Source organism: Carassius auratus, chromosome 14, assembly GCF_003368295.1.
Source record: "Carassius auratus strain Wakin chromosome 14, ASM336829v1, whole genome shotgun sequence".
Taxonomy (NCBI): Eukaryota; Metazoa; Chordata; class Actinopteri; order Cypriniformes; family Cyprinidae; genus Carassius; species Carassius auratus.
The window spans coordinates 24860051-25004229 of NC_039256.1; the positions used below are offsets into that span (position 1 = coordinate 24860051).

Here is a 144179-nt window from a genome sequence, read left to right on the forward strand (position 1 = left end):
TTGTTGGATGGCCAACTGGCCACTTTCCCTGCAGTCCATGGCCAGGGCTCCTCCTGCTTCCATATGCTCTCTCTTTTTTTGCCTTTGGATGGCTGCTGACCAGCCGCCATGTCTGTGCCCTGTCAGAGGCAGCCATGGAGACTAGGATTAAAGAGATTTTCCAAACGAGAACGACTGAACATAATCACTTATAATCTCAAATTCTGGGCCTCTTGATAATGAAATTGGGACGCTTGTTGGCTGCCACGGCCGTCCCTTCGGTGTCTAATTTAGAAAGTCGGAGTGATTCTACAACTGGCAAAAGAAACCCCAGAGCTCGAAGAGCCAGAATGAAAGGCCGACCTCTAGCCACGTGGCCGTTTACTTGGAAAAGTGCCTAATAGCAACCTTCAATTTAGCCGATAAAGGTATAATTATTGATCCACACAGCTGTTAGGGGTGTGGATAAAATGGAAACCAGAGGAAACCGGAGAACTGCCGCTCAACGTAATGGAGTGAGGGACAAAGTGGGCATATTAAATCAGATCAGGCCAAAAAAATAAAAAATTCAGTGGCGCCCCATTGGAGGCTGCGTCTCAAGCTGTCCATATTTTACAAGCTAGAAACGGTACTCTGTTTAATGCTGTTAGTCCTCAAGCATGCATGCTAAGTCTTCATTTACAAAAACTCCCAGGGCTAAAGCGGTTACCACATATGCCAATCAATGTGAGTCACTGACCACATGCAAGTGCTCGGAGGTAGATGTGACCTTAGCGCTTTCCAGTGACCTCTGTTAGGCTAGCCATCGCGAAAGTAACAGAGACTAAAGGGTGAGAGTGGGAGGACTACAACGGGTAAAGACTTTCCAGATTGTCAAAGGTATCGATATCTGTATGACAGCCCTGGGTTGGCCCCGGGTTGCTGCTGTACTCGGAAAGAGAAAAAAAGAGGCAAAAATATCATGAAGAAAGGCTATGTAAGAAGTAGAGGTGTGAAAATTAAATGTCATTTCTTGACAGCGGTGTCAGAGAATGGTGGTGCTGGTGAAGTGTGACACGGGATTGTTGGCTGACAAGGCAAGAGGGGGGAATTGTCAACATTACCTCCTTCCCAGCATGCACAGCAGAGTATGTGGGGGAATGAGGGTGGGGAACGCACCCACCACATAGTCACATGCTCCAAGAGAGATGAAAAGAGTCTCTCTTGCACTCTCGCTATCTCTTATTCTCTCTCTATATCTCTCGGAGTCTGTGCGCGTGCCAACAACGCAGGTCAGACTGCAAGATAAACAGAATCAGATGAAGAATATTTCCTATAATGCTTATATTTAGTTGAACACACAGGGGAAAAAATGCAAGTTTTCCGTCTACATTTTATTTGCAAGCCTACTAGTAAGACGCCATAAAAAGCATAGTGAGATAAGAGGCGTCTCAGTCTCAGCCTGGATTGCATCGGTTGGCATCAGGTTGAATAATGCAGTGGTGTCTCTCAGAGGTGTTGCTACATGCTAGATACTAAAATTCAGAGATTCCCTGTCTGTCTTGACCTGCTGTGTCTCCATACAGAATTGATGTGACTTTCACCACGTCTCCTCGCTGCACTGCAGCCGCGCGATAGCCTGACTTTCCTGTACACTGTGGTTTTAATTAAGGCGTACTCCACTGCGCTCTTGAACCTTCTCCACTTTAGACAGGATGACAGGCATGATCTAAAGCGAGTCTTTTAATTAAAGACACGCTCCCTGAGTTCAGTGTTGGAAGTAGTATGTGTGCAAAGGACTAAAACTAGGCTCTGTTGTCAATTGCGTTCCTTCTCTTTTCTTATTATCAGCATTGTTATCAAAAGGGAAAGTCTGTGGGAGTTTTCCGCCTGCTAGGGGACGGAATGGGAAAGCCGGCAAGCCTTAGCGACGCTCCTGAAACGGGACAGCTCTCTTCTTTCTTTCAAAGATATGCTAATAGCGCCCAGGCAGCACCTTGATGTCGTGCCTCGCCATCACTTCCTCTGATGCATCGCATGCCAATCAGAGGCGAGCTTGGCTTTGATCAGCGGGCCACATTAACTGCCCCGGCTCGCCAGAATGGCTCCACTCAATTACAACTAGAGAAGCAGCTACTCCATTACATCCCCTATTCATGAATCATTAATCTGCAGTTATGGTCAATATGGGTTATCATAAAGCGCCAGGGGGGAAATGCATTCAATTGCTTCAGAAAGGAATCTTTGGGTCTCCAATCTGGACAGTGAATGACTGTAAAATTAAAGAGTAAAATAAAGAAAACTGTCTTTTTTTTTTTTTTTTTTTTACCTGAATAACCCCCCATATTTAACAATATTTCGGTCACACCACCCTGCCTCAACTCATATTAAACTATAATAATAATAATAATAATAATAATTAATAGTAATACTACTATTATTAAAATTGCTGTATTATTATTATTATTATTATTATTATTGTTGTTGCTATTATTATTACAACATACATTTTAGTTAGTTATTTAGTTCTAAATCCAAGACAACCATGTACAGTGAACTGATAGTAGTAATAAAGAACTAGAAGTATTAATAAAGTATCTAAAACCACACCAGAACAGTTTAGTTTTGACTATTAGTTCACCATTGTCCATTTACTTATAGAAACCCAAGAAAACATAAAAGGCAACTAAAAGACCAAATGGGATAAATATGATATACTGAAGAAGGCCTCCACTGAAACATTGTTTATTACTTCCCTGTTGCTGGATACAGACATTATGAGAGGTCCCATCTCTTGTTTGGTCTATAGCGCTGATCCTGCCGGGTTTGAGTGGGGAGTGAGTTTTATTTGAGTTGTCTGAATGACACACAAAAATGTCGAATTCATAGAACCTAGCTGTGAGGACAGGAAAGAGACTATGGAGAGTTTCTTCAGACGGTCACTAGTTCACCCCAATAATGGTTATTCTGCTCATGACCTTGGGTTCCTAGAATCAAATAAAAATATTTAAGAATGCTTATTTCAAACAATTACTTTAAATACAGTACACAGAGATAAGTGCTACAATCATTTCCCAGAACAATGCTTACATTATGCGTGTGCTTTAATTTACAAAAGTCAGTCCCGCTGAGCCTGTATACGCTGTTTTTTTCTGGGTGAATGACAAAGGGCAGGCAAGCAGCTTCCTGGAAATAAGAGAGTAGTGACAGGAGGCATGTCAATGTCGTGAAGAGTGTACTTGACAAGGAAGACGAGACGAGACGAGCAGGAGGCAGATAGACAGCGAGGCAGTGGAGCAGAGATTCTCCAGTCTGAGCCCCCTTAAAAATATGCTAAAGCCCCGTTCCTCGCTGGCTGCACATGTGTCTGCTTTAGCACTTTCTTCACACATAATACACCAGAAAGACAGAGAATACACACAATGAAGAAGAGACAGAAAAGCCAAGGAAATAAAAAGAAAGACGAGAACTCGTCTACGGGTAATATTAGGGAAAATTAAATTGATGAGTTCATCTCTGGCTCATTATTGCAGTGATGAATCAGATTGCAGGCTTCCCTCAAAGGCAGCTTAATGACTTGGTGACACACATCAGAATGAATTGTCTTCCATCACTGCTTCTTGCTCGGCTCTATGATGTGCTTAAACAAAATTGATAATTACTAAGTGCTTTTATCAAAGTAATGCATGACATCAATGAGAGGCCATTTATACTGCATTTTGTATGTTCAGTCTCATGATATGTTACGAAAACCTGCTGTCAAAGTCAGTGTGAATTGCTGACTGTAATCCATTTTACTGCTGCATGTTTGAAAAAATACAATTGGTGATTGAATTTACAAATAAATGTGATTTGGGAATTGACTGCAAGGAAAAAAGTAGATGTTTCATCCCAGAATGATGCATAAACTAATGAGTTTGCTAAAACAAGTTTTCTCTGAGTGGAGGAAAAAAAAAATATTACTAAATTATTCATGATTTATGTCATTTATATAAAACAGAAATGTCAGAAATAATGCAATTATTTTAGTCAGCATGTAATTAACAGAAAGAAAATGAGAGGAACCCCCATAGCCCATCCCCCGCATTATATAATAAAAAAACATAAACTTCTTACATTGCCATGATCATATTCAAATCAGCTTTAGTTTAGTGTTATTCATACAATATTATATATATATATATATTTTTAAATAATATTAAATTAAAATATATTTTCAGATTGATTTCATATGAATTTTAGTTTGTTTTTGTTTATACATAAATAAAAAAATAAAAATAAAGAAAGAAAGAAATAAATTAGAATTTTAATATTTATTTTTAGCTTTAATTAGTTTTAGTCATTTCAGTATTTCAACTTCTATAGATTTTATTTCAGTTAGATTTATTTATTTATTTTAGTTTTTTTTTTGATTATTTAATTTTATTAGTCTTTTTGTTTTATTTTATTTCAGTTAATCACCAAGGCAACATTTCTTATTTTCAAGTATTTCAGCTAATATTTATATTTGATGTTATTTCAGCTTTTATCTACTTATTGGTTTTCATTTTAATGTCATTATCAGTCTATTTATTTTATTTCTCATTTCATTTTTCAACTAATATTTCTTCTTTATTTCATTTCTTAGCCCACCCCCTTCTTTGCCGACCCCAGGCAGTTAAGAAAAACGATTTTTAATGATTTTGGTTCTTGTGTAGGTACAGCTTTTGTCTAACTTTAAGCAATTAAAGAAAACAACATGTATTTTACAAAAATGGCATCTTCTCCCGAGACGCACAATCATACAGTTCAGAACGTTTATCCCTCAGACTGCTGGATCCAACACACCATCATCATGCACACGTTCAATCTGAAGCAAGATGGCAGCATCACTGTAATTACAATTGATGTTCTTGGACCATGTCCCACAAAACACAACCCTCCCCTCTACCCCACCTCCTCAATCCCCTCATGTTCTCCTCCCCTCATTTGTGTCGCTGACGTTGTTAATGCCTCGCCGCTAATGGGGATGGCGTCTATTCCGGCCGGCCTTAAAACTTCTGTCTGCCTCCTGTATCCTCTTACTTATCCAATAATGAGACCACATAAGGCGGTGTCTCTATTCATAATGGAGTCAGCGGAACTGTCTTGTGCTGTGTACACATCATAGGAGACAGTGGTAATATTAAGAGATAGATCTAATTGAGAGATGATTAGGGCCTTGTAGCTGACGGACTTCAGAAGCCATGGAGCTCCGTCTCTCTCAATAACACGGCAGTTAAGGAGTCTACAAGGACATCTGAGGCTCCAGACAAGTTATGTATACACCCAGATACAGTTATTTAAAGCAGCAGTTTTAGGGCGGTTAATAGTTTTGTTTTTGTTTTTTGAGTGCTTTGTCTCAGATAGTAGTTGGCTCCATCCTGCCATTATCTTTCTTTCAGAGTCAATCACGTAGAGTCATTTGGCTGTAGACATTTGAGTGGCTTATTTGAGAATGCCTCTAATTTCAGGAACAGATACATCAGCTTGAGCTGCAGGGTAATTACTGCACTCTGAGCTTCTGAGGGTGCTGGGATAATTGAGCTCATGTGATAATTGCTACTGTACATTCTTCATAGTATGATCACTGATACCAAACATGCAAAAGGGTCAATGACACAGAAGTGTGTTCTTGATAACAACAAAAACAACACATTTTTAAGTGGAAGGAAAATTTAAAACGCAGTGAGCCAGTGATTAGAAATGTACAGTACTTACTGGAAAATATTGTTTTGAAAATATATATATTCTATATAATTTCATGTAATTTTCAAGAGTAGTGTAACCAGTGATCTATAATATCACATGAAAGTGAAGCCGCGCCGCCATATTGGTATTCCCTAGTGTACGTCAATGTTCTATTAAATTAAATAGGAAATTGTATGATTTTAATGAGAAAACATCACCTAAGCGTTTTTAAATCTGAAGTATCACTGTACATTCTTACAATGCAAACACCCTAGGCATGTAAACGGTTATTTTTTTAATGTCTGGAATTTCCCCTACTTATTAAAAAGCTACGTTCATTACAGTAGCGAACATCATGAACACGATAACCATCAGACGGACACGACCTCAACACATAACAAAGTTATATCATTTTATATCATGATATAACAAAGTATATCATTTTGAAATCTGAAGAAAGAGTTATGCTTTGTATACACAGATACCATTTTTCGCCTTATATAATTTAGTTATAGTGTTTTAATTCGTACAGTAGCTAACTGCAAATATTGCAACGGTGATTTAATTAACAGCATTCATTCTGAAGCAAGTAATGATTTAAACGGATGTTAAATTAATTATTAATTTAGTATATAACATTTACATGGAAACAGTAACAAACATATTTGTGCGATCTCGGAGAGTCTGAAATAGATGTTGCTCAGTCGGGACAGTAAAAATACACACATAATTTATTCAGAGAAATAACTGGCTATATACAGTATTGATTTAAAGACATGAAGCTTTATTATTATTCATTGTAATATATTCAAATCCTTTTCTGATACTAATACGTTCATGTTTAATAATTCCTAAATAATTATGGTTGTAAAGAAATTAGGTATATTTTTGTGTTGGATCAGTTACCTGTGTCGGCAGTTCGCAGCAGACACACTCACCTAAATGGTTTAAATATATTGCTTATCCTGTCCAAAAAGACCATAAACACTGTAAAAATGAATTTACATACACATAACATAAAACTACAGTACTTTTCGGATTATAAGTCGCACCTGAGTGTAAGTCACATCAGTCCAAATATACGTCATGACGAGGAAAAAACACATATATAAGTCACACTGGACTATAAGTCGAATTTATTTAGAACCAAGAACCAAGAGAAGACATTACTCTTTAAAGGGGGGGTGAAATGCTATTTCATGCATACTGAGTTTTTGATTCCCATGCTAAACATGGACAAAGTTTCAAAAATTAAGTTGTACGTTTGAAGGAGTATTTTTGTTCCAAAAATACTCCTTCCGGTTTGTCACAAGTTTCGGAAAGTTTGTTTCGAGTATGGCTCTGTGTGACGTTAGATGGAGCGGAATTTCCTTATATGGGTCCTGACGCACTTCTGCCGGAAGAGCGCGCGCTCCCGTAGAGCAGAGCAGAGAGAGAGCACAGGCATTCACTGATCAGAGCGAGAGCGTCGCAAAATGTCACAAAAGGAGTGTGTTTTTGGTTGCCAGGGCAAGACAACCCTGCACAGATTACCAAAAGAGAAACAGCATTAAGGGACCAGTGGATGGAGTTTATTTTTACAGAGCATCAACGGAGTTGTGCAAGTGTTTTTGTTTGTTCCCTGCATTTCGAAGATGCTTGTTTTACAAACAAGATCCAGTTTGACACCGGATTTGCACATCGTTTATTTCTTAAGGATAATGCAGTCCCAACGAAAAAGGGTCACGATCGTGTGTTGGAACCGCATGCGGTGAGTAAAACTGCTTAAAATATCTCTGCCTCCTTGTTAGTGCGTCCGCCTCCCCTGCCGGAGACCTGGGTTCGAGCCCCGCTCGGAGCGAGTTGTTGCTGCTGCTGCTCTCTTTCAGTTTCAGCCTTCACAGCTGTCACAGCTTCCAAATGCTCTCAACTCAAAAGCCTACTGGCGCTCGTGATTCTTTAGCTCCGCCCACACGTCACGCCTCCAGCCGGTCGTGTTTTTCCGGGAAAAATCGGTACAGACTATCTTTCTCTTATGAATATAATAGAACTAAAGACTTTTTGGAGTTATGAAGGATGCAGTACTACTCTATAGGAACTCAAGATTAACAGGATATTGAGTGAAAACGAGCATTTCACCCCCCCCTTTAATTATATCTCTCGGTTCATATCAAATTAATTTTTATAAATAAGTCGCACCTGACTTTAAATCGCAGGACCAGCCAAACTATGAAAAAAAGTGTGACTTATAGTCCGGAAAATACTGTAATCCTGTTTGACTGTTTTGCTTCAAATCGGGTGATTTTAGGTAAGAGGTTTGCATGTGTCTCAATGGTCCTCTCTGTCGATAGGGAATAGTAAGATGGCAGATCGAACACTTCCGGTGGCTTCACTGTCTGTTGGCAGTTTAAAACGTGATGAGCGATCCAGTCATTTATAGATGAGTGAGTGTAATCAATAAAAAATAAATAAAAAAATATGTTGATCATACTTGAATAATAAAATGAATAATTATAAAAAAAATTAAACTTCTGTCATCATTTAATCACCCGCATGTCATTCCAAAAAAAGCAAAAAAAAAAAAAAAAGTTTTGAAAAATGCTAGATAACTACACAGTTTTGTGTGGACCATCTCCATATATATATATATATATATATATATATATATATATATATATATATATATATATATATATATATATATATATATATATATATAAAGCAAAACATGCTTAATACATGCATAAAAAAGACGTATTCAATTACTTGCATGTAATACCTGCATTTTAATGTATTTTTGAATAAATTCATAGGTAGAGAAAACGGAGTGTCATTTCACTGACCCAAAAACATCAACAGCAAAAAAAAACTTGTGGAACGCGCACCCTCACATACAGATTTTGATTTACCATTTAGGCTCCACTGACTGAGTTAAATCACTGAATACATTTCCTGTCACCTAGAGGCCCAGATTTGCATTATACTTGACAAACACTAGGCCCCAAATATCTGCTGTATCTCTGCTATTAATCAAAAGGCACAAGAGGTTCCATGAAAGGTTTATTTGCATTCAACTAAAGCTCCCTCAGCATAGCCCGTGCACCAGGTCCTTCAGTGAATTAGTCTGTGATATCATGTGAAGAAGGGAGGCAGGAGTTGTTAAGTGGACTGACTCATCTTTTTATAAAGGAGATGTTAAGGGTCTTCTTAAGGAGGTGGAGGAAGGCCAGCGCCCGGCCGTGGGGACACAAACCATCTCTCGGCATTTGGGGCATTTGAAATTGACCTCCAGCACACCTCTGCGAGAGCAGAGCAAGTATTTAGCAAACAGACGATCAATTACACCTTTTTAATTGGACGGCCTTTTAATGAGGCTGGTGAATGCAGGCAGCTACACCTCTGTCAACGAGTCTCACATAATAGTGGCCCTCATCAAAACTGTGGTGACTTACTGGACTTACAGAACCACCATTATGCAAAAAGACACAGTGGCGCTTAAAGGAGCCATTGTCCTTATGGACTATATTCTCATCCTCTTAAGGATCTTAAATTGCTTCAGTACGTTTATGGCAAAAGCACTATGATGGAGACTACTGGAAAAAATCCAATAGGCCATAATATTTTACATTTATTGCTGCTCTGAACTTTGCTAAGTTCAAAGATTGAGCTCAAGGTCTTTCAAAGAACTTCCTCGGTGGTCATGTCAGGATTCTAACCCTTCTTCTGTGATGCTTTGATCACTGACTAATGTTAATCTGAAGAAAATGCATTTTGTATGTATAGCATTGGTCTTATCTTTTTTCTACTTAAAGTTATGGTTCATCCAGAAATTATGTCACAATTTACTCACTCTTGTGTCATTCCAAATTTGTATGCATTTCTTTCTTCTGCAGAAAACAAAAGAAAATGTTTTAGAAAGAAATTACAAATGATTGAATTTTCAAAAAAAAGAAGAACAGCAGCAACAGCATTAAATATTATTATTTATTTTTTTAATGCTATTGCTGTTGTTGTTCTACCTCTTCTTCTTCTTCTTCTTCTTCTTCTTCTTCAAGAGCATTAAATATTATTATTATTATTAATAATAGATAAGTATTTATTTGTGTAATATGCCTATTTTATTGACAAACGCAGCTGCTATTATTTACTACTACTATACTACCATTGTTATTATTGTTATAAAATAAAATAAAATAAAATAAGCATGTATTTCATTTAACAGGCCTATTAAAAAAATAGTTGTGGTATGTGGAGACTTAACCAAGGTCATCATAAAACTACATCAGGCATTAAAGATAAGAACAAGATAGCAACCTAACATAACAAGCTGCTTTTCAATTGAACAATATAACTATTACTTAACCAAACTGTTAAACAAAACAAAATGATGAAACAATATGACAGTTTCTTATTTTTAGTCTCTACAAGTTTCTATCCATCCATCTTTGAGGCTCAGTTGTTTTAACAGAACTTGGTTGGGCATAAAAATTGCTGTATGATTCCTGGATTGCACTGCAGATATTTCTTTCCAGGTCAATACACAAAAAGATCTAAAAAGTTACAAAAACTCTGCATTCACTTTTTCCATTGAAGTTCAGCCTTGCATTGGTTTTATAGCTCCTTTAAAACAGTTTTCCTGAAAAACTGCTCATTTCGTGAGGTTAATTACATCTGAGGCCATAAAAGTAGGCAATGTAATTCAAAGTCACAGGCCAGTGCCTGTCTCCTCACTCATTTTAAGAGAAAGTACACCGGTCTCCATCACACCAGACGGTAATGGATACAGACGGCCATATTTGCATAGTTTGACAGAGACTCAAACAAAGCAGATGAACAAAGAGAAAAAATGTAAATGTGCCGCATTTAAACCAACTCTTCAGACCGCCAAAGTTAAAGCCCTGGCCTCATCTACACTTGACCAAAAGAGCTTGAGCATTTATTTATTTAAAATCAGCCTGAATAAATGGCGCTCTGGCTTCATGTCTATTGAGCCAAAAAGTTAAAACCATGGAATTTGCTTGAAGCCATCTACACACCGGATGTTTTATGGAAGGTTTAACAGTAAAATGCAAAAGGCTCATTAGGTGCTTCTTGGTGCCATGCGGCTCTTATGGGGCATATGCAATTCATATCTGAAGTGCCATGCGCCGTTCAAATAAGACAGAGGGAATTATGCTAGGAGTTATTAGGCTGGTTCCAGAAAACTTTCTTTAAGTAGCAGAAGAGTCGAATACTAAAGAAGTCTCGCTAGCTGGAGACGAAGGAGGCTCAGCGCACTCTCATGCCTTCAGCCCCAGGGCATACTGGGATGCTGAGGGTGACTGCAGGTAAACTGATAGGGCACATCATTACCATCCTCACACACACACACCCCTGTAGAAACCCAACCAGAGCAGGAGAAAAGGAGAGCTTCAGCTCCACATCTGCAATTCAGATGACCCTGCCGCTGCCGAGGGTTTGTGTTCGTGGCGGCACGTCTGTATCCCTCGCCCACGTGCCGCGAAGGTGAGTGACAGCAGGTGGGGATGTGGACCAATTAAACGCAGGCTGTTTGGTTTGATGAATGTCCCAGTCTGGTGGGCTTGGCGAGAAGCACAGGTGAGCAGAGGCAATGTGCTGCCCACAGCTGTCGCACTGAATAAGAGCAAACATACTGAGGAGAGATCAGCCGTGCCGCAAGACTCTGGAGAGGCGGTCTGCCTCTGTCCCATCTAAAAAACTCTCCGGCTCCCTCACCTGTCTCCCCCTCTCTCCGTTCCTTCAGCAGCTTTATAAACATTGACAGTTATGCTCCAGTGGTAATGAATACGGTCGAACCGACTGGCTGGGAGCTCCACATTCTTCCCCCGACTTCGCATGGCAACTGGAGGAAATGAAACCACTGCCAAGTGTAAGAAAATAAACTCCTGGTTTGATGCTTTTTCATCAAGTGTGAATTACATGCTAGTCACCGCTCTTTAGCCCATGACTCGTCGAGAAAAGGAGCTGAACACACTACATATGCAGTCGTTAAGCTCAGATCATGAATGCAGGTTCAAGTTTTTCCCCTTTTCGCCAGGCTCGGCTTCTACGGATCCCTGCGCTGCCTAAAATAAAATTCCAGCAAAAAGATTTCCATGCAAATGGAGGACATTAAAGCAAGCAAACAAAGCAGTGAGGGAGATCTACTGCCAAAAACAATAATAATAAAAAAAATCTCGTCAATGTAACAAAACACTTTGTGAGTTTAGAAGACTCTCCGTCAGAACTTCAGATATTAGACTGAAAGGATCCGATATTTATTGTGCTATGAAAAGTATAAGTTTTGACAACACAGATTGAAATATATCACACCTTGAAAACAAAGAGAGATAATAGGAACTGAAGGTACATTTAATCAGTGCCTTAAATAAGGACAGATTTCCTGATACCATCAATCATTTACAGTATAGTAGTCTAGTTTTGTGCCATTGCTTCATCCACAATTCACACTTGAGGAACTGCATGTATTTTCCTCTCCTTATTTAGTATAATATATATATATATTTTTTAGCACTTGGTCATGTATCTGCTGCGTTGATTTTAAAATAATCTGGTTGCATTGACAGATGATATTGATTTATCCCATGCAGAATGAGGGCCAAATTATATATGTACCATACAGCATACTGAGGTGAAATAAAAAAAAAGATAAATGTGAAAAACCCCTTTTTATGAGAAATTATTATTTTTAATGCTCTAATGTATAATGCAGCCATTCTATGGAGCGCTATGTAGACCACTAATCGTTATGAGGTGAGAGGGTGAGAGTAACGTGCTAATTTTGCACTTCCCACCAACAACAAATGTTGAAAATAACACCATGTGGTGGATTTGTGGTCATGTATCCCACACATTTATCACACACACACACACACACACACACTGATGAGCTCTTTACCAACAAACCATTATTTTTAAGTTCTGCAATTTCAGAGCAAAAAAAAAAAATCCTTTTCCTTTTAGAATGGAATACTAACATGCTACTACATTCTGTGCAGTTATATTCCGCGATATAACAATGGAACTTGAGCAAAACAGTTGTGCAGACCCTTCAGCAATTGGGGCATTTGAGAGTACATTACTGTTAAAATTAAATTAAATTAAATAAACCATGTAGTCTTACATCTAGGCATGCTCCAAATATTTTGGGCCGAAACGGAAACCGAAAATTCTGGATGCACTTGGCCGAAAACTGAAAATGGTTTGTAATAATTTTTTTTTTTTTTTATTAAATAATATAAAGTAATTTTGTAAGAATTTTTACATTTAGCTAAATTTTATTGATACTGAAAAAAGAAGAAGAAGAAAAAAAAAAAAACACAAGCAAATAAAATGACCACACTTTAACTGAAAGTAACACAATAAAACTGAACAAAATTTATAATGAACTAAGAATGAACAATAATTCTTCAGCATTTATTACTCTTAGTTCATGTTAATTTCAAAATTTACTAATTCATTATTAAAATCAACAGGTGTGAATGCACTCTGAATTAACATGAACTAACAATGAACAACTGTATTCTCATTAACTAGAATTAATAAACATTAATAAATACTGTAATAGATATATTGTTCATTGTTTGTTCATGTTAGTTACATTAACTGATGGAACCTTACTGTAAAGTGTTACCTTACAGTAATATTAAATATCAATATATTGTTTTTTATTCACTTCTATGAACAGAATCAGATGTAAGGTTTTTTTTTTTTTTGTTGTTTTTTTGGACTAATTATCCAAATAAATATAGCCTATATTTTCTGCTCGCATTTTCTAAAGAATTCGGTGCATCATTACTTACATACCCTCCTTGTGTTCATATCGGAAGTCCATAAATCCGATTTATATAAGTAGATGGGGTTTCCCCAGGGGGGCATGGTTTCATATTTTTTTGAAGCACCCCTGGGTGCCGCCATTGGCTAGCAGACCCCCACCTGCTGTTAGCATTCCATTGACTCCCATTCATTTTGACTTAAGCAAATCAGTTTGAGCGAGTCAAACAACGTGAATCCAACATCCAGCCAGGCAAGAAAACATGCATTTTTTTTAACCTGAGGGAAGACATATTTATTTAATGTAGGTAATGTTGTTAAACAATGTATATGCTATAGTATAATATTTAAATAACTTCCTGCGTATGCTTAACCACAACGTTAACATAATTCTTAAACAGAAAATGACCAATGAGGTGTCAAACACCCAAAGCAGTCCGTATTAATTCTATGTTATCTTTACTTGAAAAATATACATTTTTAGTAGGCCTAGGCTACTGTATATTACACACACGCATATTAGAAGTCAGAAAGAGCTTTATTGCCAAGTCTGTTTGCACATATACTGTAAATAATTTGTTTTAGTGTCACAAGCATCCAATACACGGTGACAACATCAACGACACAGATTATAAACACACACACACACACACACACACACACACACGCACACACACACACACACATGTACAGGTGTCCTATATATAAAATACTGTAGAATATGAATAGAAAAAATTTATTATCGATTTATTATCAGTGCTGGTAATATTTTTGGGACCTGTGATATTTTTTCAGGATTCTTTGATAAATAAAAAGACCAGTATTTATTTAAAATAACGTATATATATATATATATATATATATATATATATATATATATATATATATATATTTTTTTTTTTTATGAAAAACCTTGATTGTCCCTTAATTTCCTCTTCTGCAGTTGGCAACCCTAACATACACTGCATAAATGGGGAGTTCATTGTATGCTAATCCAAATACAGGCAGGTGTTGATCCCCGAATTGGATTTCAGCGATGCTTAGTGCCCCTCTCCCTTTACCTGCTACTTGACCCTGAGGTGAAGGTCGTTGGCCAGCCATCGTCTGACAAGCCAAATCCCCTTCTCTGAGCGTTTGTGTCTACACACTGATCAGCATCCATTAGCGAATGCAGGGAGCAAAGACCGGCTGGCCTAATTTATGTGAACAGCAACAACAAAGCTTAACACAATCCCAAGGTGTCATCAAAGTGATCCATCTCTCTGGCTAAACACCTGCTGTCTGAATGAAGTCTCTCAGGTCCCATGGCGCGGATTTTGAAAGCAGGAAGCCGTGTCAGCGGGAGTGAAGGCGCACAATTCGCATCACCTACACTGCATCTGTCAGGAGTCTCTGTACCAGTCACGAACATCCCTCACCAGGCTCTCAGAGCTCTAAACAGGATTTAATAGAGGAAATATTGACGTTAGAAAAAATAAAACTGGTTTCATATTTTGAAGAATCAAAGTGTGTGTGTATGCAGTCAGGTGTGGCCAGGAAAGAGCACACAAAATTTTAATATGAGGTCTAGTTTATCTGTCTGTGCTTGTTTTCCTCCCATCTGCTCTGACCCGAGTCTGCAGAATGTGGTTGTGTTGGTAGGAATCCGAGGCACTGATTGCTAATTACAGTAGTTGCTTAGTTTGTATAGTAACATGTAGAGGGGACTTTGCTGGCGTTGATTACCCTGGGGAACCTGTGTTACATGTGTACTGCCCCCTGGTGGTTCAATTCAAAATCCACGGGCACTGCATTCGTATTTAACACTGCTGATTGCTGCAACAAGGGGGGGGGCATAAACTGATGACTTCAGAAACATAATTTTTAATTGATTTCTGAATATGATGTCTAAAAAGAGAAATGATCTTAAAAGAGAAAAGACTGATTTCATCATGCCTTTTGTGAGATTACTGCTTGAACACCATGTGCTTTGAGAGGAGATGATAAAAGCTTCTTTATGATATAGACGACTAACAAAAGATGTTGGGGTTTAAAATATATTCAACACTCAGAAAGCCCTTAATTGTTTTAGATTTGTTTCAGTGCACACAGCATGGTAGATGCTCTGTCCTGCTGCTCAAATGTCGTTGACAGCAAGCAAGCTTTAATCCAAGAGAGTAAATCCCCTTCTATTCCCCATTCACGCTTCTTTACACATGGGTGACTGGCAGCTGCTTTTGTAAATAATTATAAAGTTCCTGGCAAAAAGCGATCATGTGTTGGAGGCATATCTGTTTGGCCGTGTATTAGACCCTCCCCTTTACCCAGCAGACCCCTTCATCAACAGGTCTCTAAGAGCACTGCAGCTTTCAATGTGTAATAAATGTTTGTGAGACAGCTTTTGAATAATGACAAAAAAGCTCACTGTACAACTGCCCGGGAAAAAGGGAAAAAAACATGAATATGCATGATGATCACTGTGAGGTTCGTGTCTACGTTTCTAGCTGAAAACTAAATTATTTACAACAGTCATCTCTTGACATAGCTCTAAACGACGAGCAAGGAAAAAAATGTCGACATGCAGACTGACAAAATGTCCTAAAAGCAATAGCTGATATGTCATAATACTGTGCATCAGTGGGATAAATGGATTTAATAAATTATTAAATAAAGAATTAAGTAGATGCATGACCTGCCCTGCATAACATAATATTAGCAAGTACAGATGCCATTAATGTAACTTTTTTTTATTTTATTTATTTTTTAAACATTTTGAGAGTAGAATCAGACATTATACACTGTAAAATAAAAATACAATTCTTGCATGGAGATTAATGTTGTCACACCTGTTACGGTTGTGGTACGCCAGTCACAACAACTGTCACTCTCCCGTGAGACATCCATGGGTGTCAAGATCTCATGACAAGTTTACTTGTCAACAAAATCCAAAATCTCTCTTCCCATCTCCCTCCCACTCTATCTAGCGAAATAATATATATATAACGGCATAGCTCACCAAAAATGGAATACTGTGCACCATTTACTCAGCCTCATGTTCCGAACCTGAGTGAATTCCACAAAAAGAGGTGTTTAACAGCTGTTCTTTTCAATACAATGGAAGTTAATGGTTGACCCAGACCCGGCTAGTTCAAAACATAACAAAATGCAGAATAAAAGCAGTCAATATCACAAACATCAACCCATGCAAAGCACTTTGTGAGAAAATGCCCCCAAATAAGTTATATTCACTCTGACAGCTTTAACACAGCAATCAAATCTCATTTACGTAAATTCAAATATGACATTCATTTTTCTAATGCCACGTTTGACGTCAATGATGCAAACCATCATCGGTCCTCGTGTGTCTTGTAATGTGCCAAATTTAAATATGCACATATTCAGATCACACAAATGAGATTTGAGAGCTATGGGGGAGAGTGAATAATGACTTTGCGTCGGTCTGTTTGTCACGGAAAGCTTAGTATTTTTTTTTTTTTGGAGCTTAACAGCCCCTGGTCACCATTAACTTTCATTGTATGGCTATTCCCATTTCCTTTTGTGTCCAGCAGAAGAAAGTATGTAAAAGTTATGTAATGACTCATTTTTAATTTCTGGGTGAAGAATCTCTTGAAGTCGCACTCTGTTTAAAAATGTTCACCTCACTTCTCAGCACAGAACAAACTCTGGCAGCTTCCAGCAGCTATACAGGAACCACATTCACATTCCGATGACACCAAGCACATGCTTCCTCTCATCGGAACCGCAGCACACACCTGTGCATCTTGTTGTGCACATCCACAAGAGAGAGAGAGAGCAGCTATCTTCAGGCAGTCTCAGTTCACCTGGCGCCTCGCTGGGATTAAATTACCACTTGGCCAAGGAGCCGGAGCTGAACGGTAATGAACTGTACTCGTGCCATATGTACCAGTTATGAAGTCAAGATTAGCCGGACGAAAACAGGGGCCGCAGTGATTCGCGGCAGAATTAATAAGCAGAGCCTTAATAGCCCAGCAGTAGCAACATCTGAGCCGTGACTGACTCTGACAGGCCTCCCTGTGTCGCTTCATAGATGTGTAGCCTGGTTTCGCCATAGAGCAAGTCTCATTTAGAGCGCATTTCAATAAGCCAGCTTTAAAAAGACGTGACACCCCGGCTTTTTTAATTCACATCTGTGGCCAATGCTATTCGGTATTTGGGTTTATTTCATTCTCACCCTTGAAAAATAAAAGGCGCTATCTCTGCAAATGCAAGCAGAAGCATTTTCACATGGGAAACTGGGAGAACATTACTGCAGAAATGTGTCAAATCCAAATATGGTTAAATTGGAGCATTTACATGGTCTCATCCAGGACACAAGCAGATGGTCGTTAATTTGTGTGGGTAAAAATATACTGACCTTTAGGAACACATCGTACGCCTTTCTGACCAATGCTGAATCTAATGATGTCTCAGTTAAAATGCTGTCTTGAGTTTTAGTGCTGTTCTTGAGGTATTTGAATATTTTTGGACTATTTGATTATGGATTTATTTATGCACATAAGCACTGGAGAATACATTATAATAACTGGGATGCTGTAGCTTTTCTGCGCAACATATACATCATATCTGTCTGAGTCATGATGTGTTATTAAACTTTGCAGAAGAGTAACTTTCAGCACAAACACAGAACTTGACAACTTGAACGTTTGACACCGTAGCATCCTACGGTCTACTCCATTGTGCCAAATCAACAGCATGCTGAGGGATTTCTGCTACACTCAGTGTGCTGTTCCTGCGTTACTTTAGTAAATCTTTAATAAATCTGCAGGGTCCATAGCTTTATTTAGCAGAAGCTAAAAAAACAAACAAACAAAAAAAACATGACGTTGACTTAAACTCCGTTTACAAACTTCTTAAAAGTGCGTCCCTACCACAGACTTAAGTGCATGTTACATATCTAGGTTGTTTCTACAGAAGTCTCCTTCAAAAAGTCTTTAAGGCTTCATATGCAATATTTTTATCATTTTTCTCCTTACTTCAATAAGATGTGTATCAGCTTAATGTGAACATGATTTCAAAGATTTATATACACATATATTACAATTGAAAAGATTGGGGTTAGTAAGATTGTTTTTTTGTTTTATTCAAACGATTTCTATTTCAAATAAACATTGTTCTTTTTAACTTTCCATTCTATTCTATTCTATTCTATTCTATTCTATTCTACTAATCAAATAATAAAAAAAAAAATTTCTTCCAAATACATTTAAAAAATCTTACCGACCGCAAACAGGAACACTTCAACTTACATAAATGCAGTAAGAAAACAGTAAAAAGGTTGGTTGTTTTAATCTTCTTCTAAGAAATCAAATACTTGCACATTATCAGCTTTTCATGCACATTAAGGATCTAAGAAACAATATCTAATTTAAAGGCTGAAAATAAGAATTTGTCTTCATATATTTACACAATTATCCTCTGATGAATTAGAGAGACTTAAGAAAACATGACAGCATTTAATATGTTATAATTAATCAATATGACAATATAATTAAATAATATAACGATGTTGCAGAACATTTACTGTTTATTTTTTTCATATATATATATATATATATATATATATATATATATATATATATATATATATATATATATATATATTTATTTATTTATTTATTTTTTACAATTTTATCATCAATATTGTCAAGGACTGAGCAACCCTGATGAAGACTATTACTGTTGTTTATCTTGTGAATTCCATTTACTGTAAAATAGATGTGAGTTGCAGTCAAAGCCAAGGGGTTAGCATATACTAAGCTTCAGGGATTTCACATATCACAAACTCCTATGTGACATTAATCTTTGTTCTGTATGTTAATTGACACAAACCTGGTTTTTCTAATTAAGTCTCTATTCTTGTGAATTATTTATGGCTTGTCTTTATCACTACCCAAGGTGTAACACCATAAGTCAACCTTGATTATGCCTTGGTGCTCTGCAACCTCTGGCCATGTGCACATCACATTTATTCATAGTATTAAACCCATGCATTATGTGCTATTTTAACTATTTTTTATGTTTTTATCCTTTTATTAAGCTTAAAGGCATCACAAAGTACCATCAAATGCAGTTTCTGCTTTTTAAATAATAAAAGTACATGACTGTATCTAAAGACATTACAGTAAGTACAGTAAAATATTAAATGAAATGATTCATTAAATGAAATTTTATGAAAACAAACAACTACAGCATGAAACCACTGATTTTGCTATTCTAGACCAAACTATTATTAACAGTTGGCTACATTCCACCTGAAAATTGTTAATAAACTGTTGATCCAGATTCATACAGCAGCTGCTCTCTCTGAACTGTAACATATGGGTGGCCATTATTAGACCTCAGGAAACTAACAGTGGAAACAGACAGACTAGTATCCAAAATTAGCATTAAAACCGACTCCATCTCTGATTAGCTAAATAACTGGATTAAGGACTCAATCGAGGTGTGACAAGCATAATAATTTGTATTTGGCCTTAGAGGCCACTGTGATCTTCTCATCTTTGGTAGACAAAAAATGGGTTGCCTTCTCTTTCCAATCTATTCTTTCTCCTTGACTATTAGGTAGACATTCTGACTGCGAATGGACCCAGTGAATTAGGAAGACCAGAATGAACCGCATTTATCTACGTCAATATGTTCTTCTGATAGTGCAGCAGAGATGGGAATGAGTTTTACTGTCTGTCGCATGTCATGCCATGGGTCTATTAAAGAAACTATTTAGTTAGCTCAGGGATCAAGACATTAGGCATTAGACAAAAACATTAGACAAAACATTAGACAAAAATGCTTTGAAAACTGTAAACCAAATTCCTTTATGCCAGACAAAAATATGTTGCAATGACATTTAAACAATGTGCATTATATTTTCATCCTTTCCAGTAAGAAGCTATCCCAGCTGTCACAGTACCTACACTTGTGTTTACCTTTTGTTGTACTGTTTTTATTACGCCACATGTATTATTTGACAAGTGTAAATTAGCTTGTTATGAGGACAATAGATTTAGCAAAAAATGCTCAGCCAAATGTTATTCGAATTCAGTCTTTAAACTCTTCTTTTTAAAAATAAATAAATAAAATCACAATCAATTGTCATGTTTGTATTCACCAATTTATCATCTAAAACTTACTATTGTATTGTCTGAAAACAAGTAAACATTTGGCTGAACGCATGTTCCGGAAGATACTAAATGTTTACAATAGCATTTGTGTCTGTTTCCCCAGCATTAATGTTGAGTGTCTTTGTTTGCAACGTTGCATGACAAGTGCAAGTAATTTCTGTCAAATACATAAAACTATATGTTAAAAACATCGCATAACATCCATGCTCAAAAGACCAGCATTGCTGTTTTGGATGCCAGTGCTCTGGATCTGGACAAGACATCTTCATTAGAAGGACTGCAAGCAATATTGGTATGCATTTAAATATATGAGCCTCTCATGCTCATTGAGGCTGCGTTAACGGATAGTAAAGAAAGTGATACTGTGAAATATCAATTTAAAATATATAATTTATTCCTGTGAATTTTTTAGTAGTCATTACTCAAGTCTTTAGTGTCACATGATCCTTAATACGCTGATTTGGCGCTCAAGAAACATCTCTTAATACTATAGATCTTGAAAATGGTTGTTCAGCTTAATATTTTTGAAGAAACCATTCTAAATATTTTTAGTTCAACAGACCAGCATTAATCAGCCTGGAAATCCATGCTGATCTTTTCGGGAGGTACACTTTACAAATATCCGTCCAATTATAACACTTGGGTTACGCAGAACATATATATGCGTAGGTGTAACGGATGGTGAAATTCGCTAATTATAAAATGGGAAAAGCTTATGTGCTTTCCAAAAAGAAAAATGTCTTTGAAAAGGTCTGTGCCCTCCTTTTGAATGGTAATCAGATGTGCAAGTGTGACAGAAATGTTCAAGCCCCATGTAAAATCAGGGCAGGCTTAAATTATTCCACTATAACATATTTAAGAATAAAAGCTTGTATTAGCTTAGATGTGAGCTGGAAATACGTGTTTGGAAACCAGCACACCACCTGATACCTACAATGGGGCTCCAAGCCAACATAGCTCATCCCCTCCGCATGAGGAATATAAAGACATCATTACAAAGCCAGAGAAACAGAGAGACAGATGCAGCCTTCATCCATTCCCTTTCGAATCAAAGCCAATTTCTATTCCTCCTTCACAGTGGCTTGTTGCAGAGTGGGCCATTACTCCAGGAAAAGATGTGCAACACCTCCATATCGCACTGTCACTCTCTCCCGGCACACAAACTGTCCTAGGCCTGACAACTGCCTCTCTACTAAGTTACAGCGGCATGTTTATACACTGTTTCGGGTTGCAGCTGTCACTTGAAATGCAATATCCAATTTGATTCAATCTATCCAAGCTACCTGACAACTGTCTGCCTTCCCTTTAACTTAAAACTCTATTTAGCTATTGATTTATCGTCTTTTTAATGGGCCCCAGTTGGGCCCTTAGCATTGATCAATGCTGCAAACACCACAGGTGAAAATTTAAACTTTGTGCAGTGTAAAATAGGATATCTGATGTACGCTTTGGGACACATTAACTCTGTCCAACGAACAAAAATGTTATCTGCTGAAATAGTTTTAAGGTTACGATTTACTGCAAGATTTACTCCAAAGCGCCCCCACAGACGAAGGGACGCAGCGCGCGTTTGACTGATGACTACGCGTGATTCAGTGGAGTGGGAAAACGTGACCGTGAGGCTTCACAGTAACTGGGTAAGAAGTAACAGACCTTACCTGAAGATAATACATTGTCAGAGACATCACATCACTGACTGGCAGAGGAAAGTCTCTCTCTCTCTTTCTAGTGGAAGATTCTGGAAGGGTAGGATGCAGTGATACAGAATTACTAAGTGAGCTCTCTGAGGCAGGCAGTGATTGGATCTTTAAGTGACTCTGTGGTTGAGAGTGTGCTCGCAGTCAAACATTACCCGCTGTCCTATTTGAAATGCCGTGGAGGATATTGTGAGAGGGTGCAGGCCTGCCAAGATTTGAGAGAGGAAGGTGATGACGCTTAATTATCATTTTGTTCCCATGCAACGACATTGACTAAAATACACACTCTTGCACATGCATTCACAGGCTTTTCAGCTAAACTGTGACAATAAATGCACTGCTGCACTTCACGCTGGCAAATATTCTTAAGTATTTCATGACTAATCATCACGGTAAATGAAATCGTACTCCTCTTTGATCATCTCTGAGCAAAATACAACTTCCTACGTGCATTACTTTCAAGCCGTGAGAATGAATCACAAGAAGGCTATATTTTGAATGAACCTCACCTTCTTTTTCTTTTTTGTAGGAGTCAGACGGCTTCGAGCTGATATTCTCAGTTTTGGATTTCGATGCGTGTGAGTGTGCTTTCGAACACAGTCAGGGAGAGGAAAGGAATACTCCATTACAAATGGGTTGATTAAGTGCCCTCTGCAGAGCGGCGTAAGTGGCCTTGTGCTAATACAGATCCTAAAGCTCCATCTCTCTCCCTCCGCCACCCATTCTGTGAATGCTCCCAAAGACATTTGTCTCTACTCTCATTTTCTGAGGAGAAATTATTTCTTTCTCTCACTCTCTCTGTCCTTTATTCGTATCTTGGGCTAAGTAGTGAAGCTGGTGGAATTTAGAAGTCATTTTGTATTCCCTCCGACTGGCTTATGTTTAGCTGAATGCAGATCTCTGCCTTCACTTCTCAAAGTCGGATACATTCATATTCTTAATAGAAATGATTACGGATTCAGCAGGAATCGGGGCTGTTTGAATAGGCTGAGCTGTAGGCCGATTTTGCCGTCAAAGAGAACAGAGGAGATCAGGCTTTATTGTCAAGACTGACAAGATTAAGCCGTCTCAAAAAGCTGATGAAGCCCAGGCTGGCTCAGCGGGCTGCAGGCCGCATGGAGAATCAAAAGCGTAAACAAGAAGCTGACATTGATGAGGATAGACTGTTTAGGGGGGAAAGGTGGGTTACATAAAATGCATCAAAATAATCATTATTGCAGTTATATGGGAAGGCTATTCCAGTTTGGAATTTACATTTCCTTACAACCATTTCAGTAGTCAATATTGCTTACATGGCTGAAAAACTACATAAATAAGGGACACACATTATTGGAATACTTTTTAACATTAAAAGCATAAAACAGCTGAAATGATGGAAAATAAGAATTATTTTTAAGACAATGAAAAAAGGGCACTGGCAAATGTACAAATGTTCACTGACAAATTGTTAACTGTATTCTTTCTTTATCAGATTTCTTTGAAATTGCATATTAACAACAGCAAAACAAACTATACATAACACCATTCAAAGTTTTAGGATTTATAATAAAAAATAAAAACAGTTTTTGCTCATCACTGCATTTATTTGATCACAGATACAGTAAAATTGTGACAAAATACAATTTAAAATGTATTCATTTTGAGGTTCTGAAGCAACATTAACTACATTTACTATTCTTAGCAATCAACAAACAGATATGATATTTGTCAACAAAATGCTATTTTAGTCAGAAAGGGTAAAAAACCTGATCAAACACAGAAACACGGTGCCCGTCAAATGAAGCGGGAGTAGTGGTGACAGCTCTGTTGATTATAATAGGAGCGATCTAGTTCTGTAGCACCACACCAGGCTCTCGGTTGTCATCGCAATCAGTGGGCCTCTTGTTTCCGGCATGCTGTATACATTATGCTTGTTTCTAATTATACAAACTTATGAAAAAGGATGAAAATGATGAAACCAATCAGGGACTGGATCTAGACTGCATTAAGCTCAATGGTGTCCTTTGATGTAGCATTAACTCAGTCAAATTTGGGACACTTTTAATACAGAGATGACTAAATGGCCCAATTTACCTGAATTCATGTTATTGTGATTGACGTGCTTATTAAACTCCCCTCACCCTTTTCCCCCCAAAAAAATGTCATTAGGTTTCAATCATGAAATGTGTGAAAACATTTTTTGATTGTGAAAATTGGTCATAAAAAAACACTCCAAATGTAAACTGCCAGAAAAAGGTCCATTATTTTTTTTTTTACCACTTCGAAATACAGATCAATCTATTCATCTCCAAAATGAGATGTCAATCGAGCTGAAGTCCACAATATTATAACTGAAATTATGATTGTGTGCCCAAGCATTTAGTCCATATACTCTGCCTACAGTTCACTAGTAAATACAAATAATGTTGTGAGTATATCATATCAAGAGCGCAGGTATTTACTAGCTGCAGTTGTTTTAGATCCAGTGAGCACCCTCACTTAATTTCAGCACAGCACTGTGAGATTTCCACCAAAAAGAAAAACTCTCATTTCGGTGCTAGAGCTTAGTTGCTCTGTTAATAGCTGTCACTTTTAAATTAATGTGGATATTAGTGCAACAGCTGTGAGGCTGCAGCAGAATGGAAGTCGGAATTACAACAGAGCTAGACGATGACCTAATAAAAACACAGCTTCACCAAAAAGTCCCCAATAAAATCCCCTCCGATCTCAAAGTGTTTATATCTCCATGCCTCAACGGTCTCCCTCCCCCTTGAGTTTGTGTGTTCTTTTGACGAAAGCTAAGACATAGACTACGAGATTAGTTGAGACTCTCTTGTGCAGTCACATATATTATGTTTTAACGGTGCAGCCATGAATCTTGTTCAACATTTTCATCTCCAATGCAAATACAGCCCAGTGATCGTTCATCAGGCGAGCGTCTCCAAATGCTTACTGCTCCCGTCCGCAAGCATTAATATTTCATCTCGTGAACAAGTCTCGCTTATGGGGCAACACATTTTCATTCTGCTGGTTATCTCACACTGTGCTGGAATCAGGACAAATGCTCCCTCCATCAAATACACAGCTCTTTAAACTAGACCTGAATTGTGTTCTTTATTCATTTGACGATTTTTGCAATAATCCACACTACACTTTTTAACGGTTGCACTACATTAAGGAGGATTTGGCAGAAATACATGGTTAGATGTCTTCAGTCTGCAGGTATTTATATTTCTGCAGGCATTTGTATTATGGTTCAAAACTTTTTTTTAAACTGATTGATAGACAGTGTAAAACTCAAACCAACTGTTTACTGTGGGTAAAATATGAAAATATGATACCGCTAAGAAAATCTGAGATTCAAAGATTTTAAATTTCCCCTCCAGTGTGATACATGAAAATACAGTGGAAATAAACACATGACAATTTTGATTTTGAAGTTTTTGCTTAGAGTAAACTAGTTCACTACAATGTTCAACGATATAACAGTAACAGATAAAACAGTCCTCTGAGGTCAGTGTACTGCAGTCAACACCTGAGATGTTAGATGCAGAAGTTACGTTTTGTTTAAAACAATCAAGCAAGAACACACAAAAGTATATACAGCTTTACTATGGATGATGACAAATATTAGGAAACATCTGACTGCTGAATGCTGCATTTGACCAATCAGAATCAAGTATCCCAGAGATCACATATTACTAATAATTAGGGCCGGGACTTTAACGCGTTAATTGAGATTAATTAATTACACAAAAAATAATGCGTTAACTAAGATTAATTAATTACAGAAAAAAAAAATTCCCGCATTTTTAATAACTTATTTTTGCACCGCGGAACGTTTCTCACTGGATGAGTTTCGGCGGACCGATTATACTGAAGCACCAACTGTTCGCATATCACGGCAGCACATCGAGCCTCAAGTATCACCTCAATGCAAAACATATAGCAGCTAGCGTGGACTTTATGTTGAACTATGTATTATTTTGTTGGTGCAACAGTTTATGTTGAACTCTTTATTGTTTTGGCCAAGGTTATTGAGAGTTGGACTTAGTATGTTATGGCCTCTGAAGCAACAGAGAGATGTTTTCTAATAGTCAGTGTTTCCAATGTTCTGAATGTAATTGACAGTATTGTGTTTTAATAAAAAAAAAAAAAAAAAAAAAAAAAAAAAACACTTTACAGAAGGTTCCAGCATCTATAAGCTTCCTGAATTTCTGAAATGTACTATTTCTAAATTGTTTCTAAATATGCTATTGCTACACTTCATGGCAAAAATTGCACTGGTCTGCTAGACTTGGTTGAACAAAAATAAACAATATTTTGTTGCTTAAGCTTATGTATTCAGTCATTATTCAATGGTATACTATAAATCCATGTGAAATAAAATTACTTCTCACTGTTCTCAGGTCAAATATTTATCTGCGATTAAAATGCGATTAATTTCGATTAATTAATTACAAAGCCTCTAATTAATTAGATTATTTTTTTTTAATCGAGTCCCGGCCCTACTAATAATATCTTAATCTTGCTTAATGTTACTATTTAAAATCCACTAATCAAATCATTTGTGACACAGATCATGTGAACTCATCTTGATTATTTTTTTTTTATGGAGGTCATGTCATGTTGAATACTTTAAATAGCAAATCTTAAGAAAATCATATTTATTTTCAATTGAGTGATCTCTGACATTTTATATCAACACATTTTCAGGTTTGGAATACTTCATAATCATCAGCATGACTTAAAGTGTAGAATAAACACCAAAAGACATACTATTGCACATTTGCATTGTGCTGTCTCAGACAAACACCTCAGTATAATGAATGAAATGTAATTAAATTCCTGCTCTTAATCTTGAAGTGCCAAACACTCTCTGGAGGGTTTACCATTGCTTGTAAAGAACCGTAGAGTAATTGAATGCACCTGCTTTTATTGACAGGCTACACCATTACCATCTGATCATCCTTAAGCGACGGAGCTTCAGCTACAATAACGCTTGCAACCTCTCACAGAATTTACATGAGTCCTGACCCGAGAGACATCTTCTGTCTCTGAAGCAGGTGTTTGGTTGTTGAGTTATTTAGAGTGTTAGACCCAGACACGGTTCCAGCGGGCTGTCATCACACTGATCGGCATGGCATTACTGGCCCCGCGGCAACACAGGGTAGAAACTGCCAATGGCGCATTTTGTCGAGCCCCCCTTAGGGCCCCATAACTCACTTAGCAAGTTGTCTGACAATTTGCTAAGAAGCCAAGCACAGTGGAGATGGGATAGCCTATGAATGAAACGTCATTAAAACATCAAAAGGACACCTGATCAATGAAAATGACATAAGGCATAAGGTTTAATATTACTACTTCTACTTCTACTGTTGGCTTTCAGCTGGAGGGGAAAAAAATAGAAGAAGATGCCTTACAATACATTCCTGTATATAGAGTAAAGAGAATCTGAAAATGAATGGTACTGCCTAACTCTCTTTCTAGGGAACCCAGAGTCAATGAGCTCCCTTCAGAATGCAGACACCTGGCCCAGTAATGAACCGCAGCCCAGAAGGGATAAGCTTAACTGGAGCAGAGACTTACAGTGGAGCCTAGCGAGGAACGGTGTCATCCATTGTGTTACTATAGTGAGGAAGCACTGTTATATCTGTTTCTATGTCTGTATTTCAAGTGCTGCTCAATGGGAAGCCTTTTTTCCCCTCTCTTGATTATTTTACATCTATTTCTTGAGTGAGTAGTCTCTAATCAGCCGGTAAAAATGGTCAGATCAGTTTTGCATTTTAGCAATGCATGAAGTTTGAGGGTCAACTAAACATTCAAAAGACATGTCTTTTAATTCACCACATCTAATCTGATAATGGAACTCCAATTGTGATTTCACAGCACCACTGCATTATATCTCTTTGCCAGAGTCTATTAATGAAGCAGAATAAGCCACGGTATTTCACACATATCATGCATACCAATCCACACAGATTTAAACTCATTACAATTCATCGGCACTTATGAATTATCTCACATACACATTCGGGATCATCCAACGGTGGGTTGTTTAATGTACCGGAACCTTACGTTACACTCCAGCTAATTATGTAACAGTCCAAGGTGACACAGGGGATTTGGTAGGAAAGGATGGAGGTGTCAATTACTCATTTGAGGTGCAATTAATTAGGATGTCGCATGCTACAAGTGTCCTCACTCTCATTCCTCTTAATTGATGATTGATAAGGAATTCTGAGAGGAAGCAGATCCTCTTTAATGAAGACTGGCAGCTGTTATTTCAGGGATATAACTGAACCCTGTGGCCTTCCCGAAGGTCACACGGCTCTAATATGTGGTAATTAGGTTAGGTGACTTTTACCCCTATCACAATGCACATTGAATCTTGAAAAAATAGTCCAAAAATTGCTGAGCTCTGTATGAACAAATGCCAGAACCAATGCTGCAAAAGGTGTGTCGTAGTGATGGCACACGATATCGTGAGACTCTTTTAACAGGTGTTTTGAAGGCAGATCAACACATAAAAGCAAAGATCAGGAAGCTCCTTACTATCTGCGCTGAAGCTGAGATCGTTCGCCAGCTTAAGTGAAACAGAACGTGTCTCAACGTAATGTCATGTGTCTTTACGGGATCTTCACGGGATGTGTGTGAACGTACACACAGATTCCGGAAAATCACTGGCAGTGTGAATGAACCACAATCAAACGATCCCGGGACAAATCCCAGGACACATTATCCATGTATTTTCTGGAATTTCTGTGTGCGAGAGACTATAAGGTCAGTGCCTCAAGCCAGGATCTATAACTTCTAAAGAACGCCCCTTAGGGGTAAAACGACTATCACCTCCATGTAATTTCTCAAGTCTTTGGCTTTATAGCCACCGCTATAATGACAGCTATGTCAAGCAACAGGCTTTGAACTGTGGGTTAAGCCAATCAGTGCTGCAGTGGCTTGTTTGAGTGCATCTGATCTCCAGTCATGGTATCAAAAAGCTAAGGTGAAGACAAAGATTAAGTGTGCTATGCCGTGCAAATGAGAGTTTGGAACAATCGCTATCGAGCACACACTTGCGCAAATCCACATAAATACAAAACACACACATGTTCACTCCACTGCAAATATTCCAGCAGCCAGATGTAAAACCCTGCTAAACTCCCGATGACAGTCTCCAAGCAGATTAAAGCTCACACACCCAAACTCAGTGCGGGGCTGTCAGCAGACAGAGGGTGTTAATCAAGACCAGGCCGAGGCTTGCTCTCATCGGCTTTTATTCCAGAGAGGGTGGTCAAGTCGGTATTGGCCTAAACCTAGAGCGGGATCAATAGAGGAGACAAAGAATAATAATTTGCTTGCGTTGGATTGACTAGCCTGCAAGGGTTAAACATGAGTGGATTAGACAGCCAGCACACATCCGTTTCCATACTGTAATCCTCTTAGTGCCCACTCCTAATGTGTTTTTATATCATTCCTATCTCTCACCGAGGTGAAATATCAGATTAGTTACCCAGCTTTGAGTATATCACATTACATTCTTATCTAACAGCGAACGAACGTGAGGGAGACAAGCGAAGAAGACAAAGAAAGAGGAGACCGTGCCGCCTTTAAGAAATACCTGCAAATGAGCCCCTCCTACTCATCTCCCTCTTTTTTTTTTCAGATGGTTATGGGAATTAATCTCTAAAATAGGTGATTTACTTATGATCCTCAGATTTACTGGCGGATTAGGCTTCCCTCCTTTGTTTACCAGCGCTGGCAAAGATCACCCCTGAATTCAGAGAAGTGGCAGTGTGCAACATTGTTTGTTTGTGTATCTATCTGTATCTGTGCATGTGCAGACATTTCTCTGATGTCCTCCATAGGAAAAGCTGTGCGAGGCAATTCGGCCCTCTTCTCTTGTCCTGGGAGCCCACCCCGAGGGCAGAGAAAATCAGCCAGCCCGGAATATGCGCATGCAGCACGAAGAGATTAGTTAAAGCATTTACTGCAGCTCAAAGCCAGATTTAAAATGCTACGGTATCTCTTTTTCAGTCACATCTATCACAAGCGCCACCGTTTCACTAAACAATGGCGAACGATGTTGGCCTTTCGCACCCACAATTTATCTTTTCTGATGGGGAACAACTACTGCTCTGGCCTTTTTGATCAAAAACTGAAATCTCTTTGGTCTCAGTGAGGGAGTGTGACTGAATAGAAACAGCCACAGTTGATGCTAAAACAAAGACTCTGGCACATGCTACTCAAAAACGCTAACGCTTAAAATGATGTGTCCCTGAGCACTCGTGTGACATTTTAGATATGAAAGGAACATGTACTGTATACATCGTGTGTGAAAGCATATGGCATTAGGTTGCCTTGAAATTCAAGGTTTCTAGAAACCAAATTCATTTTCTCTGCATATTGTGCACACGCCCACACATACTTTTATTTAAGAGTACAGGTCACCTGTTCAGCTGCCGCTCCCCTTCCTACTCAAACTAAGCTTTGAGAGGTGACCCTGTTGACTCATAAACTTCCTAATAGGTAAATGCACACAAATGCAGAGAAAACTACTATTCACATAAATTATTATTTCCAAGAGGACATAAACATCAACCATAGCTAACAACACACCTTCTCGTCATTTCAAGTTTATTTTCACAATACTGTTTCAAAGTAGCCTTACAGAAAAAGCTTGTGTCAGTGTTTAACCAAAGCTGGCATAATCTAGAGTCTTCGCAAATACTGGTGTCATCTGAAATTATCGCTAATGCTAGATCCAAACTGGAGATGGTAGAAACAGGAAAGCAAAAGGCGAATCTCGCCTGTTGTTCGAAAGAACAGCCATTTTAACTTGTATTGATAATCAATATTGATGTTAGAGAAGAGGGAGGCACAGCTTAGCTTGTTTTTATCATCGCATTATTTAAGAATAAAATCATATGAGTATTCTGTGGTACTGTTTTATAAGGAAAAGGCTTACAGCGAGTTATCCGTGTGTCTGTGAGTTCTTAGAAAGTATTATGTAGCAAAATATCATAGCGACACAGACATCAACCTTACAAAATGTCACTACAATAATTATATCAAATCAAGGATTCCCGGGGTGTTCTGTCTCTAGAAGGATATAAAAACAGCAGGGGAATGTCTTTGTAACCTCCAGTGATGCCAAGTTTGACAAAATATCTCGTATATTTGGAGTATATTCTGGGATGAAACAGTTGACAAAAAAGACAAAGAAACACATCAAAAATTTAGAGCCGTCTTTCTTACTGCATCCGTTCACAATGGGCTGTAAATAACGTTTTTCGTTGGGTAATATGTTCTGAACTATTCTGTTGCTGTCAAAAAAGCATGCTGTTTGGAAAGACAGCTGAAATGCCTTTCCTTTTTATATTGTGTTTGTGTACGTGTGCGTGTGTTCCATTAGACGCTAGCTCTGGGAAAATTACATATGAACAAAACAAATGTTGACACTAAGGGGAATTCTATTCGTCTGCACAGCCCACACGTTGGGACCCAAGGGTCTCGAAACCCTGTGATCCTCCCTTGTCCCTGAGGGATGTGTAAACATTGGCTGCCACTGATGGTGAAGGAATTCCCGTAACCAGAGGCCATCCCATCCTCCCGTGCACACTAATGCCTTTTACCTGCAAAGCCAGATAATGAAGCCAGCAGCCATCTCCGCTACTATTACCATGCGAGAACCAATGTTTACGAATGCACTTTGCCCCGAGGATATGCCTGGGTGGGGTGGACCACCTCAGATAAAAAGCAGGGGATAAGAATAGACAGATCAATCTAGTAAAAGCCAACCCACGATCACACTTTGACCCATTCTTAGTGTGCATATGCACCATGGGACTTCCTACCCTCATAAGGAGCAAATATATTCATGCATGCTGTATCTACTTGCATTATCAAGTCAAGCCATAAGCTAGTCTTGCTTGTATACCGCTTCTACTGATCAAAGCCTAACAAAAATCTCATACGGAGAGTTTGCAGAGAGCAAAAGAACGGAAAAGAGAGGGGTAGAGAGAAAATGGAAAATACGTACAAAAACCACAATCTGCTCAGAACAGACTTTTCAATACTGGATGTGCAATTAGCGCACACTAAACAGCATGCCATGCCTCTCAGAAGCTATTTCCTTAATCCGTACAGCAGGGAGGAGAATGATCCTCCCAAGAAATGAAATCTCTATATCCCTCCGTTTGCAGTACAGCAGCTATCTGCACTGAAAACTGCTACCTTCTCATTGGCCCTTAAAGCACCTTAATAGCTTGAGGCATTATAAGGGCTAATTTCCATATTAATTTCTTTCTTCTCCGCCTTCCCCTTTAATTCTCGCACTGGCGTGAGCTTTGTCCAATGGCAGAAGGGCAAATTGCTTTGTGGGGTACATGTGTGGAATCTAAAAAGTCTGCTGAGACACCTCTGAGCACATCGCTCACGTAAACAACACAGAAGCCATTTATAACTCTGCTTTGGGTAGAGGGAATTGGATTGACAGTAGTCCCGGCGGACTGCTACCTTTATTGATATCACAATCCAGAAAGAAAAAAAAAAAAAAACTGCAATTCCGTTGTCACATCATCTGGACGGGGGAGTCTGGTGGGGCCTGGTTGGCAAAACCTCCCCAGTTACTGCACACTACACAGTGCTCCTTTCTGGCAATGTTTGTCTGGGCTCTCTCATGGGTTTGTTGTAAGCTGTTGTAGACAGCAAACATTATGAGATGTGGAGGAAAAATATGAAAAAAAGGGAAAATTGATATATGTGGTGGAGTGTGTAATAAACCTATATCATCTGTCCAATATCCTGCAACATCAATATTTGCTGCTATGACAGGAGCCGTCCCTGATTGTTGCATTTAATACATTTTTAATGGCTTCTTTCCTGAAATGTAGTTTTTTTTTGTTTTTTTTAACACTGTAAGTATGTATTTAGGGGAAAGTGGGGGCAAATCACTAACATTTTAAAGTTTGCTAGGTTAGTAGCAATACATCTTTGAAATATGACAAGCAATAAGCTTCAAGCAATAAGTAACAAATAAACTAGATACTACTATGTTTATTTCTGTGAACAAAGTTTATTGGCTGACAGACCAACACTGCTGTATAGCTGTCAGAATTATATTATATTATATTATATTATATTATATTATATTATATTATATTATATTATATTATATTATATTATATTATATTATATTATATTTAAAAGTTTAGTTTTATAATCAAAGCTCTGGTAAGGGGGACAAAATATATAACACAACAAATACAATGATTGAGAGGTGTGCTAACAACCAGCAAAGGCTTGCTGTATCATATATGATATTTATGATTTTTCCTAAATTTATATTTTTTTATAAAAACCTAGACTGCAAAGTAGTCACATGTAGCCTACAACCTGAAGGTAGATATTTCAGTAGTATACTAAAAGACCTTTTACTTAAAAAAAATAACTATTAGGATGTAGTATATTTTGTGCAACAGGTTTCAAGCATGTTTTGATTGTTTTAATAATTTAAATGCCTTAGAAATTCATGTATCAAAAATGACGATGTGAAAATGTGATGCAACACTTTATTGCCTAGTAACAAAACATAGTAATTCAGAACAGTTTCTCTCTATCTGCGTGCTCATTGCTACCTTGTCACTTTATGACATCCACGATGCTTCACCAGAAAGCACTCTTTTGGTTGGTAGGTCTTTGTTAAATGTGAGCCAAAATCATCATAATTAAAAGAACCAAAGTCTTAAACTACTTCAGTCTGTGTGCATTGAATTTATCTAATGCATACATTTCATAATTTTAGTTGAATTACTGAAATAAATCAACTTTATTTCCACAAAATTATGATTTGTTGAGATTCACCTTTAATATCTGATTAAACTTGCACAATCAGCCTCGCCCATCCATGTTCGATAATTAATATACACAAGGAGTGGCAGGTCCAATGAACTTTCGATATGGACATGGCTATGCAGAATTAGTTATGTTCGATTTTATAAAACACAACTGATATGCAGCATTGCATGGTAAGGGCAAGTAGTGGCTTGTCACGTTATTACTGCATATCTTGTTAGAAAATGACATAAACTGCATGCAGAAACAATACAGAATGTGCTTTCAGAATTTTTCATATGATCTTGTTTAAGTGGGTGGTTTTTGGCAAGAATAAATTGCAAAGTAGACGAGGCTTTATGATGATAGTAAGACTAGGTTTATATAACAGGTGCTGTTTGACCCTTATGTAAAAAACATATCAGCATGCATTCAAGAAGAACTTTGTGTGATTAAATAGGCTGATTATATAAAGCACTCTAAACTAACACCATCCCTGAGCATAGTGTTTTAATTTATCTAACGATTTCTCCTGACCTGTAAGAGCACATAAACATGCTTTCATTCAGAGCGATGACTTGCACTCCGCTCAATGCATCTTTTTTTTTCTTCTTCTGTGGATTAAGCTAACAATTGAATGGAGAGACTGAAGGAGATTTGCAGTAATATGAGGGATAAAGCTGGCCCAGCCACTCAAAAATATATATTTAGATATTAGATTAGACAGCCAGCTTTAGAGAAGGAAAATAAACAACAGCAATATGTCATTCGCTGGTAAGCCCTTGTGAATAAATACACTTGATGTCACATATGTTCTCTGCACATACTGTCAAGCTGTGCCCAAGACCAATTCAAGTCTGCGCCCTGTTTTCGATTATACTTTCACCACCCACCAGCTTTCATTTACCTGAAGTGATCGAAACAGAACACAAAGACACACAGGCTCACAAACCTCGCACACAAAAAAAAACATCTGAAGTGGCCTAATGGCTTATACTCCGCTAATTTGTCTTGACTAGAGAACAGCTGTAAACACACACCCAGGGGGATGAGGGCTGATAAGCTCTCCATCCTGCTGATGCTATCAGACAAAGGGCTGCCCCACCCAGGGCTGCACATTTCCAGGTGTTTTAGGCTACATGTTCTGACATCAATCAGACCCCGAGCTAAGAAAAAGTATGAAAAATAATCATTGAATCATAATAAATGACCATAGAACAGGTGATTCCAAAGGCAATGAGAATGAACTGCCATGCTACTGTATGTTTGAGTGGTAATGATTGTGCACGGTTGTCTTTGCACTTGTGCTGACTGCTAAACAAAGGCCACTGATTTCTGTGTAAAGGCCTAATCAGAGTTGGAATTTCAGCCTCTCATGGTGTATTGAACACATGATTATGCTCATTGTCTGGGTGGTGTAAGGTGAGAAAAGAATGCTAAACATTAGCCCACAAATGAGAGATTAGGAGCTGTAGAAACTGGGCCTTTCAGAGTCCTTTTAATGCTGAAAGGCAGAGAACTTATAAAAACTGTGTGTCTGTTCCGGGAAGGAACTAACGCTTGGCTTCATTTGACTTAACGTGGCTTCTATGCTGCATTCCATTAAGTCAGTAGCATGCTGGATATTCCAAACTGTTATCGCTAACCATTCCATCGAATACTTAGAAGATGTGTATAAGTAAACAAAATGGCACAGCAATGCAGGTTTTCCAGGTGTTCGACTGTTTCAGTCTCAATTCTCAAAGCAACCTAATTGTGTATGATACAGTGTTAGGCAGGGCTTTCATTTGCTTTACAGGTGTAAAATTAGGACTCATTTACTGTACACCAAGATCTTTGCAAATAGATTTATAAGCATATTATGCAGGAACTTTGACTCATGTATGCAATTTATTATATTAAAAAGTTCATCAGTTTTACTCTAAATTCTAACTTAGCAATGTTGTAGCCTTGACCATTTTATTGGCTCTTATGCATACAGGTTTGATGATCCTATCATCCAAGGAACTATTCCTTTAAGAGCATTTTGGCAGGATTAATTGTAATTAAATTATTTAATCTTTTAAAACTCATACCATCAAGAGGTACGTATTAAAAACCATTACGGCATTAGAGAGACATGAGTCTTACAGGGATTAAATTTGCCATAAAGATGGCAGAACTACATGTATTAATTGCTATCTAAATGCTGAAATATTCAAATTAATCGTGCACAGTGCTCTTAAACACGTCATACTAAAAGCAAATGGGATGTTGGGTTACTAATTATTAGTCTCAATTGCAGCCGTCATAAGTTCCACAATGAAGTGTGAATACAGCTCAATCTTGTTTGGGCCTAGAGTGGAGTGAAATCTAATTGGTTGCAGCTGTGCCGAGTGCCAGTTACAGTGATGAATCCTATGACGTGACTGGCACCGCTGTGTGCATTTCATCCCTTGAGTATTCCCTCTCCAGCTCGTGCTGATAAGTCTTTGACATTACGGGGCCAAGCTGGCCATATTATTGAAATCATTTAAAATGACTAATTGCTAATTTAGCGTTAATCTAATAACAGAGTACAAGTTGCCAATCTAAATACATGCAAATGCATTGATGACTTATTTTATCAAAGGCCATTCAGTTTTGCACATGTAATTCACAATAGAAATGAGATGTCTTCAAAGTACAACATCTGTAAAAACATGACACAATAAACGCTGTCGGAAAATGATGACTGAAGCAAATGGTTTTTTGGTATTGTGCCAGTCTTTACTCAGGCTGTGTAAACAGTTGCCAACAACAGTTAACAGCAGTTTCATTTCACACCATAAACAAGTTTTTCTTCCTAATGAAATCTTAAATACAGTCGTCGCTAAAACCTCTTAACGCCTTATAATTGCTTTTACAGGCTCCAGTGGATACAGTCGTTGCATTTAATGCAACATGTTAATATCATGTATCAATAGAAAGGCTAAATAGTTCTCCATCCACTTGCACAACCTGCCTGTGGCAAAATGAAAAAGAAGGCTAAGCTGGAGAATTATTACTTTTACTGTCAATAAAACATTTAAGGATGCGCCTCATCAGCAATGCAGGGAAGTTCGGCTCAGCAGACCAAATCTTTTATCATGACCTCTGCTTAGCAGTTTGTACCAGACACAGCGAGGTGCTAATAGTGAGTCTATGGAAACAAAACTCAATCTCCTAATAAATATATGCATACAGAACAAAAGTCAAAGATTTAGATGCAGACCCAAACAATGTGCTCAAAATGAATCGCCTGTAATTCAAATCTCTTCTCAGAGTAAATAAAACAACTGCCCTTTGTCACTCAGTTCTACCAAGAGACGAACAACGAGCATTTCAATATCGAGAGCTCCATCACTGATGCAACAGTGCCCTCCCAGCTTAGCAGGGGGGCTCAGATGGAGAGAGAATGCTTTAACACAATGTATCAAGGCACAGATAGCAGGGCAAGGCAACACTGGAGATGGGCCTGTCAGTCATATTGCTGCATGCTTCCAGCCATGATCATTATGACTGACCTCTTTGTAGCCATATCCCACCAAAGAAAGAGCCTCCATCTTGTCTGAATTCAAACAAATCACACACACTCTCTTTTCCAATGGACACCTGTAGGCTTGAGTTTCAATGTGCACCCATGCTATTCACTGCTGCACAGGGTAATAAGAGAGCAACATATCGGCCGAGCTCAGATATTCCTTTCAAAGTGAGCAGAAGGGACTGGCTATAGAAGTGTGCCATGCTTTAGCAGCAAAATATAGCATCAAATCAGTTATTCTCTATGTACTGTGGAAAGTGTTGGCTCAAGGCTTGGAGCAAAAAAAAAGTTCAAAACCACTGCATGATTGAGTGGCTCCCGCTGCACAAAGTAGCTTGGGCTGCAGCCTGTGTGCACCTTTGAGCTGCTTTACTTAGCAATTTACACAAAGGGTCCTAACAGTTAGAGGGGTATTTGGCTGAAAACAATACAGCAACAGCACTAAGAATGTACTGCTCATACGAAAATATATTTTATTTTCCTTTAAAAAAGAAAGACAGATTCCCTTCCTCTTCCTCTTGTTTTTTTCCCCCTGCACCTTATGTTTTACTTCATTTCCAAGAACTTCAAAGCATTGATGTGCTGAGCAATATTATTATTTATTTGAGAGTCACCGCTGCTTTTTTGATGCAGGGTCCATTTTACACTGGGCTGAATTCACTTTGATGGTCATTTCCGTTCCATTACAACATATGAAACACAGCAAGATTAAAACCACCATCCATATGCAGGGAGAATCAAAACAGCCATATGCCATCGTCATATCACAAAGGATTATAAGAATGAAGGAAATCAAAAAAAGAAAAACTTCTAAGTGCTAGAAGAACGTTGCACAAAAAAAAAAAAAAAAAAAAAAAAAAATCACCACATTCTTCATTTGAGCATATTTGTAACAGCAGTGCATGCGAGAAAACTCAATTTGTAGCATAATGCATTCTGGCGTGTGTTGACATTGCCAAAAACAGCTAAATCTATTAACCTTGATGTCAGAATGAAGGTGTGTGTCAAAACCTGTGAGCTCACTTGATAACAACAACTTGTCAAGCAGGAGTCCAACATACCAGGGCAAAAATGTAAAAGGCTAGAGGAAAAACAACAATCATCCTTTTTCTATACCATTAAGAATTTATTAGGAGGAAAAAAAATAGCTGTGAAAATACACCTGTTATCTTGCTTTTGCATTGGAAGCTTTGCAAGTTTCAACAGTCAACAGAGCAATAGGTTGACAGCTGTCCCTAAAGCATTGCAAACTGGAAACAAACATGAACTGGAATATTTAAAGATGATGACACCTGTGCTTGCTCATGAATATGACTGCTTGAGAACTTGCACGGCTTTATGCCAAACAAAGAAGCAATGTCTTTGTGGTTAGTCAACCTCATATGACGTATTCAGGCATTTCAAGTGAAATGACACAAGAAAGAAGTAAAATCTTATGGATTCCACTCTTCAGGAATATACAGCACTGCTTACTTGTATTAGTGTTTTTTCACAACTAACTAACTAACCAACTAACTAACTAACTAACTAACATGCAGGACCATGCAAATATGTTATCTTGTTCAAACATTTGGTATTTAAAAATACTTATATAAAATATTTAGAAACCATATGTTTGCACTTTCGTATTTTTAATTTTCCAATATTTGTCTGAGCAAAAACAAATAAATAAATAAAAACAAACAAACAAACAAAAAAGCTAGTGTCTATACAAATGAGGTGAAAGTGGTGTCGGCCGCTAGGTGTCAGCCTTGTGACTTTAAACACGATTTACCCTCAACATGCTGTCGTGTGCACATGACTCCTGTCTCTTTGTGCATGTTCATAAACCAGATACTAAGGAATTGACAAATATAAACACGCGCACTATAACCTATGCTATAGACTGACGAGGAATATTCAGCCACACTAAAAAACAAAAACAACAACACACGTTGTAAGATGTAAAAACACAAGGTAACTAATAATAATACCATAACTATTAATAATAATGTCATTATTATTATAATTATCTAAATCTCATAGCATTTCATATCATGTTACGCCCAAGAGCGCCTTTATGTCTCTGTGTATTTGTGTGTCACAGAAAGAGCGAGCGAGCGAGAGAGAGAGAGAGAGAGAGAGAGAGAGAGAGAGAGAGAGGGAGAGAGAGAGAGAGAGAGAGAGAGAGAGATTGATATGTTGTGGTCGTCATGTGTGATGGAAATGAAAGGCAGGTCCATGAAAGATTCGCAATTAAAGCATGATCCAAACGCAAACAGTAGTGTTTATGTTGTGCTCCCATTCTTAGGCATCTATGTCATTAATATTTCTCAACACGGCTACTGCCATATTTAATCTGTAGAACTAGTGCAACACGTGAACAACATTTAATAGCTTATTAAATCTCGAACAGACAAGTCAATAAATACGTAGGCTTCTTGCCGAAATTAAACGTGTTAGGCGTATTATGACGTGAATAATATGCTACTGAGATATGATGGATCTAAAATTAGGCAGCAACATTAATATTTTTACTATCAAAGAATACAGCTGAAGGGAAACTTAGCTATGTATGCTAGCTGCACCCAGCGGTAAAGAAAATATCTACTTAATTCATTTTGAATATATTGATTATAAATCATTAAACCCATTATTATCATATTTGCTAAATTAGGGTCAACTTAAATCTAGACCAAATTAAGTCGAAAAAAAAAAGTTTATGGAGGAAACCATGGCAACAGTCGACCACTAGAGCTTATTGTCAGAGGAAACATTTAACAAAACAAATGAAACAATTAATTCACTACTTTTTTAATAGCTTATATCAATTATTTGTTTGTTTATTTATTATTATTTTTTATATCGGGAAAAATATATTACAATAACTTGGTGTTTTGTTTAAGAAGACAATTATATGTGCTGTGTGAACTGGGCGCACATATGGGTTTTTTTTTTTCGGAAATTCCTTATAAAAAGGTTACTCTCCCAAAATCCAATAATTGGATTGACAAACTGTATGTCCACACATAACTAAAACGGATAACATGCACTGCGTTGCGAGAACTAGAGCTCGCTGGCCGAGTTCATAGCTGTAGTTTTGCCCCACCCACCAGCAAATCCAGCTCTCCAGTGTAACCTCTGATTGGCTGTGGGGACTGCGGGTCCTGAGACTGAGCGCGAGACACTGAGCTGTGCATTCGACAGTATGCGTTGAAGATGCGCGCCGTGCGTTTACCTCAGTGAGCCACATTTAAGAACTATATCAAGAACTATTTCGTTTCATCCAGAGGCTGGATATTTCAAACCGGACGCTTTTATTAGGGCGAGAAGAGCACAGCTTGCAGCAAATGCTTGATTTTTCTTCACTGATCTTCTCTCAGTGCTTTATACGGATTTAGTTTCTTTCTTTCTGGACTAAGGCCAGCTGAAATACCTTCATATAAGAAACGTATGCTTGTTGAGAGAAATCTTCAGTGGACAAGGCACCCACTTCTTGCTCGACTGGGGATATCAGTGAATTGTGGACTAGACTGATATTTAAATATTGGTTTGCCATATTGTTCCAGTTTCAAAGACTGGACTGACTCTTTTTTTCCTGAAATCGGAATCTGTCGTTTCAGTTGGATATGTGCATGGACATAAATGCGGATCAAGGAGGAGACATCCTAACTTCACATCATTATATGGATTGATTGAGTATGAACAATGTTTTAAACTCAATTTCAGGCAAGTAGCTATTCGTCACGAATCATGATACCGAGAGCAAATATTTTTGAATTGGATCCTTCCTTCCATTCATTCACAAGTTGAGGACCTTCCAGCGGACATTTAGCCTGCATTTTTACTGATTTTTTTTTTCTATTTCTTTTTTCTCACTGGCTCAAAATGGTCGGTTTACATCTCGGTTACCCTGAATTACGCAAATGTTAATGTTGAAGCCATGTTTTTCTCGCACAATGTTTTCACATTCTCTATATGAAGAATCATTCACCAGGTTTCTTCGGGAAAAAAAAAAATTCCCAAAAGAATAATGCAATGGGTGGCCTGATAAGATTTCGATAAAGTAAATGGAAGTTATCAACTGCGTAATCAGCAGGGTAATTCAGATGAATTTCATCGCAGACATAAACATTTTCGTTCACTTTAAAGGATGCCTACCAGACTGTGATTTTATTCCTTTGACTTATTGGGAGTTTTTTGTACATCCGACCGAACGTGCATAAGTTTAAATGTTAATAAAAAATCATGCAAATGAGCGTGTGAAGGCAGACATCAACAGGTATAATGCATTCCAAGGACATGGATTTCGTACAAATGTTTCTCTGCTTTCTCTTGTGCTGGACTGGAGTAGATGCCGTTTACAATTTGAAATACACCGTGGAAGAAGAGCTGCGTGCAGGCACAAAGATAGCCAATGTGACAGCGGACGCTAAAAATGCGGGTTTTGCACTGGGAAACCGACAGCCTTATTTGCGGGTCATCTCCAATTCCGAGCCGCGATGGGTCAATCTGAGCCCCGCCGGACTGCTCATCACAAAGCAAAAAATTGATCGGGACGCTGTTTGCCGACAGACACCGAAGTGTTTTATTTCGTTGGAGGTGATGTCAAACTCGATGGAGATCTGCGTGATTAAAATTGAGATTATCGACGTGAACGACAACGCGCCCCGCTTCCCCACCAGCCACATTGACATAGAAATCTCGGAAAACGCCGCTCCCGGTACCAGATTTCCCCTAGAGGGGGCAAGCGATCCGGACTCCGGGAGCAACGGCATTCAGACGTACACAATAACCCCTAATGATATTTTCGGTCTTGAGATTAAGACGAGGGGGGACGGGTCCAAAATCGCAGAACTTGTGGTGGAAAAGACTTTAGACAGAGAGACGCAGTCTCGGTACACGTTTGAACTCACCGCAGAGGATGGCGGAGACCCCCCAAAGTCTGGAACCGTGCAACTTAACATCAAAGTCATTGACTCGAACGATAACAACCCCATTTTCGATGAGCCAGTGTACACTGTTAACGTGCTGGAGAATTCTCCCATTAACACCTTAGTCATAGATTTAAACGCCACAGACCCAGACGAAGGAACCAATGGCGAGGTGGTCTACTCGTTCATAAACTTCGTGTCCAACCTGACCAAACAGATATTTAAAATCGACCCCAGAACAGGCGTGATAACAGTGAATGGCGTTTTGGACCACGAGGAATTGCCCGTCCACGAAATTGACGTACAAGCCAAAGATCTGGGTCCAAATTCAATCCCTGCCCATTGCAAAGTGATTGTTAATGTAATCGACATCAACGACAACGCGCCAGAAATCAAACTGTTGTCAGAAAACAGCGAGATGGTAGAGGTGAGCGAGAACGCTCCTCTCGGATATGTAATAGCTCTGGTGAGAGTCTCAGACAATGATTCCGGAGCGAATGGAAAAGTGCAGTGCAGACTGCAGGGCAATGTGCCTTTTAGACTCAACGAGTTTGAGAGCTTCTCCACCTTACTTGTTGATGGCCGTCTGGATAGGGAGCAGAGAGACACGTACAATTTAACCATTCTAGCCGAGGACAGCGGGTACCCCCCGCTTAGAAGTTCGAAATCTTTCGCAGTTAAAGTAACGGATGAAAACGACAACCCCCCGTATTTCACCAAGCCACACTATCAAGCCATGGTCCTCGAAAATAACGTCCCAGGTGCGTTTCTGCTGGCGGTGTCCGCCAGGGACCCAGACCTGGGCATGAACGGCACCGTGTCCTACGAGATCATCAAATCGGAGGTGCGGGGCATGTCTGTGGAATCTTACGTGACCGTGAACTCAAACGGCGAAATATACGGCGTTAGGGCTTTTAATCACGAAGATACGCGGACCTTTGAGTTCAAAGTCTCCGCGAAGGATGGGGGAGATCCACCTTTGACCAGCAACGCCACCGTGCGCATTGTTGTACTGGATGTAAATGACAACACACCTGTGATGACCACCCCGCCCCTGGTGAACGGCACCGCGGAGGTGTCCATTCCTAAAAACGCTGGAGTTGGTTATTTGGTTACACAAATAAAAGCCGATGATTACGATGAGGGGGAAAACGGAAGGTTAACGTATTCAATTTCAGAAGGCGACATGGCATACTTTGAAATAGACCAGATAAACGGCGAGGTGCGAACCACAAAGACGTTTGGAGAGAATGCGAAACCATCCTATCAAATAACCGTGGTGGCGCACGACCACGGCCAAACCTCTCTGTCTGCCTCTGCCTATATTGTCATTTATCTCTCTCCTGATCTCAATGCACAGGAGCAAATCGGACCCGTCAACCTGTCTCTCATTTTCATCATTGCCCTGGGCTCTATTGCAGTCATCCTGTTTGTCACAATGATCTTTGTGGCAGTCAAGTGCAAAAGGGATAACAAGGAAATCCGAACATACAACTGCAGGTACCCAAACAATTGTTGACACATCTGTTTAAAGTTAAACACAGCTAGTTCAGTGTGCGAATTATTCACAGACCTTTCAGAGGGGTAACCACAAAACGAGCTAGAATCAAGAAAAATGGGCAACCATAAAAATCGTATTGCGCTAAACACTTGCTCACGAGCATAAATTGCTTTGGCCTGAGGTGGTAACCATAGCAACAGTAGGTTACTCGAGGTCTCAATGGTATGGTCAGTATGTAATATAGGCAAGACATAAGTAGGCCTACTGTTTGTTGTATCACATTTAACATGAATAACTTATTAGTATTTACATATCATGAAAACAGTAACAACAAAAAGGTTTTCTCAGTCATTTGAAGTAACTGACAGTTAGCTACAGTAGTTAGCTGCGCCAAAGAACAATTTTTGTTACGAGACAGACTAACCTCCAGTAACTGTGCCTCAACAATTACTGACAGAAATCCCCCAACATTGTTTTAGAGAAAATATTAAATTGTGGCTTAATGTAATAATATATAGGGCTAAAAATATTGTAGTTTTTACTTGTGGATATTTTAGGCCTTACATACCTCACCAACCCTCCCATAATTCGCACCCTGGTCTAGTTATCAAGCATATCATTTTAATGAATTAATTTTTTTTTTACCATACAATGTATTTAGCATACAATGATTAAGCAATAAGGACAGAGCATGTTTGATGTGTATCTTGGCTGTGTACGCGCTGTGTCTTCAACTGTGCATGTGCTTCGGGCCTTGCCCTGCTTGTTGCAATTGCTGATAACAGAAGCAAGCATAACAGGAGATCATTACACTTGTTTATTGTGATTATTATGCATACACTATTTTAAATATTACTAAAAAGATTACATATATTCACAAATTATGATGATATATATGGAGGCCCTTACATGAGCTTTAAATAAATATCATGATACTAACAAAAAATCTGATGTACTGTAATAGCATAACAAAACAAATATTTTACACCACAGGAAATGTCACAATAATTTGACATTTTTATTTGATTTGGAGTTTTCAGAGTTTCAGTTCAGCTGTCTTTATCATAATCCAGATCAAAGTGGCAGAAGGAAAACAGATCAATCTTAAATTTAATAGTTTTTTTTTATTTTTACTTTGATATTGCCATGAAAAAGTACACAAGCTTATGATAGAGTCATCTAAAAATGGAAATTAACAATTGCTTGATGTCTGATTCCTCAAACACACTCTGCATTAAGACAAGTGTTTGCATAAATTATTGGTGTAATTTTATGACCTTTAGGTCCTCTCTCAAATTTAAGCTAATCAAAATAGAAAATATTGACTTGTTGCTCAAATCTGTAGATTTCATACATGATTTGGCAACATATTATGGTTGTGATCGTAGAGGTCACTAAATCAAAAACAATAGCCAGGCCAAGGCAACCAAATATTACTGTCAACGATCACACTATCATGAAAATAATTACACTCATAAAAGGTAAATCATGCAAATGTATAGCACGGTAATAGTCTTTGACACATGGTGTGTAGTGGAGAATATTATTTTGTTAATCTACTGTAGTATGAATACTTATCAATCTGTAACATTGGCCACTGTGTTGATTTCCCTCTGCTACATTACCACTCAACATTTCCATATAAATTGCTTTTGCAAATTTAACCTGAAACCATTACCATAATTTTACCTCAAATTGTTTTTGACGTTTCTGTCTGTCTAATGCAACAGCACACGGTAAATGATCCATCTTAACAGAGACGTATGTAAGTGAACATTTTCAAGAAGGCCGCATTGTGTTCACGATGGTTAGGCATATCTACCTCGCCGTGATCGGAAGATGGTAAGAGATGGCCTGTGTTTAGATTGCTGTCGTTAACATTTATTTTCCTCTCCAGATAGAAACCTGATGGAGGCTTTCAGCTCTCCCAACAGGGGGTTAGTGAGAGTGCTTGATACGGTTTTCCTCAGCTGTGCTCACTGACTCTCCTTTCTGGCTCATCTGAGATTCTTTGGATTGTCTTGACTGTGGCGAGAGCCAAATACATATGACCAAACAGACCATAGAGACATGTTTATTAACACAGTAAAAAAAAAAAAGACTCTGTTGCTGTTGCAATTTACAGAACAAAAACAAATGGTTTTAACAACACAGACAACGTCAACGACATCCAATAATATCAAATTATGATAATTAACATCGTACTGTACATATATAGGGCCTTTCTTAAGTAACCAATCTAAGTCTCTTCTCACATATTTGCAATCTGCTTTGTCACTAACTCTTTAATGAAAGAAACAACCTCACAATTCCTTCAATGTCATAATAGTACATTTTTTCTACCATCTATTATGCACGTCTTGTAATGCCTAACTAATTTTCTGTGCTTTAACTCACGTAAAAAAAAAAATATAAATAAATAAAAAAGCTTTTAGTTGCCTCCCTAAAAAGATAAGGTCCCGCACCGTTATCATTTTCCGAGCCAGAAAAAAGTAAGGAGCAGGGAGACACAGCCTGCATCCAAATGAAAAGCACAGAAAGAGGAGCTTTGTGTTGGGCAGGCAGAGCGAGCGTCCTATTAAGCCCATGCCGTACGTTAGGGCGAATGTGTGCCCTTCAGAGGACATAAAAAGAAATAAGTGTAAGATTGTTTCAGGCTATAAGATCTAATGATCCTCATGGGAAAAAGCGAGAGGGGTCAGTGGGGAATAGCTAAGACAAAGATTGTTTACTACACTGACTTTCCTTATAAACACTCAAGTTTTAGTTTAGATTGCAACCCAAGCATCATTTGGGGCAAGACCTCAGAGTTTCTCATTTACTGTGATTAGAATCAAAACCCTCAAATCAAGTTAGCAGTAGCCACAGAGCGTAGCTCAGAGAATTGAGATTCACAACCCACCTGCCAGCGGGCTTGTGTGTAACACAAGCGAAAAAAAGCAGACAAAAGCGGGCCTTACTTTGAATATTATTACTTATGCTCGCAATGACGCTTGATATCATGTGTCGCTGTGTGTGCTTCTGTGGTTTGGCATGTTTGCATTGTGTATATGTGTTTGTGACAAGTCGAGCCGCCGAGCATGGAAATGCAAACAAATGAGGGACGTCGGCTCCATTGGCGGCTGGAGGTCGCTCGAATGTGGCCGCTCTCTCTTGTGCCGCCATTGAATATGGGTCTGGCACCTCAGCCCGAGCCAGGCCAGGACCTGGCGCCGGCTGTGCATGCAGTGAGGAATGCTGAGCACTGCTTTATTGAGTCTGTTCAGTTTCTTGTACCTGCGCAGGGTGGCGGAGTACTCCTACGGCAACCAGAAGAAGTCCAGCAAGAAGAAGAAGCTGAGCAAGAACGACATCCGGCTGGTGCCACGGGACGTGGAGGAGACGGACAAGATGAATGTGGTGAGTTGCTCGTCTCTCACCTCTTCGCTCAACTACTTCGACTACCACCAGCAGACTCTGCCGCTGGGCTGCAGGCGCTCCGAGAGCACCTTCCTCAACGTGGAGAACCAGAACTCCAGGAATGCCGCACCAAACCATGGCTACCACCATACCTTCACAGGGCAGGGCCCTCAGCAGCCTGACCTCATCATCAACGGCATGCCGCTGCCTGAGGTGAGATTTGCTCCAGTCTGCTCCATCCTTCAGCCTGCCACGGCTACCAGCGGCAAGGGAGGGTGGGGTCTAGGGAAAACCATCATAGATAGCGGTTACTTTTACTGGAATTTGGGTGATTTGTGGTTGCTGTTCTTTTTTCTACAAGATAGGAAAGTGGAAATACTCTATAGTTTTTTTTAACTAAGCCTTTAATGGTTCTTACATATCCATACTTACATGCATAATTTGTCATTTTTAAAACCTAGTTAAAGGAATAGGTGTATTAAAAAAGTGAGCAAGCCATCACTGGACAGTTGCCAAAGTGGATTATTTGGCCACCTCTGTTTCTGCACTCTCTTTTGCATGCTGAGCAAAAGAGCTGTAGCCTGAACATCTGCCAAATGCACTGACCTGGCTAATCGTTAGCGCTGCATGTAATTTTAGGTGCAACCATTGAAAACAATCATTGCCGAAACAACAATTTGCACCTAAATTCTCAGTCTCCATAGGTGGCATGCAGTGGCTTGTGATGGATTTCTGAAATGTAAAGGCAAAGTTGCTTTATCATGATGAAAGGGTAATCATCAGTGACATAATCAACCAGTGGCAATGACAAAGTAGGCTCTATATAAACATTTTATAATGCATCTTATTTTTTATGATAAACATGTTTCAGATTTTGCAAGATAATGATTTATCGTTTGGAAAATTAGATGGGTCATGAAAATTTAGTATTTTGTTTATTTATTTAGTACTGTCCTGATTAAGCTCTCAAAATACAATTATTCTTTACAAATTTCAGAAGAGATTCTATGAATAATAAAACAGATTATTACACAAATTATTCTTAGTTCTTATGACAGTGCAGCTTCCTCAATGAAGAGGTACTCATTGTTGTGAAGGATGATTGGTTTCACTTATTATTTATCCCTTTGGAAAATAAAATAAATGTGTACTTTGAATACAGTATACGAATACGAATTGGGTCACCATACTTGGCTGAATGTCACGTCACTCACTTTGAATAAAAGCACCAGCCAAGGGTATAAATGTAAATGTGTAAACATCTTACACAAATTATGAAGGGCAATATTAAATAATAAAGACATAACATATATTGCAAGGAGTAGGCAAACTTGTGCACTCAACTGTAGCGAGTGGTACAGCTGTTTGAATTGTCGGGTGGAGCACAGCACACATAAGGAGTTTCACATCTGGCTAGATGAGATGTAAAATTCTCACTGATCCATTGATTGGCTGATCCAGCACTCTCCGTCGTTTGCAAAGCCTGTGGAAATCAATGAAACACAGTTAATAAAGCGCTAATATATTTAAGATGTCACCAGATGCTCAAAACCGTACTGGAGATATTTAGAATTTAGAATCCAACTAGTGGAGGAATATTCAGACAGAAACCATCAACTAGGTCAGACTACACAGAGGTTAACACAAGACTTAAAGCTGCATGCTGGCTGGACAAAGGAATTACGGTGTGTAACACAAAAATGTAGTAGCTAGGCATGGTAGCGTAATCCTTTAATAAAACTACCTAAGCAGCAGGATTAAAGAACATCTATTTTTCTCAACTGATGAAAAGACAAAGAATTAACGGAGGGGGGGTGGCGTGGGCTGAATAAGCTTGTAGATTGAGTGTGGTAGTACAGTGAACTATAATGCAAAGCTTTGTTGTTTCAATGCAGCATTAGAAGAGACAGAGAGAGAGAGAGAGAGAGAGAGAGAGAGAGAGCTAGACAGTGTATATATGCATCTTAATGTCAGATGTCTGGGCCCAGCACATTTTCCAATTTCATGTAGGCCAGTGATTGGCTTGATAAAGGTGTGGGTTTATTTGTATGCTGGTTTCATCATGCGCAGCGCTCCACCTGACATTGACAAATATCTCATTGACCACATTTCTGCATATTTTTTCACCAGAGGCCAAAGATGGTGCTGAATACAGTTGGCCATATCCTTTCCCCTGTGGTGTGACATTTACAAAATACAGTGGCTTCCCATTCAACATGCTGTATATGAAAGATGTTGTTCGTATAATTACACATCCATTTATGTGGGGCACAATCAAATATTGCAGCTGTTAAATGACCGATAATAGCTCTGTCATGCATTACGAGTCTGGGCTTGGAAGCGTTTGACTCTACAAGTCAGGGTTTCCCAGAGGTCTGCCGAGGACACACTGGTTGGTACACAGTTGTGATTAACCGCGCATCGCCTTGCCCTGAAATCTCAAAGCCTGAAGGCTGTTTTCCGGCATTTCATGAATCAGACATGATTTTGAGATGTGGTTTGTTTGTTTACTTTACAGTCCCAGTTGGAGTTTATACTCAGAAAATGTATGTTTGGAAGAGTGCTGTGCCAATTTTTCCAGCAGGAGAAGAAATATTGCATAGTTTTAATTAAAATTACACGCTGCCGGCTTATTGATAATGAAACTAATCTGATAATCTAGATAGTGGATGCACACATCATTTCATCCTACTGATAGCATGCTTTTGAAAGGCACAGTGTGCTTTTTTTGTGAACAGCACAACAGCAGTGAAAGATACACCTTTTATCTACATCCACCAGCGAACCAGACACATAATAAGGCTGAAAACTATTGTCCAAGATTAATATTTATTTATTTAGCAGACTGTTATTGATTTACAAATAATACAGATTCCTATAATATGAGAAATTATGCAGTACAAAGAATTGCTACAAAAAAAAAAAAAAAAAAAAAAAAAAAAAAAAAAAAAAAAAAACGTGTTAAAGATAAAAGATGAGTAGTTTTGGGGTTAAAATATACTTTTTTAAAAATCTATTTATTATTGCAGATAATAATGTATGTCAGAAATAACAGGTTCAGCAGCATAGAATATGCAACATTTACAATTCATTGACTCAGCCTCCGATACTAATGGATGTAAAATGTTTTAGAGACACCAGTTTATGTAGCTTATTAATGCTAATGTAAAGTCATTTATTAGTGCTAATGTGCTGCAAAACATGCGGGATAGAGGATGAAAGATGCTTAAGACAAGAACTAATAAAAATATTTATGAAAAAATGTATTCATTTACTTATAGAATATAAAATATATAAAGTGATAACAGTAATTTGTGTTTCAAGGCTCTTGGTAAGCTCTGTGTTTATGACACTGACTCTCTGGAGATGGTTCTGTGGTGCCAGTCTCTGAGGAGCCAGACACATTTTCTTTTTCAGAAAGCCATGTGGTTAACCTGTCTTTGGTTGTCTCCAAAATAAAGTTCAGGCCATAATAGAGATGCGGCTCTCTAGCTGATTATACAAGATCAGTAGCGATTCTTACAGCATAAGCGTACATGACAGCCTGCTTGAACTAAAATGAGGCTTCGTTCCACCTGTGTCACTGGTAATAAGCTAAAATTCTACCAAGTATCGATCTGCTTGGAGAAAGCGTCCTGCTACTTTATGAGAATGTTAGAATTCTAATTTAGGAGAATGTAGTAAAAAAAAAAAGAAGTTGTTATTTTGCTATTTGTATTTTCTGTCAGAGAAAACCCCTCTCCAGTTTTGGAACAATAATTTAAGCACTGCTCGTCCAGATGCCAGCATTCTGTTACCGAAGAAATTAGCTTATAAATCCCAATGCTAGCATATGGTACTTAGAAACAGTTTAATATTTGAGATCAGCCTGTCAATAAGGATCTGTATATTTGATTAGTTTAATCTCTTATGTACCACAGTGATACAGACATATAAACATGAGAGTAGACCTTTTTATTATAATGAAGTAAAGCTATGCGTTGATGTTATGTAGCCCTGTTCTCCAGGGTGTCAAACTAATCTGTAGCATATCTATCATGCACTTATAGCTTGACAATAAGGCTTCTCTGCATGAGACACATTTCCATGTCACTTTGTGTACAGAAAGCAAAGTCACTTTGTGTATAGAAAGCATACACATTCGCTTCATATGCTGCCAATCATTTCAGCCACTTAGGGCTATGTCTAATGTTTAGACTCCATTTCTGAAGAGTGGCTGTTGAATACATTAGCCCTTATTAATGTAATTAAACCTTTGTTGGTGAACTTTTTGTTTACCAAACCCTCAGATTTGCCAGAGCTACATTATCTGTTGTTTGCATACCACTTGTTGCAGTTATCATTTTTTCCCCATGTTTGCCCCGCAGTCCTAAAACGGCACGCAAGAATTTTAATTCCTTCTCCATCATTCGTTGTTTTGTAGCACAAAATAGCTTTTTAAAAACCATTTGTTTCACCTATCAGGTCAGGGTTTTAAAAAATGGTTTGACTTAGCTGAACTGCTGGGTTTTTGAGTTTCTCTGACTTTCGTCAGACTGAGCCAATTAATCATTCTAAATCCCATACACGATAAGGTAAAGGCCACAGCATGCTGCCTCCCTGAAGGGCTTTCAGAAAGCTTCACTGAACTGGGCTTGCTCTGATGAAGAACTTGGATTTAGCCACTTTCAGTTAGGTGGGGAATTAATAAACAGAAAGAAAGAAAATAAAAAAGAAGTTCAGAAAAACAACACAGACTGCCAACTACACCTAAACTTGTAATATTTTTATTAACTTGAGCTTTCCCGTTCTTTCTTTTATATTATGTGCCAAAGAGCAAAATAGACAGTTCGTGAGATAGAGCAGGAAGAAAAAAGGATAAGGAAGTGAGAGATACGCCTTATCTCAAGTACCTTGCGATGCGTTCTGATTGGATTCTGGCAGATGAAGATGGGAGTTTTCAAAGAAGGTTATATTTGTAAGCCACAGACTCTGCTGGCATTCTGCCTTCAAGAGTCGCCTACTAACAGGAACATTTCCCGATCTAATAAAAGGGCCACAGTTCCATTATAGTACGAATGTTCAATCGTTTGCTGAACTCTGACGTTCAAGTGAGGCATTATTAGAGCAATATAGTCGAGCAAACTCATTCTCTTTAAACTGTTTTACTGTAGGCTGCAGATGAGGCATTCCGAGCCTCATCTATAATGAGAAAAAACCCTAATGTTATCTTTGTGGCTCCAGTCATGAGCAGACATAAGTGCGTCAGAATGCCCAACTTTCATATAACGTCCACTTTCAAATTATTTAAGACAAAATAAGACAACGTATTATCACCAGTTAGGAAGAGAGGCCATAATAAGAAAACATTTATTTTATATTTAAATTAAATAATGCTACACATTTTTGTATATACTGGTGCAGTAAAACCTTAGAATCCACATTTTAGGATAAGGTATCTCTATTAAATATTTTACAGTACCTGAAAATATAAAGTAATTCCATCACATTTAGATTAGTTATCCTTTAAAAAACATCAGAAGAAATGACTAAAAATTATTAAATAAATCAATTAATGAATGAAAGAAAGTGAGAGAGTGAGTGAGCAAGAGGGAGTGCATTTTTTAAAAAAGAAGTATGTGTATTGATTATCTGGAGTGGTTATAAAAGCATATTTTATAGTTTTTTTTTTCAGTGTTTCTCAAACAATTCTATTCATTCTTTGTACATGACTGAATTGTTATTATATATATTAAGATCCTGTATACATTCATGTTTGGACTTTTGAAATTAGCTTTGCAGGTTTACTTAAAAAAAAATAATAAAAAAAAAAACAGTTGGAAGAGAACAGAATCTTTTTCACACTCTTGCAAAGTAACACATAATGTGTGATATCACTTAGATCAGGGCGACAAGATGGAACCTGTGAAAAGGACTTCTGATGGAAAAGTAGCTGGCCAGATACAGATACAGTTGAGACCCACAAGAGAGGAAAATAACTTTATAAATGATTTTCTCTCTCTCTTAGCCTCATCTCTCATTAACACAGATTTAGCTGCCAGCACTGAAAATGCCTGTGGTTAAATTAATAGGATAGGAAAGGTCGGCCTACATTCTCTAACACAAGGCATTGCCACAGGGAATGACGAACAGGCAACTTTCTACATGAGTTTTCAGAATACTAGTGTAGTGAATGCTAGACCAATGTGCAATATTCCCAGTTACATCTGTAGCACAATGAACTGTGACAAACCATGTAGAAAGTTGTATGTGTATGTGGACTGTCCTGAGCGAATAAAGAAAAGAAAATACGAAAAAAAATCCTAGTGGGTGAAATTCAAACTGGTGGGTTGTATGTGTTTGTACAAACTATCAGATTTGTGTGAGCAGATGTCCTTCCAAATATTTTTATACCTACTTGCCAATTAAACTATCAGGGGATCTGCACATGGATAGACCTTTTAGGGAAATTGAATATCTATTTAACTCTCTGTTTTTCACGTTCAGTAATTTGCATCACAGTTTAAACTGTGTTGTCTGAATATAGTGGGAGGCTATAAATATGCATAAGTACAGAGGTGGAACGTGCTTTTATAGAACATAGGGCTGGGGATCGATTTAGATGTCTCCATTTGATTCGATATCAATTAACAAGCTCTCCATTTGAATCTCGACTTTATTTTTATTTTTTTTATTACATTCAGTAAATATAGGTTTAATACAAATGCTTTTGATGTTACAAATGGTGAATTTATAAAAAGAAATTAAGAGCCACAGGCCTGTATTTTAAACTTTTTTTTTTGGTACAGGTTTTTTTTAAACAATAATAGGGCCATATAAAACGTTCCTATTAATTTTTCTGGTAATCAGATGAAGGCATAAAACAATTGAATTTATCCTAATCAAATGAAAAGCCCTTTTATTTTTTGGCAAACAAAGTACTGCACAACAGAGGTTTACTGTTAAAATTAAAATGATAACAAATGTGATTATTCCTTTAAGAATAAATATTTATTAATAATAATTATTATTATTAATAGTAGTAGTAGCATTGTTTTATATCTTAAGACTGCTAAATAGTAATATATTTTGACAGTTCCTTCATTTTAAAATTAAACTTTTATTTTAACGGGTTGCCATGAGGAACTTGCAGCTGCTGTGTATGTGATATGACGGTAGTTTTGTCAGATTAAACGGTAAAATGCTAATGAAGTGACTGGAGCTGATATTCATGTATTAATAACAGCATAGTGAGACGACAGAGGCTGAAAACACCACAAGCGTGGTCTGCACTTTACTAAACAAAACAGTGCATTGCACCATCCGCCATTCATTCATTGCAGAAATTATGCCGCCTTTATGCGTGATATCAAATACTTCTGCAGATTTGTAGTATTATTATAGAATTTTACCTTAGCATTGCAAATCACGCATATTGCCTTGTTCTTGGTTCTTGTCAACAGTATTTCCGTCACGATTAGTACTGAATGAGTGACAGGCTTTCTGTTGCAACATTGCGCAAGGTAAATAAGAGGGTGACATTTAGTGGAGAAGACTAATGAAAAGATTCACATTAATCAGATCTTCTTTTAAATGTTTCCTGAAATAACTACTGGAAAAGATCGATTCATGGCTTTTGAGAATCGATATCAAATCGACGGCATTTAAAAAAATGATGAATCGACTTTTTTTTTTTTTTGCCCTAAACATGTTCCTTAGATAGTAAAAACACAAAATGTAGTGTATTCATTTGTATTTAACCATCAACTGATGGCTAGTTACTCTGGGTGTTTACAGGATGTTCCCTAACCCTAGTAGTAAAAAAAAAATCAGAAGGTATTGGACATTCTTGTGGCATTATGACAAGAAAAGAAAGAACAGCCATTATATATATTGTTTTCCAAAGCTATAATCTCAGACAAACACAGAGTGACCTTTTGAAGGGGCCGAACTGGATTTATTTTTCTACGTTTCTTTTCACTTTAAATTGATCTTTCAGTACCAGGGACTGCATGCATTATCATAAATTGGATAAATGAAAAATTAAAGTTAAAAATGAAAGTTTACCATAACACCTCCTAGCTCTTTTATCTCCAAAGTTTTATACAAAAGCCTGGCGCAGTTTGTTAGAATGCGTGATATTGCTTTTTCAGTTGGTTTTTGCTCCTTTATTTTCACAGATTATTATCAGAACATGTAATTGTTTACGTATTGATCTGCGCTTGCCTCACTTTTCAGCGTCTAATACAAACTTCTGATGTATTGAGTCAATTACATATCAAGAACTCCTCCTTATTACTTGCCTCTGCTTTTCTTCCATTTATGAAAGGAAAAAAAAGTCTCTCTTGAGAGAAATTGCATCATATATCTGCTGAGATTAATTTCCGCATTCACTGGGTTTACAAGAACAAGAATAACCAGCCCCTTTGTGGGTCTATTGGCAACTTGGTTATTTGTCTTGGTAGGCAGGGAGGGTGTGCTGAGTGTGTGGTGAGGTGGCTTAATGAACAGCAAGATTGTTGGCAGGCAGGCACGTATAGCTGTAGCACTGAGAAAACAGCAGGCCAACATAATTGTGCATTGTTCAGCCATAGAACAGGAGGCAGAGCATGTAATGAGCTGTAGCACCCGCTCACGTCTTTCCTAATGGGCTATGACCAGGTTCATCCTTCCAGGGGCCTTAGCCACTCCAATCATTGCTTTCGCCCATTCCCCCTCGACTTTCTTTTTCAAAGACCCCAGTATCCCCATCTTCCTTGCACTCACTTTTGGCTGTTCTTTGTTTGGTTTTCTTGAAAGAAATAAACTCATATAGGTTTGGAATGACATGAGAGCGAGTAAATAAAAGCGTTGATATGGGCCAATGAGAATCTTGGAAACAAAGTTGAAGTTTAGTAAGAAATATGTTGATGTTATTTGTAAGATGCTGTGAGATTTTTCCTCTGGCTTGTTTGCATTTTGATTGCTCAAACCTCCTGCATAAATGGGATTCCAGTAGGCCTACTTCACAGATTTTTCTTTTTTTTTTTTTCTTTTACCTGAAACCCTCAGATACGCAGAGCCAAAAGCGCTTGAAAACCTAACAGACCAAAATAAACATCAGCTAGTGAAAAGCCCCTGAAATTGAATGTCTATAATTCAATACAAAATGCAAAAAGATTTTAAGCCACCCTTTTTTCAGAGCCCACTCCGCAAGGCACAAAAGGAAGTTTGCTTTGACTCCCTCGTCACGTCCAGCGTTTGATGTCCTGCAGCCAGAGAGCCAAAGTTAATGAATGAGATCGGTGTGTTCTGATTTGCTGCTCTGTTTCTGGGCACTGTGCTCTCAGCAGGGGCTGCAGCCTCTCTAACCACATTCTGACAAGACAGCTGCTCTGAAAAAGAAAACGATGAAGAATGTGAGCGAACATCAGATTGGAGTCGCACGTGGTTAAGGAGTCTTGCTCCATGACTGTAATGATACAGATTTAATTTGTCCTTGGGGGTGCAGGTCACTCCAAAGACGTGCGTTCAGCGGGCTAAACTTTTGAGATGTCGTTAGCCTAAAGCGAACTGACAGAGCCCGTTATAGTGACAAAAAGCCACAAAAAACACCCCCCGAATGCACGAGTTGATCTGTCACAAATATCACTGGAGGGGGTGGTGTGCGGAGGGGTGTTATTCTCTGTTGGTCTCTTGTTTATTATGTCTTGGGTGTTTCATATAACAAATGGAGAGAGACAGTTTTCTCTCAGGGGTTCTTAGCTTCTCCCCACAGAGCGTGATTAATTGTTATTGTGGTCTATTTTTATGTCGAGTCCTGAAATACGAAGGTGCAAGAGAGGTAGCTTGACAATGTAGCTCGGGGCTCCCGCTGACAGTGTTTGCTTTATGGTATTTTCATATTTTATGGCCCCTGCTGATTTAGTTACTTCAAAACATTGCTCGCCATTAGACAGAACACAGGTTCTTGCGAGCCCTTCCTTCCATCGATAGCCCTGCGGTCCTGCGCATGTTTTATAGACGTGCTATTGCACCGTCGACAAGCACGGCTGACAGATTAGGGGACATCGGAGAGACTCTCAGGACTCTGTTTCATCTGTTCATGTCTTAATAATGATTACTCGACAGGCTTAAGACCAGATTTGACCTTCTTGTGCCCGAGACAACTCACCCTGGTTTACAAGGTTTGGCTTCTAGAATGACCAGGCTGCCAGGTTGGAGAATTTGAGACCATGGGCAGGCAACCTCTTACATATAGTAGAGAGATGTTACCTGGGTGCTGCTTACAGGGCTGGATAGGGAAAGAGAGAGAGACAGGGAGTGTTTCTAATTATAACACTCCAGTCACAGTGCTGTGGTGGGCTGTAGCTTGCATGAGCAACCGCAGAAAGCTGACTTTTGGTTTAATTTGGAAGACTAGCAATAATCCAGGCTAAATCTCTTAAAGCTGCAGCTTCCCCTCTGTCGGATTAAGGGGCAGTCTTAAAAGGATAAGAGCTGCTTATCAGTGCTTCCCTCAACACTTCCTAGTGACTTTCAAAAAGGTGTATATATGAAACTGGTTCCAGTCAGATAATGTGGCCATTTATTAGCGATTATGTGTCACCCAGAATACGTAGACATGAAAGCTGAAACTACTGAGATCATGTAATATCGGTGTGAATAAGTAAAACAAGTGGTAGCGAGCTAATAAATCATAAGGCGGGAAAACACAGTATGCTAGGAAGCTTAAAGCAGTTTTCTGTTAAACAACAGATTTGTTTGAAACTCTAAATTTCCTCTAAATATAAATCCTTTTCCATTGGTCACGTATAATCTCCGCCTTAGACGTCATGCCCACGGACCATTGGCTGAACGTCTGATGCATACGGCACACAAAAGTGGAAATATTGGATTGGTTGAATTATACAGGATTTCCTGGAGACACGTGTGTCGCATTCTTTAACGTTCTTTAAAAGATGCTGTGGCGCCAAACTCCTCTCATGAAAGAAGAAAGCCGTCGTGTTTAAAACTCACTAAAGTATATGTGAAATATTTAAAGTTCGCAGCACAGAAGTTTATTTTAACAGATTTATTGTGGCGACATTTCCGCGCCGAAAACAAACTGTGATTGGTTGTTTGGCATGACGGCCTTGGACAAAGAAAGTTGCCATGGATTCCAGACCTTCAGCCGTCAGTATTTTATTCTTTGTATAATCTAGCCTCAGTAGGACATGTTTTATCTCTTTGTTACTATTTAGACAACATATATTTTACTATATCAAATTCTTAAAAGGATAACCATTTTTAGTTTACCTTCATGTTGTTCCAAAGCTTTATGACTTTCTTTCTTCTCTGAAAAACAAAAATCTGTCACCCTTTTAGCACATTTAAAACACAAACCGTTGACCAAAATGATGTACAATTAAACAAATAATACTTCACTAGTATAGTTTCAGAAGCTACATCTACACCATCTACAGTGAAGTGATTTGAATTTTTTAGAATGTTTTATTCCTCTAAAACTAAATCAATGGACCTAATTTATCTAATTTATGGACCAAAAGCAATTTGAGTCCAAATGAGTCCCTTTAACTACCCTAAAAAATAAAGTCTGTTAATTTTATTATAGATATACATTTATCTCAGTTTTTCATTAAACCCACATTTCATTTCTAAATACTAAGGCAACACAATAAAGCCCTGAAAGGTGTGTTTTGGAATACAGAGGTTTTGTAAAATAATCCTTTTCATAAACCCAGACACAACTGTTTTGCTATGCCTTTATTTATTTCTTATTTATTTATTTTATTCAAGGGAATGGACTGACAAGTGAATTGACAGGACTGCATATGTACACCCTTTCAGTTTTCACTTTGAATACAATTCTTATTCGGAATGATGGCAAGATGGCTGGAAGTTTTATTTACCCGCTTGATGTAACACCGCAAAGCAAACATTTGTAAAGTGGATAACTCTTAGATCTGGAAGGAAGTTGGTGAACAAAGGCTGCGGTTGTCATTACTTGAATTATTTATCTTCTTTTTTTTCTTTTTCTCTTTTTTTTATTTCACAGCAGTGAGGCACAGAGCAAAATGCGAATGCATCCAAAATGAGCCTGTTTGTCTAAAGCGTTGTTAATGAAGTGTTACTTTTTTCTTTTTTGTTTTTGCCTGTCTCATTGTGAGGGCTGCTAGGGCAACAAGCACTAATGCAGCACGTCAGGATACGTGTTGTTTGAAATTGCATGAAAGCGAGAAGCTGCCATGTGTCTCACGGGGGTAAAGAGCGAGAGAAATAGGACTCCGCAGGGGCAGAGGCAGAGAGAGCACAACCTTTTTTGGTCTAGAAAGCGAGTATCCAGTGGGGAGAGAATCTCTCAGGGAGCAATGCAAAAATAGAGGTGCGTGTGTGTAGATTCTTGTTTACAAGGTGACACCTTTTTAACCTCCTATTAACTGCATGCTCCAGAGAGCATCTGTTCTCCACTGGGAGAGGGACGTCACTTGATTCTTTCCCTCTGAATTCACCTTAAAGTTACTTTTTTCTGGGTGTTATTAACAAAGAATCCAGCCGTACTAACCGATGTGTACAGGTTTTCATAAGAACACCTATCAATGTACAAGAAATCCATATGGTCAGAAATCACTACGTATTGGTTTTGTACGAACAAAAGGAGAGATAAATGTTCTCTCTCTCTGTCTTTAGACTCGATAGTCTCACTGTTTTGTTTAAGCTGACCTCGGCTCGAGTCTAACTAATGATCTCTATTAAAGTGGGCCTGTTAACCAGGACAGTAATTATGTCGCATTTATCTGAGGGGCTGTTTGCCAGTCTTGGCAGGTTTGTCAAGCCACACTCCCAGTATGGGAACTATGATGCTAGACAGTTGATTGTGATAATTATAATGAGAACAATAGAGAGAATAACAAGGATTCTACTCATTAAAAAGTAAAAATCAGCTTCATTTAGCATATTAGTTCAGTGTGTTGGCATAACCGGACAAAACTTGAATGGTTTTGTGGAGTGTTTTTAAATAAGAGATGGACTTTGAAGACAAATACAGTCAAAGAATGAAACAGCATATTTTGTGTCAATAATTACCTGAGCGTAAACTACTAAAATCTCCATCAAATTCCCCCGTAGATGTTACAACTCCATTTTAAAACTCTCATTTTCAAAAAATGTCTTAAATTGCTTATTAACCTACAGCCTGGGACCCCAGGTGTCAGATCTCCTCTGTTTCTGCTAATCAGGGGAAGTGCTATTTTTCAAAGCTTGAACTGAACAAAATTGGAGCTGTTGGAGAACTCTTAGGTTGGCATTATTCTCGTGTAATGAGTGTAAGAGAGCCCAATTATTCCACTTGCCATCAAAACAGAGGAAGATTAACTCTTCTCCACTTTGACACTCTCCAGCAGTACTATCTTTTTATAGATGTTCGCACTCTTGATCTGTCTATGCTGCACTGATGTTATTTCTTTTTTTTTTTTTTGACGCAACCTCTGCGTGTGCACATGTGTGTGGCTTTCCTGTGCTTTTTTTAGTGCTCAATAGCTTTATCAATGAGCTTTATCTGCCACCTGAACAAAAACAAAAAGACAATCCTGCAGCTCCTCATGCAGAATGGCTATGACTTGTCATCCTTCTCTGGAGAGTGGCATTAAAATGCTAAATTAGAGATACAGCCACGCTGCGCATATGGAGGGGGAACATTTTTGCCCAAGCTTAGCTTGAATCCCAGTTAAGTGTTGGGTTTTGAAGCTTAAATTGTCCAACTGCAGAGGGATTTCACCACTTTGCTTTTGAAAAAATGTCTTGTAGATTAAATGGAAAGGCCACAGCCGGAGCCCTCTGAATAAATAAAAAGAGTCCAGCTCTATAGGATATCACATTTTCTATCAGCCTGCACAAACCAGAATTGGCTGCTAATCAGGAGGAGCCGAATAACAAGAGATTAATAAAATGACTCACCACAAACACAAACGTGCACAATCTGAATCTGAACAGTCACACAGTCAAGCTTTAGATATGTTGGGTTCTCAAAATACATAGACGCACACCCACATAAACCTAGACGGCTTTGATAAGAGACAATTACCACGCATCCTTTACGGTGCAAGCCAAATGATTTCAGCTCTTTATTTCGAGGAAGTCATGGTGAAGATAGTTTAACTACAGTAGCTTAATGCCCAAATACAAGTGATCTTTATCTCTTTATCAGCAGGAATGCAGATGTTTGAACACATAATGGGTGATGCTCTGAGCCGTATGCTGTTGTTTTCTGTTTTTTTTTTTTTGTCCACGGCCCCTTTGCCATCCTCCCCCCAAACCTGTTTGGGTCTAAAGACAGTCTAATACAAATTAAATTAAAGAAAGTCTGCACAGATAATCCTGGTGTGTTTCAGCTGCTGTGGCCGCGTGGGGTCAAGCCCCGCAGCATCTGGCCCTCCTCGCCACAAGCTGCTCTGCTCTCTCTGGGAGCTGGAGCAGAGCAACACCCCTACTGGCCCACTTAGGAGTGTGTGTGTGTGCACGTGGTTGGGCCCAGGATGTGGGAATGTAAAACAAGGGTGTGAGCCTGTCAGCTCACATGTAAAGTGTCTCGCTGCAAATGTAGGTTTATTTGTTTGTACAGTGTTAAAGGAGTGTAGGGAAAGGGTGTTAAATAAGTGTCGCGATACAGTGGGGAGGAGGTTTTGAAGCAAATTGCTAATTGAAAATCCGAAGAAATGCATGCTCGAATTAGCCCCATATCTGCTGCCAGTCCCTCGTGTAACGAGAGGGGACGTTGTTGTGCGATGGTGATAGCAGACTGTCAGCACCCTGATTAACATCTGCTCATCGTTCTACAGATGAGCCACTGATGTGTGGCGAGGTAAAGCATCCCTCTCGATCTGATGCTGACAGCTGCTGAAAAAGGCCATTTCAAATATTAGAAGCAGATGTGTCTGGCGTGGCTAAATCTGAGCGCTAACTACTCTTACAGTATTGCATCATGAATTGTGCTGATTGGGTCAAGCTTGTTATGATTACAGTGGAGTTTTTATCCGCCCATCTGTCTGTTAGGGCATCACGGGACCGTCCAGCCACTACTACGTCTGTCGTCCAGCAGCGCGCAGTAAGTAGAAATGTGCAAAAGGGCATAAACTGCAACAGGCAGAGAGGTTGTTGCATTTGTGTTATTTATTTATTTATTTATTGCTAGAAAAAACAGAAAAAAAACCAACAACAACATTGTAATGATGTCGTCCTTAATAATGCTAGTAATAATAAAAATAAAAATGCATTTATAAATATCTATATTTTTTATTTTAATTATACAAATACATATTTAAAAGGTTAAAACATTTACTCACCCTTATATGCATTATGTTTTATCTGTGGAACACAAAAGAAGATTGACAAGAACTAAGACTCTAAAAAGCATTTAAATAAAAACAAAGCTGCACAACCTGCATTGGTTCATTTAACGATAGATGAAAAATCCTTATAATTATTAGATACTGGAAAGATAGAGAAGCTTGAGTCTTTCTAAGTGTCTAGACTGTGTGCTAACAGCTACATCATACCTGTGGAGCCTGGGATCCGAAGCCAAGAATTCGGTAAACATTGTTTGTTTGAATAAGTGGGGAAGGTTGGAAGGATTAGCAAAAGATGATGAAGTTCCGTCTGCACCCTACCGCACCGCTTCCTGTTTGCACATTGCATCACATTGCATCTCCACGCACGCCTTCTCATCTGTAAAGGATGTCAATAAGGAGATGTCAATAAGGAGGCTGGCTCAATCCATCTTAGAGAAGGGGGAAGAGAGAGATAAAAAGACACAGTGAGAAAGAGAAAGTGCACTTGAGGCAGAGACAGACAGTCAGTATATCCGGGGAGACTAAGAGTCTGTAATGAGTTGCTGCAAATTTCCATCCACAGGAGAAAAAAAATAAGCCTGGAAAGATGCTTTTGTGCCTTGTCATTGTAAAGAGAGGTGCCGTGCTATCAGCGGGGGAGGCGAATGGACTGAAAATGTAGGGGGGTGGGGGTGTTGGACCGTCTGTTAGACATCTCAGTACGCTGACAGATATTTGGGAGAACATACCCTGAGATACTATGTCATTATTTTGGATCAAAGTGTCAGGCGGATATATGATTTACACTCATAACAAAAGCAGCATCCACAATGGATGAGTCGGCACTCCCTGCTGGAGCCCAGTGCTGGATATTACACTGATGTAAAGGTGTTCACATCGCTCATCTCCACTCACGCCCGCCGAATGAGTCTCTGTGTGTATTAGTGAGTGTGTCTGTGTGGGAGAGAGAAACAGAAAGATGCATGACTATGGTGTAAAATGGCTCAATGGTGCTCATCCTGAGCTGTGAATATAACAGGCGAAGCACTCACTCTCTTCATGTTCAACAGTGCAGCTAGAGTTCTTTGGCATCCATCTATCTTTCTTTCATTCTATCTATAATGAGCAAACCTGTAATTTTAAGAATGAGCTAATTTAGCATCATAAAAAATGCTAGATGTAACAAACAATGCCATTTAAGGATTTAAATAAAAAATAGTGCGGTCAAACGATTAAAAACGTTTACATACTATATGTAGGCTATGTGTGCTGTGTATATTTATTGTGCAGGTTATGTTTATATATGAAATATATTTATTTATACACATATATTGTGCAAACAAAAACGTTTATGTTGTATGCGATTAATCGCGATTAATCATTTGATAACACTAATTAAAAGCTAGGTTAATCATTTGAAAATGACTTTATATTACGAATTTATGATATATTAAATTTTTTTTACACAATCCATTCAAAAGTTTGGGGTCAGAAATCAACGCTATCTATTCTCATTCAGCAGGGATACAATAAATTGATCAAAACAGTGACAGCAAAGGCTTTCTATTCATCAAAGAATTCTAAAAGAAATATATAGATATATATTAAGCAGCTGTTTTGCTGTAAGAAAACAAAGACTCTAACTGAATAACCTGTGCGTGTCACATCCATTTATGTAAAAGCCAGCGAAACAGCACCGGTTTGTATATACTGCTGTTATCTTGCATCAAGAAGACTCTCCTATTCCATCCCAGGTGAGGCCAGGTGGATATGAGGAGCCGCTTGAATGAAAGGAGTGAATGTCGTTAAGCCCAGGCATTTGAATTAGAATAACATCCCACTGGACTGACTTCTGCTAGTTGCAGCCATTTGAGTTTCATTAGTTTCTATGGCTAAATTGTCCTTTGAAAATGAAATGCGATAGTCAAGGCCCCCCACCCACGCACTACCACAATCACACACTCACACATACACCTTCTATTATGACCAGTCTGCTTCCTGTAAAACATCCAAGCAGATTGTGAATCTATGAAACGCACACACAGACACACACTGCGGGTTGAGAAGGATATCATAACGTCGAAAGAACTATTTATAGTGGACAGAGTATCTGATCAATTCCCAAACACCACAGGCCAACAACAACCCAAGTCTTCTTGTAAAAGAGAAATTACATACACATAGTACAGTAGATCAGAGAGTAGTGTCACATCAGGAATCCGGCCTTACATTAGCAAACAACACAAGAGTACGACACTCCTTGCTGAAATGCAGATATGCATGGTAGGAAAGGTTATTTAAATCTTATCATCATGCTAAAAGACAGAGTTCTGACATATGATGACTGTATGAATTATTAACATAGTTGCTATTAATGTATGCATAATTAATCACACACAAAATGAATGAAGCTAATAGATATGTAGATTGAGTCTTCTACAGGATCAAACAGAAGGGCATTTTCTTTCTCCCTTCTCGATTAACGGTGCAGCTGTTGATCTGGGAAAGACCCGTTCCTGCTTTCGTTGTTTATGAGAGCTTTGTGATTGTTTTCTTAAAGGAAATATATCTGCTACAGTTCGCAGGAAAAGCAACTCTGAATGAATGAGGTAGGGAAGCGTATTGTTTTCTCATTTGTAACACACTGTTTTGTCCCCACGGAGCACTGCTTTAGTTAGTTGAATAATGCGAAGAAGGGTATACAGATGTAACTGCAGGATGTCGACTTAAAAATTATTCCTTTACCTATTTTTTTTACAATTGTTTTTGGAAAAAACAAATCACTTTGGACCAACTAAGTAGAAAAAAAAAAAAAAAAAAACAGCCAGTTTTTAAAGCTCCAAAAGCGTTTACCCTTGGAAATGGTTCCCTTTCATAATAAGATGGATTTGAAACGGGCCAAATTGAGTTGAGTGTGAATTGACAGGTGATGAAGTGGAATGATCTCGAGGATATGGCAGCTTATTTGTCACATGGGCTCCCGTAGCGATTGATTCGTTATAATTTGTGTTTGTAGGTAGCCGGCCGCTATTAAACGTCAACAAGTCCTCATATTCATCACGGCTCCTGCCGAAGAGGCAGAAATAGAAAACGTAATCTCATCCCGATGCCAGGGCGAGCCTGAGGCACTCCTTCACCTCCATTTATACCGTCGAGCCTCCCTGAGGGCTCACACGGTCTGTACGAGAAGGGGGGGGGGATCTATAAACTAGCAGATGGCAGAGGATCTATGGGAAATTCTATAATCAGGGGTTGGCAACCTAACACCGGGCTATGGAGCGCCATGTTTCTCTGAGCTGGGGAAGGAAGGATAAATCCACTCCTACCAGGTGTGGAGATGACTCCGCGGTGGTCCGTCCCTGTCGTCATGGGTGCCATGCAGTTTAGAGATGCCATAGATCCACCAAAGAGATGGTGTAGTGAAAAGGGAAGGCTTTGAGAAGGTAGGAGACAAAAAACAATGGAAATAAAAGTAAAGGAAGTCATGCATGTCATAGAAAGAAGAAAGGGAAAGTATGTGATGTCTGTGAAGAGCGACTCCATGTTGAGATTGGCTTTCAGTGTGCTGGTGGGTGTGAGACTCCCCTGCTCCATTCACGCAGTCAAACGGTAAACACATAATTTCTATGCAGCCTCACTGCAGCACTACATTTGTAGACATATAGACATCTCCTAAGCCTCCGTGGAAAATGCCACCCTTGCTACAGGCTCATTTCTGCTGCTATCACTAAGCCCTGCTCAACAAAGCCTGTCTCCAGGTTTTTTTTTTTTTTTTTTTTGGTTAATGAGAAAATAGCTATGCGCTACCTGCCTTTGCCTCATGATAACCTCTCTTCAGTAAGCTCCTTGTGGACGGAGGTAAATAAACAACAGGACTCATTATGAGTACCAATTTCCTCCCAGCACTCTGGGGACTGTGTAAATAAGCCTTAAGATGACTGAAGATTCAGCTTCCAAATAACACCGAGTACAGATCTCCTGTTAAATTGAGTAAATGGAATGGTTTTATTTTAATTGAGGTCCTTCATATTGCTTTTCTTTTAGTTCATGTAATACATATTGCTTTTTTTTTTTTTTAATAATATGTGTTTAGCCACAGCATTTGTATTCAGAGGAAGCGCAGTGAGAATATGCTTTTCCGCCTCTGACTGTGACATATTAGGATCATTTGGACTTTAGTGGAGATAGAAGAAAAAGGAGACTCGCTTGATCTTCAAGACACATATTTTTTTTTGTTCCCAACCACTCCCTAAAATGAAAAAAGAAACTGCTTCAAGCCTTAATTCAACTATGCTTGTTTCCTGAAATCAGATTTAACAGGCATTTTATCTGCGGTTGTAAAAACAAGGGTACAGTCTGATAATTATTAATTGCTGTTATAGTGTGCAGTTTGAATTACTGCATAATTTGAATGTGAAAATTCAGGTACAGGCTGTTGTATAATCTCAGAAGAGACAATGTATAATTTGCAGCGGAGGTGTGACAAGTGTTTTTTTTTTTTTTTTCCATTCCTTTGACACCTGAAGACCTCCTGCTCCGCTCGCTCGGTGCATCTGGCCCCCGTACGATGAATGCTCTCACATCCGGACTAGGGAACCAATTGTCACGCTGAGAAGAAGGCAAATCAAATCTCACAGCGGCAACTAAGCGAGGAGATTGCTTTTCCTCTCCGCTGGCTGAAGTCGGAGGAGTTCGGTGGGGAGGGCTGTTGGGGTTAGAGTCTGTGGGTTAGAGAGAAAGAGAGAGAGGAAAAAAATGAGCTTAGGGTCTCGTTTACCGTGCCCTTTCCATTACTTTCCTCTCCGGCCCTTCCGCCTTTGTTCACAGAGCTCTTAGGGTGTGATTTGGCCCACCGGACCCTCAAGTATGTGGGAAGAAACACAACTATAATTAAGGGGATAGGGTGACACTGCAGCCAAACTGGGGCCACTCGGATCATAACAACACATTGTAGAACCTGATTAAGTAGCCATTTGTGGCAGCTCGTCTGTAGTTTAAGCAGCCCTCATCTCCGAGTCTGAAACCCGACCTCTGTGAAAGAAATATTGATAGCCCTTATGATTTGATGGCGGTCAGTGGTGTAGGCATACAGTACATTACTTTACAGGAAGATTGCTGCTAATGCATGGAAGCTCTCTGGCATAAAGACCTCTAAGGGCCAAGGGCGCCTCTTGAATGCCCTCTGGCCATCAACCTGAATTAATGAAAAACACAAAGGAGTGTTGCATAATACAGTTTGATATCCCTTTTTGGGTGAAGCGTACTAATTATGACGATCCATTAGCGAATCATCACCACACATCAATAGATGCTTTTGTTGTGGAATAATAGCACTTATCTGTCATGTTCTTGAAAGAACATGTTGATATCTGCTGGAATACGGTATTGAAGCGTGTTTCATAATCTCCAGCAGTGAGATGCCTCGGTGGAACAGCAGCCGCATTTGCATAACTGAAGCTATTACTCCAATTAGCCCACTCTGATATAAGCAGAGAGATCAAAATGTCAACAGAAGGAAATCTGCTGAGATGACTGAGCCTGCATCATCGATAGCGACTCTTCTCGTAAAAGGGTCAGCGATCCGCGCAGCATAACTGCATTTCAACAGGGCTCTCATTTGTTTTAAGTGTCACAGCCGAGGAGAGCGAGAGCAAAGCTTCCTATGTGCAGACGCACAAGAAGGACAGCCTGGAATCTCATCCTCCCTGAAGAACTCCGAATAGAGCTGCTCAGAACCAATTATGGGCCGGCCACACGGAGGCAGATCATTTTGAAATTTGTATACTGTCTTTTTAATGAAGCTTTCCCCTTGTTACTCAGTCCATTGCTGCTCATTAGTCTTTTTGTGGACGACCGTGGAGATGGAAAGGATCTGTAATGAGTTCTCACAGGGACTAAAGTAGAGCACAGGTGGCATAAAAAATATTTTTTTTGCATATATATATATATATATATATATATATATATATATATATATATATATATATATATATATATACCTGCCCTGTTAGAGTACTGAAATAATTGCTCATGCCCATTACTTTGATATTAATGGAGTCAAGCTGGTCAGGAACAAAGAGGCAAATAACTACCTTGTGAGCAGCATCGAGAACAAACAAGAGTATGTTCCAAATTGTGGTCTGCTAATATAATGTTAATTAAAATGGCTTTTTACAAATGATCTCCTTGATTACAATGACTTAAGGTTTAATTAGAGCCATTGCAAACACCCACGCAGACAAGAACATACACATGCACACATACACACAGGCATGCACAGATATACACAAAAGAGAGCGTTAACCTTCAGTGGGTCCAGATTTCACCAGCTCAAAAATCTCAGTTCGACGCCTGGTCAGCTGTCACTTGTAATTAAAACGTTATCATGTGTAGCAGTAATTAGAGAGTGTGGAGTTGAGACGGTACTCAGCAGCGCATTGTCTGGTGATGGAGGGTCTACGGTGGACAGTAGAAAAATAATTAGTAAAAACCGTAAAAGTGGGATTCCATAAATCCTTTTTGAAATTAATTCCACTAACATGTCACTTTTAAGTGTTTATGGTTCTTGACGTGCACATCACACGCTGCAGGGATCTCCTAGCCACTGTTGATATACACAGATGGGGGAAATGCGCATGTGTTTGAGATCATAGATCTTTATGCAGAGTTATTCCATCTGTGATTTATGATAGCTTGTATCTGTCTCCCAGCAGCTAGTATGAATGTCCCCGGCTGGCGGCATAATCATTGGTCGTGTTGCACTGTCTGCATTAACCTTCTTATCGTCTGGGTGTCTGCTGTTGTCAGGGGGGCTGATGGCTAGACATACCCCTGGAAGGAAGCCATCGACTTCTTTTTCTGTCGCGGATTAGAATCAGATGAAGTTGAAGCTGAGAGAGAAGGCAGGCTTCTCCCCATGGAAAATACCTGCATGTTGAATCTAGCTAGCTAGTTAGATTACAAATTACAATTACAATTACAAAACCAAATGAACTCAAGGAATAATATTTAATCATATTTAATTATATTCACCAATAGAGCAATATTCATTAACAGCAAAAATGATTTACATATTAAGAGTTTATTTGCAAAAACAGATAATTAAATGTTTTTGTTGTTTATTGTTATCATGTTTTCATTGCGTTTTATTGTGCTGTATTTTTAAGTTATTTTTACTTCATCAAAATATCCCAGCTGCAGTTTGATTGAGATTAAATCTAATGCATAATGAAAAAACATGATTTTTGAGAAATTGTAAAAAAAAAAAAAAAAAACTGAGTTATCTGCAAATGAACGCTTCATATATTTGTTAACCAAATAACGCCAAATATGAACAATTCCATTTGGATGAACCGTTGAGTTCTAGAGTTCTCATTCAATTGAAAATTTGAACTGATTGATGAAAATGAATAGAATTTACCAACGTTTATACCATTGACTTAATAACATTCTCATTCCTGCAAGGCAAAAGATAAAGAGGATTGTGAAATTAGTCATGCTGTTTGCAAAATTTTGTAGCCAAATATAAAGTGCATTAAAGTCTTTGCATAATTCATTGTTCTGCTTAATTTCATAACACTGTTAATACCACCACAAATATACTACAAATACTTGATATATATTTCACCCAGTTCTACTGTGTACTTCTATTCATTTATTCAGAAAGCACTTCTTTCCAGAGGACTCTGAAGTCTCTTTTTCAAATTGGGTCAAAGAGTCATCGTATGCAGATCATTGAGGCCTTTTCATCTGCATTTGTGAAGTTAAAAAATCCCCTGGCATACTCTTAATTTCCTTCCTCCATGTATTTCTTTGATATGTTTATTTTAGCATCCTCAAAAGTGGTTTGAGGAAAAGCAGCACTGGAAGAGAGGAAACTTTCTTCTCTAACCCCAAACCCCTCCTTCTGTTCCCCTATCTGGCTTAATGACATTTTGAAGAGCGTGGTCTGACTAAGGATGGTTTTGTGGGTGGGGGGAGGCTGGAGGAGTGACGACAGGAGCAGACTCACTGCAGCAGAACAGGCCACATGTGCTTAGAAAGAGAATGGGAGAGTTTGCCTTTGAAAGCCCAGGCAGCTAACTAGAGTCTCTGTGTAAAATAACATTTCTATTGAAAGGCAATTACTGGTGACATTATTTTGGTTGCTGCGTAATTAAATTCATTTTTTGTTTTCTCTCTCTCTCTTTCTTTCTCTCTCTCTCTCTCTCTCTCTCTCTCTCTCTCTCTCTCTCTCTCTTTAATTCTGTCTCTTTCCCCCAGACGGAGAATTATTCCATTGACTCCAGTTATGTAAACAGCAGAGCACACCTAATTAAAAGGTATGTCTTTATACAGCAATCAGATTAACTTATCTCACTCATTTTAGATGCATTCTTAAAGCGGCAAGATCATACCTTTTTGTAACTGTTTAATGTTCTGTTTTATGTTGCTCACCATTTGCATGTGTAATAGAATACAATTTATGTACTATAGATTTCGCTTTCTCTTACCTTGATCAGATGGACTAAGTTTTTATTGTTTCGTGTTTCTGATGATGGATATTTCAGAATGAGATGTTTTTGCATTTTAGTTTTAGTGGATGGACATACAGTTATACTATGGTACATTTGTACATACATTAGTATCTTTTTATCTCGCACACACACAAAAAAAAAAATAAGATTGCATTTGTTATTAAAAATCTTTATTAGAAAATATGTTTTGGGCTCATAAACCATCTTAGGGTTTGGCCACATACAGTAAGCTAGATATTAATACTCAACGTGTTTACAAATGCCCAATGTTAAGCTTTAATAATTTAGGATCACAAGTGTTTAAGCACATCCTCATCGCTTTCTTCTCCCGTATTAATAATTTCATCAAATCCCTGCAAAAACGTGTATACATATGACATGCTAGAGAATATTAAAGCTGTAGCCCAGAGCAGAGTTTTGGGCGTTTAAGCTACATCCATGTAGATGTTAATCAGATAGCTAAATCTACAAGAATTTAAATCCTGGAATTCCAAGGGATTCTTCCTCAGTACACAAGGAGGGCTTTGTAAGACTACAGAGATAAGGAAAAGGTAACCTTGTTTTGCATTGTGGAAGAAAAGAGCAAGGACAATAGATCTTTTGTACTGGCAGGACTTGGCCAGCATTCCTCAGTCCACCTAAAAGGAGGCTATTGACTGACAAAGAGCATTGGCATGCAGACATCCCTAATGAAGGTCCTCAGCCGCCTGGGGCCCGGCTTCTTTAGATGTGCACCGGGACCGCAATGCCTCTCTTACCTGGAGCAAAAAAAACATTGCAGTTTACCTCAGTACTGCATTTTTCAAACCAATTACAGCAATTTTATCTTCTGAAAAAAGCATTGCCTATGTTTACATAAACAAAGAGTATTCAAGTGTCGGCAGTTTGGCTCTGCGACACTACAAAGAAATCCCCTCCGGAGCCTGTGGGCGAACAGACTGGGACAGGTGCAATTAGACTGATAAAATCAGAGGCTTCACTACCACCATTGCAGTGACATTGCTGGAATCCTTCGCTCTCTCTCTTCCTCCTATCTTTCTCCTTAGAAGAGGCTACAGAGATGCTTTTGTCTTTGTATGTCAGTGTGTGTATGTGTACGCATGCGTTTCTGATCCTCACTGTTGCTTCAGAGGCAGAATGTGTTCCACTGGGCTAACTATCAAATTAAGGGAAATCAGGCTTGTGCACTGCAGCTGTCAATTGGCAGCTTTTACCCTCCGCTCACTCTTTTATGTCAGTGAATGAGGGTAAAGAAGGAAAGCACAGTTTGCTCAAATTGTTATACCTCTACTTAAACTTCCCTAAATGTATGTCCAAAATAAGTTCTCCTTAATAAGACGAAGTGACCTCATTGATTTTTTTTTTACTCTGAAAACCCCATGAAATCAAATATTTGTAGCTTTTTGTCATAATAAAAAAGCTTTTATTTTCCAGAAATATATTGATAGCTCAAATATTGATAGCCTTTTTTTTTTTTTTACATTTAACATGGAAATATGTTTTAAAGTCATACTTTTTTGTTCACCTATGAATTCCATTTTTGCCATCATTTACTCACCCTCATGCCATTCCAGAAGATTAATTTTATCAGAAAAAAACCCAGAAAATCAAATATGTCAGCACTGCAATTCATTACCTACGTTATCATCACATGACCTAAATTTTGGTCTGTTCCTCATACAAAGCAGCAAAGCCATATGGAACTTTTATTTTTATTTTTTTTGGACCTTAACAGCCTTAGTCAATTCTTTTTTGTTCTAGAGCAGCCAGATTGTGCTTTTAGTAGTCACATGTTGTGTTACAAATACAATACAATGTTATTATAGAGTCTTGATGGTCTGAGTGCTTAAATAATGACAGAGTTTTCATTTTTGAGTAAACTATCCCTTTGGTGCTTCTACAACCAACATATACACAAGACAGTTTTCTGACATGGTCTATATACAATGAACTTTAACCGCAGCAACACATAAGAGCTCTGCACAGCTATAAACCAGTCACCCCTGACCCTTTACCCCACCATATCAGAATGTGAGAAAAGCCGCCTCTTTTCAGCTTCACCATATGTGTGGCTAAGAGCTAAATAAAGGTAGCACTGGGTGAAGAGTGATGAAACCAAAGTTAACAGTTAAATAACACTTCCCTTCTTTCTCTCTCGTTTTTCTACTTCACCTGGCTATAGCACCTCAACATTCAAGGACATGGAAGGAAACAGTCTGAAGGACAGTGGCCATGAGGAGAGCGACCAAACCGACAGCGAACATGATGTACAGAGAGGGCACTACGCCGACACAGCTGTCAATGACGTACTGAATATGACCGTTCCCCCCAACAACTCGCAGCTACCTGACCAAGGTAAGACGGAAAGGTCTCGACTAGCTGAAAGCATCCAGAAAAAAAGTAGCAAGCAGACAGAGTCGGCCTTGAGGCGCCTTGCTAATGCACCGGCAGCACTTCTCTTCCTGGCGTGTCTTTGATACAAGCCCGGGAACATTATTGACGGATGTGAGCCACATCTACAGTCGACTGCAACACTTCAGATCCAGACCTAAATGGCAGCAATTAGACTGACAAAGGTTGAAGGTGGAAATCTACATATCACGCAGTCTCCTCATGCATAATTCACGAGGATCATTTAGCAGGGAATTAATGTTGATGTTTCTTTTTTTTCGACTGCCGTAAAAGACATCCGGTATGTTGGCAGGAGTCAGTAGGAGGTCATGTTCTCTCTCAGCTACTGCCACTCAACGCTACAAAGTTACAGAGCGACGAGTGGCAGCGCTACGGAGAATCAAAGCGCGGAGAAGACCAAAAGAGGGCTCCGAATGGTTTTATTGCACCAATTGTTTTGTGTTGTCATGCTCAATCAGCCTTTGATCTGTGTAATTTAGAACAATTGAACACCTCCAGCGGCCGCTAATAGTCAATAGTGAGAACTCTATTCTCGTCGGATGGAAATTAGTCAACCAATTTTCTGAATTACAATGAGAGCTTGACATTTGCTGAAAAGAATGAGAGCAGAATAAAGAGCATTTCTGAGGGAGACGAGGTCATTAAAATCGGCAGGACGGTCTCTCAGATTGGAGTTTAAAGAACATGAGGCATTGTGGCTTGCCTGCGATGTGCAAAATCAAGCCTGGCTGCGTCTGACTCATAGTACTGCTTACAGATCTCAGCGTCTTGCTTGGGGAAGAAGAGCCTAATAAGAGAGCTAAGGAAGAGAAAAGACTGAGTTAAGGGCTATAAAAGAATTTAGCTTGTTCCTCCTCATTGTATTTTTTTCCCCTCTGTAAAGCAGGAGCTTGAATTATGTAGAACTGGCAGGTGAACCAATTAAGATCTCATTTGGTCCAGATCGTGTGCTCTATGGCTAATTCCAGCAGGCTAATTAGCCGGTTTGTTCTCCAGATGAATTGCAAGACGTATGGCTAACTGGCAACCGGAGAGGAGGAAACTTCCTCTCATTTACATTTTATATGTAAATGCGTCAGATGCATCAGCAGATTTGTTTGAGTGTCGTTAGGCTTGCCGCGGCATCCACGTGTTGTCTGAGCTCTGGAAACCGCTGAGAGGATTTACAAGCCTCTGGGTTTCCACGATGGAGATCTTTCTGCATTTCTTCCCCTGCCAACTTTCTGTCAATGTATAATGAACAATGATTAGCGAGTCTCATGACTACAGTTTAAGCTGTTGTAGACGTCTCTTGGTAAGAGAAATGCATATATATAGGACTTAAAAAATGCACTCTGACAAACCCTCCAACTCGGCACTCACATAATTGGACACAATTAGAAATATGTACACAGAGAACGTTACAAGTAGATGAAGCCTTTCCAGGTCAGCCATTTTATCATTAGCAAAGCTCTTATCTGCTCATGAGCAAGGAAATATTGAAAATAAAGGACAGCAGATAAGCAAAATGAGCAAGCACTTAAACATCACTGCAATCAGTTTTAACCAAAGTTAACCATTAGATGGTGACAAGTATCAGACACTAATGCCATTTTGAGGCATGTCTTCTAAAATATTATTCTGCAGCACCTACAGGCCCTTTGTCCCCAATGAAATGCAGTGCAGTGGACATACAGCTCTCATTTGTTTAGCCACACGCGTGGCAAAGCCATTTATTTTTATTTTTAAAGCTTGTTGAAAAATATGAAATTAACTGACCATCGTCCTAACATATCCAGAAATATAATGGAATTCATCCTCCATTGCAATCCTGAAAAACTCTGCCATTTTCTTCGCAAGGTAATTGATTTTCAATAATAACTTCTAAACCTTCAAAGACAGACCTACAGTACTGGTAACTAACTATATTGTTGCTAATCAATGGTATATGCTTTTGTCGAAATCATCAGCCTACATTATTTCATTATCTCTTACATTATCTCAAAGTTTACAGTGCTGTGATTCATCTCGTAGCTGCCCAGTTTGGTTATAATGCTGCTGAAAAAGTATGTGGGCGCTGTTGCGCTTTACTAAGTTGCTTGCTGACTCACTGACTTAATTGGCCCAAAACATGATACCCAGGATGAGAATTTCAATCCTGGGACGAGACTAAGAAACCTCAGGTAGACCATTTGCTGAAAATTGTGATAGAACCTCCAGTGTTTTTCTACTCTTTTAACTTATTTTGTTGGGTTTTGTTGCTACACTAGAGTCTGATGTAAGTGTAATAAATTTAGACAATCACAGAATCACTGAAAACCAACATGAGGCAGAATTCCCAGCTAGGAACCAGACACACTCATTCACCAGGACACTGAGGCATATAGCGGTTATAGTGGGAATACCTCTGATCTACCATTTTAGTGTTCTAGTACAGTGAAACAAGTTTAAACTGCAATTGCCAAAGGACATAAACAGAGGCTCAGGATATAAAGACTCTTCTTTGTTGCCCCGTTTTGCTTTTTGTTTTTCATGTTTTTTTTTTTTTTTTTCACCCTCATTCTTCCTGAAAACAAACAGAGGCAGGAAGTTGAGGGATAGCATGCTCCCTCCCGTCTGGCTCCCCAGGCTCCCGAGCAGTGTAAATGTTTATGATTCACGCAGCTCTTTGAAAAGGTAACGTTTGCACCAGGGACACAGTGTTACCTCCGGTTTTAAAATGACTCCTCCCCAATTTCTCTTTCCATTGTGAGATGGAGTGTGAGAACAGGGGGAAAAAGCCCTCTTAGGATGGTAGTCTCTTAATACACAATACACAAACACTTCCTCAGGGGTGCTTCCTTCATAGCCTTTTATTCTATTACCAGGATCTATGTCTCTTTTCCTGCAGTTTGTGCTTCTATTCTTTCAAGAATAGGGCAATTTATAGTGGCTTCTATGACACAAAACATTGTACTTATTGGGAGATGGCGTGTCCTTGACAGGAGATCGTGGGAGACGGTGCTAATGCTACTGTAGCAGGCCCGTAGTGGTCAAGAGGCAAGACTAATGATTGCATTAGGGCAGAATTACCTACAGTGCTGAGTGAAACGGTGATGAATGTGTTACAGTGTGGACGTCACTGACTGATCCCTTTAAAGCCTCCTTGCATTGAATTATACATCAGTTTACTAGAAAAAGACTCTTGAGGACGATGCTGTCTGATATAAATAGCACATAAACATGAAAAATATTTGTGCGTTTACTTTCCGCATCCCTTCAAGAGCATTCACAGTCCCAAACGAATCTCTGAATCTCAAGGACCGACTGTTTGTTCTAGGCCAGAGGTCTGGTTGAAGGCTATTTGTAGAGTTCCCAGTCCCACCAGACAAAATGACAGTCACCATTAAGCTCTTCTTCTCCGCTCTCTTTTTTCCCACCCCCCGAGGAGATTGAGGAGCTTTGGCAGCTCAATTTGCAGCTGCTGAGTTCCAGCATGTTCCACTCAGAGTGTCCCCGACTCCGGGAGTCTTTTATTCATCAATTCCTCTGTCCCCATGGGCTTGTATCTCCTCCCATGCCCCGGGATTTCACACTCCCTCCACCACCCAGTGCCCCATCAACGGACTCCGGCTTCTAATTGATTTTGATGAAATTGATAAAAGAGTTTCCCTTTTTGTCTCCATTACCCCCCATGGACCCCTCCCCACCTATTCCAAACCTCTCCCACTCATTCACCCTCTCCTTCTTTCCAATCCGCTACTGGCAAGATCTGTATATGAGCCCACACTGCTCAACTTCCCAGACAGTTTTCCTCATATTAAAGGAACTGACAAGTATAAAAATCAGTTTTTGCTCTGCATACTCACCCTAAACCTTTAGGTGAACATTTATTTATTTTTTATTTTATTTATTCATTGCATGGGGGCCTCTGATCACCTAATGGAAATGCTGACAGATGTCAAAATGAAGACAGGAACAGAGAAAGACAGAGAGAGGACTCAGAGTCAGGTAAGCAGGGTGCAGAGAACAAGTGAAATGATGTCTTTGACAGTTTGGGGCGGTTTTCTCTCGACTCTGAACTGAACTGCAGCCTCAAGGGTGCATCATGACAGCTGACTTTCCCTAAAAAAATAATATGAACATTTGACTGAATCAGACATTAAAGGCTCACTGAATTTTACTTTAAAATTTTTGTGTGGCTATTGGTGGATTCTTGTATTCTTGTGTAAAAAAAAAAGAAGAAGAAAAAAAACAAGCTAGGCAAAATACAATGGATTTGAACAGGACGTGTATATTGGCCAGGTCCAACTGTGTAAAATAGAATAGTGATAAAAAAATAGCACAGACGGAGTGCCTGTGTTGAATGCCTCTTAAATGTGCTGTTTATTTTTCCTGCATTCAAGCATTTTTCTCTCTATAAGGTGTCAGAGTATTACTGCAAGGTGTTGGAGCTTAACTCTGCAGCGGTTAACTTCACAACAGTGTGTAAAAATGAGGAAATTAATCGTGTTTTTATTCAGAGCTTTCATGCCGTACTCAGGCCTTGGGGTCGTTCTCTTTGAAGGTGTGCCTTCCTCTCAAAACATAAAAACATCTCATACAATCACACAACTCTGAATATCTCTGCTTTGCCTTGAATCCCCAGTCTCCAAAACCCTTCTTCTGAAAACTCGGAATGGGGTTTAATCAGCTCAAGAGGCGGCTTCTTATCTTTCTGCACTTTGTTATGGGTAGCTTATTGAACATATCAGAGGGGGAAAAAGGGAGCGGTTCATTATTTGTAGGGTTGGCAATGAGGTTGATGTATCTTATTGCAAACCCTCGGTTGACAGCTCATTTTCCAGACAATCCTGGCTTTGATTCACGGAAAGTGAGAAAGAGAGCGGGACAGTGAGGAAAAGTGGGCTCAGGATTTCATTGCTTATTCAGGACCAATGCCTGTGGCTGCATGTTAATAATCTCCTCAGAAAACAGGCTGAATCCCAATTGTTTGTTGGACATGTATGTAACTGTGTGCAATTTTGTGAAGATAGGAATGCTGGGAGATTGGCCTCGTGCTCAACATAGAGGAGAAGATTAAGGCAAGGTAATGTGCTTTTTGATAGTCACGGTGAGCACGAACCGTTGCTCTTCAATCTCAAGTCAATTTGGCAGACAGAAAGGAAAGAGAAATGAAAAAGCGTGCATCTAAGGGTTAATGAGAGAGAGACTGTAAAAAAGGAAAAGCACTGAGTGAGGGTTTTAGCCATCTGCAGCATGCAAAATTGTATTCTCCTGATTGATCTTTTTGTTTAGATAGTTGTCTTTAACTACCCTGGATTTCTTGCCCACCCACCTTTCATCCTCACGTCCATCTGCTCCGTACCCTCCTGGCCCTTCCAGACTCGTGGCCCTCACCCAAATCCACATTACTTTTTCTCTCAAACTCATGAAAATCCACAGGTGACTAAGCCTGGGGCAAAGCATCCTCTAGGGTGCAAAAGGTAAAAAGAAACTAACCAGATTGCACCCCTAGTGTGCTCTAACCGGAACGTAACTAATAGTGAGGTGAGACAAAGTCCATCCCAGTGGAGGGCTATTGCATCCACTCCATGTGTAATGGGCTCATTGTAACAACTGCAGATTTTTCTACCCAGGTCAAGCAGAGCATTGCTCAGAATTAGGATGGTCCGCTGGTCAGTGTGAGAGATTTCTTGACAGACTGTCCCTGCCACTGAGAAGTTTACATTCACTGATATTTTACATCCATCCATCTACTTGGTTTTCAGTGATTTGTTCTGCACTATTGTTAGAAAATTATACTATGGAAGCCCTTTTCCACAACAAAAATAATTCGAACTTACCATTTTGAAATTCTGACGTGCAACAAAGTCAATATTATGAGATATGAGATACCATTTTTATGAGATAAAAAAAAAAAAAAAAAAAATTGTGGCAGTTAAAATTATAAAATAGAAAAGTCAAATTTAGATAAGACAAAATAGGCAAAAAGTTATAATGATGACAAAAAAAAAATTGTCAGAATTTGTCTTAATTCACACTCATAATTTTGAATTTTCACCTAATAATTGACATATGATAGTTATTTATTAATAAAAAATGTGTTTTTATTAATTTATTTAAGTGGTGGAAATTGTCTTCAATATTTTGCTGATATGTCATCAAGATAATGTTATCCATGGATTGCAAACACAGTTTTTTGGTAGAAAAAAGTTTTGTCAAATTTCCAGATATTTTGTTGAAATCTACAAACAAATCAGTAATATTTTGTATTTCATCCCGCTGTTTCCAGCAAAAGTATGTTTATGAATTCATGCAGTTATATTACAGTGTAGACATATCCAAATTCAAATCCAAAAAAATCAATAATTCTTTTGTTTCGGGGTCAGTGGAAATATTGGCAGGCCCAGCAGAAGTATATATATATATATATATATATATATATATATATATATATATATATATATATATATATATATATATATATAAAGAAAGGAAATATAAATATATATTTGAGCCCTGTAAGGGTCACGTAAATTGCAGATCACACACAGAGAACTAAGAAATTTATCCAATCAGTTAAATTTCATCAATGCCGATGCCGAGCTGAACCCTTCATCCTCACAGCCGCTCTCTATTTGACGGGGATTGGATTGGACTGTGTGGCGAGTGCTGCCAAAAAGTGAGCCGCAATCGGTGGGCAGGCGGTTTAATAGACGGTAGGATGAGATCCCTGCTGGCATGAAGCCCAAAGCACCCACAGCAAGCCCCACTCAACTCCATTAACTCCCATTAGAATAGCTCAGCTCGCTTCACTAAATCTCGACATTCTTGATCCACGCTCACGGACAAAAACGAAACGCGTGTCCACTGAAATGCGCGCAGATTACAAGAGCCATCCACACATACATAACACACCCACGCTTATACAAACACTATAATCTGCTGCACACCTTATTTACTTTAGCAGATGTCAGTTGTGTACTGCACTTTGTTTCTTGGAGCGCCAGTGTTCGCACACTCAAGGAAAGATTACGAATAAACTCTGCAGCGGTGAAGGAAGAAAAAAAAATCAGCTGTCTTCTGACATGTACATTGTACCCAGCAGTTTTCTGTCCAGAATACAAAGAGACGTTTATCACTGCAGCTGGGTAGAAAAGAGAGAGGGGAGTGAGAGTGAATGAGAGAGAGAGAGAAAAAAGAGGAGAAAAGGATGGAAAATACAAGGGAGAACTGGCTGCTCTGTCACTGCGGCAGTGTGAGAATTTTTCTTTTAATCCCCTTTATAATAACGCAGCATGCATCTGAGTGCAGAGAAGCTCTAGACCAATCCCTTTCTCTGCTATATTTCCGGTTTTGTCTTCATACAGCCGTAATACTTAATCCATATTAAGTATTACGACTCATCCTGAATCGCAACAGTAAATTGACGCCTCCTGCCCGTCTGAGGTAATTACAGTCATTCCGAAAAGGTTAAAACCCTGGGCAGCTGGCCTTTCTGTGTCCTGCCACTCTGATGTATATTCATTTGCCCTGGTGTAAACATGAAATGATGGGCTGATACGCATACGCACACGTATCATCAAATGGGCAATGACTGACAGAGTTCACAGGCATGCCTTCATCTCCTCACCCCTTCATCCTTCTGTCCTCACTGCATCCTCCCTCAGCCCATTGCAGATGATCTCAGTGGGTTAAAATTCAGTTTATATTCCCCCTGCATAGAGATGACTTCAGCTGAGCATATTATCAGCTATTGATGAAAGATTAAAGACAGGAACTGGTGAGTGAGATCAGTTACGGCCACAAACCCTGGGAGCTTCCCCACCTTGCCCAAAGGCTTCATCTCTGTATAAAGTCAGCTTCACAATGCGGAAAACCTCAGCAAACCTTTTACGTGCAAATTCCCTCCTTTTTTTCTTTTCAAAGTGGTCAGCTCTCCCCAGAGCTTAAGCAGCCGTTTTCCTCAGAGGAAAAAAAATGTGGTGTGCATTCTGAGTGTGGCACTGCAACAGACTTTGTTTTTCTGCATTCTGCCCCTATGGTCTGTTTTCAAGGCTTCCAAAAAGTGGAGATTGAACTAAATCACTCTATCCTCTGGGTAGCCAATTAACCTTCATGGTTTTAGGGATCTTGCCCCCAACCTCTTAAAAAGGAAGATAAAAACTAATGGGGGAGGCTGGCTGTTAAGTTTAATGGGAGACAAGGAGGCCTCAAAATGGGTTTTTTAATGATGCTCACCAGCTCTCGTGCACTATCCATTAAAGAGTGGGTTGGAATGGGCTGCTGCACTGCAAGACTGGTGATCAACGCAACCAAATGGGCTAAACATCACAGCAGGGGCTCAGACCCTTTTTGTCTTCCCATGTTAAAGGATAATATGCAGTCTTACTCATAATTTCTGTCACATTAACATCGCAGAAATTCCAATATGTCTCCATCCTAATCTGAGCTGTCACTTGCATGATTCCCATTGGTGATAGATGTCTCATTTAATCTCAGGATCATTAGCTCCCATGTCAAACTCCTCTCATAGGCTTTGATCCTGACCCTGCAGAATGCTACCCTGTTGTGAAATACAGAAAACCAGAATTAAAAATGTATAGATGGTAAAATAAAAGGAATAATAATGGGAGCTAACTTCACTCTCTAAATTTGGGGTGGGTAAGATGATAGTTTTTGAAAAAAAGTATGCTGTGCTCAGCAGCCATTATTCCAGTGTTTAGAGTCACATGGTTTTTCAGAAATCATTCTAATCTGCTGATACGATGCCCATGAAACATTTATTATTAATATCAATCAGTGTTTTTGTGGAAACCTTGATAAATTGTTACAGAATTATTTAAGAAATGCAAAGTTCTCAAAACCCTAATCTCACCGACAACAAAACATTTTGGTTTAGATGAGTAGTCATTTCCAGGTAAATATTTTAATAGTCTTGAACAAAAATTCATATATTTTAAGTGATTCAAGTGTCCTAATACTTTCTGCAGCCACTTTTTATAGCATAAACCCAAGCTGCTGACCCCTGCTGTCCAGCACCACCCCAGTTGAGCTGGAATTGTGAAAGAGCACGAGAGGTGACTGGGGACCATCAGTAGGGCTTCTTAAGACGAGTGCCTCTCTCTGTACTCTGTCTTATTCTTCTGTCATGGGTAAGGGCATTTAATGTCACGGCCCTGCATGTGGCCAGGAGTGGGCACCGGGGAAATCCAATTAACTTCAGCCACAGCAGCACTGCCCACATTGTGCCTTTCGCAATCCCACCCACCCCTCTGGCACAACCGGGTGCCTTCCATCGCCACTGACCCACTAACTTCCTTTGACTTCAGTCTGACTTTCGTCTATGCTGTTTTTCCTCTTGTTTGTAATCTCAGGGTTTTCACTGAGGAATACGCCCCACTGCTGAGTCTCTGCTAGCTGCATGACTCATGCTTTCTTTAAGGTAAGCTTTTGCAGCATATAGATGAGCAATCACATATGTCCCCTCCCCACCGTCTGGCTGCGATTCAAGGCAAGGTCTGCTGCCATTTCAGCTGCAGTGCCGATCCGCCTGTCAATTTTGCTCAGTACTACACAGCATTTGCGATGGCTGGCGAGAGCTGCTGTTTTTTGGGCATGTGGAGACTATTGAAATACTAATTAAAAGGGAGACTTTAAGTCTCCTTAGGGATGTGAAAAGAAATAGGTGTGTGACGTCCCTGGTGAGGGGCCAGACGGTTACCGACTTGCATGGCTATAGTGCACCTGGACCTGGGTTTTGACACACCTCAGCTCCAATTTAAGCATCAGGTGACCCAGCAGGGCTCCTCCTATTGGCTGCCATCTCCTGTCATGCTGAGCAATGACGATATGATGGGAGGCGGTTCTTCTGTAAGAGGTAGCACTTTCCCAACCGTCTTTATATGCAAAGGTAAATCAACTCTGAAAAATAAGGTTGAATGGGACATTAACAAGCAGTCGGACTGTGTGCAGTCTCCCTGAAAAGATAGAATGTGAAAGAAGGAGAGAGGCGGAAGGGGCACGTTGGAAATAATGAGGGAGTCAGTTAAAAGAAAATAGGAGAAAGACTCAGACATGGGCAGGAAGAAGAGAGTGAGAGGCAGAAGAGAAAGACAAAACAATGAAAGAAAGCGAATGAGATAGGCCAGCTTGAAAAACAAGATAAAACGGAATATAAAACGCATAGCCAAGACTGACACCATGAACATGCCTGAATGAGAAGGCACACTGCATTAATTATGTAACAGAGTCTATACAAGCAGTCCGCTCTCATGCGTCGCACAGGGAATGACAGTCTGGAGAGATTAGTATTCGGTTGACGCATTTGGGCCCAGCTGTTGAAGAGAAGACACATTGATTTTAGGCACTCAGGTTGCACTGTGTCCAGGTGTGTTTGTGTCAGTCTTAGCTTGACAGGAACAGGGCATCGGCTTTATTCCCACTGAATAAAACAAGATGCTTAAAAACAACCTAAAAACATTTCAATAGCACAATTGAAGGAAGACGAAGGAATAGCAGTCAGTGGGAGAGGAAGTTAACTATTCTTTTGGGCTTTAAATAGCCACTTCTGCTTTGGTCAGTCCATGAATCATTTATCTTTTGATGATATATATCTTATATACATTAATAAATAATATGTCTGATTATATACACTACCATTCAAAAGTTTGGGGTCAGAAAGATAATTTAACTCTTTTATTCAGCAAAGTTTAAAATATATTGAAATAGAAATCAGTTGTTAAAAAAAAAATCATAATATATTCGTCTGAAATGAAAAGGGCCAATTATAGTGAATTTTTCTTTTATCTTTTTCTAAACTCAAGCTGTATTTAAGCATTAATTGAATAAAATAGCTGAACACAAGGAAGGTCAAGAGACACAGAGTAAACAGAAGAAAAACTGTACATTCAGCCACCCACAAATCTATTTTTGCCACCCATGCCCTAAAGCCAGTTACATTCTCTAGGCTGGATGCTTTATGAATAGCAAAGAATCCCTAATAGAAGAATATCTCATAGGCTTGCTTCAAGTAGAATTCAGGGGTGTTCACTGACTTAAGCAATGTGGTTCTTGCAAATGATTTAATTCACTGCTGTGAGTGCGTTTGCATCCTTCGTTCCACCCACCCCCACCCACCCATCCAAACCCTCAACCCCCAAAGCCCAGCCCGTCCCCTTACAGATGTAATTTGCTGTCTACTTTGCCCCTCTCGCTCTTCTCAGACTCAAGGGTTTCTGAGTAAATTAGCTACATTGCTCGGTCAAGCTTAAACACAGAATGCAGCATTTGTAAAAGTATTTAAAGATGTCCTCTACAAACCAATCCTTTTGGAATAGAAGAGCTGGCTATTGCGACTGGCTGCTTTGGTATGCGTGCCTCAGTGTGTGCCAGATCTATGAGTAGGGTTAATTTTGGGGTCGCCATTATCGAGAACACAGAGTACCACTAACAATGGCCTTCTCTGTGCTAGTTCACTAATGAGCTAATCTGTAATTTCCAAACTCACAGTCATAAAATCCTTTTTTTCTGTCAAATAGTTCCCCATGTTTTATATCAGTGGCCTCTAAGAGGTCGCTTGACCCTGTGTTTGCATGCTATCTACTTCTCAGGCCATGACACTATTCAGTGGAGAGCTGTAAGGGTGCAGTGGCACGGCAGCAGGGAGATGACGTCGGTCTCTGGCCTTCCTCAAGGAACTTTAACCCTTTAGCTCAGTTCAGCTGCACATGGTGGCTCTGAAGCTTTGGATTTCTATATAATAAAGTGCAGAAAGATTGTGGAAGTTACCATGGAAAACATTCTTTCTTCATAATCAACCTTTTAATTTCAGTGGTTAAATTAAATCATTGCAAACAGTCATGATTAAACTATGCTTAAGATGCCTTATGCACAAAATGGCTCCATGTCATCACCTGCTCATACTTTCAGCTTTTAAATTTTCTCATGCAATTTGGTAGCTAAAAAAAAAACAAAACAAAAAAAACGTTGACCTTGCCTGTTAGCATTAATTCGTAAAAAATATATATTCTACTGATCAATTATTCTACTGAAAATATATAGCTACATGTATTATATTATATCAAGGAATTACATAATATATTTACAGTAATTTTTTATATTAGTTTAATTTTAGGAAGGGGGTCTCTAGAAGGCAGATTATAATATTTGGCAGTCTATGGTATCAAAAAGCTTCAAAATCATCTGACTGAGTTCATAGTAAATGTTGGAAAGCAATGAATCATCACATATAGCTTTATATAAAATGCATTTGTAACAATTACACCGTAATGCTGTTGTAAACAAATAATGCTACTAAACTGTCTCTCACCATAAAGTAAAGAAATAGATTGTACCTGTGTGAAGCACATTCTCAGCTCATTACCACAACATCAAGCAGTCCATTTGCTAGCCTCCACCATCCTCTTCCCCAACATAAAGCAGCTCATTTTTGCTTCGAAGTGATTCATAATACAGCATCACAATGACTTTTTCCCTTATGCAGTTACACAGCTGTTAAGCCGATACTGTTTGTACCAATCTACGGCTACCGCATTGTTTGTCAGCGCCAGTTTAGAAATTCATTCTTTAACTAGGACCAGCCACAGAGGGTCTGATGGGGCTGGAGGACAGGGGGGAGACATATTTTGGAGCCATGGCACTAATTCACACAAAGGCAGTGGTCGAAAAAGAAGGGTGCGGTGGTAAACCACAGATGTAAGTTGGCTGTCAATGTGCGTTTGAGACTAAAGGACTGCAGATGGTTTTGCTGAGGAGACTGGCTGTCAGACACACTTACCAGAGCAGGATAGACCAGACTCTGATTTATTTCCTGACAAATTGACTGGTACTAATGTTAAGACACAGAAGCAGGCACAGGGAATCCTTGATTTGCCATCCGTGTGACAGTCCTTAACAAGGCAAAGCAGCGAGTATAATATCCTCAATAATTAATATCCAAGCCAAAGGAAGACGGAGGACGTCAAGGTCACTTTTCCTGAAAGAGTCACAGAATTGAGGGGAGAAGACAGAGAGAAGCAGATGTACAGGGGTAAGACAGAAACAGCATTATTTTCTGAATGGTGTGAAAGAGGGAGGGAGAAAAAAAAGAGGAAGACAGGGAGCGAGCAGATGGAGTGAGAATGCTGGAGAGCTGCTCTAGATGGCAAGGTCTCTGCACCGAGTGCCGTCTTCGTGGCTCAGTGACGCATCCTCCTCCACTGTTTGTAAAAACAAGACCATCACACTCCATCTTGTGGTCCCGCAGGGCTGAGGGCTCGCGGCTGATTTATGGTGCACAGACTGAATTGCCTGGCTGGGATGACAGCAGCACTTGGACTCTCCCTCGTGGGAAGCCCCCAGCGTCTGCCTGGCTTGTCGGAGCCTGTGCATGGCAGCTTGCGATAGTGTTAGTGTGGAGACAGGGTTCCCAACATGACCCCCATCCTGGGCCGACGTGCCGCAAAGCCACCCAGGACCTCCCGGCCTCTTCCTCTCCCTGCAATGAGTGACGGGAATGAGATGACTGATGCTTGCAAAACATTTATTCAAATCTTACATATCCAAATAAACCTGGCATATGGTTTAATGGTTCATCTATTACAAAGAATAGGTAAGCAGCAAGGTCCAGAGATAGATAGATAGATAGACTAATTTGACTCCAGCATATTACTTCTCACAGGAGCCGGCTGCAGCTGTATTGTTTCATCAGTCTACACGGAACAACAATACCGAGAGACAAACGAAAAGAAAAATATGCTTTTTGAGGCAGAATGTGTCTAAATATGATTTATACGATCCTTATGCTCAAAAGTGCATCAAAACACGTTCACGTTTAATATAGTTAATCTTTAAACCAATGCATCATTGTGTAGCGCAGAAAGGTTTGATTTATTAGGAACGTCTTGCTTGTTTCTTCGGCTGTTTCACCTTGTTCCTCAAAGAAATGACGTTCTTTCCCTGAGCCCGTAAATCCAAAGTGACTGAATAGTGTCATTGTGAAAACTGCAGGGCCCCATGTTTGCAATTACATCCCCAGTCGCAGAGTGTGTTTGAGAGGATTTGAGTATGCCCACTCTCCTTCATATACTCTCTGAGCCTGAGCCTATTTAAACAGGTACATTAGCGGCATTTTCTCTGGCCCTCTCCCGCATTACATCAACACTGCAGACCTCCAGCACTCGTGCCTGTATTTTTGGAAAAAAAAGAAAGTGCGTTTTCCAAGGAAGAGCATAATAGCTTCCAAACAAGATGAAAGTCTGGCAGTGACACAAAAGATGCTCAGAATTTTTTTCCAAATTAAAAGCCATTCCTTTTGTCCGGGGTATGCAACACTCAGCCCAGACACAAATTGAGCTAATTTAGCCATATTTATGATAACAAAAAAAATTGTAATGAATTAAAACCCTACTTTATGGAGCAGTGATGTTTGAAATTTGGAGTTCAGGAAGCTGAATTAGAATTGGAGTGACAGGAAGAGAAACATACTGATTTTCTGCTATTCAAAGGTAATGCATTTTTGGAAATTGAAGTGTCCCATCTTTCCACCTTTTAGTTAGAAATGTTAAAAATTCTAGTTAGAAATGTAGAGTTATATTTTTAATGAATTACTGTTTTCATTTAAATTCTATTCAGATGAGAATTCCGTATCCAGTTTGCTACATCAGTTCAAATTCAGGAGGTGAATTTGAATTCTCACTTGAGTTCTGAATGGAGCATAACCCTGATATGGATAGAGAACAAAGTGCAATCTTTTACCTGCCATGTGTACCTTCAAACTCCCTGTGACCTCTGACCTGCAGTCGCCGGGGCTAACCAAACGAGCTAAGGTTGATTCTCCACCTCATCTGATTAGGCTCCTCTCTCATGAAGTAAACTGATGTTGTTCTGTTTCGAGCTGACAGCAGTGTTGGGTTTTCACGAAGAGAGCCTTTGCATCACAAGTGGCATTATTCATTATTCTTCAGCCTTGCAGAATGCAGATTGCAGTACACAAATTTAAAACACCTCATGCATTCTTTTATCCTCTGTGTGCAAAAATGAAACTCCAAAATTTCCAATAAGTCAGCACTGCTGTGGGACTTTCATCCCTGTGACATTTTTCATAAAGTCTGTGCTTTACTTACAAATGTGGAAGAGTGAGAAAACATTGCAGCTTCCGCCTCCAGCCAAAGCCAAGACCATAATTAGTAGGCTTTAAATCATAGACAGCCAATGTTCCTTCTGACATAGTGCTCTGGACTGTATTTTAAGTCTTTTCCCGGAACTGATTGGCAAGCGTATTTTCCTGATGACTTTCAATAGACATTCTCCGTAGGAGGGCCGTCTGCCTTTCGCTGCTCTCTTCTGCACAACTCAAAGATCGGCTGCATTGAAGCTTTAATTGCTCCATTTGTTGGCATTATATTTCTCTATCTCTCATAGTAATAGGGCAAAGAAGATAGGAAGAAATTCTTGTTTTGTCAGGGGTCGACAGGCTGTCATGTCTCACTGCAATTTGTTTTGTGGTTAGCACAGACCTTTGAGAGAAACATCTGTGAGTTTTGTGGAGAAACCACTGACAGGATGCGAGAGAGCTGTTAATGGCGTTCTGCTTTCACGCCGATGTAATTTACAAGAGAATTGCTCCACGGGAGACCCCCTAAAGGACCGCGACTAAAAAAAAACGACAACATTCAATGTATGTACGTGTCTCTCTCTCTTGTCGTGAGGAACGGGAATTGGAAAACGCGCTCTTTTTTTCATACATTGCCCATTCAAGAGGTGAACACGATTTGAATCTTGTTAAAGTGCCTCCTATTGATCCGCAGGATGCAGATAAATCCATGCTTCTGTAGAAACGCAGATTCTTATGAAATTGAAGAAGGAATTCTGGGTAGGCAGAGTGCGACTTGGCAGGTGTGGTGTCCTCGGCAGTCGCTCGCTGTATGTGTGGATAATGGTGAGACTCACCCTTGTTGCTATGGTGATAACATTGACTTTTTGTGATGAAAAGCCCTTTCAAGATGTGGACTTGTGTGTGTGTTCACAGTGCTTGGTAATTATGGGCTAAATTTGAGCCACTTGAGATACCGTAGTCGATCCAGAGCTTTACTTTCCAATTTATTTTTTTTACTTTTTCAATTTAATTTCTCCATTCTCCCTGCTGCTCGCCTGCGTTTTAGTATGAGGAAGCATGCACGTATGTGGGTGTGGATGCTGCCGTCTATATATGTGGGTCAAACCTCTGTCGTAATGCACCGAGACACGGATACACAAACTCACGGGGGCTCTCATCTTCTCACATGTGCCGCAGGAGTTCCGAAGTGTCACCAGACTTCAGCCAGTAATCTGTCAATCACATCAGATCACATTTTAAAAGAGTGACAGATTTGGCAGCGGAGATCTTGGAAAGCAACGCTCCAATCTTTAAATATTGATTCAGGGCCCAAAGCTGTGTTGTCCCTCGGAGTCCTGAAAGAGCAGGAAAAGCAGATAATTAGTGATTTTAATTGGATGAGCCGTCAAGCTCAGAGTGCCAGATGTAAATGTGTGAATCCTTCCCACAATCTCTTGCTGTCACTGAGGGCTATGAGTGTGTAGCAAGGTCTCAACCCTTGGGCTGATTTACCAATAGGGGAGCTGACAAAACGTGTCAACAAACATCTGTCTGGTAGATTCTTCAACTATTTTTATTGACGGGGTGAGAACCTGTCATGCAACAAATCATTTGTACAACAATAACAGGTGTCCGATGGCTTTACAAATACTGCTAGTTCAATATTAACATTCATCGATGTGCCTTTGGAATGTCGTGCTACAGGAATACACATATATAGTACCATTATATAGTCAACAGTTATTTACTATATGCACACAATGTTGCATATACTATATATATATATATTAGGGGTGTAACGGTTCACAAAATTCAAGGTTCGGTTCGATACGATACACTGATGTCACGGTTCGGTTCGGTTCGGTTCGATACGTTTTAGATACAGCAAAATGTAAAAACATCTCAACTTTTCAGAATGCCGCAAGCGCACCGCGGGTCATGTGACAAGAACCAACCAATCAGCTTCATCCTTTCCCGTAACAAGGTTGAGAGCTCAGCCAAGATGAAGGAACAGCTGATCATAGTTGTATATGGATTGCAATTTTGAAATAAATTTAGTAGCAGAGCTACTGCAAGCGATTTTTAGAGCTGCAAATCCATTTATCCTTCGCTGAAATTTCCGCGTCTCATGGAGAGAGCACGTCATTGTTGCTTAGCAAAGACAGACGCCTCATGAGCGCTTCTGCCCGAGCGCTTTGGAAAGGAGGAGAAAGACGTGCTTAGCGTTTTCCATGCGTTTTTAGGAGCGATATGTGAACGGCCCCTAAGGCGCTCGCTCACTCAGCACGCGCTGAAGGCTCGTTGCAAAATGTGGGGGATCTTCTCATTTCTAGTCTGTTAAACGCATTGGCTATTTTGCAACGAGCCTTCAGCGCGTACTGAGTGAGCGAGCGCCTGCTGAGTAGCCTAACATAAACATATAAGATGGTGTTTTTTTCTTCTTCGGGAGTGTCAGGGGCGTTGCCTGTTACGTTGTTTGGGTTATTGGGCTACCTTGTTGAACGCATATCATTATATTTCTATCTCTCTCTTTTTTTTTTTTTTTTTTCAAATATAATTAATTACTCCAACGAACCGTTCGGTATACATAATGCGTACCGCGTACCGAACCGAAAGCGTCGTACCGAACGGTTCAATACGAATACGCGTATCGTTACACCCCTAATATATATATATATATATATATATATATATATATATATATATATATATATATATATATATATATATATATATATATATATATATATATATAAGAAACAATTAGTTATTTTTAGAAATGTTGAAATCAGTTTTTCTGCTTTTTTGTTTCAAAAGTTTGGGGAAAGCAATGTTTAAAAAAAAAGAAAATAAATTAACATCTATTCAGCAAACAGATCAAAAGTGACTAATGACATTAACATTTTTCTAAAAAGATTCAAATTTCAAATAAACAGTGTTCGTTTGAACTTTATGAACTTTCAAAGAAATCCTGAAAAAATAAAAGGCTTCACGATTTCCATATAAATACTAAGAAAATAAAATGTGTTTAACATTTTTAAGATTTGTATTATACGTACATGATTAAATGTTGTGTGGCCTACATTCAAATATGAATTCAGATGCCTAAATTAACTACACATATCAGTAATTTATTGTTTTTCAGCAATGACATTATAAATAATTAGTATTATCGCTCTTGATCTGAATTTTAATGACAGTGAATCTATAATTATTCTTATAATTGCTCTTATTTTTTATATGTGAGTGGTGCATGTGGAAACGGCATTCTGAAGAAGCGATTTTGTTATGCAAATGCCATTTGTGTATATTAGCAAACATTTAAGCAGAGAGAGTGCCCTTGTCGTGCTTGTCTATCCAGATGGCCAATAATGAAATATGTATGGAGTCAAAAGGACTCACACAGAAAGCTGTTTTGGGCTGACTGCTAATAAAAAGAGAGCTGCCTTGATTATTACAGATGCGTCTCTTTTAAATAAAAGGGAAGAGAAAGAGGCAGACAGCTCCTCAACTTGAGCAAGCGAAAGATCAGCTTTTTTGTTGTTATAATGATTCAAAAAGCAGTTTGAAAGCCCTTCCCTCTAACACAACAAAGGACAGATCTGTATTAATACTGCCTTAGACAAATCGTTCTTTTTTTTTCTTTTTTTAACTCCACAACAGCTTTAAAATATCATTACATATTTATAACTGCCAGCTAGATGACAGGGACGTAGAAATGTTCAGCATTTAACAGTGAGGCTACTTTCCCAGTGTCCCTTACTGTGAAATCTCTGATTGCAATTCTAAACCCTCCTTTCATCAAGCCTGGCAACAGAGTGAAACAGTTACTCACAAGATGTGTTACTCCACTTTTGATTTAGCAATGCACACTTTAAATGCTTTATTAAAAGGCCTTCGATAGTTCTAACATTGAGACTTGTTGAAGCAGTAGAGCCAGCTTACGTAAAAATGGAGCAAAGCTCTTCACCATGCCACATTCTTTGCTCTGACATGTGCTGAAAAAATGAAAGCTCAAAACCAAACTGTGCCTGGAATCCATGAAGGAAACTGCAAATAAGCAGAAGCTGTGCAAACGGCACGATTTAGACAATAAAACTAATTCTTATTTCCTCTGTCTCTCTCTGTGCAGATCAGTCAGAGGGTTTCCACTGCCAAGATGAATGTCGCATCCTGGGCCACTCGGACCGCTGCTGGATGCCCCGGGTGCCGATGCCAGCGAGAGCAAAGTCCCCCGAACACGGCCGCAATGTCATCGCTCTGTCCATTGAGGCCACCACTGTTGACGTACCTCACTATGAAGACTGTGGCACCATCAAAAGGACTTTTGCCACCTTTGGCAAAGATGGGTCGGATGAGGAGCGGGCCGAACAGAGGGGCAGGCGGCAAACGGCGGAGCCAGCCGTCTGCAGCCCCAAGACCAATGGCACCGTGCGCGAGGCTGGAAATGGCCGGGAGGCCGTCAGCCCCATAACCTCCCCAGTGCACCTGAAGAGCCCTCAGTCCAAACCACCCTCCACCTACAACACGCTTAAATGCCGGGACGCAGAGCGCATAGCCAACCACAGTCTGCTGCGACAGCCGGAGGGGAAAGACAGTGAGCCGGCCATACGGGAGATCAACACGCTCCTACAGGATGGCCGTGAGAAGGAATCCCCCGGCAGCAAGCGGCTGAAGGACATCGTGCTTTAACCGGCTCCCACGTGTACACAGAGAGCATACACTACTACGAGTGTGTGTCGACATGTGCGTGTGTGTGTATTTGTGTGCTTTTGCAAGCGTCGAGCCGACGGGCCTAGGGATGGGAGACACATGTGCAGCACAACGTATTCTCCAGAGATCGAACAAATGAAGCTGAAAATGTGTCTGCGAGCTCAGACTGTCATCGTGGCTTGGTAGTAACAGCAACGCTTGTACATTCTTTGCAATTGTCTATCAGCAGTGGACAGGCTGGTTACTGTGTGCTGCACAACACGCTTCACCCTGCCCTCACGTCTTACCCTTAGAGGAGAAAGACCTTCCAGTGCACCGCTGGTGACACCCAAGTACAGTCATGCCTTGTAGACTCTAAAGATACTTTTAACTTTCTTCTAATGCCTTCTTTGGTATGCAGTTTTTGCTTCAGCTGCCAAACCGCTCACTGTTCCCGAAGAGGACTTGGGACTCTCTGACGCTTCGGATGGTGTGACTCTTCCTGTCTAACACGAGCAGTCTGACCGATCGCTGGAGGATGCACAGGAAAACTCCTGCAGATCTCATTTCATTTCAGTGACTTCTCAGTGGTCTGATAAGACAACCCTTCTCTGTTTCCCTCAAGACATTCCAATGTCAGCAAACCATGAGGACGTTACAGTGCTTATTTTTTATCACAGATGGAGCTAAATGAAGTTGCGCTATCAGCTCAAGCTCACCGAAAAAACTGGAACAGGGAGAGACCGATCCCCCAGACTTACAGCCAGATATATATATGGATAAAAAGAAGAAAAAAAACATCAGACTTGTTGCTTTTGAAGTCTCCTGTGCCCTTTCCTGATTGTAGCCAGTGGAGCGCAGTTTACTAGAACTTTGTGCTCTGGTCTTGTACTTTTTTTGGATTTTGACTATGGGGCTAGGATAGAAGGGGTCGTCACTTACGTCTTGCTATGTGAAACTCTGTTTAGGGTTTACTACTATCATTTTTAATAATCTGTTGTTATGTGACAATCCCTTTAATGTTTTGTTGCGAAAGTAAAAACTGAAAAAAATAAACATTGGTGTTCAACTAAAGCTACAGTAGCGTTTGTACACAAACACAAAAAGGAAAAAAAAACATATATGCCAAAATATATTTTATAAATAATTTAAAATGTATAATGAGAATATTTAATGCTGTGTAGTTATTTTATCAGTAAGTTATACTTGAAATTAACTGGCTTTTTTTTTTTCTTTATTTGTCCCCTTTTTATTGACTCTGTTATTCTTTTTTTATTTTATTTTCTCAATTGATCTTGAATTTTTGTTCACTGTGTTACCCCTGGCCACTGTTGATTGCAGTCTACCTTGTTGTAAAAGAGTTTCTTATTGGTCAGTTCTTGTGCCATCAAGTTTCTGTGTGGGCAAAAAAGAGAAAAAGACAAAAAAAAAAGACAAAAAAAAAAATAAAAAAAATAAAAATCAACACCAACAGTAGTGTGTCAGTACAATGAGCTTAGAGTGAGTTAGCAAAAGAAACCAAAAAAACTGCGGCAAACATTAAACTTTCAAGATAACAGGTTGTTGTTTAATCTTAATACTCAAGTAAGGGTAAGAATAACACTACCATTCCAAATCCCTCAAGGCAGTTCCACTCATTTCTGAAGCATTTGAGAGGCGCTAAATGGATATAAGTTACATGTAAAGCAAACCCAGTTGCTCCGAGACGGACTAGTTTTGCTATCTTTCATCAAGCACAGCCCTCATTTTTCCAGATCATTTAAGAACATTGTACCAAGCCCTACCTTACAAGTTTGTTTTTTTTTCTGTAAGAGGAAAAAAAATAATTGGTGGAATTGCCATAGCGGGGAATGGAGATAAATTTCAAAATCAGTTTCTTTACCGTACTTGTTTTATACTGTGGGAAGTACAAACAGCAGCAGCGTGTGAAAAAGATATAGATCTAGTAGCTGAATGTTTTTGCTGGTCTCACCAAACAGCTTTTGGCAACATGAAAAACGGAATTATCACTGAATGTATACTGCAGCTTATTATTAAACTATTAAATGTTCTCCACTTTGTCTCCTTGTCTAAATTTATCAGTTCTGCATGTTTCCATCACACTCTTTTTAATTTGCCATCAAATGGCTCATAATGGAATAGATCCGCCTCAACTGGAGAGGAAGAGAGCGAGACGGCATTGTTGAAAAGTAATGAGCACAACCCGAGTTCAGCATACAGCAATTATCCTTTCTTAAGCGATCTTTTGTCTTGCCATAATTCATTAAAATCTATAATGTGATATGAATATCTACTGTTAATTTTCCTTGAAAGTAATATGCTAATGTGCGTGGCGATGGCGGCTGCAGCGATGAGAATCAAATGAAAATTAGTTTTCGCTGCAGTCCAATCTGAAGAACTGCCTCGGCATGGAATCATTCTGCCACATCGTTTTTAGATATCCTGATTCTGGCTAATTGCAAAAATGTAAAACGACTGCAGAAAATACACCTAGTGCTGCCAAATAAAACAGCCGTTTGGGAATCATCCAACTGAGGAGTGTCAATTTCAAATGGCTGATCGTTCTACTTTGCTGAAGTGGATGATGCACGCAAGTGGCCAAGTACAACATTGCTTGGATTCCTACCCAGTGCAATTCAATGCTACTTATCTGTCAAAACAACATCTGACAAAAGATCCCAAATAACACTAAGAGAGCCTCATTACAAACAGGTCCCTTCACAAAACTCAAAAGCAACATATTAATATAGTGAATGCACTACACTATATCATGATGTTTTAATGACATTCAGAATCAGGGTCACTCATAGGACCTTACACTTAACCCAAGGCTTAAAAGTCGAGCATCTAATTCAAAAAGGCTTGTAGGCCTCATCATTAGCTCTGCAAACAAACCCAGCATAATGACCAACAAATACGTTCTTCCTCCGACTGCTAAATCAGTTCCAATGGCAGCGCACACTGCTCTGAGCTACAAATGAATTATAAGGCATGCCCAAATGAGCCTCGTCACCTCATGTTTAATTACTCTGGATTGCTGTTGGTCAGGGTGAATTCTTCCCATTATACAGAGATTTATCTCAAAGGTTACCGGGACACACATCCTATTAACGTCCTATTAATGTTTCAATTATCATTTTGCCAAATGGTGGAAGGGGGAATCAGAGAACAATTTAAATGATTTATTCCTGACATTGACATGCAAAGAAATAAGAGAGGGAGGCAGGGAGGGAAAAGGGGGGAAGGGTGCTACTCTTTTCTACCGATACAAAACAGTTTGTACCTTATTCCTTTGAGTAGGCCCCTCAATCAGTTCCAGCCAACTCCATTCCTGAATTGACCTCATTCTATCAAAAGGACCGCAGCTGCTCCAGCAGCGGGGAAAGGGCTCATTGTGACCCACTGTTCATTCAGGCCAACCTCTGGGACCAGTTCTGAATCCCATACCCACCAAGCAATGGCTGGAGGGCAAAATGAAATTTCAGAGAAAAAAAAAAAAAAGGATTTAAAAAATAATTTATCTTTAAGATTAAAATGTAAAAAATTAAAAGCTTATTATTATTACTAATTAAAAAATGATATCAAAACCAACCGCTGTGCTTAATATTATAGAAATACACTTTATTGCAGCAAAAAGCATTTGCACTGTCAGTACAGGGCTATAACCCAGTCACCCTGCTGTGCCCTTTGTGGGAGTGCATTTTGGGACAGGGCAATAAATCTCTGGGCCAATGTTCTTTCTTTATACTCTTAATTTGGATGCTAATTGTGGAACACATCACGGCATAGAGTTGCAAATAAGGACTGGGCCACAGCGGGTGCACTAGCAGCACAGTTATGGATGTCTTAAAGAGACACTAACAGAAAACATGAAAATTCTGACATAATTTAGTCACCCTCATGTTGTCCCAAAACATCCAAACAAGTAAAAAAAAAATAAGAAACAGTGTTAATCTTTTGCATGTTCTGGAGACAAATAAATACATTTTTGCATCGCTGAATCAACATTAACAAATTAGGTTACACCAGAGCTACCTCCTTAAGGTACTGTAACAATTGCAGATTATCACTTACACAATGTTCGATAAAAATGAAATAAGATGCACCATAAAACGAACCAAAAGTCACACTCTCTGTTGCAGGTTATACGATAGCTTTGTGTGAGGAATAAACTGAGGTTTCATTGATTGATACATCAAAATATTAACTGAGAAGTAAATTTTTTACGTTTTTATGGTCAATTTCTTTATATTTATCCCCTGTATCGTTTCAGAATACAAGTTATATGAACAACTTTTTTTTGTTTAATGTACACCCCACACAGTCCCAAATTATTTTTATTTTAAAGAAAAGAACAGGCTTGAGTTTTCCACCTTTAAAAAAAAGGGGGTTTCGAATAACATGAGAGTAAAGTACACAATGACAGAACTTTTATTTTTTGGTGAACTAGCCCTTTAAGACCGGCAAGAGGAGGACACACTATAATAAACTAAATAGCTGTCTCTGTCTCTGCAACTCTGTGTCCTTAATAAAAAACTATGTCACATTATTTACCATCAGCAGTGTAGGATGTTGTCACTTTAAGTGCACGTGATATACTGAGGTACTGCTGCGACCGGCTACCTTTCTGGCCTAGACACTTTGGCCTTGTGCAGAAGACCAAGGAGGACTTGTCAGGCAGATAATGGCCTCTCCTAAAGATCCACACCTTCAGGCAAGGCCATTATCTTCACCACAGGAGAGTAATCGGATCGACCTGAAGCCAGCACAGAGTCTACCTGCATGCAGCCATACAGCCCATCTGCATGAGGTGCAGGGATGCCTGGGGTGCACAGTAGGCTAGAGGAGGAGTGCCTCTGTGCTGGAAGGTCAGACTCATTTGAAAGTGAAGAACACTGGGAATTGCGGTATTAACAAAGAACTGAGAAGCCCATGTGTGATGTGAATGAGGATACAAATCAAAGGACTAAAGAAACAGAGATGACTCTTTGTTTGATCTATTGTCTAACTCACAGAGCTATGTGTTGGACTGGCCTTGCAGTGCGTCTCAACAAGGAAAGGCCCTGCACCTGCAAAAAAATAAAATAAACTTAGCCACAAATTGAGATCTGATTTCTATTTGCTGAAGACTATTCGTGTTAAGTACCTCCTATGCTCTTCTCGTACCCATCTTATAACTCTGAGCTTCTTCAGGGGAAGGATCCGGGAGTGTGAATTGCAGGAAGTCAGAGTTCATTACAATAGAGAATAGGGTTATAGATTTACAAGTTGCAAAACAATGGGTCCAAACAGTATGGAAGGAAGGAAAAGAGTGTCTGCCAGGAAATGTACCCATATAATGTGGCCAATACTAATTCAATCAGTTGCTAAACTGTAGCCAGGTTTGAAATCCAGTGCCAAAAAAGAACTGCACAGAGTAATGAGATAACTTGTCTCGCAGGCAACATTACATGTGCCAGAATTTTGCAAACTGATGTTTGTGGACCCTTAGAGGTCCATCTCAAATGGCTCAGGGAAAATTGGGAGTAAATAAAGTATATACACATATATCTACATATAAAAATAAAATAACTAAAGAAATGAACATAGCAAGAGAATGAGAGCTTAATTGGCATTTACAAAACATGCAAAATTCAGAACTGAAAAAAAATAGCTTGTCTTCATTTTATGACATCTGAATAGAATATGAACTGAAATGGCCATACCCCATTGAAATTTCAGGAGGAGAAATTCAACACAGGTAATGCATTCTGGGAAATTAAGTGTTCTTCTGTTCTGGTGCAAAAATGTTTTATCAATAACCATGATGGGGTATACAAATTCTTATATTGAAACAATATTTCCCCTTTGTCTTGAACCTATTTTTCTCTACTTTTCTAGATCAAAACGCAGCTATATGTACTGCTTTGAACTTCATTTCATCTAAATTTTACTCTATCACATTACAAATCAAATTACAATTCTGCATCCTATTTTCTACCTCAAATGTCAAACAATGCTGAGAATATTCATATATATGTATATACTATATATATATATATATATATATATATATATATATATATATATATATAACCCCACAAAACTGCAAAGTTGAGAGTGTGAGAAAAACAACTGGAGTCTCCACTAATCCTATTTCTATATAACAGCAACTTTTCTGATTGGATGATTCTGCTTTAGGGTTATGTGTAGGTATACTATTTCACTAGGAATCTGACGATTAAAAAGGTTTTATTGTAGGGCCCACAAACAGCAAAATGTGATATTTTTTAAAAAAGCTGTCTCACAAATCTTAAATAAAACCAACCAAAGGTGAATCTACTGGGCCAGATTAATCAACTACAGTGACGACATTCTTGAATGTACCAGACAAACGAGTTATACAGATATGTACTTATTTGTAGCAATGTAAAGAAGTGAGAAGTTATTCTAGCGAGGCTAAATGCTCAGGCACATCATTAAAAGAGGCATCACAGGGGAATTTGCACTTTGTTTACACGCCAACAGGACTTGAGGTCGATCATTACTGTCAGTCACAAGGTTGATTAGCCCCTTCCATTTCACACCTACTATTACAAATCTGACAAATGCTGCCTCATCTGTATGTAGTCCCCACAATACAACCCTAATCAGCCCTGCAAATGAGAAATGACACAATGTTTTGTGTTTACCGCTGGCTGCCCAGATTCACTGTGGCTCTGGGAGGAAGCCTCCATGCATTAATTGGGCTAAAGGTGACAGATGATATCATAACCACGTCTGATTCCCTGATAGCTGTTACTCCCTGAGTCAGCTGTCTGAGGACAGTGGCCTTTAGAGAGGCCAGTCTTGAGCTGGCGTACTCACCGCCTGACCCAGGCCAGTCCTCTCAGTCCAGGGCATGTAGGCCATGGGCCAAAGCTCCTAGAAAACAGCTGCCAATGCCCCCTCTCGAGAGGACAAAAGAGCCAACAGAAGAGCTGGAAATTAAAGACTGGCCTTTCACAGCCTGCATTATTCTCCATGCCAATCGGAGTGAAGCATCTCTCCTGCTAGTCCTTCAGGCGGACTGTAAAGAGGGGTTGATTAGTTGACCTAAACTTTCTGCGTGAAAGTGGAATACTCCAGCAACATATGTTGCACGCTTGGTATAATCTGAAAAGAAGAGAGAAGAAAAAGTGCATTCTCAAGTATATACACATTCTCAATATCAAGTACAAACTACATTCTCCCGGTAGCAAAAAATAGATGGCAGATATGACAACCCGCCTTGTACAGAGAAGAAGAATCACACACTAAAAGAACAAGAGCACCTGAGGCTTTTGTATTGACAGGGATCGAATGATTCTATGAGATCTTTTTCCGTCTTCTCCATTTGAATCAAAGCTATTATTTTCATTTCTTCCTTGGCCAACAGCCTTTTATACAAACCCAAAAGTGACAATGGAGAGGGCTGAAAAATGATTGGGACTATTCTTTCAACATTACAGTAATTCGACAAAATGGATGGCACTTTCAAGCAAGATCAGAAATGTGCAAAGGTTGGCTAAAATCACAGAGGCTTCTTACTTAACCATCTCTCTTCATTTACAATTGCGCTATGCATACAGATATATAGACTCAATAAGAACATAATTTAATTTAATTTATTTGTAATTATTTCCAAAATATCTTTTTTTTTCAAGGTAGTCTCAACAAAGATCTTCATTCTAAATTAATAAATTATATATATATATATATATATATATATATATATATATATATATATATATATATATATATATATATATATATATATATATTCAGGTTAGTTCTAAAAACCTTTAAAACCCCTTTCTGTCCTCCTCCTTTGTGCATATGAGTCATTACAGCCATGATGACTTGTATTAATAGCTTTTCTGTCTATGTTTGAGCAAGAGGTCTTATTTTAGACAAGGTTTATTACACATCTGTGTGCCATAGTACTGGTAACAAAGCCAACATAATTCACACTGCTTGGTTACACTTCTCATTAATTACCCTGTTCATTACAAGGAGACTGGGGTCTTGAGTTGGCCCAAGGTTAGGACGAGCTCGGGGTGTACGTGATACAATACGAAGGTGAACAGCTCTGGGTTGGGGAGATTTGGATGGCACGCAGGGTTTTTTGGCAGGGTGTTGGAGCATGTGTTAATGGCTGAACACCAGGGATAGCTTATGTAACGAATGATTAGTATTCACTCATCCTGAGACTAGATCAAATTATTACCTGCACCTGAAATAAATCCTACACTTATTTTCCATTGCAACAAAGCATTATCTCTTTGTTTGAATACACAATATGCATAACTAATTATTTATACAAAATTGAACTATCTTTTTGGAATGTCAGAAATGTGGCCATGATGCCTTGAAATGCAGACTATGTAGGGAGCACACTAGATTTCAGAACAGAGATATGTGTTTGATTGCATTTGTTTATTAAAACAGACAATGCTGTGAATTTGCTCTCCATGCTACAAAGACTTTTAAATGATGATAGAGCTCAAAGCGCTCATCTGGTCATTTTGATAAAGATTACAATGGATATGCATGATATAATGAAATAATGATTTTCTCCCGGGGCATTCATTTTGTGCAGGGCGAAGTAACACACAGCATACTGAGCAAATATTTCAGCATTTTGTTATAAGCTTCCAGAGGAAGGAAATATCTCCCTATGGTGACCCTGTTGCCCTGAGAAGAGTAAACTTACTGTGCTCTTCCTCAACATCTTGAAGTTCGCTCCAGTGGGAAAAAGCATTGTGCTCTCTGCAGCCAAAGTTTCTATCGCAATGTTGAACTGCTGCCGATAAACCAGTAAGCTCAAAGAGAGAAATCCATCTGTAGGAGAGCAGAATGAAGCAACAGGGATACAGAATATTTCGACAATGCCAAACAAACAGCCTCTCTGATTTAAACAGTAAACAGATGAAACACTGGCTTGCCCACTAAGATTCATATGTTCATTCCAGTTTGTTTTCTAATTAATTTTCTGGTTCCAGCCTCAAATGCAGCTTTTTTTTTTTTTTCTTTTAGCTTTGTTTCACATCCAAATAAAATGTTCAGTATCAATAGGAAGCGGTTTGCCTTGATGCTGATGCTCAGTTTTGGATATACTAAAAAATGCATAATATGTTGCCAAGTAATGTGATGTGAGATAGCCTTGATCATGGTACAGCAAAAAAGCAAGTAAATCTACACAGTGGGAAACTTTTGGCCTATCTGTAAAGACAATAAACATTTCATTATTTAGGAAGGCGACATTTGACGTCTAATCTTTACCTACAAGACAGATCGCCAAACTCATTCATGTTTCTGAGCAAAACAACTGAAAAACTACAACGAAAGAAAATCTGCCATCTCATCTTAGATGTAAGTTTTCCCCCCTCCTTCACAATTGCAATGAGGGAACCCTTGTCTGGGAACCCTTGGTTCTTAAAACTGTCTGGTAACCTGGATGATACACTGTTTTTTTGTGATGGTTGTTCATGGATCCCTTGTTTATTCTGAACAGTTTAACTAAGCACTGTTCTTCAGAAAGGAAAAAAAAAGAAAAGATTTCTGCAGATTCTTCAGTCAACTGAGGGACACAAACACAACTATTAAAAACGGTTCAAACATTCACAGATGCTCCAGAAGGAAACACGATGCATTGAGAGCCGAGGGGTGAAAACTTTTGAACAGGATGAAGATGTCCAAATGTTTCTTATTTTGCTCAAATATCTTTCTTTCTTTCTCTCTTTTTTTTTTTTTTTTTTAGTACAGCCCTTCGGAAGCAATAGGAGATCCTTGCATGTTTCCCAGAAGACAAATTAAATACAATTTACTTTGATCCTCAAATTCAAAAGTTTTCATCCCCGGCTTTTAATGCATCATGTTTCCTTCTGGAGCATCAGTGCATGTTTGGACCTTTTTTAGTAGTTGTGTTTGAGTCCCTCAGTTGTCTTCATTGTGAAAAGATGGATCTCAAAATCAAAATACAGTAACTTCTGGAAAGGGTACAAATATGCAAAAGATGCTGGAAAACTAAATAATATGCAGGACCTGTAGGATTTTTCTTTGAAGAACAGTGCTCAGTTTAACTGTTCAGAATAAACAAGGGTCATGGATCATCCAGGTAACCACACACAGTATTAAGAAGATTTGAATTGGGTTATTTTAATAATATCAGCTATTTTTTTGTCTTGTGGACTAAATGTAAACATTATTTATGTAAAATATCTTACTCAGGACAGTACTAGATAAAAAATAAAAATAAAATAACATGCATTTTTTTATGAGCTCTCTTATTCAGTTAAAATTATTCACATCCTCACAGATTCTGCAAGGGTTTCCCAAAATTGTGCATGTCACTGTAGCAACTGACTTTTCAGACTCTTACAAATCACGCATTAAAATGGTCCCTGAATCACAAGCTATTCATCAGAAACTAAAACTTTCCACACTCTGCATCAAATAAACGCCATTCATGGGATATGGAGATCTCATTCACTAATCAGCTCCCAATCAGACATTAGCGATGCACATTTCTCAAGTGTAAAAACCAAGTGTGCAATTAAAGGACAAGAACTGTGGATGCCAGAGTGCACAAGACAATAACATGCACCTGTTAACAGACACTTAATGGTTCCCATTGTGGTTTTTGGTTTTCTAACCATTTGTAGCACACTTAATTTTTTACATTTTCTCCCACTTTATAAACAATAATGAATAACGAATAATGTTTGGTACAAATTCTTATGAATCTAATCCAACACATACATTTTTTTTATACATTTATATATAAATATTAACCTGGAAAGTTAGTTCATGATACAGGATGCATTAAATACTGTTAACCATTAAAACATTGTAAAATATTATCCCTTATTCAATATCAACCCATATGACATGAGTGATACTAAAGAAATATAATCTAAACTGTATGTGTATATAATACATTTGTTTGTGCATAGTTTGAATTATGCTAATAATATAATAAATGGCACCACTAAAGTAATATGGTATGCGTTTTGCTGGCACAAAATCTGAGATGCCTTTTAAATCGAAATGCATTTAAACCAACTGTAAACACAAAATCCCTGGCAATTAACAAAAGCAATATTTCCATGGTAACCCACATGAAGAAATGAATAATATAACACAGCATTAGTGTACTTTGCTCACGAGTGTGCCAGAATGGGATTAATTCCATTTGAGAGTAAAATTGTGGTCGATGGAAGTCTCTGCTGAACTGTGTGACATCGCACTATTTAGTGGTGCATGTTACCTTTGTTTTCTCAGTTGTTAATTAAAGGTGGAAACAAAAAGCTGAAAATGAGCCCAGAGCTCAGAGGCAGGTGTACAAAGTACAGCGGGAGGACTAAATTGGATTTTGTGTCTCTTGAGCCTGACTTTGGAAGATCATCAGAGGTAGAATTGTATTAAAAAGAGAAAAGATAGTTGCAAATTATACAGTAGATTACATTTATAGCTGTATTGTCATCGACTAGTACATAGAAAAGTAGTCTCCCATTAGACTGATGTTTATTTTTGCTCCATCTAATATTTCAGCATGGCAGTTTGGCAGAAGAACCAAAAAGGTCTATAAGCCATAAACAACTTTACTACCGGGACATTTCCATAACCTTGTAGGGCATGGAGTCCACCATCAGTTCACAATGACTGCCATGTTTATTTAATCTCGGTGGCCAAATCATATGCCAAACTCAAAACATCTCAACCGCCAACACAAAGGTCGCAGGTTCAATCTACAGTTTGTGGGAAGTGGGAACTGTAAAGCTCTGCTGCTATAGCGCCTTTATTCACATCACTTAACTTGAAGTTATATAAGGTCCCTCGAATTGCTTTCATGACGATGGTAAATAACTACAGAGGAGAGGCTTGAGAAGCGTACGCCTGCTCAATCTCCTTCCAAACCTTATCCAACTTGTTTCAAATGAACAGGAAGACATACCTATATTCAGATGACGCAACCGGTGAGTGAGTGAGTTTCAGTGGAACACTGCAGTGCCATTACAGTGGACCCTGAGGGGATTATGTGATCTACAGTACGGCCACTGAGTTTCAGTTTGCACAGACAGAAGAGCATCAGGAAAATACATTTCACTGGGCTACTACAGCGACCGATTGAGAGAAGCAATTTCCTTGCTTGGCTGAAAGAGAAAAGATAAGTGGAGGGAAAGGAAAGGCAAAAAGGCATGAAGTCACAGGGATCTTAATGCAAAAGCATTGGATTCAGCTCAGCCAAAGGCAACAGTTTATTTCATCTTCCTGCACTCTGAAATCTAGATTTAAGATGCTGTCATGTCAAAGAAAACTGAACACTGGCTTGAGAAGCAAAAGCTTTGTGTTAGTCAACATGCACACTAACATACAGTAATTACGATTTAACAGACAGAAGGCAAGCTGAATTAAACTTCTTGCACAATAAACAGACCAAACATAATCATAATGTGCTCACATCAACAGGAAAATACATTATAAGAAAAGACAGCCAAATGCAACCATTCTTTTTTGAAAAAGGCTATCTTGATTTCTCTGAATTTTTTTTAGTACAACGAGGTCAAATATTTTAATTTATGCCATGCCTGGTTATATTTAAACTGCTGCTGGGTTGCATTTAACCCAAAAAAGAAAAATCACTAAAACCTTAGTCTTGTAAGGCATTTAAAAAAGTGCATACAGTAAAAATACGGTAATAATACTAATTGTACCTAGGGTACAATTAAACATTTCACACCTCCTTGGATTAAGGACAAAAGCCTAAAATGAGCGTAGAGACTTCACCAATCTGAGCGTATGCGCTCTGAAGCCAAACCCATTCCATCTGTTTTTATGTGCCACCAACCACAGGCCAGCAACAGGGAATGAGGTGTCCTGCTGACGTTGCCATGGCAATCCAATCTTTCCACCGTTCTCAGACCAGAGTTAGAACATACAGTACTTGGGCACTGGCTCCACCGTTATAATCTCCTCTGACACACATTCAGGTATAATGTGGTAGGCTACGGCATCTCAGAACAAGTCTGAATGCCTCCACTGCCGTGTTTTCAACAGCGGTGGCATTCAAACATAATTGCGTCGCCCCGAAAGAAGCAGAGCAAAATTTGTCATGAGGATAATACCTACAATAATAATGATTATTATGGAGACATCAATCTACAAAATTATACCACAGTCTTTCCTTGGAGCAGCACACTTTGTTTTGGAAACAAAGGGTGCTGTGCGAAGCTGATGAAGGCCTTCATTATAATTGGTATTTGGAATGATTAATGTACACCTCAATTAGGAAAGTGTATGGGTCCCACTATAGAAAGCAGTACACGCAGGCTTCTGGAAGGAATGGGTGGTCTCGGCTCTCTCTACAAAACTCATTCTGTCACATCCCATTGTGCTGCGAGAGAACGGCTTGCCGCCTGCTCCCCCTGATTAGTTATTTATTTCGTTTGCGCAAGACTGCATTTATTTATTTATTTTAGTCGGATCATTATTTTCCCATTCTCCAACCATTTCATCAAAAATATAATTTATCTCTGCCCGATTTAATGAAGAGATAATTTGGCGATAATTAACATAATCTTGCACCAAAGCAAATTTGCCTAATGACTGTTGTTTTGATAGTTAGAGTCAGAGAAGGAGGGTCCGGAGCAGTGAGGCAGCATGCCAAATTTTGGGGAAAAGTGCCAGGAGAATCAGAGTGAGACGAAGACGGGAGCTTCGGGGACATTCAACTTTGTGACCTTAACACTCTGGAGTGGCTAGGAGACATCAGGCAATTGATTGGACTTGTGTGAGCGATGAAGGATTTATAGGTCACCCCAATGCCCATTTCCCCTGCACAGAGTTTCAGATAGTTTCAGACAGTAAAACTTGGAAGTGCATAAGAGGATAAGAGAAAGTGGGGGAAAAAGGTGAGTGATGGTTTGATGGATATTCAGGTGAGGACGTCTGAATGAAGTACTGTCAGTGACATTTCATTTGTGAGAGATATAATCTTGGTCTTTCTATCGGGTGATATTTAGCTGTTTCATTTCCCTTTCAGTTCTATCAGGTCAGATTAATTTTCTTCAACTCTGCATCTAAAGCTCTCTCATTACATCTGTGCCCATCATAGAGCTTATATCATCCACTGCAGGAGCTTTATTGACCTGATCAAGGTTGAGGGGACAGGTAAATGCAAGCTCCTTTTTCTGATTGCCTTCAAATTTACAAGCAAGGCTGAACCACCAATTGCAATGTCCATTTTCCACAAAGTGGACATGGTGAGGGACGTTAATGATGCCATTCAGAAATGTGGTTCAGGCCAGGGCAGATCTCAGCCTCAAATAACTGCAGCATTATCTAGCCAATCAAAACCTATGCAAGCAGCTTTTCAGTTTTTCGGTCTTTGTGCTAAGCTGCCGTGCAATAAATTGATGCTCTCAGCATTTATGGTGCACATAAGGCTGTTGCCTTGGACTTTTACTGACGCAAGTGCCATGGATGCAGAATAAAACAGTTTATTCATAATTGTTGAAAGAACCTTTTCATGTGATAAGTTTAAAATAAAGTCTCACTGCGAGATATGAATGTTGCAACTGTGAGAAAAAAATACAATTGTAAAATTTTGATTTCACTCTGAAGTCACACTGAAGTTATAAAACTAAAAAAAAAAAAAAAAAGTTGCAATTGTGTGATTTAATATATAATTAAATCACACAATTGCAGTAATTAAAGGAAACAAAATTACAGTTTTGGAGATTTAAAGTCCTACTGTAAGACAAATTTGCAATTATGAGAAACAAAATAGAATTGTGAGATTTAGTCATAATGCAAGACAGAAAATTTTAAATCACATTGAGATACCACAACTGATAGATAAAAAGTTGCAACTGTGTGATTTAAAGTAAAAAAGCAATCACAATTTGTGAGATTTTAAGTTACACTGTAAAAATGAAATACACTGTAAACATTTGGAGACATAAAGTTGCAACCTTTTTTCTGATTTTTAAAAAAAAATTCTCAAAAAAAAAACATTGAGTACACTTTCTGAACCTTGTTAAAACCTTGTTCACCCACACCATTCATTTTTCATGTCAGTCATGCCAGTTTGGTCAGTGCGGTTAAACAGCACTTTAAAGCAATGGCAAAATGCTGAGCTTATCTGACCTCCCTATGGAACATTTATCACAAATGATTTTTCAAATATTTTGCCTGTCTCTTTCCCACAAATCTCACCACCCGCCCCATCTCCTCTGACTCCCTCCATCCTAATTTGTGCTCATTTCTTTTCACAATGCAGGTGCATGCAGCAGGCTGAGCAGGAGAATATGTCTACTGTCCTTGCAGTGCTACCCACTCACATTTCATTATCAACAGCCCTTCCATCATCTACTCATACTGACCCTCCTAGTGAGACAAATACATTCTGTATGGCAGCAATACACTTCTCATGGAGAAACCTGACAGCACAAACAACACTGAAACAAAGTAAGCAATAACTGAGAAGAAAGAAGACAAGACAGGGAGTTTTATAAAATGTTAAAGATGAGGGTTGTGGCTGAGGGTTAGGGACAAAGAAAATAAAACAGAGAGAGAGAGAGAGAGAGAGAGAGAGAGAGAGAGAGAGAGAGAGAGAGAAAGAGGGTGGTGGCCCTGACAGAAGGGAGACAAAGTGCCACAAAACAAACAAAAACAAAAAAAGAGTGAATGGAAAAACCTGGATCCAACGGCAATAAAACAGACAAAGTAAATAAACCCTTATAGTTGAAACCCACACTGTTGACCATAGGGATTTAAATGCATTACAGCCTGTTTCCTTGAACCATCTTTAGGGTGGCACAATCAGACATGTTGCTGATTGTCCTACAGACAATGTTTTAAAACATGGTGGTCCCCATTAAAAACCACCAATTTGTAAAGAGAACAATGGCATTCCAGCCTATCTCACCTTACAATGCCACACACACACAAAGTGTTTTCAAAAAGTCTAAGTATCAATTAAAAAGCTTGCAAAGTTTCAGCTGTAAAACAGACTGCATATTTAAACAGCTGGGGATCAGCTCCTATTAAACAGGCTACCATCACCACAGTCACATTGTGCTGGTGTTTAGAAGATTTCCAGCCGGTTGGATGAGCAGCAAGGAGGGGATTTAGTGGAGGAAAGTAGCCGTGCTGTAAAATAGCACACACACACACACACACACACACGCAGTAAACTGGAGGAGAACTGCACTGCATCTCATTCAGGTCAATCCTACAAACCACCAAAATATAAAAAAATAAATAGTCAAGTCGAAATGAAAAAGATGACTCAATCAAACATCAAACATGCAGTACAATGGAAGCATTGGCTTTGTTATTAAAGCATATTGTAAAATAATATGCTTTATTAACAAGGAGAAAGAACCTCAGAGGATTCCAAACTACCTTGAAAACTGTAAGGAAATGGGATGAGGCACAACTTGAAACCTTACAGTTAATTGAAGCTTTATGAACTTTGCTCAAAGATAGTGGAGGAATGTTTTTCCACAGGGAATATAAAGGTCCCTTACAATTTTATGAATCTATTTTTCTCTGTCTTTAAATAGTCTATAAGGAAACCATTTTAATTTGACCTCCAATTTCCTCTGTGAATCAGCTCCTGTGAGAGGAAAAGGTTTTATTTTTTTTTTATTTTTTTTATAACTGATGCTGAATTGATAGGAGGTCTGAGGTAATCTTGAGTCAGACTGACACTTTTCCATAAATGTGGCATTTGCATATCTAAATAATATCACATAATAATAAATGTATGAGTGGTTAGAGTAATAGAACAACAACAACAAAAATAAAATAAAAAATAAAATAAAGAATTAATTTGATTTTAATTAAAATTTGATTTTAACTCTTCAGGTAATTCTTCAAGCCCTCTCTCTCTCTCTCTCTCTCTCTCTCTCTCTCTCTCTCCCTCTCTTTCTCTTTCTGTCGCTCTATGTGCAGTAGGCAAAGACAAAGCCAAGCCACCCTTTGATCAATTTGATTTTCCTATTTTACAGTATCACAATCATACATTTTCCTTGTTGTAATAATTCTACTCAATTGTTTATCATCACTAATTTCAGCATTGCCTTTCACCATTAAAAAAAATTGATTATCATTTCATCCACCCTCCTGTAACCCTTACACCAAGACAAACAGCTCGTTCATATTTAAAGGCTTTTCAAAAGCGATTACTTAGCCAAGGGGATTTCCAAGTTAAACTGGTTAGATAATGGGATCAGAGACTCATCTATATTCACACAGTACAGCTCTAACACTGGCACACTGTTGCAAGATTCACAAAGGCAAAGCGTCAAAGCGTTTTCACAGATCTGTGGCTCTTCAATGGATCAGTTATTACACAAGTTGCTTCTTCAGAATCACCATCGCAGTCATATAATGGCAATCGGGTTCATCTCAGGCCTGCATTGAGGACTACAGAATCTGTAACACACTAGTGGGAGATGAGGAAATTGTCTGGGGAATGGGATAAGCTGTGTTATTGCTAGATCTAAAAAAAATAATAATAATAAATAAAAAATAATTGGTTAAAAGAATACTTCATATACCAATGCCTGTGGTCAAGAGATGGACATGAGAACAGGGATGCACATTTGTAATTTAAAACATCTGTAATGAATCAAAACTGGAAAAAATGTATATGAAGGATTTATATTATTTATATTTATATAGTATTTAAGTTATAGTAAGTTATAGTAAGTTATAGTAAGTAATATTAAGCATATTAAACATTTCCCCTGGCTATTTTTTTGGTTACTTTTACCCATTTAACATAAAGTTTCTTTTACTTTTAAATTTTTGTAAATTTTTTCTTTTCTTTTCTTTTTTTTTTTTTTTTTTTTTTGTCCACATTGTCATGTGTGGGGCTCCAGAATATAATAAATAAAAAATTGGCATCAGTAAATTTTTTTTTAAGAAATGTGTACCTTTATTTTGCAAGAATGCATTAAATTAATCAGTAGGGAGATTATACATTCATGCTAAAAATTATGTTATAATTCCATTTGAAATAAAGACTGTTTTTGTGAGCTTCCTATTTAAATCCGTAAAAAAAAGAAAAAAGAAAAAAAATTAATATATATATATATATATATATATATATATATATATATATATATATATATATATATATATATATATATATATATATATATATATATATATATATATATATAATGGTTTCTTCAAACATTTTAAGCAGCACAACCATTTTCCACATTGATAATAAAAATAAATGTATTTTGAGCACCAAATCAGCATATTAGAATGATTTCTGAAGGATCATGTGACGCTGAAGACTGGAGTAATGACTGCAAACAACTAATGAATACATAGAAAAATTGACAAGTAATTCAAATGGAAATAATATTTCTTTTATATGAAATAAATGTAGTCCTTGTGCACACATACACCAATTTAAGAAAACAGCCTTGTGGCAAGAAAAATTCTTACTCATCCTAACAGTGATAAAATTTTACACAACCCTTTCATATGAGCTCTTTTGATTTGTAACAATAGAAATTAATGTATTGTGTTGGACCGAGCTGAAAAGCCAGCAGCAGCTCTAAAGCCTGCTCTAAACGCTGCATGATGAATTCAAAGCGAGAGCACTAATGCATCAGCAATCAGCCTAGAGGGGCTTGGCACATCATGACTAAAGGTTACAAAACACGCCCGGTCCGTGCTATAAACCCTATAACCTTTCAAAATAACACAACAGAGAGCGGCGACAGGCTTCAAATCATCTCTAATTCACAGATTTGTATTGCATTATAATACAGCCTGCTCTTAACTCTCGCTCGGCTAAATATGGTGGTCTCCTGGGTTGAATGGCCTCCTGTACATTAACAGTTAGAGTGAAAGCAATAAAGCTATATGTATATTTGAAAAGAATTCATCAACCTCCAATATGGACTCTATGTAGAGCTAAAAAATGTAGGATTTTGGGTAGACTGGCACATAAATGGTTGTAAAATTAGTGCTTATGAACGACTGTGGGGCATTGCCAAGCCACTCTATATGACTTTGCATATATGGAGCATGTAGACCAAAATCTTTAACCATCTTGCCAAAGCATCAAGTAATCTTCTGTGGAAATGCATAAAAAAAACATCAACAACACTACGCACAGCTAAAACATGTATGGCTTGATGTAGCCTTGAAAATCATTCAAATAATCAGCCATTTTCATCTTTTATCTCACAGCGCCTCAAGCCGCATGCATCTCAATATGGAGACGTGCGGGCCTTTTAATCCTAAAATCAGACATGTATTCAAAATGCCTGGCCACAATGTGATGGCTCATTAGTTGTCCATTAGGCCTACCTACCTGACATCAAAGCTGCCACTTTATTGGAGGAGCTGAAATCAAGGACCTGAATAAGCTGAGCGTCCCTTAGTGCATCGGCTATATTCAGCTTATTCTGAGCAGACCAGCTTTGTTGTCCCACAGTGACCTGAATAGGTAATGAGCTTCTCAGACTAAGGCCCACAAGCTCAGCAAAGGATGCGGCCCTAATTTGTAATCTGCAAGCCACTCACAGAAGCACAAGCCTGCTCTTTTTCATGCAAACACATACAAGCACATGCAGACGTCTTCTTACACCCTATCACCATGAGATGCTAATAGAAACAAACAGCTTTACAGGCGGCTTACGAAAGATTGACTTGTGAATAAAAAGCTTTTTTTCCTGGGGAAAAAGAGAAATACTGGGTAAATTAAAAGGGAAGTTGAAAGGTCCCTGGTCTGACAGCTGAGATTGGGTTCAGACCAAGGACTTGCCCAGTTTGGGAGTGGTTTCGGGCAGGCGCCTATAGGAGCCAGGGGATCGGAGAATCATTTCTTCCTGGCTGGTATTCAGGCTGCATCAGCGCTGGGTACTCTGCTGCATGGACCAATAAGATGAAACTGTGACCTGAATTAATTGGCCCTAAGAGCCGATCGCCGAGGTTACTGCAAGAAATCAAATAGAGGAATGCCACAGGAAGTGCTTTGTTCAGAACACATTCCCACAGGTCACTCTTGATGCCATGGTGATATTAATGATGGCGTTCTGAAGCAGCATGTGAAATATTTATCTTTTACATCAAAAAAGCACAGCCAATGCCATTATGGGGGCAATTATTCAAAAATCTGCTCTAGGTGGTCTCAACAGTATCCACCACTACTCAATAATGCATTTCAAATAGTTCATCTTGTCTTTCTGCTTTGATCTTTGCATTACTTTTTTATATTGACAGTGCTAAATGATAATAACAAAGGCCAAAACCAATGGTTCACCCAAAAAGTTTATCATCATTTACTCAGTGGTTCAAACCCTGTGTTTTTCCCCCTTTCTCCTGTGAAACACAAAAGGTATGACTTTTTGAGACATTTTTAAACAAAATTTAAAGTCACAAGAATAATTTCATACAAGAATAAAGTCATGATGTTTGGATGAGAAAACTTGAACATTAAAAAGGTGATTTAGTGAAATTAAGAAAAACGTTACAAAAACAACATTAGAATCAATAAACATTTCAAGATTAAAATTATAACATTAATTATTGAAATAATAATGTGGAGGATGACTTCAAAATTATGAGCATCAAGTTGTAAGATTAAGTTGTTTTAATGTTTTGATGCTAATCTCATTACGAGTCTTATGAGAATAAAGTCAAAGGTTTCACAACATAATTATAATATAACATGATGAAAGTAGTAATATTTTGAATAAATTAAAAGGAAAAGTCATAACATTGAGATTAAAGTAAAAGTGATTATTTTACTTAATACATGATGTCAAATGCTGCACCATTACAAGAATATGTGAATGAGAATATGCCTTTCATGAGAACAAAGTCAATATTATGAGAATTAAGTGCTAGTATTATGAGATTAAAGTCATCACATCACATCAACAGCAGTTCTTTGATACTGTTTTCAATGGGGGACAATATGCTTGAAATGCAAAAGTATTGTCTTGTGCCATTTATTACTATGACATAGTTTTGAAAATAGCCATGTAAATTCTCATATAAAGCATCTAAAAAGAATGCCTGTTTGATGTTTCTTGCTTACAACTCAATTGTCATAATGCCTCAAAACACACAATGCTATAACTTAATTAATGCAAAAAGGCTTATTATGAGCAATAATATACCTTTAACAATATGTCTGTATTCCTGAAATCTTACTTTTTTTTATTGAACATGACACTAAATTTATCTTGGCTCTCAGCAAAAATGTCAGAGGTTCTGTTCTCCCTACAACAAAAGAAGATGGTTATTTATACCCTTAAATTGCTATAAAGACAAAGAAAAAAAAAATCCTTTTGAAAAATCATAATATAGTCTTTAAAACTCAACTCATTCCAAGTCTTCAGAGTTCATATGATAGCTTTGTGTGAGAATCAAAGCTCTGAAATCTAACATGTGGTAATTCATGGGCAAACTATTCCTTTAAAAACAAAGCATTTAATTTCAGCCCACTGGTATCAAGTTTGTGGATGAATGAGAAACCTATCGACTGTCTACAATAGTTTAGCACAAACTGAATGCATGCATATATTATGGTTTTCATCCAGCTAAAGCTTGCCATCAGATTGAAAAGACTGTGATCTTTAGTACAGGAAAGGGATGATGGAAAGACTGATGGCTTTTAGCAAAAAGCATCACAAACTGAACGATCGGGTCTTATTTTTTTTTTTAATTTTTTATTGTTGTGTAAACAGGAGTACAAGAAGTTAGATCTATGCAGGCACCTTTGATGTGCTCACAGACAGCATACAGACTGTCTGTAAAATACTTTAGCTTATTGTAAATTACTGCCATTTAGTGACATATAACATGGTGACATGGAAGTTAAGCTCTATGGCATATTAATTTACTGTACTCTACATATACAGTTTAAATATGATGCACAACCTATATTTACAATTGTTTTGCCAGCCTTTCAATAGTTTTACTATTTTGACAATAATGAGACAGATATGGATGATTCAAAACTGAATACCTCTCCACACAACTGCATGTCTACCATAGTGGTTTGACTGTCATCAGATATAGCTGATGCTGGGACTTCAAACGTTTGATTTAAACACTGAGGCTGCTGAAGGAACTCTTCTACTGCCTTTTAGAAGACTAACGTCTTGCAGTTCTGCAAGGAAAAACACAAGCAGCGCCGGCAGGTTAATGAGACATGTGGAGTATCTGAACATGGGATCGCACAGAGTTTTTTTAGCTGACAACGGCAGCAGACGCTGAGACACTCCTATCAACAGAGGTAGCTCTGTAATTAAACCAGAGATCTCTTCAAAATGAAAGCTGCATGCCACACGCCATAATTATACATTAAACACTGCCACCTGGGAGTTCCTCGATAAGCAACCACTTTTCCCCTCATTTTATTCCATATTTAGGGAACATTCAGTTTGTCTGATGAGAGATAAATGGTGTGTGGGGTTGTGAGTGTGATTGGAATGTTATGTGGCCCCGGCCCTGATCTACCTATATATTACTTTGCATTTGCACCGTATGAAATTATGGATAATGGGTCAAGAGCTGGATTAGCTAACAGCTGGGGTCAGACTTTGCACTTCACAGATGTGTGTGATATAATTTAAGATCAACAGCAGAGATGACACCAATCCGTTGCCTTTTGAAAGTGTAAATAGTTTCCTAACATGCTGGCCTAATCAAGATAAAGTGACAAAAAGACATTTAGCATGATTAAATGGCATACCTAGCATGCCAACATCAGGCTGAGAAAACGGTCTCAATAACACTTGAATACTTTAGCCTGTTAGCAGCTTAATGGGTAATGTAATAAAGAAGGGCAAAATTAATTGACAACCACATGGCATTTACACTACCATTCAAGTCAGTAAGATTGATATTTTTTATACACCAAGGATGCATTAAATAGATCCAGAGTGACAGTAGACTTTTACACTGTAAAAAAAAAAAAATCCATTTCAAATAAATGAATAAAATAAATAAATAAATAAATAAATAAAAACTTGATAATGATTTCCACAATAACGGTAATAAAAACATTGATTTTAAGTTTACTTGGATGGGTTAAATGCAGAACACCAATTCTGAGTATAGGTAACCATATTTGGCAAATGTCACAACTTTTTCACTTAAGTTGTTTCTTGTAGATGGCTAAGGACTCAGCTATTCAGACTGAGGTGGTAGGTCTTTCCACCAATATAATTTTATAATTTCCAATCATATAATAAACCCGTGGAGGTAATGCTAAATGGTTATTTGTTATCTCCATCTCATATAGCTGGCATAGTAATGGGAAAACATCCAACCTGCAAGAAATTGCAGAAAAGACATGAAAAAATATCACCTTACATAAGGACATCAACATCAACTGTTCTGTAATTGCAAGAGACAGCCAAGTTATGAATTATTTGGAAAGCTCATTGAGTGTATTAGACATGTAGCATTGTAATCACCTCCTGTTAGTGCAGATCTGACAGCTTATTTGAGAAAACTGCTCTAATTGTACTTATTTAACAACAACAATTTAAAAAAATATATATATGTTGGGTCTGTATTCATGTTGCCGGCTGAGTGAAGACTTCTCAAATGAAAAAGCACAAATTTATAGCTGTTCCTGAGTGTGGTGTCATAGGTCAAACTCTGCTGTCTCTGACTGTCTGCTGGTGGATTTGATTTGCTCAAAAGCCTCAATTTTGCCACAAGGCTTGACGCCTGAGTCCTGGGCACACTAACCTCTGGCTGTATCCTTCAAGGCACAGTGACACTCCAGAGCCAGCCAGGTCAAGCACTTTTCAAGAATAAAGCGCATCAGCTGACAAGACTATCGTTACCCTTGTGTCCCACTTGGTCCCTAAAAGGTAGGTTTTCAAACTATACCAATTATAGCAAAGTATTCTGCTTTTGTAACAACTCCAGGGCACCTCAAGTGTATAAAATATTGCAAGTTGTAGGGACAGATGGTATTGATGATACCAACCAATTATTCATGTCAGTGGTCAACAATTGGATGTCGAGAGATTGTACACAGTTTAACTGGCTACTAGCTGCCAGTCTAAAATCCAGCCAAGCCTTTGTTAACATCCACTGAGAAAAGAAAAAAAAAATAGATTATTTTCCTTTCGACTTGTTTCTCAAAAACTCTTCAAATTTGAGATTTTCTTCCTGTTGTATTTCTAATGTTTTCTAGTTACCGATTCCAAATCTAAATAAAGTAAAGTAAAACAAAATAAAAATAAAAGTAACAAGCTTGTAGCTCAGATTTTAAATTAATAAGAAAAAAAAGGAATGTTTTTAAGATGCTCAACACTATACCACAACGTCGACTTCAAGTGTGGTATTGTAGTTTAAGAGTAATATGGTCATTACCATAGTAACAAAGATGAAAATAAACACTTGAATAATAAGATAGATATCAACATTTATTGCTTTAAATATAATTTATATAGTTTTTGTCATCATGGTCAAAGATCATTGTGAATGACTGGTTAACAGCATGGTTAAGAGCAACACAAGAGAAATACATTCAACAACAACAAGACCACTGTATGCTTGAATGAGTAATTATTATCAATTGTTCATTTACCCTCTTTAGGATTTTTCTCTAAGTGTTGCACATGCAGCTGAACCACAATCATGGTACATTAGGTACGTTTGATTTGTATTTCCAGTCTTTGTTGTTTCATTTATTCATCCGTTTGTGGTTTCCTTTTTATTTTTTAAGAATGCAGTTCTACAATGCCGGTTCCAATGCACTCTTCCATCACTCAATCTGTTTAATTTGGTGCATCAATCTGTTAAATTACTCAGTATAGGAGATCATGAGCCGCACTCATGAAAACACGGATGGGAAAACATGAATGGAAAAAAATAAATAAAAATAAAAATAAAAAACAAGACTTTTTGTGAATGCCTATCATGATCTCCTATACTTTTATTATTATTATTTTTTAAGAAATCATTTCCCCTTTGAACTGCCTGCTTACTATTTGTTGAGATGTTCACACTGCTGTTGTTTGTATAGTCATGGTCCAGCTGCTCCTTGCAATCCCTCTTTGCAGACAGTACATCCTTGTTCAATTTAGCTTCCCTGTCCTCCATTCTGCCTCCTGATTTGTAGACCACTTCCCTGCTTTTCTGAGCCCTGTCAAATCTCCGGAGAGAGGACTTATTATTGTTGATGACTGCTTTCTTGAGCAGACAGATTTCCTCACAGAATGAGGCAGACGAGGTGACAGTGTCAGTACATCCATCCATACTGCAGCACATATCACGCTTACAGCTTCCCAGTTAGTAAGTGAAGTCCAGCATACCTTGTAATGCCTCCAACTGCCAGGCCTCAATTCCAGTAGACTTGAATAGCGTCAGCCTCTTCCTTTAGGTTGTGATCAGCACAATCTCAATTACCTGTATAGCTCTCAGAATGGCCTTTTAATGATGGTCTAACAGTGCTTGAACAAGTTCCCCCGTCTGGATGAGCCTTGGATCTGATGTCCGTACTTGGGAAGAGCAGTCTTCATGCTGCCATGGTTGAAGTCATTTAGGAGAAAAGTCTGACATTGCAAAGTTTCCATTTGATTAAAGGTGAACTGCAGTTTCTGGGGAACTAAACAGAAGCACAAAAATACTCAAACAAAAAACTACATCTAAAAGCACCACATAGCCACTTTTTTCTTTTCTTTTTTCTTTTTACTTGGAAATCAACACAATGGCTTACTTTTAGTTGCCTATCAGTGTTAACATGCGATATTTATATTATATTATAAAAACACACCAGCTTTAAGAAGGGATATATGGACTTCAGTATAAACAAAACAGTGAAGCAGGCAGATGAAGTAAAAGGGCCTGCAGTAGATAATTACATATTCTAGGTCTGGGGTTACTGAAATCATTAGCTATATCTCTGTACCAGCTGTTCTTCATAAGGAAACACATGCTGACTTTTGTTTTCTCCCTGAACACTGTGATTCACATTAAATAAAGCACAAAACCCTGCTGGATAGACTGCCCTGTACAAAATACACGGGTTTTAGCCATGATATGGTGAAATAAAATGCATTTCTATGCTTAAACCTGGAATATTCATTTCTATTATTAGCCATAGTAAAAGTAACATTTATAGCATGTAGATACAGTATGGCACAGAAGTATAACATAATATATCAATATAAATAAAATAAAAATTGCTAACATAACTAATTGCACTTTTTTAATGTTTACTAACATTAAAATACAATTTTAAAAAATGCAAAGCTGTAAGCTGTATGATCAAAATTAAACTTGAAATGCTTTGGTACTTTTGGTCATCCAATCAATCAAGGCCTGTCAGCAGAGAGAAACATCAAGCACTTTCAAACTAAAGTCATCTGTGTATTAGTATTCTGAGAGATGCCTGCAAAATACATTGATTTGGCATTGTCATTGCACTCAAACCTTTGCTCACAGCATTTGAGGGATGAAGAGGAAAAGAAGAAGAAGAAGAAGAAGAAGAAGAAGAAGAAGAAGAAGAAGAAGAAGAAGAAGAAGAAGAAGAAGAAGAAGAAGAAGAAGAAGAAGAAGAAGAAGAAGAAGAAGAAGAAGAAAAAATCTGACAATATGCTGCACTGCCCCACATTAGATTATTTCACTCTTGGTTGCATTTACACTGGCCATTGTTGACCTTTTGTTAGTGCACTCAACCACATGCGACTTTTCTAATGAGAGTCAGAGGGACAAGACCATATTTTTTCTCAGTTTCCTTTTCATGTTCCTATTTCACCTTACTTGACTTCAGTCATACACCAACAATTTATCTACTGACACTGATCCAATATAACCTCTATGGGGAAGAAAGACGAACTTTGGACAAAATGGTTTCATCAAAGCCAAAGGTTTGCCTCAAGTCACACTAGCGCAATTGAAGCAAAGAGACTGTCCAGTACAGATGAAACATGATGTCATCTCCTGTCAGAGAATGCCCTGCCTGAAGAATCATCATGGTGAGCAATGCAGGGCCACCAGATCTTCAAGGTTAAGCTACACTCGGGATTAAAAACATCGTCAAATGTCATTAAAAGGTCACGCTGGAAAACTCCAAGTAAAAGTTTGAACTTCGAAGACAAAAAAAAAAAAAAAAAAAAAAAAAACATATATTTTTTTAGAAATATTTGGTTGCCAGTTGTAACGATTTCTCTTATTTTTGACTGAATTAATAATAAAAACACTAAATCATTAAAATGACCACATGCTGTCTATTTTTTTTGGCTGGAAAATCACAACAGGAATTACGGGAGTGCTGTGCCCTCAAAACTTCTCACTGAAGTGAGAAAACCGAAATATCACACGCAAAAGCAAAGCAAAGTAGCAGTAGTACAATACCTCTTTTACTTTAGGGTTAAAGTTCGGTTCTTTCACATTTCAAGGCCAATATTCTTGCAGTCCATAACTTGAATTTCTTCATCCATCAAAAGGCACAACACTTAAATGATCACACAAACAAAAAGCAATTCTTTGTCATGAGTCATTAGATTTCAGACCATTACCGCTACCCTGAAAAATACGCTTTCTTTCCTTGAGTCAATAAAGTACACATATACAGCACCAAAGGGTGAGCTAAAGACTTAAGGGCACTCATAAGCAAAGCATAAAGCAGTGAGTGGTCAGTACAGTTGACTAAAATCTCATTTGAGCTCCCACTGCTGTGGTGGCTTTGCCCTCTATGCTCCCGTGAATTCATTTTCAAGGGCAAACTTACTGCAAATAATTCATCTCCCAAAACATCCATCAGTCAGGCTCCATCTCAAACAACTCAAACCTGTCTTTCACAAGAAAAAAAGACAGAGGTAAGAAAAGAGGACTCATGATGACTATAGATTGCGTGATGCAGCCTTTCAAAGTGGCAATTTCTCAATAAATACTGAGTGGTGATTGCTCCAGAAGATAGAGCTCTAATGAAACCCTTTCCTTGCAGGGACAATCAAATTTTTACCAGAATTAATCTAAGAAACTGGCAAGACATCCTGGACAAACGCTAGTGTGTTTTTGCATGCACCATCTGTGCTCCAGTCATTCGCGATCTTCCTTTATTTGTGCTAATTGTCCTTAGCATTTCGCAATTATTACCTCTTACATGTTTAGCGAGAATCTTCCAAGCATACAGCCTTCTAGCAAAGCGATGACTCTTTTGTCAGTTGTCAAGGCATGAGCTAAGAAACTAACTGAAAATGGCTTCACAGCAAATTTGGTCTAGTCATCAATGTGGTTCACCAAACAAGAACCGACATCCTTCTGTAATTGATGCGTTTTGTTTTTCAATCGCTCTTGCAGACTGTCTCAGTATCTATTTTTAATTGATCAGACCCATCCCAAGAGATTTGTCCATTAATCATTTGATGGATCCGACAACATGGCAGATATCCAGCTGGAATGGCAAGACAGCTTCAGAACATAGTTATTTTTACTAAAGTTGGTCAGCAGAATAAAAGGACACTGCTCATCAAATCCATCTTCACAGTTTTCTACTTTTAATTCCAGTTCAGTAAAAAAAAAAAAAAAAAAATGAAAGGCTGATGGCACATCTACCTTTTACCAACCACTGTACTACAGATTATAAATGCTTTTTTAAACAAGGCTTTTAACTAAATTTAAGCCAAACACGTTCATTAATCATAACTGCAAGAAAATGTAAAATGTGAAACAATTAATACACTAAAAGACATGAGACTAATTCTAATAAACTGGGATGCACTTCATAGGCAGCAAAATAATGCCGCAGCAAAATAATGCCACACAAATAAAGCCAGGAGTACAATAATCATTTCTGATTTAAGGACAGAAGATGTATTTTTTATGAGTTTAAGTTGTCTGTGTTTTGTCTTAATTAAAATGAATATCATACATCCAAAAATAAATAAATAAAATAAAATGCACTTTCAAGAGTGACTGAAATCTACTAAAAAGCAACTGAATTTCACAATTACAAATAAAACTTAAACCAACCCTTATCTACTGTGCAGGTACTAATTTACAGATATCAAAATGTCTGTCAAATCAGGAAAACAGCTGTTCAGTAACTACACCAGTAAACGGTACCAATAAACTACATAACTGAACTAAAGTTGTAAACTGTAACATTACTACAATATTCTTAAATCTTATACCAGGCTTAAGATTTGTTGTAAAAACACTCAAAAGTACATCCTCCTAAGAGGTGAGTGCTTACCCCTCAAGTGTCCTTAATATTTATTTCAACTCATAGAAAGCACTGTACAGATGAAAAACAACATATGAATGTGCAATTAATAATCTTATGTTTTAATATAAGTAAATAGTATTTTGTGCTAGAACCTGTCTTATGGAGAAGAATACAGTATGTGTGAAAACCTTAACATTATTAAACATTCACATTGTTATTTACAGTATATTTGCATATGCGCTACATTAAAATATGTAAATTACATGATTTTCACTAACAATTACATAAAGAAGACATTTAAGAAGCAAGTATGGGCAGACGAGTTGCAGCTTTGAGTTCAATGTTGTAAAACTAAGAGGTAAGCATGAAACACAAAGCAAAGATAGAACTTGCATTGAACGCTTACTGATTTTTGTCGACTTCTCACCATCATGAACACTTTGGGACTGCATTATCCCTGAGTGATGCTGTGCGTACAATATTTCCATAAAATTTTGAGGAAAGCAATCATTATACTCTACTACTGGAAGTGCATTAAAATGCTGTCAAGGAAGTCATCTCATTAGCTTTCAAAAACTTTAACCTTTAAAAAATGATTATGAGTTTAAAATAGATTCAAAGAGTTATTGTTTGTTACAAAGTTGTAAGTAACACAATACGAAAATATGGTAGAATCATTGTTTAGAATGCTTGCAGAAAACAATATGAGCTATCTGACAATGCTGACTACATTGCTGCATGGTTCTAGGTCACTCAAGGTCATCCATTATTTCTAGAATACCATCAGTTCATTCCAAAGGATGATTCTGGCCTCTTAAGGGATGCCGGAAGATTTAATAAAAGAATATGCTGATGAGTGGGTGGCTGGGGTTTGTTCACAAGCTTTGGTGACTGGTCGGTGAGGTAACCCGGGTCTTCAGGGGGAGTTGCTGGTGTGTTTGTGGGGTCAGAGCAGAGGGCAGAAGGTCAGACTAGTTCCACAGAGGATTAAAATGGATAAACAGAAAGCATTAGCACTGTTTTGTGCTGTAGTCTCCCAAGAGCCCCCGTCTTTGAGAATCTGGGCTCATTGTTCCTAGGCTTGCAGGATGTCAGGGCTAAAGAAGACAGGGGCAGCGGGGTCAAGGGAAAGGCCAGGCAACTTTCTAAAGCTTGGCTTCACGGAAAGCCCCCGCCCCGTTCTGAGGTGGGGGAAAGGCAACTGTTGCTATGCCGTGACGACTCGGAATATTAAAGCTACTTATCTTGACGCCCCACGAACACAATGACAGCTTGGAGGGCTTCTGATGCATGCTTGATACGCTAATCACACCCTCTCCCCAGGACCACCTCTTCCTCTCGCCCAGCCTTGCATCCTCTCTGCTTCTTCTACGCACACACTGAGTTTACTTTTGAGTAGCATGCTTTGTGTCTGTGTGTGTCAATGTTTATTTTATTACACGGCTCTGAGGGACAGCTCTGCATCTGAGGCCATGCTCCCATCACACACCTCCACGTGCGTGTCCATCTGTGGCCCGCTCTGCATCGGAGAGTGTGTGTGGAGCACGAGGGCATGTAGCTGAGCTTAATGACATCCGTGAGGAGACAGATAATGCCAGAGACCTTGATTTAAGGGTATTCAGAAGCCTAATGAATATTTAATAGCACGAGAGACAATGAGTACCTCAAGAACTTTTCAGTTGTATATAAATGAATACAATACAATTTCCATGATCAGTTATTTCAAATTCCTGTTAGACCAAAATAAACCCACTGAACAGTGCTGATAAATGTTGAGCATTTCTTCCACAATGCGTCGTCAATTAGAGAATCATGCAAGCTTAAATAAAGCATAACTCTTGAAACTCTTGAGTCAATGCATTGATTCAGTTGAGAACACAAGGGAGTAAGTAATTCTCTCTCTAATGTCTTGTCTGAATCTCTCATTCCCCTTCATTTATGTTAACCTTGATATGAAGGAAGAGCCACATTGAACTCAACACATTATTAGGGCTAATATATATGCCCTCTGTAATAGTCAAACATCCAGCATGTTTTGCAAATTAACCTTCGACACTTCGGTTATGTCCTTAAAGGAAAAAAAATGTGAGGGCAGAGAAAACAATCTGTTCATTTTGAGAAGAATATTGCATTACATTACCTATCTTCAGCAATTCTATCTATCTATCTATCTATCTATCTATCTATCTATCTATCTATCTATCTATCTATCTATCTATCTATCTATCTATCTATCTATCTATCTATCTATCTATCTAGCACGGTTCAGCTTGTATCACGGTTTTATAGTCACGGGTTCGGTACAGTTCGGAATGTGCTATGTTTATGAAAAAAATAAAAAATAATAAAATAAATAAATATATATCTATATATATATATATATATATATATATATATATATATATATATATATATATATATATATATATATATATATATATATATATATATATATATATATATATATATATATATATATATATATATATATATATTATATATATATATATATATATATATATATATATATATATATATATATATATATAGATATATATAGATAAAATTGAGAAAAGATAAAAAAAAAAAACAGTGATTTTTTTTATTTATTTTTTAGGTAGGTCTAGCATTAATTTTTAGGTACAGAAACTTAATAAAGTAATCGGGTGAAAAACAGCAATGCATATTGAATTGTAAAAATTTAAGATTATTCTTTATTAGAGTTCTAAAAGCTTTTCAATCAAGAGCAATGAGTGATTACTTTGCTGTTGCTGTTCGATTAAAATAAAGACTTTAAGTCACTTTAAGAGAATGCACTGATCCAGTGCACTGATACAGTAGGCCTACATTCAGCTGGCTATGTCTGCTATAGGGCACTTACCAAGACGGGCATTTTGACATAATTGTTGTGTGAATTTGTCCATTTAAACACAATACTTCAGAGAGAGCTTAATATCTGAGGCGTGGGTTTGCGCGCTTCGGATGAGCATACACACAGATCTTCTCACTGTGCGCAAGCTTGCATCCTCTGGCTCTTAAATGTTTGAACTGGCAAAGCTTAAATGAGTTTAGTTTAAACACGTATTAATCCGTGCTGTTCAGTCTCACAAGCTATCACCACCTAGGTGATGACGGAATAAATGACTGCTCATATTCCAGCATACAGAATGGTTTATTCAGGATATTTTTTTTCTCTCTCATTGCTGTTGTTGTAATGTCTGGGAAGCCAGAATGCGCATTCATCTATACAATCACACATACATAAAAAAAAAAAATGTATACATATATATATATATATATATATATATATATATATATATATATATATATATATATATATATATATATATATATATATACTCAATATACAGTATCAGAAGTTTGTTCACTGCTATCATCCCAGTTTTAAAATGATTTACCTGAGTTACCATGGTAAATAGTGTAACCAACACAGTTTAAAAGATATTAACAACAGCAATACAGTATACGATCGATTCCTTCGATTTTTCCGCCACACATCTCAGCATTCTGATGCTTTACATTTGTCCATACCATTGTCATCTCATTGTGCTTGCTATCAAGCTGTAAAGAGTCCTATCAATAGCAGCACTTAACAGCTTCAACTGACCTTTAAGTGACTCTGTGTGGTGCTAACTTACACTGCCCTAAAGGCTTCATCAAACACATTGTTTGATAGTGTTCGGTAATTTCAGGCTACAAGAGGCCCAAGCACAAGCCATTTTGATGCTTACTGTGCAACCAATGATGGACTGATGGATCAATTTGGAGCTCATTTTCATTTAAACTGAGGAGGAAAGCAAGGCTCTTATGAATCAATATGCTTTAATGATTAATAGAGAAGGAGTGGAGCCGCTTGGTTATTAATGTGTGCCCCTTTTTCAGCCAGTGGCTGTTATATGCCATTACATCGCAGCCAGTTCCAATACTCTGGATGATTACAGTGGCCGGCTTCTATTTTTCTTGAAAAATAAGCAGAAGATGGTTGAACTTTAAAACGGTCAAGTCTGACACACATTTGTAACTTGTCTAATGTCCAATTTGTAACATTTTCAGAACGCTTGTGTCATCACGAGCCGGCAGTGGTCCTGAAGGACAGCTGTATCCACCAAGTGTACATCAGATTCATCGTCCCAGCATGCAAAACACATCCTCCTGCATCATAATGCATACGCTTGTGTCTGGTCCCATTAAATAAACATGCAAGAGAGATAATACCTCGAGTCTGAGTGCTGCTAGACCCATGTCTCCACTGTATACCCCTCGATTACAATCTGCCTGTCTGTAGGCTCAATATTGCATTGTTCCAGAGTGTCTGCCTTCACTGACATCAAAACGAATAACAGTCATTTGCAGGGCTGGCACTTAATCTCGCAGACAGATTGGAGGAAATGAAATTGTACTGCGTAACAAAAAAAGACCTTTGATCATAGAATTCGCTGCCTCTTTCTTATACAAAGCACTTCTTTGTTTGATTGTAGCAAATTCATACACTTGCAGCTCCTCACCTACCCTCTGACATCCTCATTTGATATGTTATCTCTTGTTTTGAGATGAAGGCGTTGTATTGAGTGTGTACATGCAAGGTGTTTGGTGATACTTCCCCTCATGTAATTCTAATGCGTTCAGAGAGTCATTACTCATACAGTGTGCATGTATAAATGCTTTTTTCCTCATCTGTGCATAAGCAGCAGGTATCGCAGAACATCAGGATTTCAGGTTAACTGAAACCAGCGTTAATTTATCTCTCTTTATAGTTAGTGTACAGCTGGTGTAATACATTAGTATTCTTTGGAATTCTTGTGAAATATTTTCAGGTGAACATTGCAAATACACACACAGACACACACACACACCTATATGTACTGTAATAGAAAAAAAAATCACAGTAATTTTTTGGCACACTTGTTCCTTGATGAAAGGTTGTATATTTTAGATGCTGCAAAAATATAGAAGTTTTGAATGAATATTTATGGATGATAATAAGATCGAGCATTGTATAAATATAAATATCAATCCTAAATAATGAAAAACATAAATATGTAAATAAAAGTATTTATTATTATATACAACTGTTTCTAGTGACAACATGTACTGTAAGTCCTTTTCCGATAAATCCCGAGAAAATGATCTCAACTCTGTTCTACTAACAGAAAATGTATAAACCCTATTTATGCTAAAATAGAGCAAGCTCTTCCTTCTGCTATCACCGAGACTGACTCTTTACATACGCTGCTATCTGCTTTGTTACCTTTCCTCTTTAGGGGGCATTAAAACACTGTGCCTATCAGTGCATCCCAGCGCCATTATTTTTTCATTGAGTACCTGCTGCACAGTTGGTAATGACATTTGTATGGCTCCATTGCTTTTCAACCTCATTGCCCTGATGATGATTCTCATTATAACTCCATCTTCCTCTGTGTGCCTCCGAATCAAAACATAATGCAAATAAATCAGACAAAGTCATCAATAACAGCTTAATATGCACATCTTTATCTAATGAGTGTTTGACAACTGAAAGGCCGGGGGCACACGAAGCCAATTATGAGACAAGCACCTTCAAACTCTCAGCTGAAGAGGTCAATCCTTAAACAGAACGAGGCGAGTGTCTGTCTGTCTGTCTGTCTGTCTGTCTGTCTGTCTGTCGGTCTGTGTTCACTTTATATCAAGATGGGACACAAATTGTTGAAATGCATTTAATCTTAAGTAAATGCTTTAACACAACATCCATCGCATGCTTTAACATCCATAATGACACACTATACATAGTGTGAAGCACTTAAAGTTTTACTGTATAAAACAAGTAAAGGCTCATCCAACTGGACAAAGCAAATGTAAAACAACTAATTTATACACACCTGTCACCACACATCATCAGGATTGTGTATAACTACAAATGAATTTAGAATATTTTAATCCATAATTAAAAAAACTTAATTTAAATATTTATCAAATGTTGAAGTGTTAACAAAAACAAATAAATAAATACATACATAAATAATAATAATAATAATAATAATAATAATAATAATAATAATAATAATAATAATAATATATCCAGCCTGGAATTTTTTTTGCCTTATGCTGTACTGTATTGCTATTGTGTACTGTGCTTCACTGAATAATGCATTACACTGTATTTTACTGTATAATGTGTTGATTTTCCATTGTATATATCATCAGCATCTTGGGAGCAATTCACTAAGACAAACTCCTGGCAAATAAAGTCTTATTTTGTCCCACTGCTAAAACTATATTGTATAAGTGAAAACATGAGACTGGCAACGGTGTTCATTTTCAGCAAGCATGCAATTTGATCACATCTAATGTAATGAGTGTAAGATGGCTACTCTCATTGCCAGAAACACAAAACCATGTAATAATCTGATGTCTATCTCTTTTTAAAAACATACAGTATCAAATTGTTCATTTAAACATAGTAGATGGAAGCATAGAAGACTGAAGCAGGTAGAATAATTAGAGGATTCACCACATGTCTGCTCTGAGGGAGGGATGACTGTCATTTGTTGTGATATTCATGCTTCAAGTAAATTATATAGTCTCTTTTATTATCAAGCTTCTTACATAGGTTGTGAAAAGGAGCCCACCATAATCAAAGTCTGCTGATTGCACTGTATTTATTGATGAGTGTAAATCTGACTATAAGGCCACGGAGTAATTACGCTGTCATTCTTAATGAGCTTTCAATTTACACCGCCTGATTGCTAGGAAGTAAAAAGTATTGTTTTTCTATAGCATTCCATAGACTGCTAAAATTAAATATCTAAATGCAGACGATCAAAAGACAATCTACTATATTTATTGCGTTAACTAATGGCGCCTTGTAATTAAACACTGGTGATGAAAGTAAATTGTTAGAGAGAGAATACCTGAGAGAATGCTGCCCTTTTAAGAAAGCAGTGCATCATTTAGCTATTATTTCTTACACAGAAGCTACAATCTTTAATCTGATCAGCAGCCCTTAGAATAATGAAAAAAAAAAAAAAAAAAAAAAACATTGGGTGAGAGAATGAGTCCAGGAGAAAAGTTCTGCTGCGTTGCTGATTTGTTGTGATAAAATTTAGTCTGAATCAATGCCACATAAATGATTTAGTAAGCACCGCTGGCTCTCATGCTTTGACACATTTTATTAATTTTCATAATTATTATCATGGAGACAGAGCCAGAAGCTGTCGCCCGCTCATGCTCAGAGTGGCTGGGCGAGGTTTCCTTATTGGAGTCTAAGCCTCAAAGACGAGGCAAAACGTAATGGGGAGATAGCCCCTAAACGAGAAAGCAGCCCACCTCGCCCCCACCTGCTCATTGACACCCACAAATCTCTAAAGAGACAATCATAGCCACTAGCCCTGAACGGACACGTACGGCCATTTGTCTTTCTGTCATGGTCCGCTCCAGCACGCCTCAGACGCAGGCATGCCAATACTTCACCTTACCCTGACCTTCCCTTCCACACAACACAACAGCCAGAGCGGCGGCCAGTCATGGAGTACGCTCATGAATAAAGAATGACTGAATTATGGCCGAACTCTATTTGATTTGCATTAAACTATCATCCGCAAAATAGCTCTTCTCTTTCGCTCACGAGGGCTCACAGGCATACGGACACATGGTGCGGAGAGGATCTGAATAATGGATATATCAGATATATCAGGTTTACGTTACCTCATTTGAAAGTCAAAACCAATCATTGCTGCATTTCAGAACTTAGCATTTCAGAAAGTTTGAATGTAACAATTAACGTCTGAAATGTATGTGTGAATATGTAAAATATTACATAATTATAAGGAAGTAAACAAATAAATTTAAACACAGCAAGCTGAGATATGCTGCATTTACACAGTTTTATTTTTACAAATGTTTCTGTTTTAATTTGTATCTTGTTTCAGTGAAATAATAACATTTGAACAATCAAAAAGAACATCTAATCAATTAATTGATAATTTAACAATATATATATATATATATATATATATATATATATATATATATATATATATATATATATATATATATATATATATATATATATATATATTCACACATACATTTCAGAAATTAATTGTTACATTCAAACTTTCTGAAATGCTAAGTTCTGAAATATATATACTGTGTATATGATTGTGGTAATGAAATGAATGCATTAAATATTTAACAGTTTTCTTTTATATATTGTAACATTTAATATTTTACACTTTCTTTCCAAATGTGAGTGCTGCACAAAAGTTTTACTGCTAAAATAAAAACATGGAAAAAATAAAGTTACAAAATAAAGTTTTGCTAATTTCTTTTTACTACTTTTAGAAGTACATTTTACTGCACAATAGCAAAATTTATATCTAAATTATTTAGACAGATTGTCATGAAGACCTTTCAGTTTCTCTGTGTTTTTCTCAAGTTTTCTCAATTGAAAAGATGAAATGCTGGAGAAGTGACTCTCAAAAATGCTCTTGAGATAAAGTCAATGTGGAGTGTCCTCATATAGTTAGACGTAAGAGAGTGAAAATTGAAAACACAATGACATTGTGCTTGCTAAAGTATGTATGGTATGTGTAGTAAAAGAACTGTGGCACTCAGAGGCATGCAGAACATAAAGATTTCACATTAAAACAGCAGTCTTTTGGAACTTTTTTCACAGACACTAGTCCATTCAGCTCTACTTTTTCCAAATTACATAATATTCCACATCATACTCAATTCCATTTTATGACTGGATTTTTCGAAAATCATAGAACCTTATATAAGTCTATACATTATATATGCAGTGTAAATATATTGACACAGGCTTGATGTGTTTATTTCTCTCCAGCAGATAGCTTGAAGGCAGCTGTCACCTCACAGCTGTGTCAAACATTCCCCAGCCTCATCACCACATGTCCACTTTCACACACACGGCCCAACGTCGCACACTGCCAAACTCCAGCTCCAAGTGTGATATTTAAAGGTCAGATATTGTAAGAGTCGCAGAGATGTGCGGTCAGACCCACTGCAATTACATTAATCACCATGCCGCTGATCACCACGGGCTTGGACGGGGAACAACAAGACTCGTTCCAAAAGCAGTTTCAACATGATCCCTGGAAAATCAAGCTAGGCTTCTTCTTTTTAAAGAAAAGTATTGCTTCTCCGGACCGATATGACAAGCTTTCGCTAATTTACAAATGCACTCCTGCTCTAAACCCCATCAAGAAGCGATCAAGTGACAGCGTTAGCTGCAAGTTCAGTAACTGAATGTCTAATTAACTCAATGCAAGGCATTTCTGGACTGGCTATCACATGCTTCCTGCGAGCTGCGATGCATTGCGCTGACCTGATTTAATTGCGCAGGACCATAATAAGCTTCTTAATGCCCCACATACATGCTACTTCCCTCCCCATCTCTGGTTCTGCAACGGGGCAGCCCAGCGCAGACTCCGAGCGCCGCAGCATTTCTGTGCACCTGCAATCAGGCTGACAGCACATGGTTGATGAGGGTACGACTAACAACCTTCCTCTTGCTGATATTCAAAGGTTAATTTGCTTCCATTAATGATTAAAGGGTGTCCCATTACCTTAACACGGCTTCTAGATGTTTGGTAAATGTTAATTAAGAGGGCTAATTCAGAGTCCTGTCGGGGATGCACGCATGTGAGATGTGTGGGGGTTTCAGGGAGCCCCCATTGTCAAAACGACAAAAGCAAAGTCTCTCAAGTCCCCGTCTTGCAAAATGGTATTGTGTGATATCAGTCTGTGAATCTCTCCCTGAGATCTGAATGACAATAGTTGATAAGTATCATTGTGTATGACTCTTTAAGCCCACTAGCTGGCATTGTGCTCATTCACATTCATTTTGCTAATGAGGATGGGTAGGGATGGCCTGTGGCTGCGCATCTGCCTGGTGTGGCCTCGTTTCAGCACAGTGCAATAAACGGAGAGAGTTTTGATGACAGAGGCATTTACGTCGAACATCAACAGGCAGACTGCTATTCAAAGCACTGCAGACTGTAGTAATGCTGCACACTGTGTGAACATGCAGACATCTGCAGAACACAATCAGTTTTAAAGTGCAGATGGGAAGTTCTTTTCTCCATCACAATCAAGTAGCTGTTTTCTGTTGCTGCCAATACATCAGACCATATTTTTACTTAAGGGCAAAAAGAAAAAAAAAAGTAGGGAAAAAAGAGGCTATTCCAAAAAGACATTTGCTAGAGTGCTTTTGTTTGTGCTGAGACCAATGAGTGCTTTTCCAATCTGTTCCTCTTTTTACAATTCACTTGTAATAACTCAATCTAAAGATCCCTGAGGCTAATAGGAACTACGTTGTCAATTTTTAATAAATAGGGCTGTCAATCGATTCGTTTTTTTTTTTTTTTTTTTTTTTTTTATAAATCCCATATATGTTGTTGTTTTTTGTAGTTTTGCTCCTACAGGGGCCATGTAGCCAATAAATAAATAAATGAACCCCTTTTACAGTACTTTTATAAACTGTACTTCATGCTGGCTGATGTTTGATAATTAAAGGTGCTGTAACTTTTGGAACGGCACAAAAATGTCTCTACTACTACTTGACAGTTATCACTGAAAAGGAAAAAAAAATATAATAAAAAATCACATCTCTGTGACAGCCCTAGACTCAGTCAGGGGAGCGGGCTGTGCTATTTTTAATCAGAAAAGCAGAAACACTCTCTGTCTGTCAGTCAGTTAACACATTCAGGTTTGCTGATATCGGAGTGTGTGGTGGTTCGGAGACCAGTTTGTGTGGTTAAAGATAGAATACGTTTTTGAACGCATGAATTACCACCATAAAATAACACAAAAACTAATGTTTTTATTAAAATTTTGAATTAACTGCGAGCCATTACTTTGATTTAAGAATTAAATACATTTTGCATGTACACGACACACATGAACTTCCAGGTCGATGGTCACAATGACACAGTAAAGTAGAACTATCACAAATAAAACAGTAAACTCCAGAAGTAAATGAGAAAGCCAATCTCTATTTTATCTCAGCAGATCCTTCTCATCAAGGGGCTGAGGTAACCATTCGCAGTTGACAAGCCGAGTGTTTTTCTTTGCCTTCTCTGTCTCTCTCTGTGGAGAGGAGACTGCAGAGAACCGAACATAGTGGTGACAACAAACACCAGCAATTATCAGGTCAGAAGACAAAACCAGTGGCAATCAACAACAAAAACAGGACAATTGTGTGCTTATGTGAAGAAAAAAAAAAAAAAAAATCAATTGCAATTCCATTTGAAGATCTGATGAGTTGGGTGCAAAAAACATGAGGTGGGAAAAGAAAGCGTGGCCCACGAGTGTTGGACTTTCAGTGTTATCCTCCGCTGAATTACAAAGTGCAGTTCCTTCCTGTGATCAGTCAGCCCTTGGCAAAACTGGCACGGCTTTCTCCTGCACTGGGCCCTGGGCACTCTGCCATGATACAAAACTTCCTTTGAACCAAACAGCTGTGGGCAGCAGGATTGATATAATATTTAATGTATTAATTATATACACAGAAAAAAGGGCCATAGCTAGACAGCCTGTCTTTCATGCGAACAGATGAGCCAGGCGTGTAACTTTAATTTATGAGCCCCTATTCTTCCTCCATCTCTGTCTGTTACACTCATTACTTTGCATTTACTGTCCAACATCCCTGTGAGAACGATAGGCCATAACACTGCTTTTTGACAGGAAGTACTTTTTGGTTCCTCAAGGACAGATCCAAATTAAACAATGATATGGACACAGTGTATATCCATGTCCAATCATCGCTTACACAAAAGATTTAGTAAAAGGTTGATAAATCTCGGTGAATAGCGCGTGTCCTTTCAAACAAGTCCAGACTTCAGCTCCTTCTATATTCTGATGTATGTCCTTGGTGTCACTGCACTCATTTGTTTTTCTCATGTTGCAGTTCCTGCCAGAAAACATATATCAAAAACCATACATACATATAACCTGTCTCGAACAAAAACATTCACTCACTCCACAGGATCAGGTCCCTCAACACATCATTGAAGCTTCGACCTGCTCCTAATGTCCTCCACTCATCACATGAAGCATAAATACAGTGACAATAACATATCTAGGGCTAAGCAATATACAGCATATGATATTCAATTTTTATTTTATTTTACAATCAAAGGAGCCATCATTTCACTGAATAGTGGGTAACAAATTTGCTCGCAAGATTTAAAAAGACAAATCTATATATCTACAAAAAAAAAAATAAGTAAAAAATAACTAAATAAATGGAATATTTGTATCTATACATATCATCATAAAATAAACTGTAATATTTGCATGTACATACTGTTATTAAAACATTTAGATAACAAATGATACATTTAATATAACTTCATATATTTAAAAATAAATCTAAGAAGGATGTTCATGAATATTTTTTTGAGCGATGAAGCGAACAAATCATTAAATCAATATTTTGAATTAATCCATTGAAATGGACAGTTCGAACTGATTGAAAATTCATAAACGTGTCCTTTAATGTCCGTATACTGAGTTGTGATGAAATGGTCATAACTTACCCATAGACAAGCTCTTTAGAGAACAAAAAGTGCATTGAAACCATTCCAATGTGCACAATTTCATTGACTTTTGTAGCGCCGGTATCATTAAAAATATTCTGAGAGGATTCAACATATTACCCAGCACTAACCATCAGGAAAACATTAAAACTTAAACACCTTCAAGCGAAGCACAACATGAACTCGCTTGACTCCATCTTGCGTCATTTTTCCGTATTCTACAAGCGATTTCCCAAGCTTTTCCTATCAATAGAACTAGCAAAAAGCCAAATGATGTTAAAGACAAATAAAGAAGGCAGTACACAGCTCAGACCAATAACAGATTCTTCCATTATACGGATTCTGTTCTTGGAGGGGACAGACTGCCTTAAGTGAAAACCAAAATGTATTTTTTTCTTAACACTATTCCTTTACGCACATACACACTCCCTCTCTGTATAAATACTGTATATAGATATATAGTTGCTCACTGGCAACAAGTTTTCTCAATAACGGATAGATGCTGTTGCTTAGCAACTGCTGTGAGGCAGTCGTGGCTTGTACCTGCTCCTTAAGGCAGACTCCATCTTGTGCGGTTCTCTTATATCTAATTGGTCAGGTGGGTAAAGTCTGAGCATGTGAATAACCGCCTTCCCCATTGCAGTCAAGGTCTGTAAATGACAGGTAGCTCATACATTATTTTAGCATTCTGTCTGTAGAAATGTGCACAAATACACTGCTACTGGCGTGAATAAAAAAAATGACAGCGTAAAATATGGAAGACATTTATCTTGCAGAAGAGAGGTTCATAAATCCAGTGCCTAAAAGTATCTTGCGCTCTAACAATACATCAGATCTGGCATGCCATCAGTCCTGATCATTAAGAAATTAATAACTACGTAAATTATGTTGTACGTTCTACATGGGCTACAGATGTCGATGTAAAGTTTGATTCACTGTAATAAACTGGATGAAGAAAGGAGAGATAGTCAGGTTAAAAGAGATGATGTACTTTAGTTCTACATCTATTAATAATTTACCAGTTACATAGGCAGAATGAGTTTTATGGATTTAAAACTATTTTGGTACAATGTTTGCTTTTAATAATTAAATTTCTCAAAACACAGTTCAGCCTCATGCATTTTTATTAGAAAGAAAGTATACCCCCCCCCCCACCCAGATATATCCCAGAATGAAAAAGTAGCTCCAATTTTAATATGGTTTCTGGCAGAGAAACGACTGCCCTTTAATTTTTCTGCACTTCTCTCATCCAGTCCTGTGGTCTTCTGAAATCACTCGCAGCTGGAGAAGACAGAGATCTATCAGTCTGAACAGCTCATATGAACAAAGGTGGAAAAATATGAGTTAAGATGGAATGTCATTGTTACAGTTCAAAGAATAACCTTGAGGTCATGTGACAGAATCATTATTCCAATGTGTCCCAATTTGCGGTGCATTATAATTATCTAGAAAGGAAAAAAAAAATGTAAATAAAAAAAAGAAAGAGAGTAAGATAAAAAAAAAAAATAATAACCTTTTTCTTTTAAGGAAAAAATTATATAAGCTCAGAACAACATAAGAGAAAGTTTTAATTTTAAGTTTTAATAGGTCATCTTTAAGGCACAAAAATAATTTTTGGTTTGGCCTTTAATGTTTCCCATTGTTCTCTTAAATGAAAAGCCAACTTGACACCTCAAATTTTCAGGAATCTTTGATGAATATAAGAAAAAAAAAATAATTAGAAACACAAATCTTTGTGCTATTATATTATATATTGATGTTTTAATTCAAGGATTTGTTAAATTGATCAAACGATTATTGACCCCAAACTTTGAATTGCAGATTATGTGCATTTTATTCTTAATTGCTCTTTAACAAGTTTTGTCAGGCGAAATTCTGATGTTAAAAACGTAGCTATTTAAAAATCTTACTGAACTCTGAAATCTTATTCAATATTCATTAATGTGAATGCTCCCTAACTACAATAGTCTCTGCTGCTAGGCCCGAGCTGATCAATAATTCAGCACTATACTGGTGCACTGACAGCCAAGCAACATGCTCCCATACTTTTTTTTTTTCTGACCTTATGGTATCACCTATAAAATAATACAACAATAAAATAGAAAATCAATTATTCTTTATGCAACCACATCACATGCATTACACGTTGCCTTAAATACACTGAATCACATATTCAAAGAATTCCCAAGGATCTTCTGGAAAAATTCCACAGCTATCTATTTACAGTCTCTATTCAAAGAATTAGCATGCTATTGAAATACAAGACTTTCTTTTTGCCCTTTTAAAAAGATCTCTCTCTCTCTCGCTCTCTCGTTCTCTCTCTCTCTCTCTCTCTCACACACACACAGACACACAAACATACACATACACACAAACACAGGTATTCACAAACACACACACACGGTCTAGCTCAATGTCAGCCCCACCAGGTGAAGAGAGGAGACTCAAGCAGAGCTGAGCAGGGTGGCTGATCACTGACATCCCAGGCCGCATCTCACTCTGCTCTCCACAGGCAGCAAAAGAAAAAGACCACGGCATTCGTGATAAAAGAGGCATTCAGTTGAGAACACCAAAGACCTTATCGCTAAAAAGAGCCTTAAGATTGATCCCGATCCCAGAGAGCAAAAAAAAATAAAAATAAAAAATCGAGAGATAGTGGATTTCTGTACCCCGCACTAATATATATATTTATTTATATATTTTCCTTTTGACACATCTCAAAAAAGATTAGGATTTAATTCAATTAACTTTTATCTGGATTAAAAAAAAAATCTTAGGGAAAAAAAAGACAAGAAAGAGATCATGACCGCACTTCAACAAAGAGTTTCACATACTGGGATCACAGTCATGTTTCTGTGTTGCAACAAAGTGGATTTACATTGCAAATCAAAACCCAGCTGGGGTCGATTTTGCATGTTAATGCGCTTCCTCTGGAGAGGAACTCTGCCACTTCGACAAGTTTTGTCTGCCCTGGTTTGCTTCCTAAACAACAACCTGCTCTTGAATGGAGAGGAAATGTAAAGAAAGCACCATACAGTCAGAAGAATCTCACATTTACAACATTTCAAAAGAATCAGGTGCAGAACAATTTGAAAAGCAAGAGGACGCCAGCATTTTATTTCGCTTTCTATCGCCTTTTTATCCATCCACTACAAACACACATAATTTGACTGATAAACACATATGAAGAACAATCAAAGGAGGATTCTGGTAAATCAATGTTTGAGGCTCATAGCGGGCTCACGAACAGCTAATATACAAACGCAAGCATGAACCAGCCTCGCTTTTGAATAAAGAGAACTTTATTCAAACTATTGGAATATATTTCTTTGTAGAGCCATTGATTTTTCTTCTCTTTTTTGTTTAGCCAACCTTGAAGGAGTCCACCAACAATCCCAGAGAGGGCTGTTTTGTTCATTCTGAATACATCACATTTTCAGTGGGTTCAAAGGTCTGTGGTGCAGAGTCTTAAAATAACAGGAAAGGGATGCATGCACATAGCCATTTTCGCAGTACTCCACAGCTGTAAGTATTATGCATTTAGATGAAAGTGTTGTGGAAGTCTTCTGAGGAGCGAAACCGAGCAGCGTTGCAAACCATCGGAGGTGATACAGTTCATGCGCCAGGCTAAACAGAGGAATAGACAATAAGAGTATGCTAATAACGCTCGGCAAACGCCAAACCCACCAGGCATCTCTTCTTGGAGTGCTGTCTTGCATGCAAAATTGTTGTTTTGAGGTTTTTTAATTAGAGTCACAGTAAGAGGTGAATTTTTTAATTTCACATCAGGCTGCAGATGTCCACTTAGACATTGGCTTCACAGGTATGGACCCTTTCAGAGGGGATATTATTCTTCTAGCAGTGCTGGTTATGAGCACCTCATCACTATTTAAGAACTGCTGAAGAGGGCATGGTGAGTCTTTATTGCCTACATCCCGCTGTCATCTCTGCATTTCCGCGGGTCATCGAGGCTGCACGGGGAGCGTGATTAAAACACACGCTGTGGGGTTACGGCGGCCCGCTCGCTCTACGACGTTGGCGCATCTTAGAAGAATTGCAAAAAGTGTTTGCAAATGAAACAATGCGCGCCGTCTGTCGGAACTGTTGGAAGAATGACAGGTTGTCAATTAAAGTTCTCATAATCACCCCTGTCACGGAGCTGCCAGATTTCATTACAGCCCCTGCCAGGCCGGTGGAGTTTTCACGTTCTTAATTGCACTGCTCATTTGAGAGGAAAATAAAATGTTTTAAGCAGAACATTCCAGCTAATGTTTTAATTGTGTTTTTATCTTGAGCATCATAAAAAGACAGAGAGAGACATCTTCTCCTGGGAGAGCCTCAGCTGGCAGTATTCTCGAAACTCTGTGACAGCATTAATGAATGACAGATGTGTCCATCGGATCAAAGATGCCCTATTTTATCTGATTCAAATCTCTCAGGACATGTAATATGCAGATGCAGAGGGAAACGAGCTGACTGTCTCAATATACCTCTCTCCTGAAAAATTAGGTTGCGAAATGAAGTGGACATGTCGAGCTGCACCTCGCAACACGCATTTCAAAAAAGCGTAGTCTGCTTGAAACTATTTCTAAAAATAGTCCATTTGATCCGATCGCATTGGTCTTTCTATCTGTACAACCATTTGAGGAGCTCCAATTGAGCTATCTATCAGAAAAAAAACTACTTGTAAAATATGTCTAACAGATGTTTTATACTCATGCAAGGAAAGAAGCAATCATTGGTACTAACGCAGTTATTCCAGAACGGTAACACTGAGATGATTTACAACACACGGTGAATAACTCACTAAATTTCCTCTCTGAACTTCGGTGAGAGTGTGGACAGCCACAGCAGTGTTTTCTGGGTCACAGCTTAGCTGATCAATGAGCGTGGATAGAAATTTGGGACTTTGGAGACTGCAAATGTAAGCAGCTCTGACCCACTTACAGAGCCATGTGGGCAGTAAAAGGGCACGGAGATAATGAGAAACTGGACAGGCAGTGGCACTGCGCAGCATGCAGATGTAGGGTGAGAGATTGCCACTTGCTGACAGGTGCTCCGTCACTAGACAGGCAAATCATGGCCTGCGGTAATCTCTGATTGGCACTTAATGAGCAACTGTCACTGACATGAAGGCCACAACCTTTGGTCACAAAAGAACGTCTTGGATTGGAAATCCAAATTAATTTAAAATGGCTCCTTGAAAATATCACAATCACATGTGCTTTACTTTATACTCAAATGATACACAGATAAACTAGAATGCATCAATATATTATTTTTGCTTTTCATTATGATCCAGAATTGTAATATTTATATTTTATTTTTACGCAGTATTTTTTTTATATATATATATATATATATATATATATATATATATATATATATATATTATAACATTCTATAATATATTGCCTTAAAAAAAAAAAAACACTTACAAGTGAATTGCTTTGCAACATAACCCACATAATAAACAATAATGTTGGAATGTGCAAGAAATATTATTATTATTTATTTATTAAGTGGGCATGAAAATAATAGCAAAGGTAACCTAAATTTATGAAAAAAGGATACAAACATAAACAATTAAATATCTAAGAATGACCATAAAAGAAATAAAGAGACATGTAGTGTGCATTTCTTAAAATATACGCATAAATGCAATATTCAAACAGGTGCATATTAAAATTCACCAGTTTAATGCTAAAATGCAGTCTGTCACAGTTAAAGCGACAGAAAAATCTATTCCACTATGCGTAAATGTTAACAGTTCCATTATGATGTGGTCGTGTCTCATGAGGACTGATTGGATATGAGAACGTATGATAAAGACATAATTGAATTGGGCCCCTAGTGTTCTGCTGTAATATAGGGACCAAAGTAATATATTCACTTCCAAAACCTCTTTTAAAGCAGTTAAGCCTCTGTAAAGCAGGTCGTCACAACATCCTACTCGACAAATGTCTTCAGTTCTACCTGGCTCCCTGGAACAGGTGCCAATGGTTTACAAATTCCTAGTTGAGGGCCTCACCACTTATCTTCATCCAGTCAAAGAAAACCAACAGCTGATCATAGCTTGCGCATACACACATCCTGGCATGGCACCTTACACTCGACTAAGCCCTCTTTGCCTTATCAAATGTCTCGTTAGCATTCCCTAGCCATAGCACTTCATAAAAGGAGCTAGTAATTCCGGACAGGCTCCCGCTGAGATGACTTCTTCCTCAGCCATTATCAGATCCCTCATGCCTGCGTGGAGCATTTTCCCTCCGTCTGAGACCTGCAAACTGTCTGGGCTGGGTTTACCCCACTGTGCTGCAGCCATGTGCCTCCTCATTACACGACCCATTCATCAGAGCCAGCTGGAGTCTCCAGAGTTCGGTCCTGATGTGAGAGTGCTGGGAAACCATGGTGAGGTCTGCACTGACCCCTTCTGCGTAGCAGGGATGGAGGGGGAATCATTCATCAGCATACTGAGGTAAATTCACAGGAAGCTACATCTAAGGCCTAAAAAGGGCCACTTCTAGCCATTTTGATCCCCTAGGCAAAATCCATATTAGAGCCCCCATCCCACTCCCAAAAACAGATAATTTAATATTACATACAAAATAACATTATGTAAACACTCAAATCTTAAAAAAAAAACAACAACAACAACAACACTGATACATTTCCGATTTATATTTGTATATAGTTTATAAATAATAGACATCAGTTTCTTATCACATTCAAATTGGTTGTCATAGTAACAACCCTAATTTGTCGAGATTCAGTGCATTGTGAGTTCCACAAATATGAATGCATTATTTGTAAATTGACTGTTAAGATAAAAATTTTGCACAGTTTATTATCTGTAATATCGTTATATTGACTGGATGCCTGTATACCTCTATGTAGCAATCTCTATAAGAAATTGTCATCACACAGAAATTTGTTTTTATTTAAAAAAAGATTTTCAATTGTTTTGTCATTTTTGTGCCAGTTATCACATTATTATTTCAGTCAAACCTATAAAACCAAGTACACTGTGGGTCTCTGCAGAACAACAAATGATTGGACAAAATCTGACTCTTATGACTCCCCTACTTTTGATTGGTTAAATCACTGAGGAGACTGCTATCCGATTGGTTCCTGTCTCCAAAACCCACTACAAATCCTAATTTTGCCCCTAAACATAGACGGGACAAGCGGAAGAGTTATGAGGGGAAACCACATATGATATAACATAAAATCAATAGAAAAAGTTACTAGACTTAGTTTTGCTAAAACACTGTGTCAATAATGACTCTAGTCTAAGATGTTGTCATCTTTGACATTTCATTTAGTCAGTCACCTACAGTATTTTTACAGGAAAAAAATCACATAATTATTCACAGCTATAGCAGGAATGGAAAGAGGTATTGACTGTAATTATTGAAGAACATATGGAGCACATATTAATGTGTGCCTGAGGGGTGTTGCATTTGCCCTTAAGCTCATCAAAACTATACATTAATTCCTCAAATTTTCACTTCAGTTACCTAATACAATGCTGTGTTTTATTCTGTGGTAGGGAAAAAATCTGAAATTTAGAATTTATTATTATTTTTTTCATAGTGAAAATATGCCTCCATAATACCTGGAAAACATACGTACTGATACAAAATAGTGATTGAGAAAAACTTTAATCTTTACACATTTTCAAAATTTTTAACTGCATATTTAGTATGCTTATAAAGACATTATTTCTTGCTCTTTTCTCATGCAACTCACACCAATTGTAAAGATATTACCATTCCTGGACTAACCAGAGTGTGGGATGGTCATCTTGGGAGGAAGGTTTGATTTTTGCCTTAAGCCAGAGTATCTAAAATGTGATCATGTGATATGCTACAGTAATTAAATTGGCCAAATGACTGATCTGCTATTTCAGCTGCTAATTTTTCCTCTGACACTAAATTTTTAAATGTATCTCCTCCCACAGCTTTCAAGCTACAACCACTAAACTTGGGTCAGACCTTCAGACTGGTCTGTGTCGGGTTTCAATATCTTTTCTAACTTATCAAACAATTTTCATTAAATAGATGATTAATGTTCCATAGACTTTCATTGAGAAGGTGCTAAAAACATGATATCAACACGTTAATAATGCTAGAAAGATAGTAGCAACATACTAATCATGATAATAAATCTGCTAGCAATATGCTAATCATGCTATAAATAGTTAAGCAACATGTTAATCAGACAATATGGTAAATCTTGTTAGCAACATGTTATCAAAATCAGCCTAATCGATCGAAACTTTCAGTCTTCCAGCTTTTTCTGCTTCTAACTTTCAGACAAGGCTTTTTCAAGCCACCTACAGAGTACATTCACAAATTTTGCTCATATATATAGTTTTGCAATGCCTCATCCTCAATAAAGAGAAATGTGAAATCATTGTGTACATGATCCAGTTTGTCCACACAACAGATCGATACAGATGTATTTTAACCCCAACATACATCTGCCTCGAAAATGATTGATTGCGGAACAATATGTTTGCATCAAAAGGAGTTAAATGTCACTCGGAAGGTTTATTCCAACCAACATTGCATGGATTATATTAACAGGATTATCAACATGCATAGGCAGGCAATGTGGCTCTTTAGGGCATACGTTTCTACGATTGGATTACACAGGCCTGTTTCATATGCAGGGCACACATGTCTGAAGTAGGAGGCAAGAGGCAGGGGTGTTAGATAGTTAGACTGTTAGTATGTAGTGTGCATGGTGATGAGCTGCACGTGAGCTGGTGCACATCACCAGTGATTATATCAGTTACTCATAAAGGAGAGAGCAGCACAGTGACATGACTTTTAATGGCTTCTACTTACTTAACTGGAAGCATTTCAGCCTTTCAACTCTCACAGTTGGAGTTCCGACATACCCGCCGACCTTGGCTTTGACTTCAGTACTTGGAATCCTTCTTTTTACTTCACAAGTAGAAAGAGCATAGCTCATTTTCCTTTTTTAATACATCTGCTTTCCTTACATCTCATGAGGTTTA

At 38.3% G+C, this 144179-nt stretch overlaps 1 protein-coding gene across 4 annotated transcripts; it reads left to right on the forward strand.

Moving 5' to 3' along the window:
- The first annotated feature begins 40772 nt into the window (after positions 1–40772).
- pcdh19 (protocadherin 19) lies at positions 40773–95458 on the forward strand. 4 transcript variants are annotated; one of them, XM_026280877.1, is made up of 5 exons: positions 40773–44041; positions 47309–47441; positions 70988–71046; positions 73424–73596; positions 92844–95458. In XM_026280877.1, the coding sequence occupies exons 1-5, from the start codon at positions 41895–41897 to the stop codon at positions 93401–93403; spliced, it is 3072 nt and encodes a 1023-aa protein (XP_026136662.1). In that variant the 5' UTR covers positions 40773–41894; the 3' UTR covers positions 93404–95458. The 4 variants fall into 4 exon arrangements, with proteins under 4 accessions (XP_026136662.1, XP_026136664.1, XP_026136660.1 ...); XM_026280879.1 differs by having other exon boundaries at positions 40774–44041; positions 47327–47441; XM_026280875.1 differs by having other exon boundaries at positions 40775–44041; positions 47309–47654.
- The last annotated feature ends 48721 nt before the right edge of the window (positions 95459–144179 follow it).

Excerpts from the sequence above, each read along its gene's own strand:
- pcdh19 (XM_026280875.1), top strand. The coding sequence starts at position 41,895 with ATGCATTCCAAGGACATGGATTTCGTACAAATGTTTCTCTGCTTTCTC. Across the intron at positions 44,042-47,308 it reads ATCCGAACATACAACTGCAG|TTTCTTGTACCTGCGCAGGG; the intron begins GTACCCAAACAA and ends GAGTCTGTTCAG. Across the intron at positions 73,597-92,843 it reads CTCGCAGCTACCTGACCAAG|ATCAGTCAGAGGGTTTCCAC; the intron begins GTAAGACGGAAA and ends CTCTCTGTGCAG.